The sequence below is a fragment of the Malania oleifera genome, chromosome 1 (assembly GCF_029873635.1).
Source record: "Malania oleifera isolate guangnan ecotype guangnan chromosome 1, ASM2987363v1, whole genome shotgun sequence".
Classification (NCBI taxonomy): domain Eukaryota; kingdom Viridiplantae; phylum Streptophyta; class Magnoliopsida; order Santalales; family Ximeniaceae; genus Malania; species Malania oleifera.
Genome location: NC_080417.1, coordinates 970,682 through 1,102,298, shown reverse-complemented (window position 1 = coordinate 1,102,298; position 131,617 = coordinate 970,682). Strand labels below are relative to the sequence as shown.

Here is a 131,617-nt window from a genome sequence, read left to right as displayed (position 1 = left end):
GAAAAATTTATTATCATCATTTTTGAACAAGGAGCATATCATCATTTTTGGACTTGATGAAAAGTGTAGTGTCAATTTTGCCACGGGTAAACTCATTTTCTAATAGGAAACCACTAAGCCTCTCATACCAAGCTCTAGGAGCTTGTTTCAATCCATACAGGGCTTTAGACAACCGGTAAACATGATCGGGATATTTATGATTCTCAAAACCGGGTGGTTGTTCTACATATACCTCTTCATTGATGTAGCCATTTAGAAATGCGCTTTTAACATCCATTTGAAACAATTTAAAATTTTTAAAAGCGGCAAAGGCAAGTAGCATACGAATGGCTTCTAATCTAGCAACAGGAGCATATGTTTCATCAAAATCAATCCCTTCCTGTTGGTTATACCCTTGGGCAACTAGTCTAGCTTTGTTCCTAGTTACTACCCCATTTTCATCTTTCTTATTTCTATACACCCATTTAGTTCCAATGATGGTGTGCTCATTAGGCCTAGGAACTAAGGTCCACACTTTGCTTCTTTCAAATTGATTAAGTTCTTCTTGCATGGACATTACCCAAGATTCATCTTCTATGGCTTCTTTAATATTTTTAGGTTCTTCTTGGGATAAGAAAGCGGAGTGATTTACTATATTTCTCAATGATGATCTTGTGGCTACTCCATGGGTTGGTTCGCCTATGATTTGATCTTTAGGATGACTTCTAATGTATTTCCAATCTTTAGGCAGCTCTTGATTTCCATTTTCATTATCTTCAAGTGATTTTTCGTTTGCTTCTTGATTTTCACTTGCATTATTTTCAATGGGCATTTTGTCTAAGCATTTTCTAACATCAATATCATCTTCATCATCTTTATTAGAAAATGGATTAGATTCATCAAATACAACATGAATAGATTCAATCACAGTAAAAGTTCTTTTATTGAAAATCCAGTGCATAACCTAGGAAGATGCCTTCATCAGATTTAGAGTCAAATTTTCCTATATGCTCATTATCTCTAAGCACAAAGCATTTACAACAAACACATGAAAATAGGAAATATTAGGCTTATGGTTGTTCCACAATTCGTAAGTGGTTTTATTAATTGATGGTCTAATTAACACCCTATTCATAACATAGCATGCAGTATTAATAGCCTTGGCCCAAAAATATTTAGGTAAGTTATGCTCATTCAACATAGTTCTTCCCATTTCTTGTAGTGACCTATTCTTTCTTTCAACTACACCATTTTGTTGAGGTGTCCTAGGTGCAGAAAAATTATGAGATATGCCTTCTAAGTCACAATATTTTTCTATGCTTTCATTTTTGAATTCTGTGCCTCTATCACTTCTTATGTGAGTGATTTTATATCCTTTTTCATTCTGAATTCTCCTGCAAAGTTTGGTGAAATGTTCACATGATTCATTTTTATGTGCAAGAAATAACACCCATGTGAATCCAGAAAAATCATCCACAATTACAAAAGCATAAGATTTACCACCAAAACTTTGCACAGAATTAGGCCCAAATAAATCTAGGTGAAGCAACTCCAATGGTCTAGTAGTAGATATGAATTTCTTTTTCTTAAAACTATACTTTGTTTGCTTACCTATTTGACATGCATCACAAATTTTGTCCTTTATAAAAGACATTTTAGGCAAACCTTTAACCAATTCTTTTCTAACAAGTTTAGACAACAAGTCCATGCTAGCATGCCCCAAACGCCTATGCCACAACCAACTAGCTTCATTTATAGCAGAAAAACATGTTACTTGTTGTGAAGCTAAATTATCAAAAGATGTAGTATAAACATTTTCATGTCTCTCAGCAGTAAAAAGTACTTTGTGGTCCGTTTTATTTTCTACTATGCATTTGTCATTTTCAAATGATACTTTATATCCTATATCACACAATTGACTTATGCTAAGTAGATTATGTTTCAATCCATAAACCAACAGAACATTATCAATAGTAGGAGAGGAATCCTTACCAACCTTACCTACCCCGATGATGCGTCCTTTGGCATTGTCGCCAAATGTCACGTAGCCTCCATCCTTGGGAACAATTGAAGTGAATTTTCCCTTGTCACCGGTCATGTGTCGTGAGCACCCACTATCTAAGTACCACCGGTCCTTGGATGAAGATGATCTTAGGCATACCTGCAAAATAAGCTAAGTGACTGATGCTGGTCCCCAAATTTTATTGGGTCCATGGGGGTTAGTAGCAGGGTCTCCTTTAACTACCCATACCTTCCTAATTTTAGCATGCTTATTCCTAAGTGGACAATCAAATTGAATGTGACCAATCTGTTTGCATTTAAAATATATCAATCTACACTTAGGTTTTTAGGAGGGATATGAGATTTTGACTCACGTGTAAAATGTCCTAAGTAAAGATTAGGTCGTCTAATATTTTCGATGCCATTAAAACCAAGACCCTCTTTACTTAAGGAATTTCTTTGAGCACCAAGTAATTTTTCAAAATTTTCTTTGCCCTTTGTGAATTTAAAAATGATTTTGAAGCTATCCTCCAATTTACTCTCAAGCTCAGCAATAGTGGTATCTTTTTCTTTTAAAATAGATGCATGAGAAGTTTTTGCCATGTTAAACAATTTTAACCAATTTTCACATTTCTTTTTCAAATCATTTTTCTCTTTGGTCATTTTGCCTAGCAATTTTGAAACACGAATATATTCAAATTGCAATTCTTTAAATGTAGGCATGCTGTCTGAATCACAATCATCAGATGAATAATAAGAAGATGATGAACTAGAAGACAATACCTCATCCCCGTATGCCATTAAGCACAGATTAGCGACCTCCGTGTCACTATGATCTGAATCCGAGTCACTGCTGCTGAATTGATCCCATGAAGTTCCGGCTTCCATGGCTCTCTTCTTTTTCTTAGCCTCCTTTTCAGTAGTGGGCAGTCAGGTTTGATGTGCCCCACTTTGTTGCAGTTGTAGCATGTAGGAGCATTTGATTTTTCCTTTCTTTTGCTGGACTCTCCCTTCTCATTAGTGGAGTCTCTATATTTTTTGAACGGCTTCCTGTTCTTCCTGAAAAATCTACTAAATCTTTTGGTTAGCATTGCCATTTCCTCATCAGTGTCAGACTCACTATCTTCACTAGATGTGTCATTTGATGCTTTTAGTGCAGTCACCTTCTTAGCCCTGTTATGCTCATTAAGTCTTTCATTTATGGACAGTTCATAAGTGATCAAGGAACCTATCAGTTCATCTAAGCTCATGGCCTTAAGGTCTCTACCCTCAGCAATGGCAGTAGCCTTAACTTCCCAAACAGGAGGTAAGCCTCTAAGGATTTTCCTAATCATCTCATATGTGGGATAGGTCTTTCCTAATGCATGCAGTGAGTTTATGATGTGTGTGAATCTAGTGTACATGCTCTGAATGGACTCACCTACATTCATCTTAAAGGCCTCATACTCACTGGTCAACATATCTATCCTACTGTCTTTCACATCTCTAGTACCCTCATATGTGACCTCTAACTTATCCCATATTTCTTTTGCAGTTGAACATGCTATAATCCTGTTAAATTCATTTACATCAAGACTACAATATAAAATATTCATAGCAGTGACATTAAGACTAACAACTTTCATATCATCATCATCATATTCATCCTCAGTCTTAGGAACCCTAGCTACACCCTCAATTCTCATAGGGACATAGTTTCCCTTAGAGACAATCCTCCACACCTTCTAATCAGTATTCTGAAGGTGGATGCGCATCCTCTGTTTCCAGAAGGTGTAATTAACACCGCTGAAAACGGGAGGTCGTGTGGAAGATGGTCCCTCAGGGAAAGGGGTCACGGAGCTATGAGCCATGTGTGATCTTTGTGCAAAATAACAATTAGTCTATGCTACGTGGCTCTGATACCAATTGTTAGCTTTACCGTGAACCCAAGAGGGGGGGGGTGAATTGGTATTTTTAAATTTTATCTTCTAGGTATTCCTCTTAATAGTAGTATGTTCACAACCCAAGGGTCAATCTAGTGCAAATAATGTAAATATACTAGAAATTAAATAAAGCAGTTTAAACAATCATTCAAGCACCAGAAAACAGTAAAAAGAAGATGACACACAGATATGTTATCGAGGTTTGGCCAACTGCCTACGTCCCCGCCTTGGCTAACCAGCACAAGGATTATCACAGTACCTTGCTCACTTAAACGGGTGGAGCGGCACCTATACAAACCAAGTCAAATTACCACAGGGCTGACCTCAACCTTTACAACAATCCTTACCGGGCTGGATTACCGCCCCCTCAGGCCACGCCTGGAATCACTCAGATATACAATCAAAGGTACAATACAAGAGTGCTTTCACGTAAAGCAGATTTGTACCACAAATGTGCACACACAAACACCACAAATGATTTAAATAATGTAAGCTCAGTGTGGTCTAGATGGTTCGACTCTCAAACAATTTTTCTATAAGTGACGTACGCACGTGAGAGTGTCAATAGTAATCTGTGTACTTCAAAATATTCAATTAAGCGTGTTCATACAGAGTATCAAACAATCCTCAACATAATTAATTAATAGAATGTGTCAATCATACGAATGTGTATATGCTTGGATTGCAAAATATATATAATCTTTGTTTTCGGCAGATGATATATATATACTTATATAAATGATATCACAAAGATTAGTGTAACAAGCACAAATATCTTTTCACAAATAGTTCAATAAATTCCACAAGATATTTGAGTAAGCTTGAAATATGTTTTTGCAAATCAAAACAAATACACACTTCCAAAGATATTGCAATGATAATGCAATACTTAGGAAGTCACCACAAGTCTTTCTTAGGGTAGGCTTATTGGCAAGGCCTCCTAAGAAGACTTAGGTTACGCTCTCAAAAATCGATTCAAATATGCAACAATATGGAGAGCTAACCTCTAAGCAATAATACTCAATACACTTACAAATGATTTAGATAGATGAGGAAGGTAAGCTTGAGTAAGTATCAAAAGAAATGTGAGTAATGAGAGGCAAAAATGAGTATTTTGGCTTGAGAGAAATTTTCTTAATCTTTTTGCTAATCCATACTTAAATCACTAAATGAAGGAGTATATATAGACATACTAAAAATTTTGACCGTTGGGGACTTATTAGGGATTTTTGGAAAAGATTAATGACACTTAAGATAATTTAACCCCGTTAAAAAATTATTAACTGCGGTAAAAAATGGGAGCAACCCGAGAGGTCCGATCGACCAGAAATGGTTCGGTCGACCAGGACTCAAGTAGCTCGGTCGACCAGGGCAATTTTGAACTAGGTGGCTCGGTCGACCGGAGAGGGCGATTTGCCAAATTTATGAGGTTCGGTCGACCAGGGCCTTTTTAAACTACAGGGCTCGGTCGACCAGGCCATTGGGAATTCTCCCAAGACCCCTTGGTCGACCAGGTAGTTGGAGTACAAATCTGGTCGGTTGACCGGGAGATCAAAAATTTGACTCCCAGGAGGTTCGGTCGATCGAGGTCAAATGACCTATAAGGGCTCGGTCGACTGGGCCTGGGTCAAATAGTTGACCCGGATCGGTTTCGGTCGACCAAGCCAGATTGAACTGAGTTGGCCGGTCGACCGAAAGTGTACCAAGTGTGCATTTCGGTCCCGAATTGACCCAAATAAGTCTATTTCAAGTGCCTAATAAACATATGTGCATATGTGCGTGTCCTAAGGTCACTTGGGGTCCAATTTGGAAACACCGAAAAAGTCCGGTGTCGGTCAATCGAAGGTCGACCGATGGTTCACCCTAAGGTCTTTCTATGGTTCGGTTTGAGCTTACAAATTAAATCATGCATGTGATGTGTGTGAGCTTATTACAAACCGAAAACCCTAATTACTATTATAGACAAATTTCATTTAAAAACTATTACAATTAAGAGTATGAAATTGTCTTCAAGTCTTTAAGCTTTTCACGTGCCACTAAAGATATGCTAATATGAACCTGCACATGAACTAGATATTTATTAAATACAATTGTATTTGTCATTATCAAAACCAAGGTGTGACCTATAAGGTCAACATTAACCATAAGTAAAAAGTTTGAACCAAATATGGAAGTTTTAAGGGAAGATTATAAACATAAACTTAATCAAAAGAATCGAGATAAATTTTTTGAGAAATATAATAAAGAAGAAAGAGAAAAAAATGAGAGAAGAATGATTAGAAGAAATGCAAAAAATTAAGAAAGATATTTTATTCTCCAAATATTTAAAAGATAGACAAACTGTAAATGTTATTCATAATAATAAATGGAAGTTATTAGATAATAAGTACATCCGCCAAAAGATTCTTTCAAAATTGCATATAAGGGAACAGAAGTAATTGCATCACCCTTCAAAAAAGTCAAAAATATTAATAATGATTTTGATCAATTAGTTAGTCAAAATAATTATGCAAATCAAATACTTCAATCAATTGCAAACCAATCAACAAGAATTGAAAATATTTTAGAAGGAATGTGAGAAGTTAAGATCAATAGTACCTTTGAAAAAGGAGAATCAAGTAAAGTTAAAAAACAATATCCTTTATTTAAACCTTTCTCAATGACTGATATTAAATTTAACTTTGAATCTAAACAAGATCAGATTACAAGAAAAATTGAAGAACTTCTTAAGAAAAATAATATAAATACCCTAACAAAAGAAGAAACTATTCATAACTTGGAAAGAAGCTTTAGAGAAGAAAGTGATTTTGAAATTAATAAAATAAACAAAAATTCTTGGAAAAATAAAAGTGTTAGAACTTAATATAAAAAACCAACATTTCCAAACTTATTATTTGAAGATGAACATATAAAAGAGGAAAGAAGTTTTAGTGGAAGCTCTTTACATGAGTGGAATCTTGATGGTTTTACTAAATATCAAGTTATTAGGTTAGTACAACAAATGACCTTGGCAGCTACGGCCTACAAATTTAATAATGAAATAATTGAAGAAGCTATAATAGTTGGATTGCTAGTTCAAGGATTTAATGGATCATTAAGATTTTGGTGAGATAATTATCTTACTCAAAACGAAAAAAATGGAATTTTTGGAGCAGTCAAAATTAAAGAAGAAAATGATCAATAAACTCAAGTTAGTGATGCTGTTTCAGCATTACTTTAGACAATACTAAAAGCTCTCGCAGGAGAATCGAATAATACGGCAGAAAAGAATAGCATCATATTAGTCAATTTAACTTGTCCAAAATTATCAAATTTTTCATGGTATAAAAATATATTTCTTGCAAAAGTTCTAAGTAGTCGAGAAGGAAGAAGTTGATTTTGGAAAGAAAAATTCATAGGAGGATTACCAAAATTATTTGCACAAAAAGTTAAAGATAGGATTAAAGATACATTAGGAACAAATTACCAAGCAATTACGTATGGACAAATTATTAATGTCATAAATCATGAAGGATTAAAACTTTGTTATGCGTTAAAAATACAATCTCAAATTAAAAGTGACCTCAAAAGAAATAAATGTAAATTAGAAGATTTTTGTACTCAATACGGGTATGAAAAAATTCAAACTCCATCAAAAGGACATAAGCATCATAAAAAATTTCATAAGAAAATCATCTAAAAGATACTATAAAAATTATGACAAAGATTATTACAAAAAGAAAAATAAAAATTATTCAAGTTTTTCTAAGCATTCAAAAGGGAAAAAGAAATATAAGGATAAAAAAGAAATAACTTGTTATAAGTGTGGAAAAAAAGGACATAATGCAAAAGATTTTAGGGCTAAACAAGAAATAAAAGAATTAAATTGTAGTGATAAACTCAAAAGAAAAATGATATCATTAATCATAAGTAGTGAATCAGAAGTTGAATCATCATCAGAATCATCTTCTGAAACAAAAGAAGAATTTATTAATGAAATTCAAAAAAATTCACCATCAAAATCATCCTCAGATAGAGAATCATGTAAGGAAGAAGTAGGATTTTGTTTTTATGACAAGTGTTCAAAAAGTATCAATGTAATTACTAAAGAGAGTGAAGTTATGCTTGAAATGATTGAATACATTGAAGATCCAAAAATTAAAAATAGGTATTTAACAAAACTAAAAGAACAATTAGCTGAAGAAAAGAAACCTTAATTTAAACAACGATATGATATCACTAATATAATCAGTAGATATAGAGAGAACGAATCAATAAACGATAATAAAGATAATCAACCAATTATTCAAGATTTGCAAAAAGAAGTTAAAAGTACAAAATAAGAAATTAATAAGATTCAAATTGAAATAAATAAGTTACAACAAAAAGTTAACTTATTAGATAAGGGAAAAACAAAAGTTGAATTAATTGAATCAAATGACGAAGATGAAGACAACAATTTTCAAACAGATTATGAAAAAGAAGTTTTTTTATGGTATTTATCAAAAGTCAACATTCATAAGTGGTATACAAAAGTAAAAATTGTTATTAATAAAACATTCATGTTAGTTGCTTGTGCCTTATTAGACACGGGTGCTGATATGAATTGTGTTCAAGAGAGGTTAATACCAACTCAATATTATGAAAAAAAAATACTCAATTATATGTGCAAACGATGCAAGATTACAAATTAGATTTAAGATTTTTGATGTTCATATTTGTAATAAGGAGATATGCTTAAAAACAACCTTCATACTTGTCAAAAATATACAATAAGAAATTATACTTGGTACACCATTTTTTACTTTGATTTATCCATTTCAAGTTGATGAAAAGGGTATACATACTCAAATTGGTGGTTAAGAAGTTATGTTTGAATTCATAGAAAAAATGAAAGAAAAGGACGTAAATACTTTAAAAGATTTAGCAGTCAAAATCACAACACATTTTTCCTCACATCTCAATTTTTTTTTTTATTGCTCCACAAGGTTTTGTTTTCCTAGTCCATCTCTATAATTTATGATATCCTTATACGTCTATTTGAAACCTATCTTACTTGTTTGAAAATGTTTTGAGATTCCATTTTCCGCTTGTACTATTTATCTTCTAAACTCCAAAGAAACAAAGAGTAGTAAAAGTCAAAATCGTACTTTTTCACCTTGCCCTACCATCTCATCTCATTTTAATATGAAAATTAAAAATAAATATTTAATTTGACTTATAAATTGAACTTATTTCTAATAAAATATAGAGTTGTAATAATGACAAAACAATAATCTTTACGATATTTTGTTCAATCCTAAACCCAAAAATGTATCAAAAAGACATTCTGAACTTGCTATTCTATCAAAAAATATCCTTATAAAGTGAAAAAAAAATAAAAATGAAGGGGCTAATTGTCTTTCAATTATATTGATTACACATCCACAAAAACTGAATAGGTATATTCACACATTGGTATAACACAATATATTATTATATATGAAAAATAAATAACACAAAACTCACGTTACATACATTTTGGTAGTTTACAGGATCGTTTCCACCATAACCGCACACGTATTCTAGACGAATAACAAATTTGATGTTCATTTATGTGCTACTTGTTTAGAAGGGGTTAACCTCAGACTCGAATAGTTACGAAATATATGATGATTAAACAAATTATAACACATGAGATGTTCTTCATTTTCACCGTGTAGAAATTTTATTTTCTCTTAAAGCGTCTTTTAAGCAAAGGTGGCGGGTCTCCCCACAAATGCAGCCGTCCATGTGCTGTCACCTTTTCTTAAAGTCTTTTATTTTTCGGCTCGTCAGTCTTGTAAGATTTCCGCATTGATTTAGTGGACAATGGGGCCCTTTGAGTACCCGCACTATCACACCCCGGATTTCAAATGGTTTGAAGTCCGAGCCCTTGAGTCTATAAATAAGGAGTTCAGTTTCATTTGGAACTCACACCAATTTGGGGATTCTTTAGTAAGAATCTAAGATGCCTTGAGCTCCACCCAAATATCTCTTCTCCCTCTTCTCTCTTATCTTTCGTCCCTAGGAAATTATGTCATGTAAATAAGATTATCAAGGAATTTATCAAGTAAGCTTTTAAAGCTTTTATTATCTTTATTCAATTTGTTTCTTTTTTGGTATCATTTACTTCTCTTTGTAAATCTTGTATTTTTGGTTGACCATTCTTGATTTCTTTAACTTCTTTCTTACTATACCTTTTAACTATTTTCCTCAAATCATATCCCTCTTCAATTTTTGGTAACTTAGATTTTGTTAATGTTTCTTTTAGTCTTGCTAAATATTTACTTCTTATTTTTGGGTCTTCTATTTGCTCGATCATCCCGAGCATATCTTCCCTTTCTTTTGAAATAACATTTATTTTGTTAGTGCATTTATCACAATAACAAAATTCTATTCCTTCATTACAAACTTCTTCTTCTGATGAGGTTTGAGAATATTCTGATGAGGTTTCCTAAATATTATGAATAACTTCTTCTGATTCAGATGAAGATTCATATGATTCAGATTCAGACAAACTACTTTTGATTAAAGCTATCATTTTCTTTTTAAGATCTTCTCCACAATTCAATTCCTTTATTTCCTTCTTAACTCTATAATCTTTTGAATAGTGACCTTTCTTTCCACATTTAAAACAAATAACTTCTCGTTTATCTCTTGATTTTTGTTTTCCTTTATAATGTTTTGTAGGTTTTGAATAATTCTTTTTCTTTTTTCTATAGTATTCTTTGTCGTAATTCTGATGGCTACTTTCGGCTGATTTCTTATAATATTTTTTATGATGCTTATGTCCTTTTGAAGGAGCTTGGATTTTCTCATACCCGTATTGAGTATAAAAATCTCCTAATTCTCCTTTGTTTCTTTTAAATTCATTCTTCATTTGAGATTGTATTTTTAATTCTTTACATAGTCTAAGAACTTCATGATTAATGACACTTGTAAGTTGTCCGTAAGTAATTCTTTCATAATCTGTTCCTAATGTATCTTTGATTCTCTCTCGAACTCTTTGAGCAAATAATTTTGGTAATCTTCCTATAAATTTTTCTTTCCAAAATCCACTTCTTCCATCTGGTCTACTTAAAACTTTTGTTAAAAAAGATATCTTTGTACCAAGGGAAGTCTGATAATTTTGGACAAGTAAGATTGACAAGTATAACACTATTCTTTTCAATTACTTCATTTGGTTCTCCAACAAAGGCTTTTAATATTGTCCAAAGTAATGATGCGACAGCATCACTGGTTTGAACTTGTTGTCCATTTTCTTCTATTATTTTAGTTGCTGAATAAATTTCTGCTTTTTCATTTTGAGTAAGATAATTATCCCACCATGATCTTAATGAACCATTAAATCCTTGAATTAATAAATTTGCTATAACGGTTTCTGGAGTCTTTTTATCACTATATTTGCAAGTTGCTACTGCTAATGTCATTTGTTGAACAATTCTCATAACTTGATATTCTGTGAATCCATCTAAATTCCATTCGTAAAGGGATCCTCCACTAAAACCTCTTTCTTCTTTCATTGGATCATCTTCAAATAATAAACTTGGAAAAGTTGGCTTCTTGTAATAAGTTCTTTGGCTTTTATTTCTCCAATTACTTCCTCCTATTTTGTTTACTTCGTAATTTGCTTCTTTAAAACTATCTTCTAGATTTTGAAAAGCTTCCTCTTTGCTAAGAACATTTAAATTACATTTTTTAAACATTTCTTCTATCCTTTCAATAATCCTTTCTTCTTTTGAATCAAATTTAAAATCTAAATCAGGTATTGAGAAAGGTTTAACCAATGATGGTTGCTTAATAACTTTACTTGATTCCCCTTTTTCAGAAGTACTTTTCTTTTCTAGTTTATCTTCCATAAGAGTTTCCATTCTTGTATTCTGACTTGCAATGGATTGTAACATTTGATTTATATAATTATTCTGGCTAATCAATTGATTTAATTCAGTTCCTGTTTTCTTAGTGTCTTTATAAGGTGATGCAACAATTTCTAATCCTTTATATTGAATTTTAAATGAATCTTATGGTGGATGAGGTGAGGTTACATAATTGTTATCTAACAATTTCCACTTATTATTATAAATATCATTAACTTTTTTATGTTTTTTAACATAAATAAAGAATAAAATATTTCTTTTAGTTTTTTGCATTTCTTCTAACCTTCCTTCTTTTATTTTATATCTCTCTTCTTCACTATATGTTTCAAAGAAATTATCTCTATTTTTCTTATTTAACTTATGTTTATAATTTGCTCGTAAAATATCCATCTGTGGTTCAAACTTTTCAGTTATTGTTAATAATTTTTTTCTTTGTCCTTCTTCACTTAAAGCTTCCCTTTGTTCTTCATCTAGGACTTGGGACATGGTTGGTGAAGTAATTTCTTCATAATAACCCTGAGGAACTTCTGGTTCAAAATCAACTCCTTTTAATCTATAATAATTATCTGGTCTTGTATAAACACTCGAGATACTTTTTCTTCCTAAGTCTACTAGTATATTTGATCTTGACGTTTGGCCAATGCTTCTACTTCTTGTTAATAATGGTGTTTGAAAATTTATCTTAACATTTCCAGATTGATCTTAACTAATACATGTAGCAATTGTCTTTTTAATGCTTTGAATTTTTTCATCTGTGTTCTCATTAAGATTATTGAACTCCCATTCCCCCCCCCCTAGTTTGAATCTCATGTCAATGAAGTTTTTTTGGTTAAGATACTAACGAGATTCGTTCATTATTAGCTTGTAATAAAAGTGTTTCACCTTTTGGACTTTCTTTGATTGCATTTGGAAGGATTGTTGAAGTTGTAACTTTATAATAAACTCTATAAATCATTTCCAAATTTGATGATCTTGAATCCATATTGTCGAATGATACAGACTTGTTAACAATTTTGACTAAGTATTCTTCCTCAATTTCTAAGGCACCCTTTTGCTTAATGACCTAAGCTTCTGTTCTTGACATCTTCCAAATTTCTTTTGGATCTTCTTGTGATTAACAAGACATTCGTATTAGTAGCCCGTGCTCTTTTAGACACAGGAGTTGATATGAATTGCATTCAATAAGGTTTAATACCCACAACTTATTATGAAAAAACAAATACTCAACTTTACGGTGCTAATAATTCAAGATTACGAATAGATTACAAAATCACGAATGTTCATATATGTAACAAAGAAATATGTCTTAAAACAACCTTTATACTTGTCAAAAATATTGAACAAGAAATTATTCTAGGAACACCATTTTTTACGTTGATATATCCATTTCAAGTTGATGAAAAGGGTATTCATACAGAAATAGGAGGCCAAGAAATTACATTTGAATTTCTAGAGAAAATGCAAGAGAAAGAAGTCAATACTTTAAAAGATTTAGCAATCAATTTGATCAAACAAAAAAGAAAAAATATTAAATATTTATCAAAAGAAATAAATCATTCAAAGGTAGAAGAGAGAATTCAAACTCCTGAAGTCAATATTAAAATTGAACAATTCAAAGAAAAATTAGAAAAGGAAGTTTGTTCAAGTTTACCAAATGCTTTTTGATCAAGAAAGAAACATATGGTAAAATTATTACATATAAAGGATTTTACTGAAGATAAAATTCCTACAAAAGTAAGACCAATTCAAATGAACCATGAATTAATGGAGTATTGTAAGACCAATTCAAATGAACCATGAATTAATGGAGTATTGTAAAAAGGAAATTAAAGATTTATTAGACAAAAATAAATAAGAAAGAGTAAATCTCGATGGAGTTGTTCAGCATTTTACGTACAAAATCAAGCTGAAATTGAATGAGGAGCACCTCGTCTTGTCATAAATTACAAACCTCTTAACAAAGCATTACAATGGATTAGGTATCCTATAACTAATAAAAAAGATTTACTCAATAGACTACGTACTGCAGTGATTTATTCAAAATTTGATATGAAATTAGGATTTTGGCAAATACAAAACAACTTTTACAGTACCAATAAAACATTACGAATGAAATGTAATGCCCTTTGGTTTGAAAAATGCTCCATCGTGGACTGAAGGACATACTCAAATAGTTATCAAAGTCAAAAATTTAGTCAAAAGTTTACCTTGTCTTAGTTTACCTGACCCAAAAGCCTTTATGATAGTAGAAACGGACGCCTCTGGTGTTGGATTTGGAGGAATCCTTAAGCAAAGATTAGAATCAAAAGAAACTCTAGTTAGGTTTCATTCTGGTGCTTGATCAGGACCATAGACCAATTATTCAACAGTTAAAAAATAAATTTTATCCATTGTTTTATGCATACAAAAATTTCAAGATGATTTGTTTAACAAATAATTTCTTTTAAGAATTGATTGCAAGAGTGCAAAAGACATTTTAGAAAAAGATGTCAAAAATTTGGTTTCAAAATAGATTTTTGCCAGATGGCAAGCAATCCTTTCTATCTTTGATTTTGAAATTGAATTTATCAAATGATCTTCAAATCTAATACCAAATTTCTTAACAAGAGATTTTCTTCAGGGTAAAAATGGCTAGACGATAGAAAGCCACTGACTATTACTCAAAAGAAGCCACTTCTTCAAAAGCCACCAAACCCTTAGAAGTTATTCCTACCTTTAATAGGTACTCTCCTCTCATAAGGCCACCCCTTACTCAAGCTCCTTATTTCAGATAAATCATGGAAGGTCAGGTTCAGTCGCCTCAGCAGTCACCTTCTCAAATTTTTTCAAGAGGATATTTTATCAAAAATTCATTCGAAGATCTGTTTCCTATTGATCCCAAATGGGAAGCATCTTCCCCCTTCAAAATTATCAAAAAGAGATTTGTTCAAGGCTGTCATTTTGACAATCCAGACACCTTGAAAGAAAGAAATTTTTACGAATTAATTCTGATTGAAACTAATTATGTTACTATTAATCATACTTATGATCTTCAAGATGCATCAAAAATAAATTTTTCAAAACTAAGAATCTTGAAAGTCATTTCTCCTTCAGAATGGGGACATCATCCTCGTGTTCCAAAGAATTTTAAAGGAATCTTCGTTCCTCAAAAATATGATTATCAAGACTACATGAGAGCATGGTTTTATACCATGTATGTAAGAAATTTTACTCATTCTTGGTTCATTCACTTTGATAAAAAAATTATCAAGAATTTTCCTCGATGTTTTTTTACCTGGTTTAATTTCTTTGGTCCAGACCCTGAAATTTTCCTAGAAACCATTCGAAAATATTTTGAATCATTTCAAAAGAATTTCAAGTTCCCATCCGGTTATTCAAAAGATTCTTCAAGTCTTTTATTTTTCTGCTCAATTTTCATGATTACATGGATTTCCTGCTGGGATTACATTGTTGTTTCTCCAGAAGAAAGTTCATACATTCCCTTCAGAACCTTACGAAGAATTTTCAAAATCAGATGGTAGAACAAATTCACCATGCCAGAAGGAAAAGTAAGGGCTTGCTTAGCTCAGTCTCTTACTCCTGAAGCTCCATTATCAAAAGACAAGAAGAAGAAAGTTTACGAAGAAGATGATACTGTGTCAACAGTATCATCATCATCAAGAAAATCAAAATCCTTTGCGAAGAAGAAATTACTTAAGATGATTGCTCAGCTGGAATCAGACGACTCTGATTCATCAGAAAGCCAAGCTTCACCCAAGGCTGTTGATTTCGATTGCCTCGGATCAGACATTGATGCTTGGTACAAATTTATTGAAAAAGATCAAGAGGAAGTTTCTTTGAAGAAGACTGTTAGGAAATGACTTCCTCTCGCTTACTCATGACTTTTGCCAAAATTATAAAAAAGCATAAAGACCTCTTTACTCATTATTATGGCCACTTTATCAAAAGCAGCAGTCCAGCTGTCCTTTATTCAAGACTTTTGCGTTTGTTCACTATTTGGTGTCAGGATTGTAAATTTTATTTTCTCTTAAAGCGTCTTTTAAATAAAGGTGGTGGGTCTCCACACAAATGCAGCCGTCCATGTGCTGTCACTTTTTCTTAAAGTCTTTTGTTTTTTGCGTCGGCTCGTCAGTCTTGTAAGATTTTCGCGTTGATTTAGTGGACAATGGGGTCCTTTGAGTACCCGCACTATCTCACCCTGAATTTCAAATGGTTTGAAGTTCGAGCCCTTGAGTCTATAAATAAGGAGTTCAGTTTCATTTGGAACTCACACCAATTTGGGGATTCTTTAGTATGAATCTAAGACGCCTTGAGCTCCACCCAAATATCTCTTCTCCCTTTTCTCTCTTATCTTTCGTCCCTAGGAAATTATGTCATGTAAATAAGATTATCAAGGAATTTATCAAGTAAGCTTTTAAAGCTTTTATTATCTTAATTCATTTTGTTTCTTTTTTGGTATCATTTACTTCTCTTTGTAAATCTTGTATTTTTGGTTGACCATTCTTGATTTCTTTAACTTCTTTCTCACTATACCTTTTAACTATTTTCCTCAAATCATATCCCTCTTCAATTTTTGGTAACTTAGATTTTGTTAATGTTTCTTTTAGTCTTGCTAAATATTTACTTCTTATTTTTGGGTCTTCTATTTGCTCGATCATCTTGAGCATATCTTCACTTTCTTTTGAAATAACATTTATGTTTGAATTCATAGAAAAAATGAAAGAAAAAGACGTAAATACTTTAAAAGATTTAGCAGTCAAAATCACAACACATTTTTCCTCACATCTCAATTTTTTTTTTTTTATTATTGCTCCACAATGTTTTGTTTTCCTAGTCCTTCTTTATAATTTATGATATCCTTATACGTCTATTTGAAACCTATCTTACTTGTTTGAAAATGTTTTGAGATTCCATTTTTCGCTTGTACTATTTATCTTCTAAACTCCAAAGAAACAAAGAGTAGTAAAAGTCAAAATCGTACTTTTTCACCTTGTCCTGCCATCTCATCTCATTTTAATATGAAAATTAAAAATAAATATTTAATTTGACTTATAAATAGAACTTATTTCTAATAAAATATAGAGTTGTAATAATGACAAAACAATAATTTTTACGATATTTTGTTCATTCCTAAACCCAAAAATGTATCAAAAAGACATTCTAAACTTGCTATTCTATCAAAAAATATCCATATAAAGTGAAAAAAAAAATAAAAAATGAAGGGGCTAATTGTCTTTCTATTATATTGATTACACATCCACAAAAATTGAATAGGTATATTCACACATTGGTATAACACAATATATTATTATATATGAAAAATAAATAACACAAAACTCACATTACATACATTTTGGTAGTTTATAGGATCGTCTCCACCATAACCGACACAAAACTCACATTACATACATTTTGGTAGTTTATAGGATCGTCTCCACCATAACCGCACATGTATTCTAGACGAATAGCAAATTTGATGTTCATTTATATGCTACTTGTTTAGAAGGGGTCAACCTTAGACTCGAATAGTTACGAAATATATGATGATTAAACAAATTATAATACACGATATGTTCTTCATTTTCATCATGTAGAAATCCAAGTAGAGTTGCTTGCTAATTAGTACATAGAAGTAAATTTACATAAAAAATTAGAACTCTCCTTGCCGTTGAAAAACAAAATCAAACAAATTAGCTACCAATATATATTGTCAAGGCTAAATATTACTGCATGAAAGTGTTTCACTAGTTCTCAAATACCCTTTTTATGCTTAAGTAATGACGATTGTCATTTAAACCTTCGTAAATATTAATAAATGCCCTACATTTAGTAACTATTTATTAATTATTTTGAGTTTTATCTTTTGATTGTTACATATTCGTGTTTAATTAGATTAGTAGTGGATGACTAAAATATTAGCATTAACTTTTTTTTTACGGTGGGCCACCTTTTTATTTTAGATAATTTTTGTCACACAAAATTGAGTAATTATTCTTTCATTCTTTTATTTTTTCCTCTTATGATTCACTTAGACTTTAGAAAATTTTAAGACAAGAAAAAGAAAATACAAAAAATTTCAACTTTTCGTATTTACTTATCAAAGAAAGTGAAAAAAAAAAAAAAACGAAAAATATATTAAATTAATGAATAAATTTTTAATTTTATACGTTAATAAAATTTTTTTTTTTCACTTTCCATTATATTTTCTAAGGATTCATTTGGAAATTTGGATCAAAGATTTTGGGTGCCTTGCGTAGTTACCGCCTCCGCCTCGTCGTCTTCAAGCTCAAGGTTTTATTTTTTAGTCTACTGCCGAATAAAGCGAAAGTGGAAGTCTGTTACCAGCGTAGTCACGTCGGTGACGGCGATAGATAGATTACTCCACTCCTCAGAACTCAGAAGCTGCAGGGCAGGTAGCCGAATCTGCATGAATAGGAACCAAAATGTTGCAGAGTAAATCCTTCGTTAAGAAAACGAGGCACGGTAAAGTACTAAAGGTCGATCTTCACGCTCTTCTTCTTCCCTCCTCCTCCTCCTCGTCCTTACCCTAATCCTTATGTCCTAAGTTCATCGTTTTGCAGGTTGTTAGGGAGCACTATCTCAGGGACGACATCTACTGCGGGTCTTCCATTTGCAAAGTCTGCGACTCTTCCTCTGCTCGCCTCAGTCCGAATGGATCCCCTCTTCTCATTGTCGACACTAATGTTGTTCTCAACCAGGTTACTAGCTTCTTCTCTCTTCTTTATTATCTTGTTTGTTGTCAACTTGTCTCTCCTGCTCTGTCGCGAGTCGCTCGCTAGTCGCTTGAGTTTTGATTATTCGCATGGCCCCTCTCTAGATTGATTTGCTCGAAAATCCGGCAATTGACGACGTCGTTGTTCTATCCGTGGTGTTGGAAGAGGTCAAGAATAAGAACAGAGCCATTTACGACAGAGTCAGAGCCCTCTGCAACAATTCTCTTCGGAAATTCTTCGTTTTCTCGAATGAGCACCACAAGTATGTTCTTCATTAAATTTCCATTTAACGAAACAATTCATCTTAATGCCTATTTCTTTTTTTGGCTAATTAATGTTCGTGTTATTTAAAAAATTGTTCAAGAAGCGATTTCAGTCCTGATCTTTATTTATTTATTTTTTCGAGGGATACTATTTGTAGCTATTATTGATTAAGGCGAATTCAAAAGGTTTATTCGGATGAAATAGCATTTTTGGTATTAAACCTTCTTCTTCTTCTTCTTCTTCTTCTTCTTCTTCCTGGAGCTGCCATTTGTAGCTCTAGTTAATCACAAGGCTAGCGTAATTAGGAAATAATCTTTACAAATATTTTGAAATTTCAAATGTGGGATGTTTCAAATGCAGGAAAATCGGCCATTATAAGATTGTGTACAACTAATAATAGATAGATTAGCTCTCTGTGTATTTGTGCACAAAAGCTGGTGTCCTGACAATTATGGTTTTTAAGTGCCTTTCTTCAATTTCTCATTGATAATGTTGTTGCTCTTGCTGGTAAATCTACTCCTGCTGCTTTTCTAACTGCTGTTGTTGATTTGGCTTTTGCTGCTGTTTATTTATTTCATCGTTGGATTCTAAGCATTGTTTGATGTGGTATGCTTTTCTCTTTGCGTAGGGATACATATGTCAAAGGCATGGATGGAGAAAGTCCAAATGATCGGAATGATAGAGGTTTGTTCTTTGCCAAAATAAAAAAAAAGAGAAAGAAGATAAATTACCCCACAAATTGAAGTTTCACTAATTTGCAACATTTTGCTCCTTAAAGTTTCAATTTTCAACTTTGATGGGGTTTGTGAAGGGGACTTGAAATAGTGTGGGCATGAACTTCAATGATCAAACGATCACAATTAAAATTCTGGGAGCGAAGTGAATTTCAGGGAAAGCTTTGGGGGCTTGTGGTATAATTTACTTAGAAATGCACACACACACACTACTTAGAAATACACACACACACACACACACACACACATGCACATAAAAAGGGTTAATAGTTCTAAGACCCTAATAGAATGATGAGTTCTGTTCTTTGAAAAAGAAGCACTTCTAAACCCCTGAGCTTGTACTACTTGGTTGTTATCCTGACCTTGTCATCTACCTAACCAAATCATTGAACTTTTTAAATCATGCTAATTTTATCCTGCTCCTGCGGTTAGCAGCATCTCTAAATCAATAGTTAAATTTGATAATGCGACACCATTGAATATGATGGTGGATCCTTGGAAGTTGGAACTAACCTTTTTGTTTGTTTTCTTTGGTTTCTCTTCCTTGTTTTGTGCATTGGTGCATACATTTAATACCAGTATATTTTAGAGCTTTGTCATCTCGTACGACTTCAACCTTTAACTTCCCAGCCAAATGGCATCATCTTTGCCATTAAATTTAGACCACTACTTTGTTTTATAAATCAGTTGCAGCAACGCATGTAAATTAAGTATTCTTACGAGTTATGAAGATGACAACACGTGACTCATGTGCTGGCGGCTATGCAAATGAGGCTATGTTAAACATGCTGCTTTTATCCACGTAATTAAAAATATAATGTCATCACATTAAAAAAATTTAGAGCATATCTAGTGACACTGTCAATGTTAGGATAGAATTAGTGTGATTTAAAATGTTCAATGACTTTATTGGGGAAAAATTTTGGTAGAGAAACCAAAAGTAGACAAAGGTTTCAGGATTTAGCTGCTCTTGACCCCAATAAAAAAACATATCAATTAAATTAAGTGTTGTTTTTTCATATAAAAATAAAAAATTTTACTAAGAAGAACGCTAAAAATGAAAATTTTTGTGTGTGTTTTCAGAAATAAGAGAAAATCCCACTTCTTATGATGAAAAACTCAGCCTCAGTGGGAGTGGGCGTGTATCTTTTTTGAAGCTACCATATTTTAAAAAAATTTCAAACTTTTGATGTCCTATAAATTTGTGATTCAGCGATTCGGGTGGCAGCTCAGTGGTATCAGAGTCATCTTGGTAGTGGAATGAGGGTCTTGCTTATAACTAATGACAGGGAGAATAAGAGAAAGGCTACCGAGGAGGGCATTTCTGCAGAGACAGGTACAGCTTTGGCATGCATATATATATATATATATATATATATATTCTTCTTCTTGATTCAGGTGTCCTTATTTGTCTGATTTCTTACCATTGAATTGATGTTATGTTACAGTTGAGTCATATGTGAAGTCCCTGGGTAAACCAGATTTGCTGGATCTTCTTGTGAGGCCTGTCTCTCAAGATGTAGACATGGAGACTGTTGAAGATTTGAGACCATCAAAGAGGAAAGTCATATATATTGAGGTAGTGATTGTACAAAGTGCATGTCCGCTGCTCCTAGAGTCTGCTTTCATAACTTTTATTATGATTGGTTATCAATTTTCCCACATAGAAAAAAAAAGAAAAAAAAGAGGAAAAAAAAGAAGCTTTACAAGGTTTTCTTCTTCTCTGTTCCTTTCAGCATAAGCCTATTTCTGAGATTACATCTGGCTTGCTCTGTGGAATTTATCATCAAGGAAAACTTCGTGTTAACCGTTATAATCCTTTTGAAGCATATGTTGGAAGTGAGAGCATTGGAGATGAAATAATTATATATGGACGTGGTAACATGAACAGAGCTTTTGATGGAGATGTTGTGGCTGTGGAACTTTTGCCACAAGACCAATGGCACGAGGAAAAGTCTTTATCTATAGCAGATGAAGGTATTTCTAATGCCTTTTGGACAAGCTAGAAGTTCTATTTCTAAAAACTGATCAAATTTGTGTATGCATGGACATGAAAATATTTGCAATAGAACTTGTCGTATGAGAAAACGCTAAAATATAAGAGGCTGCGAACTCTACTTTTTGGATGGACACTTTTCACTAGTCATTATATATAGGAAATAGAGTCTCAGGTGGTTTTCCAAGTTTTAAGCCCTTGGTTGACACATACTATTCTTAGTTTTGGCAATTATCAAGTGTGGATCAGGTTGAGAAATGTTAATGAGCCAACGTTTTAAAAGGTTCAATTGAGGCTTGCCTCAAGATGAGGCATTCCCTAAATACCTTGATGCTTAGTCTAAAAATACCCAATTCCAAAAAAGTCAATGTATCATGCATTGACTTTTACGCATTTATACAATAGGCACACCGTTTACGCTTTTTTATTTAAGACTTTTGCATTTTCTGTGTGTAAATCTCTAGTGAAATTTGGTTAAAAATTTTTAAGAACACATCTTTTTATGGAAGGCATGTCCTAACATGAATTGATATCTAAAATTCTTGAACCTTTCCAAAATAATTGAGAGTTTTATCTTAGATCATTAGAATAATTTGAACTTTGTAATATCTCTTGGCATGATTTACTTAATGAATTCAAGGTAGTATTTTTTGAATGGCTAACATGTAGTTTGTAAGATATATTTGATTTGATTTAATTTTTTTTTTGTAATTTTCTTAATAATTTTATTTTTTAAAAAATATTTGTAATTTATTTTCATATTTTTATCTAAAAAATAAAACTGTCAAAAGACTCATGCCTCAACACTTAGCTTACAACTTGCCTTACCTCGTAAGGGTCAAAATGCCTCACCTTTTAAAACATTGATCTGAACCCAAACTTTTTTTGGGTCAGAATCTTTGTTACCTTGAACATGGTGTGTTCCGGTTTGTCAAATGGGAACATGATCGCTGTATAACACATGCTCTAAAATGCATGTTAGGAGTATACTTATATGGTTGAAATGTGTAACGACACTGATATATTTAATAAAGAATGTTGATGTGTTTCTAAATCAGAAGATATTTTCCTCCGTGAAAGAGATTAATAAAGACTGAAAATAAAATTTAAATGCGATGATGCTCCACTTTTAATAATATAAATATTTCATGGAAAATATTGCATTAATGCTTCAGATGGCTAGACTTAGTATTCCAAAACAAAAATGTTGAATGTTTCATAATTTTCATACCAATTCAGACCATTGGTTGGGGGATATGCCTTTGTCTACTAAATTCCCTTGTCTTTTTGATTTATCAAATCTCCATGATACTCCTATTTCCACTTTTTTTCTTCCGCAAGGAGAAAGACATTCTTGGAATTTTCAATTTGGGAGAAATCTTAATGAGAGAGATTAATGAGCTGGCCCTCTTGACTAGGCTGCTTGATTTTTTCATAGTCATTTGGGGAGTGACAAAAGGGTTTGGAGCTTAGACATTTCTGGTGAATTCTCTTGTAAATCCTTTTTCTCTTATTTGACTCATTACCTCACTGTGGAAGGCCAAAGCGCCCTCAAAAATAAAAGATTTCATTTGGTCTGTGGCACTTGAATGAATTAATACCAATGACTTGCTTCAGAAGAGAAGACCCAATAAAGTTTTGTCTCTGGATATTTGTGGCCTTTGCTTGAGGAGTGGAGAGCCTTGTGCGCATTTGTTTCTTCATTGCCCTCACAGTCTTTGGATATCTGTGTCCTTTGCTTGAGTAGAGAGCCTTGTGCGATATCATCACACACCGTGAAATCGGTGGGAAGAAAAATCATGGTTGTAGCGGCTGTTACGGACTGCGACCATTATGTAAAGGCCACTACGGCCGTTATGTAACCACTACAGGACTGTTACACCAAAAAAATATTTTATTTTTTGCTTTTTCTTCTCATTTTTTCCCTCTCTTTCATATATCATTCTCAATATACCTAGTGGCAAGAGGGGGAAAAGATTATAATGAGGATGACAATGATACAAAATTTATTATTTCTTTAAATACTCACAATAGATGCATTAATTAACAATTTGAAAATACTAACTTGTTATGAAAATACTTTATTTTGTTAATATTAGTAATGTGATATTTATGTTCTATATTTTTCAACTTCAACCTTCTTTCTTTTCTAGCTATTTTATATTTGTATTATTCGTATGTCTTATGTGACTAATAGATTACTGGAGTGTATAATGTATTTTGTTTTATTAATTAATTTAGCACACATAAGAATTTATCACAAATAAGAACAATGAGAAGTATAAATACTTGCACACACATAATTTTTCTATCAATGGTGGTTTAAAACAAATGTAAACTTGTTGCCCTTATCAAATAACTTAGTTACGCAAACTGAAGGATCCAAAATACACTAAAACTCTTTCTAAGAAGGGCTAAAAGCTTAAAACATGCGAGTACGCTAATATGCACAAGGTTGTGCATGCTTCAAAAAAATCCACGGCTGTTACACCCGCTTCCCGTTATGTATCATCTGCTACTCTTGCTTCCCGTTACACTCGTTACGCTACGCTACCCGCTACCGCGATTTAAAACTATGATTTGGAATAATTGATTTGGTATATTTGGTTGTGGGTGTGTCAGTCCACATTGAAGGCGTTCTGCTCCATCATGTTTCGAGGCATTGGTAAAGGAAATGGTAGGAAAGCCTTATGGCGATGCTCTATTATGGCTATAATTTGGTGTTTGGACGGAAAGGAATGCTAGAATATCAAAGGAGTGGCTGTGTTTAATAACTTGCTTTGGAGTAGAGTGACTTTTCATCATTGTGGGTGTTAGAAAAAGGGTTTTTTCACCACGTCTCTTTGGAAGACATGAGCGGGACTGGTTGGCTCTCTTGCATTGATTTTGGTTTTGGGGCTAGAATGTGAAACTTGTAATTATTTACTTTTGATGTAAAGAGAGGATTTTATTCTCCCTTTTTTCTTTTTCGTTTTATTCTTCTTGTATATTCTGCATTTCTGCCCTCTGTAATAAAATTTCTTTGTTTATCAAAAAACCAAAAAATTTAATTAGGTTTTTACTCCTTTGCAGAGGATGAGGAGGAAGAGGATGTTCATTTAGCTCCAAGCAGTGCTGATGATGCACCTAGAAATACAAATCTAGTGCAAGGGGGCTCTAGAGAGACAAATCCTGTCTCATGTCGTCCATCTGGTCGTGTGGTTGGTGTTATAAAGCGGAACTGGCACTCGTGAGTTGGTTTTTAACTTGGAATCTTTTTGTTTTTATTCACAAGACTAGTTAACTCATTAGTTATTGTTAGGCCTTGTGGATGATTTTTCTGTAAAATATCTGTGCCTGTGCATTGTTTTTTTTCTCAGCTCTATGCTTAGGTTACTCACCCTTGGAGTCCTTTCAATATATCTCGTTTCTTATTTTAAAAAAATCATAAGTTATTGTTTTGGAGGGCGTGCCTTGGATCAATGCTAAGGTTGCTCCTTTGTGACCAGTTAGTCAATGGTTTGAGTCCAAGGAAACAGCCTCTCCACATAAAAGTAAGGGTAAGGCTGCGTACACAATGACGACCCTCCCCCTACCCTCACAAAGCAGGGAGCCTTATCGCCTAGGGACACCCTTTATTAGTTATTTTTTGCTTCACTCAACATGTGTTCCCTACTTTTTGACATGGTGGTTATAAATACATATTGAAGGATGCATTTTCAATTAAAATACACTATGAATTAAGTAACACATCAATTCCATTGGTAGCGTTTTGGACTGTTCTCTGCACTTCACAGTCAGTACGCTACTACGGTACTGCCCAATCACCCACAAATTAACACCTAGCTCCCTTGCATGGGAGGATATTATTCCTGTATTCATTTTTGGGAGGATGTTTGCGTGGGGGTTCAGCACTGCTAAATACTTTTCCTCTATTGTCTTTTGTCAATTTAACTAGTATTTCTTCTTTTTTGATTCATGATGGTTCTTGAATTTCTTGGGATTTTTATTTTAGAAAAGGTTTAAGTGAGTGATTTGGAGGAGCTTGCCTCTTTGCCGTATGTGTTAAGAGGGCTGTCAGGTTTCTAATATGAGGATGCTAGGGAGTAGGTTTGCACTCCTTGGGTAATTTTTATTTTAAATGTTTTTTTTCCTTTTGAGAAATTGTCGAGTGTCATGTGACCATGACATCATGGGCCCACAATGCAGGAGGAGAGTGGATGAAGCAGCATGGGCCCCCCTGCCACCTTTAGTCTTTTTCATTTCAGAAATTGTTTCTATTTCTACATCTGTTTCTTTCTCACTTACCCCTTTTCTTCTGTTGCTGAAGTTTTTTTCAGTTTCGTAGTAAGAATGGGTGATGGTATTCTGCCTAAATCTATTCTCTTCATGCCGCATGGGCCCATAATGGTCGTGCACCTGTGATAGTCACAGGTCCATGGAAAATAGTATTACTCCTCATTTTTGCCATCTTACGTCTAATGCATCATTTTTCCTGCAGTGTATATACAAATCATGGGTCCCTTTCAAGATCAAAGCTTATTTGCAACAATCTGTTTGAGAGTAGGAGGCCCTTTAAGGCATTATTTATAGCTGTGTTTTTCTTCGGTTTTAACTTTTCATTGATTGTACCTAATCTATTTCTGCATTGTCTATTTTCTTGAGGCTTGTGGAATAGATTGGTTTATTTGGAGGGAATTGGGTGTCTCTGAAGATGGTGTATGAGTTTTTGAGTATTTCTTTATTGGGTTTGGGAAGACTTGGAAGAGGAAGGGTGCTGTAACTTTGTGGAAGTGTGCGCCCTTGCAGTTATGTGGGGGTTCTGATAGGAGTGAAATGCGAGGATTTTTAATGGAAAGAAGCCGTCTTCAAATTTGATTTGGGACAGGACTTGGTACTTGCCATATCTTTGAGCTTTTATTGTAGGCTATTTGAGGGGTTTATGTTTTGAGGATGCCCAGTGGGAACAGAAGGCTCTATTGTTTTGATCGTACTTTTTTATTTTCTTACTTTGACGATTTCTTGCCCTCCTCTTCGTATATTCTTCTTCTCTATTGAATAAATTTCTTTTTCTATCCTAATCTTGAGTGCATCACAATATGCTGTCATCATTAAAATGAGATCATACTTTGTTATTGTTAAGAATGATGATGCCTTTTATTTATTTATTCTTGAAGATAAGATATTTAGCTTTGAGCTCTTGTTGTTTTGCATTAATCATGGATGAGCATGCTAGCCATTTTTAGAAGGGGATGCCCCATAGTTTTGGTTTTTTTTGAGGATGTATAGTTTATTTGTGAAGCTAGAGTTGGGGTTAGTTCAAAGATTCGGCAATTGATGGACAATTCAAAGATATTAGACTAGTAGTCTAGTGGATTGAGAAAAGAAAGTGGGAATTTAGTTTTAATGAGGGTACAAGGAAGCTCAAATAGCCAAGAGATTTCCAAAAGTGACAATTTCACTATCTTGGGAAGATTATTTACAAGACAAATAGGAGATTAAGGATGGCATTGGTTACTGAATTAGAGTAAGATGGATGAAATGGAGACGTACTTGTCAGCTCTTGGGTGATCATATACTAGTTAGTGAAAGAATTTGATAAAATGGCTATTATGTTGATTGTGCACGTATGTTTTACCGTACAAGTTATTGGGAATTAGAGATGCAAGATGTTGAAAAAAAAGTGGTGTGAAATAACAAATTACCATAAATGAGTTTTATATGAGAAAGTCATCACCTAGTGCTGTATCTGTTGGTCGGAGAGTGATCATGTTCACACATTAATGTTCAACATTAACTTCTGGTGCTGAAGAAATCTGTTCAGGCTGAAATTTAATCTGCAGGCTGCATCTTAGGCGGGTGCTGAGATGTAAAAAGTGCTTGAGGAGACACGTGTCAATTCTGACATGTGGACAACAAAACCTTTAAAGAGGAATATGATCATTCTGCTACTGTTGAGAGCTCGACGGTTATGAAGGATGATTTAGGTGAAAAGGTCAGCTAGGGAGGTTGGTTAAAGGTTAAAAAGAAATCAGTTGATGTGTTTGATGATGAAGTAATTGTGAGTGGTTTTGTGTGTGATGGTGGTTATTGGATTAACTTCACGCAGTATGGGTAGTGAGTACACTTTAGATTCCTTGGATTTAATGGGTGATATTTCCCATGTGTCTCCAGCTTCCTTAGAAAGTTTAGAAGGTATTCCTATTGTGGAAGTAATTGTGAGTGGTTTTGTGTGTGATGGTGGTTATTGGATTAACTTCACGCAGTATGGGTAGTGAGTACACTTTAGATTCCTTGGATTTAATGGGTGATATTTCCCATGTGTCTCCAGCTTCCTTATAAAGTTTAGAAGGTATTCCTATTGTGGAAGATGATGAGATGGATAAAGAACAAGAAGTAAATAATCATAAAAGAGATATTGCTTGCGCTGTTTCTCCTGTAAAGAAAGTGAAAACTGAAATGGATATTGACTCTCAGCAATTGATGGATAAGATAGGAGCTAAGAAACACCAACACTTCTGGAAGCCTGAAGTGTCGTGTCCAGCAATTCAACACCTACCCAACACATATCCAACACTTGTCGGAAATGTATTCATCAATTATTTTTAATTTTTTAGATATGGATGAGACACTTCCTGACATGGCAAGGACATCTTCGGAACACTTCTTGCCTTGAAATGCTGCGTTTTGTTGCCCTATGTTACAGAACTACCCCACCTCCACTCCCCATAAAAAAAAAAAAAAATTCAGGAGAGGTTGAGAGACCGAGTGTCAAGAGGTTCTTTGACATTTGAGTGGTTTGACTTTGGGTCCTAGCGCCACTGACCAGCCCTGTAGAGCACCAGTCCCAATGGACCTCCTAGCCCCCATAATTCCCTCCACTCTAAAGCCATCGACGGTTTGCGACAACTGTTAATATATATTTTTAATTTTCTTGATGAGTGATGCTCATTGTCCACCATCAATCATGCCCTTGGGTTGTTTTTTTTTTTTTTTTTTGTTGTTGGACCATTATTCTATAACATGAATGTAGGTGATGATTGTATAAGTTTAATTTGTAAAATGTGTCATTGATAGTTTTGCATGAATGGTACCTATATTGCATTCTAAATCAAAATTACCGCAACCGATACAGACACAAGACACAGATATGACACAAAGATGACATGATAACATGACAATTTCGAGAAAATGAGGATACAATTAATTAACTTATCCCTGCCATGCTGTATCCTCATTTTCTTATATTTTAATATCAATTAATTAACTTATCCCTGCCATGTTGTATCCGCATTTTCTCAGAATTGTCATGTCATCATGTCAGCTTTGTGTCATATCTGCGTCTCGTGTCTGTATCGGTGCTACCTAGGATGGGAGTATGGTTGTTTGATCATGGAAGAAATGAAGTTCGGTGGATGGTGGTAAGAATGAAGCAAAAGAAGAAAAAAAGAAGGTTAATGTGAACCAGCTATGAAGTGTTCGATTAATCATGGAAGAAATGAAGTTTGGGTGGATGGTGGTAAGCATGAGGCAAAAAAAAAAATTTATGTGAATTAGCTAATTTGAAGTGTTTGATTAGTTGTGATAGGAAGGGGTTAAAAGGGGGTTGTTTCACTTAGTTTCTATTAGGTTTTGGTTTTTTTTTTTCCCCTTTTATTTTTTGGCTTCTTAGTGAGGAATGAGGACTTTTTGTTCTCATTTTGATTGTTTTTCTTCTTTTTCTCTATTAATATTTTTTTTATAGTAATTTTTTTTCTCCATGAAGTGGCTGATCTCAGGAGTCAAGACTCAAATATGCACACTTGACAACTAAGACTTCTTTCATGTGTATCAGATGGCAGCCCCACTTGTGTACTAGAAAAAAAGGACACAATAAGAAATGGTTCCATTATAGACTGGAGATAAATGGGCTATCCTGGTTTAGCACAAGGTGTTGAAAATCATTTAAGATGGCTTAAAATCTTTTGTAATCATGGTCTCTGTCACCACCTCAACCTTCTTGATGATAAGAATGCTTGTGTTCTCACCATCTCTATGTAGTGCAATGCATTTGGCAAGAATGAAAGAGTCGTGTGTACCTATTGTGTATCATAATACAACATTGGTTATTTCAAAGCTTGTTTTGTCACAGCATGGTTATTTTTTTAGGTGGATATAATACATGCTTATTATTTTATTTTATTTTTTTGATAGTTGGTATTGGTTGACATTTTTATAACCATGGAGTCAGTCATTCATAACTCTGTATAACTCTGTGCAGTTATTGTGGGTCTTTGGAGCCAATGCCTTTGCCTGCAGGTAATGGTGGTGTTGCACATGCTTTATTTGTCTCCAAAGATCGCAGAATTCCTAAGATTCGGATACAAACTCGACAGCTTGGGAATCTTCTGGACAAGAGAATTATTGTGGCTGTTGATTCTTGGGATTGTCAATCTCGCTATCCTTCAGGCCATTATGTGCGAACCGTAGGACAAATAGGTGATAGAGAAACTGAAAGTGAGGTATGTAGAGAATCAGAAATGGGTTCACAATTTTTTTAATTATATACTATTATTTTTAATTATTTGACTGGTAGAATAGAAAACTTTTCAAAACAATTTTCTGGAAATGTTTCTATTTTAGTATTTTTCTGAACCATATTGTGTTTGTTTCCTCTAGAGTCTTAACAATCTAAATTTAAAATGATTTACCTTATTATCTGACATGGAGTATGTTTTTGATTAGTCCTAATTTAGTACGATGATGGATGCATCAATAAAACGAGCAGTTAACTTTTGACCTTGCAGGTGGTTTTGATAGAGAATGATATAAACTCTAGACCATTTTCTTCTCAAGTATTGGCATGCTTGCCTCCATTGCCATGGTCTGTGTCTTCTGAAGATCTGGCAAGTCCCATTAGGCAAGATTTGCGACATTTGCATGTTTTTAGTGTGGATCCTCCCGGTATGCAACCCATAGGATTATTTATTTTACTATTCTGTCTCTTCTTCTTCTTTTGCCACTCCTATGTATTTTTACTGTATATATATATTGTTAGATTATCACTTTACCTAAAAGCTTAAGCTGTTGTTAGATTACCACTTTGCCTAAAAGCTTAAGCTGTTAGGTTGTGGTTCAAGTTCAACAATGTATATCAAGCTTTAACATATATTTATTTATATATTTTTTGCGGAATTGTATGATTATGCAGTTAGTTTATAGGCATCAAACTAAATGCAAACGAGCATGGGCTTGTGGCCCAATGGATTATCACCTTGTTCTCTCCCTGTTCAGCTTTCCTTTGTGAACTTCTTAATTTGTTTCAATGCCCCCCTTGATCTTTATTTCCACCATAAAACATGTAAGATGACAAATTTGTCCTAATGAGGTAGACTGAATTTTTTCTCCATATTTGCCTTCATTTTTCAGTTTGCAAAATAAATTAACTATTTAGTGAAAGAATAAACTCATGATTTTAGGATACCATGTAAAATTTGTATTGTGATTTTCATAATTGAACATCAATGACAACAAAAAAAGATTAAGTTATTTAATATCACAAATTGAGAACAAATGTGGTATTTATGTATTCTATTAAATTAAATTGACCGTGGAGGGAGGACATTGAAATACTGAGGACATTGGGCGTGGGAGGGGGGGTGGGTTTGAAACAACTGAAAGGCTAGAGAGCATATTGAATCTTAGTCAAGATGCAAGGATTTCTGCAGGATGAAAGGATATTGAGAAATATAAACAATTATGCTTCTGATTTCTGCAGGATGCAAGGATATTGATGATGCACTGCACTGTACGGCTCTTCCAAATGGAAATTTTGAAGTAGGAGTTCGTATCCTTTAAGTAGCCAGCTTTCTCTACATGAAAATTGTTGGCATAGCTGAAGCTTAAGATCTATTTATTCCGTTTTTTATTGGGCCATTTGCCATTGTAGTTTTCTCTTGATCTTGTAGATTGGTTCTTGAGGCTTGTGCACTGATGGGTCTCTTTTTTGTGCTGTTCTGGTCTGTTTGTCTTCTCTGTTTGTTTCTGGAGGAGCTGCCTACCTATCTTTTAGTTTCTATTGTTCTATTCTTTTGTTTCTTGTGATCAAAGGGAATCTTACTGCTCTTAGTTTCCTTGATTTATGGGCATTAACTTCTGTCATTTAAAGTCCTTTTCCAAAACATATAACAGATCACTTTGCATTAATATTTGTTTAAAATTATTTATTTATTTATTTATTTTTGTTACTTCTTTAAGACGATGGCTTCTTTCCTTCATCTTTTGTGCAAACATGATATGTGCTTCAAAGTTTTGTTAGCATTGGTTTGTCCCATTTTCCTTTGGTTCAGATATAGTTCTTTTGAGAAGCATGCATTTGGCCCTTCAGTGTTTATCTTTAATGATGTTTAACAAGATATTGCTGATGTAACGAATTTTGTTCATCCGGGCACTCCCCTTGATGACGAAGCAGCACAGAGGGGCACTTCTGTTTACCTTGTTGAGCGCCGAATCGATATGCTTCCAAAACCTCTAACAGAAGGTAATTTTTTATTTAGAAAATTTTCAAGTCTTTTGCTTTTATAATTCTCAGTGTTCGTGCATTTCAATAATTTCTTTTATGGATGCTGGCAATTTGGAGCCAAAGCTTACTCCAATAGAAATTATATTTTGCAGATATATGTTCTCTTCGATCTGATGTAGAGAGGCTAGCATTCTCAGTTGTTTGGGTACTTGCTTTTTTACCCCTTATATGTCATTTAGACATCTGACAATGATTAGCACCTTTATGACATACTAAAGTCTATGTATCTAGTGATTTTCTTCATTGGAGGGGGGAAATATCTAATGTATATGCAATTCATTTTAGCTAATCTAGGACAATGCAGGTCAACAATTGCTGAAAATCCCTGTTTATTGACTCTCTCTCTCTCTCTCTCTCTCTCTCTCTCAATATGCTGTGATGCATATGCTATGCAATATGCTGTTAAAATACTATGGTGCACTCCTCCATGCTGTGTGCTAGTGCGCCTGTGCTATGATCACGTACTTGTTATCCAGTAGTATGTCATATACGTTTCTCTCCTTAGTTACTTAGCCGTATGTTTTCTGGATGAATTTGAAAGGGGGATGGGCAGACATTTTCTTGCAATAGCTATTTAAAAATAGAAATAAATAGTTTTTAATCAAACAAAATGCTAGTTTTCTGGTTGCAACAAAGCTAAAGCTTTTGAAGGAGTTGAGGAAATGGAAGAAAGATGTATTCAGTGATGTTTTCTGAAAGAGGAGAACCTCTTTTTGAGGAAATTAAGGGGCTGACAAGGAGATTTGGGGGAGCTTACTTGATACTGATAGTGAAGGGGAAAGAAAACTAGTGGCAAGGGCGGAGTTGGCTTAGGTGGCTTTAATTGAAGAGTTCTCTTGGTGCCAAAAATCTGGAGCCCTCTGGCTGAGGGAGGGGCATAGGAACACAATGTCATTGGTTAGGCAATGTTTACAATGCTTTTAACTTCTTGCATGATGTGGAAATCAATTGTAAACTATTCTAAGAAATTGTGTGTTTTTTTTGGGTTTGGGGGTGGGGGTGAGGGTGTGAGGAGCGCAATCTATGATTACAGTGAGTGTCTTTCTTTGTAATTATATGAGAATGCTTCGAATTGGAAGACAATATGATGTGATATTATAGATACCCTTTGAAGAAAGGGACTTTGATGGTGACAAAGCCTGGGAACCTCAAGGGATTACTATGTTTTTTTGCAATGTAATTGGGAGGTGGTGAGGGGTAATATGTTCAATGATTTTTATGCAAATGGGAATTGTTTCTTGTGTATGTGCTACCTTCATGTTGCCTAGAATGCAGATAGTTTGTGGAATGGGATTGTGGTATGACACATGCTTTAAAATGTGGCATGTTAGGTCTGTATGTATAGCGATATATTGGTGAAAAATGTGTAATGATACTTGTGTATTTTGGAGAGGATTGAGGTGTTTTTAAATCTACAAGGCTTTTCTTCTGTGAAATAGGTGAATAGTAACTGAAGATAGAATTATAATGTGTTAAGTATCTCCTTTTACTAATAAAAAAAATGTGACATATTGAATAGAACTTTTGATTGCTAGATTCATCATTCTGGATAAAAAGTGTACCATATTTTGGAAAGTTCATACCAACTTGTGGTTCACTAATGTGAGCATTTTCTAGTGACTATGTGCTACCTTCATGACTCTCATTCCTAAAAAGGTGGTAGCAAGGAACAATAGGAGTCGTAGACCCCTAAATTGTTTTTCTCATGTACATTATTATTCTTGCACTTATTGTTAATATATGTGTGGATTCTAGATTGAAGGGTGGAGAGATTGGGGCATATAGTGAATAGAAGCAAGTATGGGGTGGGTGAGAATGGGTGGTGTACCAATGGTAGTTTGAGATGTTCATTGGAGAGCCCTTGGAGATTTATTTGTTAAATTTATCCCTTGTTTACGCCTCACATTAATTTTGTGGTGGGGATGTTTTCTTGGATTTGATTTTGGAAAGATCCATGGTTGGGGAATGATATTCTAGGCATGTCTTTCCCACGTCTCTTTCATTTGAGCTCAGGGCAAGATAGTACGATTTTCCTTCTTTGTGGTTGATTCAGGTAGCCATTTGGTCTCTTGAAATTTTCATTTCAGAAGACCTCTTAACGATAGAGAAATGTTGAAACTCTCATCCTTGTTATTGGTATTGAACAACTGTCATCTTTCTTCAGATAGGGATACTTGGTATTGGGAATTGTATCATTTGGGGGTTTACTCCTGTAAATATTTTTTTGAGTTTTGGACCCATTCTAATTCCTGTTTCCCCTTTAATTCTTCTATTTGGAAGGCAAAGGCTCCCCCAAAAATTGAGGCTTTCATATGACTGATTGTGCTTGATAAAATCAATACTAACAACCTTTGAGGGCCTTATATCCGGATGTCTGTGTTATGCTATTTGAATTCTGAAATGGCGCCTCATTTATTTTTACACTGTGACTATGCCTGGAGAATTTGAAATAGTTTATTTGGTGTGATGGGAGAATATTGGCTCTGTCTGGCATTGATGGAGGAATTGTTGTTGATTTCGTTTGAGGGGTTTGGTAGAAGGAAGGAGTGGAAGACAGTATGGAAGTGTGGTATTTCTGCAGTGTTGTGGGCATTATGGTTGCAGGGTAATGCACCTATTTTTTTCAGGAAGAAAATTGAGTTGGCAGTTGGTTTGGGAGAGGATTCATTACCTGGCTTCTTTATGGTTTGTTGGGTTTGGTTGCTTAAAGGGAGTTATTTTTTTGGATATTCAGTGAGACTGGAGTAATCTTCTGCTCTGAATTTTGTGTTTTTTTTTGTTCCAGTTTTTGTTTTATTAGTTTGTTTTTTCTGTTTTCTTTCAGTACTTTGATGGGAGAATTCCTTTTCTCTTTTTGTAAATTCTCTCTTATCAATGAAATCTCTTCTTTTGCGATAAGGAAAAAATGAAAAGTAAAGATTGAGGCTGATTCACTGGTTAGAAGGTCTATGGTCATGCAGATTATATTATTCTTGTGCTTATTGATATTTTCTTTTGCTTGTCATGTAGATTTGTGCTGGTTAATGTTGCTTCCTAATGCTTCTCTTTTTGATGGGTTTTGGACAAGGCAACCTTGTGACCATGGTCTTAAATTTCCATGAAATTGTCGAAATTTCTGATTTTTGTCGCCCTTGAAATTGAAATGGCAGTCAATTTCCGTCTTTCATAATTTCCGTCGAAATCTCAACAAATCATCTGAAATTTATCGAAATCTTGAAATTTTAGCGAAACTTGTCGAAATTTGAACTATGCAATGAAATTTCCTTGAAATTCAAATTAGAGATTTTTGAGTGAAATGAAATTTCTCTATTAATTTATTTTATTTATTTTTATTGAAACAAATGATTATTACATGTGCTTTTGAAATTATATGAAAAAATAAACTTATAACAACATTTTATTTAACCATTCATTTCTAAATTAGCATTATTTGTATAATAAATAATATTTAAATGATTTATGTATTTCATTTGTATTAACTGATTCACTAAATATTTTTAATGTACATTATCTTAATTCTTGCAAATATGTTTGACGCACATATTATATTACAACTTCTCCGCCTTATACACAACATAGATGTATTTACTTGTAATATATTAGTCCTAAAACTTATATTACTATGTCTATTAATCATTTCTAAAGTTTCATAAAAAATTCCATGTTTTACTAATGATTTCCATTATTTTTTCAAATCGAAATCGAAATTTCCGTCGAAATTTCTGTACTTTTGGAGTTTCGAAAGTTGAGTCGAAATCAAAATTTAAGACCTTGCTTCTGACAAACCTTGGCTTCTTTCCTTTTCGAGTTGGTCATGGAAGTTTTTGGTAGAATGATGGATATTGTGGTGGCTGAGTGTTTCATATAAGGCTTCAAAGTGGGGGAGACAAGAGCTGGGGAAATTTCTCTCCCACATTCTTTTTTCTAATGTTATTGTTACTTTTTTTGGAGTAGAGTGCATTCAAATTCTTACTTTAGATGCATTATCCTGTGCTTTGAGGTGGTCTTAGGGCTTAAATCAATGTTGCAAAAAGTGAGATACACGAGGGGAATGTGGGAGTGGGATTTTGTCAGCTAGAGTCTAGGTTGCAGCAATGGGCAACTTCTTATTGCTTATTTGTGTTTTCATTGGAGACAAATTTAAATTTATAACAATATGGGATCATATGACGATCATATGATTGGAAAATTCGAGGGGAAACTGCCCATGTGGAAATCTGTCTTTCCAATGGAGCTAGACTCCACTCTTGTTAAAAGAGCGCCATCTAGCCTTGTTATCTTCTTATTATGTGCTCCCTTTTGCGAATTCTGTTTCTCCAAGGCTCAAGGGGATTCAAAGAAGGGAAGACTTGACCTGGTCAAGAGAAGGGTTGAGAATTATAATCCTTTCTTGGCTTCGCCACTTTGTTGATAAAAATAGATTCTATACGGATTCAAGCACACATAACAAGAATATAGCAGCAATATAATATCAAGACCGTCTGACATAGTGGGGATAAATTGAAATCTACAATTGCCCTGTGAGATTTTTATATTTCCTTCTCTCTAATCCATGCGAGGGGTTTTAGTCCTCCACTCGTCCCTGATTTTTTCTTTCCTTCTAATAGGTTCCAATAGGCAACTTAGTTCTGTCTTAAGCTGGATGTGAGTCATGTGACATTGATATGGGCTGCCAGACACTTGGGTTCTGTAGGTAGAAAACTAATTGATCTACTTAATGAGTTCTTAAAAATGGATCTATGCAAGGTAATTTGTGGAGGGATGTAATTGTGGCAAAGAGCAGAATTGGTAGGATTGGTTGGGCCCCTCAAGCTGATGAGGTTGAGTTCTGGGTGGGTGATCATGGGCAAGAAGCTGGACCATGGGTAGACCCTTTTTGGAGACTAATTCAGAAGAATTGGATCAAGAGATTAGTGTGTTTAGTTAATTGGTTGATTATGTGCATTTAATTTAATTTTTGTAGAGGACCACATGATGTGGGGGTGTGGAATTTCATCAGGAAAGGCTGGAATGATTTCTTTTCTTGTATTAGATTTCAGGTGGGGAATGGGGATAATATTTATTTGGCTTGATGTATGGTGTGCAGGAAGCCCTCAGTGTCTTTATTTCCAGCCACTTACAACTTGGCCTGTGACAAAGATGCTTGCGCCAGTCAACACCTCCAAACCTCAGATCAGGGGCTCTTTTGGAACGTCCCCTTAGAAATGTGGAAGATTGGGAACACAACCAGGTCACAGACTTCTACAGATTTCTGTACAGCTTCCAGCAGCATAATAGTACTGATCTTCCAGTTTGGGCCTTAGATGAGAAGCAGGTCTTCAGTGTTAGATCCTTCTGCAGGAAGCTCTTTCCCTTGGAGTCAAAACAGCTTTAATTTCCCTTGGACTCAGATTTGGAAGACAGCTGCCCTGCAGAAGCTGCCTTTCTTGCCTGGGAGGCAACTCATGGTAAGATCTTGACTTTGGATACTTTTCAAAGAAGGGGTCTGTTAGTCGCCAACAGATGTCCTCTTTGCATGGCTGACGCAGAATCAGCGGAGCACATCCTCCTCCATTGCAGTTAGACCAGGAATCTTTGGAATATGGTGTTGACTCTGATTGGGCAATGGTGAGTTACCACCAATTCTGTGGGAGGGGATCTCTGGGCCTGGAAAGGGATTCAGATAACAGAAGAGAAGAAAAAGGCTATGTCCATCATTCCCCTTGCAATTTTCTGGCATGTTTGGAAAGAGAGGAATAGGAGAGTGTTTAAAAAATCAACCTCAGCACTCCAGATCAACAAAGAACACTGGTTTACAGCGGTCAATAACGGGTTAATGGGACTGTTAATGACTATAATGCAATCTTTGATCTTTGTGACACCCTTCAGGGTGCTTGACTTGCTGTACCATGGGCTGGCATTCCCTTGATGCCTTCTCAATATATTTTCCTTTCTTTATCCATTTTTAAATTTTTTTTATAGGATTATGTGTATTTGGGAGTTTGTTTGTAGTAGATAGGTCTTTTAGGGGTTCATTTATAATTTCATTAATTTTATTAAGGGTTTATGTGTAGTTCTTGTAATTTAGGCTTTCTTATAAATAGGTTGTGGAAGCCATGTGAGAATTTTTGATGAATTTAAATTTTAAGTGAAGTGTGATTTCCCTCCATTATGTCTCCGTCCCTCCCTTCCTTCTTCACCTTCTGCCTCTCTTATGTCCTTCATCTCTCCCACATTCTCTCTTGGCTGCAATTCCTTGATGCTGGTCTGCATTGTTTGCTATCAGAGCCCCACCATGATCTCTATTCTTTCATTTCCTACTTTGTCCGTTTCCTCCCTCCCTTCTTTTCTGTTCTGTTTTGTACTCCTCTGTCCGTCTCTTTCTCCTGTTCTGCTTCTGACTTTCTCCTCTGTTCTGTTTTCTTCTTTTCCCCCTTCTCCTATCTTCTTCTTCTTCTTCTTCTTCTTCTTTTCTCTTCTTCATTCTATGCTCCCCCTTAATTCTCTTCTCTGAATCTCTTTGATTCTCTTCTTCTTCCTCTCCTGTTAACTTCCAGCCCCTTATTACCCATCTGCAGTATACAGATTTCTTCAGAATCCTCAAAACAACTGCTCTTCTTCCTTTCCTCATTCTCCTTCCATCTTCTGTTCTGTTCCCCCATATTCTTCCATTCCATCAATCTTCTCCATTTTTTATCCCACATATTTAGACTTTCTCCATTCATCACTCTCTTTGTCACCACACCATCTGCAAATATTCAATTTCCCGTCTCAATTCTGATATATATATATATATATATATAGTTTTGCCCTTAGTTCTCGAACATCCCTTTTCTAGAAGATTTTCATGGCACCTCCGTCACCATTAGAGACCCCAAAAAATGCGTCACCGAAAGTTCATTCTTGTACGACCACACATTTGTCCCATGTGCCGTAAAATGATTTCCTTCCCATGGCCTTTCAAAATCCCTACTTCCGTGTGTTTTTTTGCATCACGCCTCCAATGCTACTAACTTGGCATCCTCTGATCTACTTACAGTCCCAATTGAATTGCCGGAACCTCGCCACTGGTGACTCACTCATCTTAAGTTCCAGCTTCGGTGAGTGGGGGTGCAAACCAGGTTCTGTTTCTCTTTCTACAACAGCAACAACGACAACAGCCACAAGTCTTAAGTCTCACAATGTGGGGTCGGCTACATGAATCTTTTTCCACCAATTCACATGATCAAAGGCATTAACCTTAGATGGCTTTAAAGCTATTAAATCCTTCTTTACCATCTCATTCCGCATTATTTTAGGTCTACCCCTTCCTCTTCTTGTACTAGTAATAGTAACAAGCTCCCTTCTTCTCACAGGTGCACTATTTGGCCTGCTTTTTAGATGCCCAAACCAGGCACCCCTCCCTTATCTCTCTCTCTCTCTCTCTCTCTCTTTTGTTGGTACCAAATCTGGATCTTTTGTTTATTGCAAGGCCCAACCGGTCTTTTCTTAAAATGGCCCAGTTCTTTTCTCTATTTACAAGCCCATTTTTTTTTTTCAAAACCAGCCTATGCATTAAACTGCAAGGCCTGTTTTTCACTGTGCCCAGACCAACTTCATTAACCCCAACCATATCAGCTGATGAGTAAGCCACCATGCCCTGACTTGTCATCAACCACATCAGAATATGTTATCAACCCTGCCACGTCAGCATATTGATATAGTCTTCTGGACAAGAAACAAGCCCTGAATCCACATGCTTGACTGGGATTAGCTGCAGTAAAAATGAAAAGCAGCATGGTGATAACTGACAAATTATTGGAAAAAGGAATGGCTTCTCAAATCAAGTCATTGGTGCTACCAAAGAAATTTAGCTTCTTGCTTCACTCGAGTACTGGCTTTCGAAGAGGGCAAGTTCATTGCTACTTATTTTTTATTCTCCAACATTTTGAAATTTGGGGCACAATTTGATTAGGTCAAGAAAAAAGGGTAGACCCTTGTTGGAGACTAATTCAAAATAATTGATCAAGGGATTATTTTGTTTAGTTAATTAGTTTATTGTGTATGTTTAGTTTAACTAGTAGTGGGATTAAGTGTTTTTGGGGGTGGGTTTGTAGTAGATATATATTTGTTTAGTTCATGTACTTTTAGGGGTTTATGTGTAATTCTTACTATTTAGGTTTTCTTATAAACAAGTTGTGAAAGCCATTTTTCACAAATTTGAATTGAAAGTGAAGTGTTATTCCCCCCCCCCCCCCCACTGTATCTCCTTCCTTCTCATCCTTCTTCCTTCTTCTTCTTCCCCTCTTCTCTCCTCTATCTCTCCCACATTCTAACTTGGATGCAATCCCTTGATGCTGTTCTGCATCAGTAAGGCTTTGGAAATTCATATGTAGAGTTAGAGGGCTTCTTCGAGTTCATCTTAACGTGTTCTTCTTTGCATGCGCACAACCCTTGCTCTAATTCCCTACTTGATAATTTGTTGGCCAGTAAAGACGTCTTAAGTGTGTGACTATCTTCACATGGAGGGGAACAATTTCTTTGAATCTGACTTTCATATCGTAAGGAATGTGGATTTTGATGATATTATTTGAAAAATCTTATGATGTTTTGAGGTCATAGTCAGAGAATAAAATGAAGCTAGATAAAGTATGACTTCCTTTTGGATGAACTTCTCCATTTTAAAAGTAAAAGTTAGTTGCATCATGTTTTGTAGCTTTTTGAAGGAGCTTTGAGAAGTTATTGATGAAAGTTTTAGAAGTTGTAAGTTGGACCTTTCAAACATATTATTCCACTTCATGGATGTCACGTATTTTCTTACATTACATATTGCACAATTATCCACGCATTATTTATGTCTATTAAAAATAATATGTCAATTATGATAATTTCCAGAATTTCAACCAATTTGCAACCTTTTTGCCAAACTCTTACGCTACTTTTGGCTTGTGGAATTGGGGCTTAGAATGGAATAAAAAATCAGAAACTGATTTCAATGTTTGGTTTACAAAAATGAGGGCAGAATTGCATTTTGGCTGAATTCCCCCACCTTTATGGAAACTAATTCCCCTATCCAATGGAATGGTGATTCCATCTTATATTGATGGGAATTACAACTCCATTCCTAATCTCTTTTGAAATACAATTATAACCCTTACTAAATAATAGATTCCAAAAAACAAAAAAAAAGCTGGACTTTTCCAAGGCGCGCCGTTGATGACGACGACGATTCCAAGGCGCGCCGTTGATGACGACGATGATGGCAATAACAATAATAGATATCAACAACAACAATTATAATAATAGTAGGCCTTTTACAATGGAAGAAGGTGGGGGGGGGGGGTTCTATAAAGAAACAAAAATCTTGTGAGGACAAGATTTTGGGGAATAATGTTGTTTTGGAGGAAAAAGCTACTGGTATGGAAGAAAATTGTAATTAGTTCAGGGTTCAAAGGTCTATGCTCATTTGAAGGCAATGCAGTTGTGTGTCGAAATGATGAGGAAGTTCAAAGAAAAGCTAGTTGCTTCCAGTGGGATAAAAAAAATTCCTTCCGAGAGATTTAGGATAAAGTTAAAGCATGGTGGAAGAGCCAATTGTTTAGAAGGGTGATACTAGTCAGAGGGTTATAAAAAATAAAATAAAATAGAAAATAAAAAATTGGGGGGGTATGTTACGGACAATAACAGTGGAATCTTAGTGATTTTGATTGTGATGGGGTTTGCTTTTGGATGAAATTTGGAACAATATGGCTATGTGATGTAGGACAAGAAGCAAGATTTTGTGAAGATCCATGTTGGAGACTACTTAAGAAGAATTGTATTGAGAATTGTTTGGGTTTAATTAGTAGTTTTTCATGTGTTTAGTTTAATTAGTATAGTATTATGTGTATTTTGGGGTCTTGTTTGTAATTTTGTGTAATGTTCGGGCATGTTTGTAATGCAATTTATTTTTAGGGGTTTGTGTAATTCCATGTGTTTAGAGGCTTTCTTATAAATAGCATGTTAAAGCCATGATGTAGGAGTTATTGATGAATTTGAATTGGGTTTGAACGTGAGTTCCCCCCTGGTATCTCCTCTCTTCTCCTTCCCCTCCCTTCCTCTCTTCTATTTCTTCCAATTTCACCTATGGCTGCAAAACCTTGATGCGGCCCCTGCATCTTTTGGTATCAGAGCCCAACTTCAATCCCCATTCTTCTAGTTCAATCTGCCATCATCCCCTTCTCTTCTCCCCCTCTTCTTCTTCTAATTTTCTCTCCTAATTCTTTTGATTCTTTCTATTTCTTATTTCTTCTCTTCTTCTCCTCTCTTCTCTGTTCTGATCTCCTGTTCTGTCCTTTATCCTCTGCTGCCCAGCAGCCTTCTATCCTCTTTCTTCTTCTCTGTTTCTCTTCTCCTGCTCTTCTTCTTTCTCTTTAATTCTCTCCCGTAACTCTTATCAACTCTCTCTTGGCAGTTTCTGTCCAGCAACTCCTCCAAAGTCCAACCACCTATGTTCTTCTTTTCTTTCCATCAGTTTCTCAATTCTCTCTCTCTCTCTCTCTCTCTCTCTCTCTCTCTCTCTCTCTCTCTCTATTTCTGAATTTCAGTTTTTTTTTTTTTAAATTGGGAAACAGTTCTGCAGTTTCTGAACATTTTTTGAAGTCCAGTCGTGTCCCATTCTTCGAAAATTCTAATTTCCAGCTTAGATTCTATAACACCACCCACATCACCAAAAACAGAACTCCCCGAAACCCTTCACCTCAAATTTTCATAGCCATCTCACCACTGGAGGACACTTGATGTTCTAGACAATGCATCTCCAACCATCGGCTCTTTGAAAGCCCTGTCCTCCTGTGCTTTTCTCATTACACCACCAACTCCATTGTACTCCCCATTCATTGATCTCCCTTTGCCCCAAAATCATTTCCAGAAAGTTGCTGCCGGCGGCTCATGTGCTCCATATGCCAGCGAATGCGAGTGGGATTCTGCCAGACTCCCCTCTTGCTGCCAGAATCGTGAAAAATTTATTCCTAGCTATGAGAAATTTGTGTTTTCTCCACAATATTTTGATATGCAGCATGGTCTTTTGATCACGGACACAACATAATGCAAGCAGGTGCAATAATTTGACACGAAACACTAGAAATTAATGAATTATTGTACCATCAGCGCTTTGGAGCATGGAGTTGTCACTGCCAGCAATAACAATTCAGTTTGCCTCACTGTGTTTGTGAGTTTTCTTTGTGAATTTGTTTCATTTCAGCATGAGAATCAATATCAAAGGTGAACTAAAGACAGTTTTTAAGAAATTAAGAGGAAGGGTTGTGGGCAAATTGTTTTAAGGCTTTTGGTGATATATAGTTGCATTATGTATGTATAATTCCTGCAATATGGTGACAGATTTCTGGAAAAATGAATGGCTTTTGTCGTACTCGAAGCATGATATCAAGCCATTCCATACCTTTCTTAGGTATGGGGAAAAAGTATGCAAATTCATTTTTCATGGAAGATGCCCTATGAATGTGATTTCTAGAAACAGAGTTATTTGTATGCAACTTCATTCGGAACCCCATTCAAAGCCTTATGACATATCTTGGAATGATAACACTAACATATATGTTTATGAAAGATGTTTGGAACCTATCCAAATGGGTGACTATTTTGATAATGTTTGGTGTTGTATCATACCTATGAAGATTGGCCATGTACTCCTTGGTTGGATGATTTGGGTGTGATTCAAGGACATAAGAACACATGTCTTCCATTATGATGGAAAGAAAATCATTTTGAAGCTTGCTCTACCAACCAACGAGGACAAAGAATTTGAGATTATTGATCATGTCAAAGTTACTCAATTTGAGAACACTACAAGCAAGGCAATGAATGTGTTTGAAGACATCCAAAGTCCTTCAAACATTCCTATTGTAGAGCTTGTCATCCTCGGTGAGTTCATTAATGCTAATTCTCAAGTCAAGTCTATCATACTGCCAATGGAATCTGGTTTCTTGTCTCATTCAAGCGCTAGCTTTTGAAGAGTCCAAGTTTGCTTTTCCCTTTGGATCCTCCAACATTTCAAAATTCGAGGCTGAATTTTTTCTAATTGGGGGAGAGTTGATGTAGGACAAGAAACAAGACTTTGGGAAGATCCATGTTGGAGACTACTTAAGGAGAATTGTATTGAGAATTATTGGGTTTAATTAGTAGTTTATCATGTGTTTAGTTTAATTAGTATAGTATTATGTGTATTTTGGGGGCTTGTTTGTAATATTTATGTAATGTTGGGGCATGTTTGTAATGTAATTCAGTTTTAGGGATTTATGTGTAATTTCATGTGTTTAGAGGCTTTCTTACAATTAGTGTGTGAAAGCCATGATGTAGGAGTTATTGATGAATTTGAATTGGAATTGAATGTGAGTTCCCCCCTATATCTCCTCGCTCCTCCTTTCCCCTCCCTTCCTCTCATCTATTTCTTCTAATCTCTCCCATGGCTGCTGCACCTTGATGCTGCCCCTGCATTACTATGCTTCTGAATCTTCTGATTTGCTTGGGGATTAATGCATGTGCCACCACCTCCAATGGAAGGCTTGGAGGGGATTAGTAATTTTGAAAATGATGGTATGTATGAAAACAAATGGGTAAGCATGCAATGGCCTTTGACTTATTTAGGGGCTCCTTTGTGGGATAATCCTATATCTATGTATTTCTCAAATACGATTTGGAATGGATGATGAAGCAATTAGATGTCTAGAAAGGGGGATCTTTTCTCTCTTGGAGGTAGAATCACTCTTATTTAGGCTTGTCTATCTAGTATCCCATTGTATTACTTGTTTGTTTTTAAGATTCTTGTGGGGTTTGCTGGCAAACTTGGGAAAAAATGAGAGATTTCATGTGGTTTGGTGTTGGGGGTCATAGGGATCACTTAGTGAGTTGGGAAGAGGTCTGCAGGTCTAAAAAGGAGAGGGAGGGGGGGGGGGGGTGGGTCTTGGTAAGTTGATGTCTAAAAATACGGCTCTTTTAGCTAAATGGTTATGGTATTTTGCCCTAGAAGATTCTTCCCTTTGGCATAGAGTTATTAGAAATTTAGAAGTAAGTTTGGGTTTGGTGAGCATGGTTGGGATTCCAATACTAGTTTAAAATGTTCTTTAGTGAGGAATTTAAATTTCTATTCGATGCAATTCTAACTGATTCCAATAACCAAAAAACAAAGTTGTAAGCTGTGTCCCGGGGGGGGGGGGGCAGTTATTGTATATCATATTTGTTTTTGAAAATACCCATGGTTGGGGAACTGTGTCTTGTCCACATCTTTTCCTCGTCTCTTCCAATTGAGGTTAGGGCAGAATAGTGTTATTTTTTTCTTTTCTAGCGATTTGACTACTCCTTTGGATTCTTGGAATCTCCATTTTAGGAACTTTCTTAATGATGGGGAGTTGGTGGAGCTATCATAATTGTCATCTTTCTTTGGGGAGGGATGTTCATTCTAGGTCTTTTGGATCATTCGGAGGTTTTTTTATTGTAAATCATTCTTTGAATTCTTGATCCATTCCACTTCGTTATTTCTTCTCTATTTTTTATTTAGAAGGCCAAAGGAACCCCAAAGATTAAGGTTTGTTTAGTAACCCCATCCCTCTATGTAGTGCATATTCTATTATTGTATAAAAAAAAAAGAGAAATGGTTTTCCCAGTTTCTGTAGAGGATTTATTACATATCTCTTTTACAGGATTTGGGAAGAATGGAGATGGTTTGGTTTTGTAGACTTGTGAAATTTTTGCAGTTTTATGGGAAATTTGGATGGAAAAGGAGTGATTATATTTTCTCAGGGAAGAAGAAATCTGGTTCTTTGCTATGCAACAGGATTCAGTACTTTGCTTCTTTATGGTCTTCTGCAGCGCGCTGTTTAAAGTGGTGCCCTTTTCAGATCTTCAGCGAGATTGGAATTTGGTTTTATTTTGATTGTTTTCTAATCTTTTTTTGGTTTTTTCTTTTTTCCTTGGAAGGATATGCTTATTCTCCTCTTTGTACATTCTTTCCTCTATAAAGAAATATATCTTTTTTTTCTTTCCAAAAAAGAAGAAAAAAGAAAAGAAAAGAAAAGAAAAGAAAAGAAAAGAAAGAAAAACTACACAGCTAAGACCAAAATATCCTTTTCAGCCCCTTCCCATCATAATTAATTGAGCACTTTTTAGTGTCTAATTCACGTTGACTTTTGTTGCCTTGCTTTTACCGCCATTTTTAGCCAAGCCTCATTGCCTCCAGCATCAGACAACCATACTCCCATATTCTCTGTCGGTTGTTGAGCTTTCATGTCTTTTCTATTAACTTTATTCACGGAAGATGCAGGGGTAGGCCAAATGCCATTTTGTTTGTCATCCATTCACCTAATTTTCTTTATTTGACCCCTCAACAACAACAACAGTGCTAACAACAACAACAACAACAATTACAAAAATAACAATAATAATAAGGGTAACAATATTTGACAACAACAGCAACAACGAAGATTTCTATACAAAATTTTGGGATGATTAAAGGAATTTTTGATACTTTCATGAAAATTTAAGACCAATGATACTAGCTATTTTTGTTAGATTTTATGTAGATAAAGGAACAGTGGAGCTTTTGATGGGTAGACCTTTCTTTCCAAGCGTGACAGGTGGCTTCAAACTCTTTTTCATTGAAAAAAAAAGTTTTGGTTTCAATTGCAATGAACTAGTAGATTTTGTTGTGGCGTACTTTTCTTTTTAATGTGGCTGTAATGGCAAACCTTTTTTTTTTTGGGTAATTTGATTTCTTTGCTCAACAATCCTCTTATCAAATTTGTATTATTATTGAGAAAAAATTTAATTAGATTTGTTGTTCAAATAATCCTCTATTTGTTTTGGAGGGCCTGCTTTGACCCAATGTTATGTGTTATGCCCTTACACCAAAACCTAAAGGTCATAAAGCCTTTCACATGTGGAGGTGAGGCTATATAATCATGCCCTCCCTCGACTCCTGATATGATGTGGGAGCTTTGTGCGCTGGATGTTGCATTTGATTTGGAGAATGCGTCTCTCATGCAAGTATATGGTGCATTGAAAAATCGAAGTTAAATCTCTAATGAGTTTATGATTCTAAGGGATAGTTTTTGACTTTGAGATGCCTTATTTTAAGAGGGGACAACCAAAATTTATGGCTTAGACACATACCATTTCATTGTTGTTATCATCCTCATCATTGTGATCCTTATCCTCATCATCATCATATTCTTCTTTTGCTCCTAGAGGAATTTATATTGGAGAATTTCCTCTCCTTCTTTTACCCGATGATTGATAATCAATTTTGTGTAAACAATTACGCTCACAAATGTCGTCTAGAATTTCCCCTCTTTATTTTGTGACTATATGTTTATTTTTTGTTTGTAACATTTCATAACTTTTTTTTTTCTTTTCATATTTGATGCTTTTTTTTTTTTATCCTTTTTAATGGTATTGGAAAGTAGTAGGCTCTGTGCCTGTGGTATGAGATGAAATGTTACATATTATGTGTCAGGAAAAGGTTTTATGTCAAGTACCATGAATTAGGTGTCATGGAATTCCTTGTGAAAAAGACCATTGTTTGATTATATATTATAAGCATATGCATGTGCAGGTACAGGAATATCCATTTTTGTATCACGTATGCTATTGTGCAAGTGTGTAATATTTTACCCTTGTGCATGCTTGCCTGGACAGGGTTTTGTATTCATTGGATTCTAACATCAGCATTGCCTAATTTTTTTAGGAAATGACACCTGAAGCAGAGATTATTTCTACAAGATATACCAAAAGTATCATTAAATCTTGTGCAGCATTGTCTTATATTGAAGCTCAAGCTAGGATGGATGATAGGTACTCATACCATTTGCCTTCATTTATATTATACATGGAATGTGTTCATGTGCACGCCTGTGTTTCTATTCACTTAAAACTTTTATATTGCCACCTTTTTATATTTTACATTTTATATTTTATCTAATCAACCATTGGACTTGATATTATCTAATGGAGCAAAAAGTTCAAGTTGATTGCATATGGATATTTGTTTTATTAATAACATTAAATTTTAATTAATTAGCATGGATAGACTGTTAGATCTAAAATTGTTTTGTTAAGGATGGATTGTGGGAAAAATTGTAGTATGGCATAACAGTTATTAATTCTTACATGGGTGTGAATTGATCCTGCACCCCTCTCTGCATGTGCGCACATACACACACTTTGATTGACGAAGAAAAGATTTTCTTTTTGATTTGTTGCAAACTGGTGAGATTTGACTAAACCATGTTAGATTTTTTTTCAGCTACGGTGCAGCCACATTTTTGTTCTTGATTATTTTTTAAACACAATATTTTCCATGTACCAATGTTCCATACTTCTGTCCAATTTGAGCTAGCAGTGGATCATCAGGTGGCATATTTACACTCCAGCTAGATAGGCATGAGTACTTGGGAGAAACTAGGAATGGTATTACTGAAAAAACAATGCTTTGGTGAGGATGCAAATTGATGCTTATTAGTTTAGTTGGAGACGGAAGGATGATATGGACCTTCTGGGAAGAAATTGATAGTTTTATGATTTAATTGTTAAATGTGGTTTTCACTTTTTTGTATATCCAAATTGTGCTTGTTTCTGAAATGGCTATTTATCAAAGCAAAAGGTGAGGGAACAAGTCAAACTTTGTGCAAAATTACAACTCAATAAATGGGCTGAATATTATGTTGGTTGAACTGAACCAGTCTGGGTGTCACCTGGCAAGTGAACTAAACTCAAAACTGGTCTAAGTACCCACGAATAATGACTTGAGTTCTGGTTGCTGCTCAAATACCATATATTTGGTAGAGATAATGGATAAAGAAGTGCTTTATGAAAAAAAAAAAAAAGGGAAAAATCTAGGTCGCATCAGTTGAAGATCTGAGTTTGAAGTTCAAACTATCATGTTCATATGAGTGCTTGCATATCAGCGCACGTTAGATCTCTGTTTTCAAGGAATTTATGATTATATTGCAATTATTCTTCTCCCTTTAAGCTGCCTACCTTTTTTTGCGTTGTAACAACAACAACAAACAAGAAAACCAAGCCTTAGTCCTAGTAAGTGGGGTATGAATCATTTTCTGCCAATTTATGCGATCATGGACCATTTCTTTTGATAGATTCAAGGATATTAAATCCTTACTCACTATCTCCTCCCAAGTTATTTTAAGTCTACCATTACCCCTTCTACTGCCCCTCATAGTAACTAAGTCACTCTTCCTCATAGGTGCACTATGAGGCCTACGTTGCAAGTGTCCATACCATTTGAGTTGTCCCTCCCTTATCTTGTCTTCTATAGGAGTTACACCTAACTTACCATGAATATGTTCGTTCCTTAATTTATTTTTCAATGTTATACCACTCATCCATCTAAGCATTCTCATCTTGACAACTTTTACTTTTTGAATATTATGTTTCTTCGTCGCCCAACATTCCGATTCATATAGTATAGCTGGTTTTATAGTTGTCCTATAAAACTTCCCTTTCAATTTTAAGGGTATTCTACGATCATAGAGCATACTTGTAGCACTTCTCCATTTTACCCAACTTGCTTCAACTCTATGCATTACATCATCTTCAATTTCTCCTTCAGCTTGCATAATAGATCCAAGGTATCGAAATTTATAAGTGCTATTTATTTCTTCATCATCAAGTTTAACTTTGTTTCCAATATTCCTCCTATCATTACTAAAATTACATTTCATATATTCTATCTTTTTCTGCGTTGTAAATTGATGATTTTTCCCCTTGCGTATTATTTGCAGCCGGTTGATGGATCCACTGACCATAGATTTGCGAAATATGAATGCTTTAGCAAAGGTGTGCATTTTTGGAATAGTTTTATTCTAAGATAAGAGTATTAATCTTAGTTTCTCTTTTTTTGAATTTTATTTTTCTGGATTCCTTTATGAAGTATGTTTGTGAGGGTTATCTTGCAGATAATGAGGCTTAGGCGTATTGACAGAGGAGCCTTAACTCTTGCTTCTGCTGAAGTCAAGTTTGAAATAGACACTGAGACTCACGATCTTCTTGATATTGGTATCGTTTTTAAGCTATAAATGATTTATTTTCTTAATGTAAAATGAAAGCTTATCCTGCTGTGCAGAATTTGGTTTATTACTAATGAAGGGTTGCTTCTGCCACTTATAAACTTTTGTATGATTGATCTGAATTGATACAACTCAAGCAGCGCTGTCTCATTCTTGTTGCACATGTAGGCAACAGTATGTCTTTTGTCTCTCTACCGTCAGCATTAAAAAAAAACATCACCTTCTAGTGTACAAGGTTCCCATGCCATATTGGGAGCCTAGGGGAGGGCATGATGTACATATCCTTATCTCATCTGATCTGCATCCTTTGCAAAATATATCAAATCGTATAATTTGTTCAAGTGATTTTTTTGTTCTTGAAGCTGTTAGGAGTAGTGAGGCTGCTACATACATCGTTCGATCCTTAGACCCCCAATAAGGCATCCAAGGGTATATTATTCTCATCATTCTGTTTTTCCTGGCTCAAATGCCTCAAACATATTTCCAGTTGGTGTTCCAGTTTGACAACTGCTTATCTATGAAGCACAGATATAGTTATAGGATAGTGGTACTATATAGGTGTAGTTGCTATACAATATGATACAGATACAGGACATGGAAGCATGGGAATTCTGGAGTATTAGGATACGGTACAACATGGATAAGTCAAAAATGTAGGACAAGAAATAGATATGAAATCAGCAGTTCTTGTGATTTTTTATGCATTTTTTGGTGAAAAATTCTTGCATATTTAAGTGCCAGCTTTTATTTCTCTGCACTTTTTTTTTTTCCCTGATGGAATAGGTTTTCTTGCATTTTTATGGCTTTATTCATCTAGTTGTTTGAAGGGAGTCTCTTTTACCGACATGCAATGGGATTGAATGGCTTTGTCAGGGTGATGCTTTTGACTTTGTTTCTTGATTTAATAGCTTTTTCTCTTCCAATGTTTTCCATTCAGGAGGATGAATCATCCTCTTTGTACTCCTTTTTCAATATTAATTAATTTTCTTCTTTTATAAAAAAAATATATATATATTTTTTTATAAATACTAATTTTTTCATTATACATATTGTCATGCTCTATTCCATAGTCACGATTTGATTGTAGATAATTTCATGAATATTCCTTAAGCTACAAATTATCTCTTTTTTAAACTCAATCTTAGTCTAATGCCTGAGAAGGTCATCTCTGCTTACATTTTGTGCTTGGTATCTATCTACATGCATCAAAGAAGTACTGGACGCACCTTGAAGTCAAAAAATATTTATATTTAAACTTCAGACATGTATGTGAAGTTTCAGACACATATCTAGAAGTAATGGACAAGTATCATATCCAGCAGCATATGAGATAGACCTGTAGTCTAGAACTGTCTTTGGTACATGGCTATGTGGGAATCTCCGATTGGTATGGGGTATAGAGTGTTGAATTTGGGCAGGCAGTATCTTTTTTGGACAGGGAGGGTGGTGTGTTTGAATAATTGATCCAGGGGCAGGGGCTAAAAATAAAAAAATAAGGAATAACTGTTTTCTGTACCATACTTTCACTAATGTGATGATTACTTTAAAAGATCAAATAATACATTTGTAGTCATAATTGTCAATGTTTAGGGAAAGGATCTCAAGTTTTGATCAATAATTCAGCCTGTATAAGTCAGCTAGGTGGCTTATTTTTTTGTCTGGTTTGATAAAAATGTTTTTCCCTTTCTCATTATTCATCAAAAGAGGGTATTGCTTGTGAGTTCTTAGTTATTGTATTCATCTAGTTTTAGAAGGTACTCATAATCTCATATGTTAAATCTTATGCAAAGCTGGCCAAAATCATCCTAATATGATTAGATTTTTATGAAGCAACATCTTTTTTTCAAAATTTCCTGTGTGTTGAATGGATTAACTCTTCATAATCTGAACAATCCTTCATTGCAAATTTTCTTGTTGGTTGCCAATTTCTTGTTTGTGCATATAAATGTTTCTCTTTTCGAAGGAATGTCTTTCTTTTTTGGACATATTTACTAATGTGTGAGTTATTTTTTCAGGTATGTACCAAATTCGAGAAGCAAACCAAATGGTTGAGGAGTTTATGCTTGCTGCTAATGTTTCAGTTGCAGAAAAAATCCTGAAACATTATCCCTTATGCTCATTGCTAAGGTAAGTTCTAGTATTTGTGTCTCATTGGTTCCTCAAGTTATATTCTCAATCAAAAAATGATCATAATGGTCATTAGTTCCAAATCCAAACTCCCGCCCTCCCCACAAAAATAATCCTTGAACATACACCTCTAACCAGCATATGAAATCAAACGTGCCCCATGAATTTATTTACTGAAATTCTTGCTTGGTCTTCCTTGGGTGCACATGAGTTACTCATAGTCCCCGTGCTTTCCTATTCAAGTTCTAATTATATTATTGATTGCCTACGGCTACTTTTTATGTTCTTTATTATTTACTTATTCTTATTTTATTCTGTTATCCCTATGTTTCTTCTCATATACCTTATGTTTTCCTAATTCATTCTCATCCACCCCCCTCCTCCTCTCCTATCCATTGTGGCTGTAGGACTTGTGCTGAAATGAATTAATGGAAATGTTATAAGACAAAAAAATGATGTCTAGGTGACAAGTAGGAAGTGATTGATTCATGCTGGAGACACCATACCACAAAACAACAACAAACAAAGCCTTAAATCCTACTAGGTGGGGTCGATTACATGAATCCTTTTCTATTAATTTACACGATCTTGGGCAATTTACTCTGACGATTTGAGGGCTGCTAAATCCATACTCGCTATCTTATTCCAAGTTATTTTAGGTCTAACCCACCTTCTATTGCCACCTAAGCTAGCTCACTCCTCATTGAGCACTATATGACCTACATTGCTGGTGCCCAAACCATTTCTGCCACTTCCTTATCTAATTTTCTATAGCTTTTGTGCCTATCTTCTTGCAAATATATTTATTCCTTAATTTATCTTTTAATATTATACCACTCATCCACCTTAGCATTCTCATTTTGACAACTTTTGCTACTTGGATATGTTGTTTCTTAGTTGCCTAACATTTTGATCCATATAGCGTAGCTAGTCTTATAGCTGTTCTATGAACCTTTCTTTTTTATTTTAAGGGCGTTCTATGATGACACAACACGCCCAAAGGACTTCTCCATTTCACCTAACCTGCATCAACTCTATCTATTACATCTTTTTCGATTTCTCCTTCAGCATGCATATCCAATGCATCAAAATCTTCTAGTGCTATTAATTTCTTGACCATCAAGGTTAATCTTTTCTCCAATTTTCTTCCTAATATGACTCATATAACATTTCATATATTCTATACTATTTCTACATATCCTATTGTCAAATTTTTTGTGAATGGCCGAATGAATTGGCCTTGAGTTCTGTATATTATATATGGACTTTACAAGAATTCTATACATGGAAAGTAAATAAGGTCTAGCACGATTCTAGCCCTATACAAGTAAATTATAATCTGTCAAGCCCTATACATGTAAGCTAAATATATGCTAACTGTACAAAATAATGAATTGAAATATAAGGAAATAAATGTGGGCTGAAGTAAGGAAAGAAATCATTTGCTTTGCTGTTTGCTGTTCCATTGACAGCCCCCCTCAAATTGATGTGGGTTGATCAACAAACATCAATTTGCTACTTAGGAAGCAATGTTGATGGCGAGTGAGAGCCTTGATGAAGATATCCACAATTTGTAATTCTTTGGAAATGTGTGGAAGAGTGATAACACGAGTTTCAAATGCTTCACGGATGGAGTGACAATCGACTTCAATATGCTTCATGTGCTCATGATAGACAGGATTGGCCATGATCTGGATAGCACTCGTATCATTGACATGTAAAGGTATAGGATCGGTCTCAGAATAATCTAGCTCAATAAGTAAGCCTCGAAGCCAAATAATTTCAGAACAAGCAAGAGACATCGCCCAGTATTCAGATTCTGTCGATGACTTAGAAATTCTATCTTGCTTCTTACTTTTCCAAGTGATCAATGCATCACCTAAGAACACACACCATCTAGTGATGGAGCGACGTGTATTTGCACAACTAGCCCAATCAGCATCGCTATAAAAAGCAAGGTGAGTAGAATTGCCTGCAGGGAAGAATAAACCACGGGTTTAAGTGCCCTGAGCATATCATATGATCCTACGAATAGCAGCCAAATGAAATGATGAGGAGTCTGAAGAAACTGGTTGACTTGTTGTACAACAAAAGAAATGTCTGGTCTAGTAATGGTGAGATGGACAAGACTACCCACCAACTTCCGGTATAAAGTGGGATCAACAAGTAATCACCCTCCTCTTTGCGAAGCTTGACATTTAATTCCATGGGGGTATCAACAGAAGTATCCTTATGAAGGCTAGCTGTGGCCACCAAGTCACTAGCATACTTATGTTGATTGAGTGAAATACCTGAGGGACTACGATTCACCTCAAGACCAAGAAAATATGTGAGAGAGCTAAGATCTTTCATATGAAAGGACACTCTGAGAGATGAGTCTTGAGTTGAGCAAGTAAATCAGAATCGGAACCAGTAATCACAATATCATCAACATAAACCAAAAGAACAACAATACCCATGTCTGATTTCCGAAGAAACAATGAAGTGTCATACTTTGAATGAAAATTGTAATAAAGTGGTGTGGAATTTATCAAACCAGGCCCTTGGAACTTGTTTGAGACCATAAAGAGAACGACGAAGCTTGCACACATGTGAAGTCGGAGAGGGAAACAAGCCCGCAAGTGGCTTCATATAAATACACTATTTAAGATCCCTGTGAAGAAAAGCATTCTTGACATCCATTTGATGTAGTGGCTACTCACTGGAAGCAGCAATAGCCAGAATCGTATGAACAGTAGTCATCTTAGCTGCAGTAGCAAAGGTCTCTTCATAATTGGCACCATATTTTTGATTATTCCCAAGTGCAAGGCAAGCTTTGTAACGATCTAGACTTCCATCAGATCAGATCTTGATTGTGTAAACCCATTTACAACCCATAGGAACAATGGTGGGAGGACAAGGCTCAATGTCCCAGGTGTGATTGGCCTCTAGAGCCGCAATTTCTTCCTGCATAGCTTGTTACCAACCATCATGCTTGGCAGCGTGTGAGTTGGAAGTGGGAATATCTAAATTGGACAATGCAACTGGGGTACAGACACTCGAGAATATCTTCCTGTAAGAGCTGAAACAGAGTTACCAGAACTTGAAGAGGAAAACCCATACCTGTCTGGGGTTATAGACACTCGAGAAGAACGACATACCAAAGGCTTTGGAGGTGCTGCAACTGACTGAATTTGGAGCGTGGTAGGATCAGATATCGGATGAGCTACCGGAAGAAACTATGGGCTGGGGCGCCGCGTATGCACACTACTTGGTTTAAAACAAGAACTAACTGGATGAGGATCCGAGAACTGCTCCTCAAAGGAGGGGAGAATATCAGTAGGAGAGGAGGGTGGACATAGGAAAGAAATGTTGATTTTCAAAGAAAATAGCATTTTTAGAAATGCGTGTACGATGTAATGTAGGATGATAGCAAACAATCCCTTTTGACACGCATTGTATCCCAAGAATGCACATCGAAACGATTGAGTAGATAATTTATGTCGTTCATGAGGAGGTAAATGAACAAAACATACACAACCAAAGGTACGGAGGTTATCGTAACTAGGTTGCTTAGCAAATAAATGGAAATAGGGAGACTCCATGAGTAGGACTTGAGAAGGTAAACGATTAATAAAGTAAGTAGCAATTTTCAGAGCCTCTACCCAGAACAAGGATGGAACAGAGGATTCTAGCAAGAGAGTACGGACCACATCTGGGAGATGACGATTTTTTCCGTTCGGGTACTCCATTCTCTGTTGGGGAGTAGCAAGACATAAACTTTGATGAATAATGCCTTTAGAAGCCAAAAATGCCTGAAACTTAGTAGACACATATTCACCAAATCTGTGCATAGTGTCTTAATGGAAGCAGAAAATTGATTGTCAACATATGCTAAAAACTCAGTGAAAGTACGAAAAACCTCAGATTTAGAGCAAAGAAAGTAGACCCAAGTAAATTTGCTATGATCATCAATGAAAGTCACATAGTATTTAAATTTTTCATATGAACTAACTGGGGAAGGTCCCTAAACATCACTATGGATAAGCTCAAAACACTGAGAAGCTTTACTAGCATGCAAAGGGAAGGGAAGGGAAGAGTTTTGCTTTTACCAAGTTTACAAGAGGCATGCTCAAGAGATAAAGACGAACTTTCTTTATCACCAAGTAAACTAGAGTTCAATACATGAGATAAGAGTTTTGTGATGGCCTAAACGACGATGCCACACCATACTAAGATCTGAAACATTATTACAAGCAAAAGACTTAATAGAAGAAACTGGAGAACGTGCTGGAATAAGCAAAAGTAGTGGAAACAAGCACCCCACTTTAGGTCCCTTTGCGATTGGCTCCCTCGTTACTTGGTCCTGCACAACACAACCATTACCAGAAAAACTAACAGCACAATTGTTATCAACTAATTGACCAACAGAAATAAGATTCGTGGAAAGTTGAGGAGCAAGAAATACATTAGGAACTTAGAAGAGGCATCCCCGACAGTAGCTATTGGCAAAGAACTGCCATTGGCAGTCTGAATAGCAGATTGACTAGTGTAGGGCCGAACATGACACAAGGTAGTGGGATTATTCGTCATGTGATTAGATGCACCCGAGTCCACATACCAGAGATTAGTAGAATTGTTACCTTGGAGCCGTATTGTTGATAATGTTGAAATTAGCATTTGTTGCACCATTTCGGGTGTGCAGTAATTCGTTGGAGGAGGTGCAGGAACAGAGAAGTCACCTGAAGAAGAGCTAGGGGCTGCAAAAGTCACTGTGAGGGTTACACAAACAGAAGTCTGTGGGCGGATACGACATTCTTTGATAATGTGACCCTTCTTCTTGCAATAAGAGCAGAATTTCTTGGGACAATTAGCAGAGTTATGTCCAAATTCTTTGCAGCAAAAACACTTCAAAGTGCTAGAATGCGCAGGCGGTCCTCGTCTTTGAGCAGCATAAGCCACAAGGACAGACTCGGAACTACCATGAGATTGTGCCAAAGTAACTTGAGTACTAAGCTGTTGTTTTTCACGAAGTAACTCATCAAAACAAACATCTAGAGAAGGAATAGGAGAGCGATTTAGCAGAGACGAGCAAACAGATTCATACTCGGGGCGGAGTTTCATAAGAAACTGATCACGACGACTAGTCTCGTGAAGACGTTGAATAATGGGAAGAGAAGCCACATGAACTCGAATAATAGTCTTGGATGGAACGATTGTCATGTTGAAACATGACAATCGCATGCTTTAACTGAAAACGACGGACACCGTTATCTTGATGATATACTGTTTTTAAATAAATCCACATGGATTGAGCGGTGTGACAAGGTCGCAAGTTGGGGACAATATGTGGCTCATCCGAGCCAAGAAGCCACGGCATAATCCGAGCATCAAGTACAACCCATGATGGACAAGCTATGGTCTGTTTGGATTTATCAGGAATGGGTGCACAATCCGTGCCATCAATATGACCCCAAAGATCTTTTCCCTTCAGGAAAAGTTCAAATTGAATTGCCCACGTAGAATAATTGTTGCCCATAAACTTGGCATACACAGGTGCGGAGTCTATGGTAAATAATGGAGAAAATCTAGAAGCCCAAAAAAAAAAAAACAGACTGCCAAAAGAAACAGACCACCAGAAAATCTAGAAGCCCAAAATAAACAACGCGGGTAGTGAACCAAAAACCTGCTGTGCTGAGAAGATAAGTGCCAGAAACAGCAACAGAAAGCTGTTGCCTGCTTGCCGAGAGTCACAAACAGCAACAGAAACTGGAGAAATAAGTAGCAAACCAGAAACCTGCTGTGCCTGCTTGCCGAAAGTCACAAGCCTGCTCGCCAAGAGTCACAAACAGCAACAGAAACTGGAGAAATAAGTGGCAAACCAGAAACCAGCTGTGCCTGCTTGCCGAAAGTCACAAACAGCAACAGAAAACTGTTGCCTACTTGCCGAGAATCACAAGAACATAAACTGGAGGAATAAATGGCAACCTAGAAACCTGCTGTGCCAACAGCCACAGCCACAGCCACAGCCACAGCCACTGAAGTATAGAAAGAACAGAGAAAAATTCCAGAAGAAACAAAACCACAACAGCCACGAAATCATGAAGACAAAAAATCGAAGGGAAAAAAAAACTAGTAGTCGGCTGGCTCTGATACCATGTCAAATATTTTGTGATGAGTTTTGTATATTATATGTATACTTTACAAGAATGCTATACATGGAAAGTAAATAAGGTCTAGTATGATTCTAGCCCTATACAAGTAAACTATAATCTGTCAAGCGCTATACATGTAAGCTAAATATATGCTAATTGTACAAAATAATGGATTGAAATATAAGGAAATAAATGTGGGCTGAAGTAAGGAAAGAAATCTTCTGCTTTGCTATTTGCTGTTCCGTTGACACCTATAACCTCCAAATTACAAAGCTTCTCCCCATAATTCTAACTTAGATTATACTCCTCTCCTAGTTTCATCAATCAAGCCAGTATCATTTGCAAACAGTTTACACATCGAATCTCTTTTTGGATACTCCTTATACGTTCATCCATCACAAATGCTAGGGCTAAAAGTGAATCCTTAATGTACACTTTTGGAAATTCCCTATGCTCCACAAATGGAGTCCTAATCCTAGCCATTACATATCCTTAATGACAGGGTATACCTACTGTATACACTTTTTTTTTTTTCCTCTAGAACCCATTATAGAACTTCCCTAGGTAATCTGCTTTCTATATGTCAATAAAAATCATGTACAAGTCCCTCTTCTTTTCCAAATTTCAATTAGGATATCATACAGTCTTATAGCTTTTCCATTTTTCATCTTTTTTAATGCAAAATTAACTTCATTAACTCTAATTTTGTGAACAAATATCAAACTTTTAGCCTTTTCCTCATTTCCAATTCTGAGTTTACATCTTCTACTTGGTTTTCATCAAATAGCTTACTAAAGTAACTTTGCAACCTTTCTTATGTCTCCTTCTTTAACCATGTCACTATCACCCTCATTTTTTATACATCTTTCATTACCTAGAAAGCTTAAATACGGCTCATTCTCCTTCTTTGTATCTAGTCTAGTGTATAAAATATTATATGCTCTATGTTTAGCTTCACTAATGACCTTTTTGCATCTTTTCTTACATTTGTATACATCTCAAAATTTTCTATGTTTCTATCAAGGTATTGAATTTTGATTTCGACTCCAATTTCGGAGCTCCAAAAATACAAAAAAATTGACTAAAATTTTGATTTTGATTTGAAAAAATAATGGAAATTAGTAGTAAAACATGAAATTCTTTTATGAAGCTTTAGAAATGATTAATAGACATAATAATGTAAGTTTTAGGACTGATATATTACAAGTAAATACATCTATGATCTGTATAAGGTGGAGAAGTTGTAATATAATATGCGCATTAAACATATTTGTAAGACAATGTACATGCAACATATTTAGTGAATTAGTTAATACAAATGAAATTCAGAAATCATTTAAATATTTTTTATTATACAAAAAATGATAATTTAGAAATGAATGGTTAAATAAAATGTTGTTGTAAGTTTATTTTTTCATATAATTTCAAAAGCACTTGTAATAATCATTTGTTTCGATAAAAATAAATAAAATAAATTAAAAGAGAAATTTCATTTCACTCCTAAATCCCTCATTTGAATTTCGAGGAAATTTTATTGCATGGTTCAAATTTTGATTTTGAGATTTCAATAAATTTCGGATGATTTGTTGAGATTTCGATGGAAATTATGCAAGACGTAAATCAACTGCCATTTCGATTTCGAGGGTGATAGAAATCAAAAATTTCGATGGAAATTTCTACAATTTTGTGGAAATTTAAGAACTTGGTTTCTATATTTTTGCCATGTTCTAAATTAAATTCGTTCTGTCTTGCCAGCTTTTTGAACATATTGATCTCACCACCAACTCTCTTTGCTAGCTAGGAATCATCCCCTAGATTCACATAAAATAAAAATGGAAAAAAACAACTAAAAAGGAATGCTGTTTGAGGTGTTTAGAAAGTACATGAAGGTTATGATGCTAGATAGAGGGGGACATGAATGGTGAAAAAAAAAAAACTAAAGAATTTCTGTACCTGTTTTTTTTTGGAAAAAGAGGGCGGCACCTCCTATCTTTATTAGAAAATCCCTCACTTATGGCGAAAGAATACCGTGGTTCCAACCTTGAGACTTGGGGAAAACAAAATCAAACCCCAAGAATCTAAAACTGACTTAACCAACTTATTCAAAACCAATAAACCAATGACCAACAACCAAACAAATAAATAAGAACTAAACAACTATAAGTGGAAAACAAACAAAACTTCGGAAGATCTCGAGAAATAAACCAACCACTCCAACCTTCACAAACACTAGCACAAAGCATCACGAGCGCAAGAAAGGAAATCCCAACAAATCCAATCGAATCATTCCCCTGACTTGCTGGGGAAGCTCATCCTGGCAACTATATGATCGAGATATACCAGATTCACTCTACTTAGCAAGAAAATACACACTTTGATTCGTCTCCCTGTAAACACGTTCCACTTTGTACTGTATGCCTCTCAATGCTAACATAAGCTCTTCCCATAATTCCCATAAGTTCTAAGCCGAACACTTCCCAGAATTAATCCACTGAACCAACAAAGCAGAGTTACAGGCAATCTCCACTTGATCAAATCCGAGATCCTTGCACAGATTAATCCCTATAATAATCTCTTTCAATTCAGCCATATTATTGGTTCCATAACCCAGTAATGAGTAAAAAACTGCTTTAAATAATCCTCTTTCATCTCTTATCATGCCTCCACCACCACAATTACCTGGGTTACCTTTACAACTTCCATCCACATTCAACTTAACCCAACCTATCCCAGGTTTACACCATTTGACTACACGAGGAAGACGGACCCTCACATTTTTTATTTGAATATCCAAAGCACGAAGGAACGGAAGGACTACAATATCCGTGCAAGAAGCAGGTGCACATTTAGTCAACTTGTTCGAAATGGATCTCAGCCAATATTTAATATCAAGCCACACAGTTCTCACCGAATCATGAATTGATTCCATCCTGGCTTTACATCAACGAGTCTAAAGTCTCCAAATGATGAGACTAGATATGAGACCTACCAAAATGCCTAACTGTGAGGCCCGTCTTGCACAACTAAACTAGAAATTAACTCTGGCTTTCCATGTATTCGTTGCCATACGACTAACACCCAACCCCACTGCTGCTTGTTTCCATACCTCCCGAGCAAGAGATTCAATCTTGGCATTTGAACAACAATCACATTGAGAGGCCATCTGAACACCTACTTCTTGAAGACAAGCGAACCAAGACTTTCACATACAAATTGACACCCGTTTTGGCAACATAGGATGTCAGATCCATTTTGAAACTAAGAATTCCTTTTTACGTTCCTTTATAATTTCCCAACACTTGCTTTGGTAAATTTCCCATCTATTGAAGGTTCCCAAATTACTGTATTTGGACCCTCTTTGCAAGAAATAGCAGAGTTCATTACTTCCTCAGCTTGTTCTTTACCCAACAGATCCACTAATAGATCAACATTCCACCCATCTCTATCCTAACAATCTCGTTGGTGGGATATTAGCTTTTGCTGACCTGAACTGAGATGAACACCCATCGACAATTCTTATCTTTAAAGTTCTGTTATGTTAATAATAGAAATATATTAAATATAGAACAATTATACAAATTTATTCCGTAGATATATTATTGGTCTCCCTAAACAATGAATAAATTCATTTCTATGGAAGATCAGATGTCAATGAGGACTCAATTATTGTGGTTTTTTTTTTGTTATTGATTCTATGGGCTGAGCAAGCTAGATCAATGTGGCTTAATACACTGATCACTCAAAATTAAAATAGCTTCCTGTGACTCATTCTATCTGCTTCCCTTTTTCTTTCTTCTTTTTGGTTTATTGTAAAAGACTGCCTTCTACTCCCGCTTTTCACGCTCTCTTGGGGGCCAGGGTGATAGCCTGCCTTGCGCTGTGCGGTTGTATTGAAAATTGAGCTGCAAATTGGGTGGTAATTTTCACTTGTGTATATTTAGCCTGGCATTGTGGACAAGAAGGTACCAAATTGTATCATTCTTGTTCACTTGCTGAAGTTGCATGGTAAATAATGGCACAAATAAGTGCATGAGTTCAACCTGTTCTTGTGTTAGAAAACATCAGGAACTTTCGCCTACCCTTTGAAATGGAATGAACATTATATACATTTTGTGTGGTGGAAAATTTGCTTGGAATTTGGAAAGATACATGTGAGGCCACTTTCTACAAAAGAATTGTATACTCTTTTAAGTTTTTTGTTTTTGAGTCAAGAGGGAAAAAAGTTTGTTGCCAAGATTTAAGTAGATCAAGAAGTTTGTCTGACTCATTGCCATTATTTCTTTTAGGTATGCTAGTATCTTGAAGCATACCAGAACTGCCATTTTACACCTGGTTCTTTTTATAGCGTTAGATAAGTGTCTAAAACATCCATCTCAAATGAATCACTTAAACCTTCCACCTAAGTTGCCCAGTTGAGTCAGAAAAGTGTTACTTTATTGTTGAAAATTTCCAAATATCTGAATCCTGTGGTTGGTAATTCTACATGCAGGCGCCATCCTAGCCCAACCCGAGAGATGCTTGAGCCTCTGCTGCAAACAGCTACTGCTGTTGGACTCAACTTGGATATCTCATCATCAAAATCCCTGGCTGATTCGCTTGACAATGCTGTGGTAAAGTGTACTGGCATAGCTGATGCACATCCTGTGGGTTTTTTATAACTTTACCATTTACATAATGACTAAAGCATTTTGCAAGTCAGTAATGTTGGGCGCTTGAAGTTTCCTTGGTTTCTTATGCTATTCATGCTATATGTTACATTTTTAGGCTTCAATTTGTTTTTTATAAAAGTTTGCTGGTTTATATGGGATTTGTTCACTTGGATGCTCCTCTTTGTCTCTCTCGTAGTTTAATAAAGAAATTTGTTTGCTAGGGTGATGATCCGTACTTCAATAAGATGATTCGGATACTAGCAACCAGATGCATGACACAGGTAATTTTACTTGATTGTTTGAGTGAATTTATTTTTCTTTATAAAGTACAATCAATGTCTAAATTGAATTCTTTTGTGTTATTGATTTACAAATGTAGGCAGTTTACTTCTGTAGTGGGGATCTCAGTCCCCCAGAATTTCATCATTATGGGCTTGCTTCACCTCTCTATACTCATTTTACCTCTCCTATACGGAGATATGCAGGTCGGTGGATTTTTTTTTCTTGGTAAATGAGATATTGGTAATTTAAGTCTGATCTGCCTTTTCTTGCAGATGTCATTGTACATAGGCTGCTTGCTGCATCTTTAGGGATATACAAGCTTCCAGCAATTTTCCAAGACAGACCCCAACTCACAAATATTGCTGATAGTAAGGAATATGTCCCTTTGCTTTTAGGATTGTTCTTGTGCTTGATAAACACAATTATTTGTCATTTTCTTCATGGGGATGGATTTATGTTGAGACTAAAGCAGCGTGTTGTGTTATAGCTTATTTGTTTCTAGTTTTGAAGTAGTGTATGTTCATACTCATGCCCTTGTAGTTTGAAATGATCATCTCTACAACAACAACAACCACCACCCTTAAATCCACTAGTTGGGGTCAGCTACATGAATCCTTTTTCGCCAATTCACCTTATTCAAAACATTTTCCTCTATTAGATTAGGGGGCTATTAAATCTTTCCTCACTACCTCATTCCAAGTAATTTTAGGCCTATCCCTACCCCTTTTCATATAAGAAACCATAACTCACTCACTTATCCTTAAAGGTGCTCTACTAGGCCTATGTTTTAAATGCCCAAACCATCTAAGTCGCCCCTCCCTTATCTTGTTTTCAACCGGTGTTATGCCTAAATTTTTGTGTATTTGCTCATTTCTTACTTTATGTTTTAATGTTAAACCACTCATCCACCTTAGCATACGCATATCAACAACTTTCGTTCTTTGCATATGTTGTTTCTTAGTTGCCAACATTCTGGACCATAAAACATAGCTGGCCTTATAGTCGTCTTAAAATTTTCCTTTTAATTTTAATTGTATTCGACGATCACACAACACACCTGACACACTCTTCCATTTTATCCAATCTGTCTTAATTCTATATACATCATCTTTTTCAATTTCCCCTTCACCTTGCATAATAGATCCAAGATATCTAAATCTATCAGTGCTATTAATTTCTTGATTATCCAATTTAATCTTCTCTTTGTTGCTACTCCTTACATTACTGAAATTGCATTTCATATATTCAGTCTTATTCCTACTTATCCTAAATCCTTTAGACTCTAATGTGACTTTTCAAAGTTTTGGCTTAGATTCCACTCTACTCCTACTATCATTGATCAATGCGATATCATCTGCAAACAACATATACCAAGGGATCTCATCTTGGGTATTCCTAGTAATTTCATCAATTACTAAAGTAAAAAAGATAAGGTCTCAAAGTAGAACCTTGATGAACACCTATTGAGATTGGGAACTTTCTAGACTCTCCTCCTGTCGCTAGTCACTATTGTATCATACGTATCCTTAATGACCTCCGTATATCAACTGCGAACTCCTTTGTTATCTAATACCCACCGAAGCACTTCCCTAGGTACGCTATCATAAGTTTTCTCTAGATCAAAGAAAACCATATGCAAGTCCTTCTTTTCCCTAAACTTTTCCATTAAACGTTAAAATATAAAGAACTTCTATTGTTGATCTCGTAGACAAAAAATCAAATTGATTTTTTGAAATCTTAGTTTCTAATTTTATTCTAAAAATACCCTTTCCCATAATTTCATCGTATGACTCAAAATCTTAATTCCACAGTAATTATTACAGTTTTGAATGTCGTCTTTATTTTCATATAGGGTTACTAACGTACGTTTGCTCCATTATTTTGGCATTTTCTTGGTTTTTATAATATTAGTGAATAGATTAGTTAACCAAATAATTCCTTTATCCCCTAAACATTTCCCACTTTTCATCTTTTTTAATTCCATCTTAACTTCAAGGACTCTAATTTTACGAATAAATCTCCTATTTTTAGTCTTCTCTTCATTTGTTGATTCCAAGTTTAATCTTGCATTTTGGTTTTTATTGAACAACTTATCAAAGTATATCTGCCACCTTTCTTTTATGTCTTCTTCTCTAATTAAGACATTATCATTCTCATCCTTTATATATTTTAGAAAACCTAAATCTTTGCATATTATCTTTTTCTTCCTTTTTTGTATCTAGCTTAGTATATAAAGTATCATAAGCTCTATCTTTAGCTTCATTAACAGTCTTTTTTTTTTTTTTTGCGTTTTTCCTTGCTTCTTTATGTTTTTCAAGATTTTCTATATTTCTACAATTTTGCCATATCTTGTACCAATTTATTTTTATCTTAATGGCTTTTTGGACTTCTTGATCCCACTACCAACTTTCTTTACTACCCAAGTGTCTTCCTTTGGATTCACCTAAGGCTGCTTCTTACAGTAGAATTTGCCCTTTTATTTCAAACAGTATTTGCATCAACCTTATCTCCTTTTGTCCAATTACACTCTTTGTTCATTTTATCTTTGAATTTTACTATATTATCTCCCTTCAAGTTCCACCATCTAGTCCTCTTGTGTTGATTTATGTTACTCCTTCTCTTCCATTTTTAATATGTATATCTAATACTGAGACTCTATGTAGTGTAGCCAAACTTTCCCTTGGGGTAACTTTACAATTCTTACAAGATAGACAATCCTTGTTCTTAGTTAAAAAGAAATCTAATTGACTTTTATTGTACCCACTCTTGAAAGTTATTAAGTGTTCTTCTGTTTTTACAAGGCGAGTATTAATATAACCAAATCATAAGATATGGCAAAATCTAAGATTGTATCACTAGGCTCATTTTTATCTCCATCCATGGCCTCCATGTATCTTCTCATACCCTATATTATCCTTCCCAATGTGACCATTCAAATCAACTCCTATGAATATCTTTTCAGACATTGGGATCCCTTGTAAAATACTGTCCGTATCTATCCAAAATTGTCTTTTTAGATTTTCTGTTAAGCCTATTTGAGGAGCATATGCACCAATGACGTTCACTATCTCCAGACCTAAAACTAACTTGATTGTAATGATCCTACCCCCTATTCTTTTAACATCTACTACATTTTCTTTTAGGTCTCTATCTACAATAATATCCACCCGTTTTTATATTTCTGTTTTCTAGTGTACTAAAGTTTAAATCCTGATTTTTCAATTTCCTTAGCTCTCTCCTACCCATTTTGTCTCTTGAAGGCAGATTATAAATTAATTTTCCTTCTAAACATTATTTCTACTATTTTCATACTTTTTCCTGTAAGAGTCCCTATATTCAAGTTGCTAATCTTATCTCAGTTTCTTGTACAAACTTATTAACCCACGCCCTTTTATATTAACCCAGTCTATTCCTTTGCTCTTGGTGATTTGAAATGATCACATCTCTACTGAGCAGTAAACTTAGAAATAATAAATCCATATGTATAACTTCCCATTGTCATATTGATGTTGTGATTGCTCATGCGAAATTTTAATCTAGTTACCACATGCTGTGAGTTTATCTTGTCTCCGCCCTTTTAATTCATCTATAATTTCTTGTATTTTCACATTTGAAATCATCTAACAATTTTGATGATTTTCATTGAAAGAGGTTCTGCATTTAATGGGGCATTTGGTTCACAAGATTTTCCGACATTCCTGAGAATGTAGTATTCATGGTATCTCATTCCCATGTTTGTTTTTGGTGTCGGAATTCGACATGATGGTAATCTCACATTCTTTGAGAATGGAGGAGTCCTACAAAACATGGGAATCCCATTCCCATACTCCCTCATGGGCAAGTCACTAAATTGCTCCAGTATTTTGGCTGGTTGGACGTTAATGGCCTCATAATATAGTATTGTTACATGCTATTATTATATTTAAAATAATAAAGTATTATTACAATAAGAATAGATATTACTATGTTAAAATAATATAGAATAATAGTCTCTTTTCTTTGGGTTACAACTTGTAAGTTTTCCTTTGTGCTAATATATTCTCTTACCTTCTATGGAAAAAGGTATGAAGTGGTGGTTAAAAATTTGAGATGACATTGCCCTTGTTATTTTGGTTAATTGGATTATTATTTGTTTATTTTTTGTTCATATTGGTTGGAATTTTTAGGACATGGATTTAATTTGATACATATTCATAACAAGTTCTTGTGTTGAAAAAATATAATTATTCTTCAAATGTTTTTCATACATAGGTCAAGGGTGTAACCTATTTTGAGCCAAGCACTGACATGAGCATGTTGTGTACATTCCTAGGAATTTTACTAGGACTAAACAAAAATATTCCCATGAGGTAGCCCATTCCCAAGAACAAGACTCTTGGGAATGTTATTCCATAGGAATATTTTTTATCTTGCGAACCAAAGGCCACCTCAAATTCCATTTTATATTGGCATCACTACAACAAAAATGTTGTTGCCATTTTGGCCATCATTTTTATAAAATTTTAAATCATAGCTTTTTTGCTTAGGATCTCTACCTAGTATCTTTTTGGCCTTTGCATTGTGAGTGCAATTTACCATTATCTATTATCGGTGCAATGGTTAAATTTTCTCAAACATATAATTAAAATTTTTCATTATTTTTTTCTTGCTTGTTCATTTCAGCACCTTTGTTTTAGTTACTCTCAATATCTTGTCCCTTATAGGCGACTGAATAAAAATATTTGATCTTTAATATTCTGAACATAGATGTTCCATTTCCAATTTAATAGCTTTTGGAACTACCAAGACCTTTTATAGTACTTAAGGGTAGGGGTGTGCAAACAATCAGTTTAGTCAAATTCGGTTAATTAACCGAATTAATCGAAATTTTTGATCAACAATAATCTCTAACCAAACCGACTGAATTAGGTGTTGTAACCGAACCGTACCCGACCGAACCAACTTTTCGAGTAATTCGGTTAAATCGAAACCGAATTTGACCGAAATAATTTAAAATTAATAAAGGGAGAGTAGAGAGAGGGCGGCGCAAGGGCTTCTGTCTGAAACGGGAATCCCAATCACTCCAATAAGGATCAAATCTGCAGAGATTAAGGCGGATCTGGTACCGAAATAATTTAAAATTAATAAAGGGAGAGTAGAGAGAGGGCGACGCAAGGGCTTCTGTCTGAAACGGGAATCCCAATCACTCCAATAAGGATCAAATCTGCAGAGATTAAGGCAGATCTAGTAGGTGATATCAAGATCTAGGCGAAATTTGGTTGAATATGAGCTTACAGGAATATTAAAGTGAAGAAGCGGTGGAATGAAAGAAGGGTGGGACGAGAACGATCGTTGGCCATAGGAGGATCGAGTTTTGTGTAGAGTTAAGCTGACTTTCAATCCCATCTAAGCTGAAAAGCTTTTCAAATCCTGAGAACGAAGCCAGATTAGGTAATCTGCTTGCAGATCACGGTCATTTATGGAGTTATCCCATCAAGAAAAGGCCAAAAAGTAAAGCAGCGTTTGGCTTGGAAGAAAAGGCATTGAGTGGGAAGTCATTGGCTCCTCGAAATTCTAAAGGTCAGTATTAATTATGGTGTCAGGAGTAATGATGGAAGCCGAACAGTTAAATCGAAGAAAAATTGAATAAAAGAAGAAGATAGCAAGGAGATAGAGATTTAAAAGTTTTGATTTAGGCCCCATGAAGTGTAAGGGAATAGCAGCATTTAATGCTACCTGGAGGGTTCAGTAAGGGAAAGAGAGATTAGAGTTTTTGATAGCTAGAGATCATTGCGGGTTTTAAATTTTGAGTTGATTGGCAGCAAGAATTCATACATTGATTTAATAAATAAATTAAAAAATGGAAGAGTTATATAATATATAATATATCAATTATATTTAGTATTACTAATTTATATTTAATTTTTAATTAATTAGTAATTTGGGTAATTTGGTTAACCGAATTAAAATTCCCTATACCCGAACTGAAAACTGAAAACCCAAAATTATTTAAATCTGTAATCGAACCAAACCGAACCTCTATATTAACCGAACTGAACCGACCAAACTCGGTCGGTTAATTCGGTTAAACCCGAATTATGCTCACCTCTATTTAAGGGGTTGTTTTGGTATCACGGTAAAAAATTAGAGAAACGAAAACCAAAAACTAAAAACTAGAAACCAGCAACCTGTTTGGTTAACATTTATAAAACTAATACAAATTAAAAAATGATCATTTTCATCTTTAAATAAAAAAATATTGTAAAAATATGATTAAAATAATAAAATTACAAATAATATACATTAAAAAAATTACTATAATAAAAATAAAATTTATTATAATTATTTTACTTGTTCTACTTTCAAAATTTACTTTACAATAAAAATTTTATTGACCATGACAATTGAAAAAGTGTGAAATCATTTTGTAATTGGCTTTATTATTATTTTTTAAATTTATGTTTATTTATCTTTTAATTATATTTAAATTCATATGATTTTTAATTTTGATTTTAATTTAAAAGTGTATAAAATAAATAATTTAATCCAAAAAACAAACTATTTCTGGAGATTAAAATTTTTGGCAGATAGATGAAAACCAACAATAGAAATAGAAAACTAACAACATAAATAAACGCATTTTTATAATCTGTTTCTTTATTATTGAGAAATAGAAACAGAAAATAGAAAACAACAATGACACCAAATCGACCCCAAAAATCTATTCATGACTTGAGTTTGAATATACCTTATATGATTTTCTTAATTTCTATGTCTTCATTTTTGAACTTTTGAGCTCTTTCTGTCTCTATTTGTTGGGTTGGACGATTGAGAAAATTACTTTTACTTTTCATGCGGTTTGGATCTTGTTTTCTTTACTGTTTATATGCTTGTAGCTTCAAGAAGATTGTTGTGTGGATGAATAGACATTTGAATCCCAATTTGGGACTTTGTGTAGCATCTGAATTAGTTCAATTCTCTTTCGCTTCTGGGGACATCTTTTTGCATAATGCCCCTTTTGATTGCAGATGTAACATTGATGATCTTTTAATTCTTTCTCATGCTTCCTCTTTCTCTAATATTTCCAACGTGTTTCTCTTTATGCTTTGATCTTCTGGATTTTTTGTGGGGATAAACATCTTCTCGTTCTCTTGTTGGGCAAGAGCATTGCTTGTTTCCTTTGCACTTGATGAGGAGGTCCTTCCTTTTGCATTCCTTGGTTATTTTCATTCTTGCTTTTTGGACTCTTCTATACATGTCATACTTTTTGTAGAGGGCATCCAGATTCATAAGAGCACTCTGATATAGTTTACCAAGGGAGGTGCTTTCAAGTCTTTTTCCACTCATTTGAAGTTCTCGAAGGACTACGTCTCTTAGAGGATCAGGCAAAGCTATTAAGATAGACTTGCTTGAGGTTGATGTCATCTGGTCCGCATAGAGTGTAATATCTTTCAAAGATAAGATTATAATGCTTCTCTAGATCTTTTCTTTTAAGTGAGCAACATTTAATCTTCATGTATTCTTCTCTGCCTTGAGTGACGTGGTCTTCCTAGGCACCACAGAATTCTACAATGATTGTGGAGATGAAGACATCCAGGTTTGGCACTTGCGATATTTGCAACTGCTTGTAACCTCCAAGGTTTATCCACCAGATTTTTAGTCTTCCAACGAACTTAAAGACAACCCTTCCAATGACTTCTTTGAGGGTAATTCCCTCTTTCATTAATTCTGTTGTGCACCAAGCGTGGAGTTTAAGGATATTATTCCTCCACTAGTTTGGAGGGATTCCTTCCAATGAAATGGTTGGCCCATTTCTATTGTTTCTTGAACTATCGTGGGAATAGCAGATGAGGTATTATCTAAGAGGCTGATGTTGTCATCTACTCCTTCATCGTTTGTAGGACTGTCATATTCCGTCCTGTGGGTGGATGGCTAGGTCATCATTGTAGGCTTTGAAAGTTGAATCTCTTCCTTAGATGAATCATTATCCGTTATGATGGCAAGTGTTGATTTTGGTGCTTCTTCTAGATGTAATGGCACAGCCATCTTAGTAAAGAGTTTGGAGATAGGGTTATCCTTTTCTATAACCCCAATTTGTGGTTCTTGATCTGGATCACTTGATTCTCCAAATTTTTGCTTATCTTTCTTCTTTTGAGCGGTGGACTGCCATTGACTCAACCCTCTAGGTTTGTGCTGGTTTTTGAGTCTACTGCCTCTTTTTGAGATGGAGGAAAGAGTCACTACCTCTGAAGGACGCTTGCATTGATACCAGTTGAAACGTTGGTTTAGGAGAGCTAAAAGCGAAAGTGGATGGAGGGAAAAGAGGGTTAATCCTCACTTGTCTATGCTGTCGCTGTTGGCTTTGGTTGATGGAATTTAGCTGAGCTTTGAGGTGCTGCATTTTTGCTTTTTTCTTTTTAAAGGCTGGAGAGAATACCAACATGTGCTCAATCATTTGCATTAGCTCCTTATGCAGTCTTTGGATATGGTTCCGACATTTGTCGATGAGGATAGATGTGATATCGAACTTGTTTTCGAAATTGTTGGCCAATTCTCTCTGGTTATCCATAATTTGCTGGAGCATTCTATATTGGGCTATGACATTTTATGACTGCCAATTGGGAGTTGCCTCAGCTGGGGATACTTGCTTAATAGATCCGTTTGGTTTGATTACAATTGGATCTTTGATCTTCCAGGAGTGCTTTGTTCAGGATCGCACATCTTTGTACTCTAATAGTGGGAAATCACCATCATAGTTCAAAGGTCTTAGCATGTTAATCTGGGGAAATTTATCATCTTTTGTTCTTTTCCCCTCGTACTTGACATTAGGGGTGAGCATAATTTGGTTAAAACCGAATTAACCGAGTAAATTCGGTCGGTTCGATTCGGTTAAAAATTTATTCAGTTTGGTTCGGTTTTCATTTTTGTTGAATTTCTGTTTTTGATTTTCGGTTCGGTTTATGGGTTCGGTTAATTCGGTATTAATAATAAATAATTATATATATTATATATTAAAATATTATATATATTATTATATATATACTAAATATTTATTTAATTTTATATTATATATATTAAAATTTAATATATATTATTTGTAGTATTTATATTTTATATATATTAAAAATCTATATTATATTTTATATATATATATATATATATATATATATAAATATTAAATCGGTTAACTAATTTAACTGAATTTCCATTCAATCGGTTTTGAGTTCGGTTAAATATGGAATTTCGGTCGATTCGGTTAATGAGGTTTTTTAACCAAAATTTTTCGGTTAATTCGGTTAATTAATCAAATTCACCGAACCGATCGAATGCTCACCCCTACTTGACATAGTATTCAAATTTGTTTGATGGTTCTCCTAACAAGCCGACTTTTGGATCTTTGTCTTCATATCTCTTTTTGAGTTTCTGCTGGAACTTCTTCTTCTTCTTACGTCTAACTTCTTCTTCATTGGACCATTCGTACATTGGATCATTAAGGCATTCATTACAGGTACAATCAATGTCAAACCACTTATGACCGGATTTTTTCATGGGTTCGTAAACCGCAAAACCGTCTCCTTTGAAGTATGGGATAGGGACCTGAGATCCTAGAGAAGTTGGATCGGTCAGGTCGACAGAGGTGGTTGACAGTCGAATCATGATCTTTTGGTCCTTCGGTACTGATGATGAATTTTGAGGTGGTAGGATCATCACGGTGGGAAAGATATGCTGAGGAGATGAGTTTGTTGAGGATTTGTGATCCTTTGGGAAGGTGATGTGAACATCGCCATTTTTCATAGTTTTATAGACTGGATCATGGAGGATGACCGGCTTAGGAATCTGGTGAACCTGCTCATACTTGATTACCCAAGACTTTGGGAGAAGTTTTAGGAGTTATTCTCTAGGTAGTTGCCTTGGGATGTGGACATGGCTCGGGACAAGACAAGTATCATAATTAACTAGGAGAGCATCTTGATTTTCCCGAGGGGTTGCCAGATCAAAAGAATGGTTCTGAAGTCTATAAACCATTTGATGGTGGAGGGTGGTTGCAATGGAATTAGAGATCTAGGGTGCTCCAACAATTTGGAAATGGATTTTAAGAGTAGTTCTCATACTGGGATCAAATAGATGCAAACTGAAATTGGGGAAGATTGTGAAACTAACCATCCCTACATTCAATGTTGTTTGCATCGTGGCAATGCATACATGCTCGTGCTTATAAAAAATTTGAATCAAGGAGAGCAATTCTAGAGCAAACCGGAATGCCTCATCTCCCGTGAAAGGTAAGGTAGAGCTTAATTGCACCAATATGAATATGGGTGGGTCCCTGGTTGAGATACTTTCTATGAAACTTTGGGGAGAATTCCAGAGTGATGAACTGTTCCGCTTCAGTTGCCAAGAGCTGGTGAGAGTCAAAAGGAGAAGCCTCAATAACTTCTTTGACACCTCTCAGTATGGATGTCTTGACAGTGAATTTCTTCAAGATGTTTAGAGGGTATTTGGTTTTGTCATAGACATAATATTGGTTTGTAATATGAGGACTCTTGGTTTGAGGAACCAACTATCTTCTGGTACATAAGCTACTTCATACATATAGTCATGACGATTTAGTCTTAAGGCAGATGAAGATTTGGGGGAAGAGCTGAGGGAAGGGGACGAAGTCAACATGGTTCTAGAAGACATGACTTCTTAATTGACACGATTAGAACCTTCTCGACCTTCAAACAAGTCAAGGGCACCTTAGGTCTTATTCTCTAATGACTTCAAGAGAAAAGGGGAGCTTAGAATGAAACCTACATTCTGGTTTTGTCCATCACTGTTCTGATGTGGAGGATGTGCCTATTGGGATAAATAATTTGTGGTAGTTGGGACGTGTGAGCTCCTAATTTTTGTTGTTTTTTTCCCACTTTGGTTTTAGGTTTTGAGTGCGAATATTTTTTTCTGCTAGTTGCAAAATGATAGGTTAAACCTCAGGGTTGTATGTCTCTCTTTTTATTTTTTATTTTTGTTTTTGTTTTAATCAACAATATGTGTAACGCCCAGACCCTTTAAGTGGGCTTGGAGTGCTACTAATCCATTCATTTACCTGCTAACCAACATTCCAATATCATTTATGCATCGGAAAATATAATTATAATCTTCCAACAAATATAATTCCAAAGTTTTCTAAATCTATCTACACACCATAATAAACCATACATCCCAGTATTCACATATATACATATCTCCAAAACATAAGCTACACTTCCAATATTCACAACCAACCATTTCTCAGGAGACCTAAAACATAAAACATAAAATATTTATATCCCAAAATATTATCAAAATTATACCCTTTTCTTTCTGTAACCCAAAATGCTATATCCTACTCGAGCTCTCTAAGCTCGATCTCGTAGAGGTCCCGAAAAAGATAAATTTATATTCGGGTGAGACTCATCTCAATAAGGGAAGAAACAATATATTAAAACAGTATGTGGACAACATGAGTTTATATAACAACATAATATTTAACATTTAAAAATCGTTAAAATAATTTCTGAAATCATTCTCTAAGCCTAACCAAACACATGCAAAAGATTTAATCCACGAGATTACCCAAGGATATGGGTGATTACCCGCTCATACAAGTAGCACCCCTCTACTCTGATACTTAGGCAACCCGAAGGTCACTACTGAAGCATATCAGGGCACTCACCTTACTCAGTAAGCCCTCTAGTGTTAGATTGATCTCGTACTCACATAGTTCAAACAATGGCTTATCAGTGAAGGCCCCAAGGATAGGGAAATCTACCCACTCATAGAAGTAGGTTCCTTCTGCCCTAGTGCGTTATGCAGCTTACTGCTACATCTGATATTACTAGCGTACTCGCCTTTCTCAGCAAGTCCTAGGGCGAAGAGTTTGCCCCGCCCCAGTCGTAACATGTTCTATTAGCAGAAATACTTCTAATATAATAATATATTATTCTTTCTGTCATTATTCAACCATTCACATATGTTCATGTTCATAACTTTAACATTTCATTTCATTTCACTTTAAGTGACTCTTTCCTATTTTACATTGTTCACATTTCACATTTCATTTTTGTTTCATTCATTTCCATTTTCATTTCATTTCATTACATATCCAACATCTTTCAGCTGTTTTACTCAGCATCTTTCAGCTGTCATATATTTACATGGTTGCATTAGCATACACAAGTAGCATGGTTCATATCATATTTCATTCTTAATGCTTTACTTAGCTTGCATCTCATACAATTAATATATATTTGCACAGAACTTACATTTACTCATGCCACACAATTTAGCAATAAAAGTCATACATTGCCTGTAAAATAAGCCAACCAATATTTAACGTTTATATACTGAAAATACCTTTCATTTCTTACATAATTATCCTAAAAATATTTTCCACTTTCATCAATTCATTTTCGCATATACGTATCTAATAAACAACCCTAAATTCGGAAAAACATAATTTAAATGGTTAGCATTTTAAACCTATACTGAAACATATACACGTATATATAACACAATTCATTTTCCATTAAATTCATAAAAATTCTAGTTTAATATATATTTTTCCCCTTACCTGAATTCTTGAACTATACCAACAGGGATCCCGAAAAGATAACTGCGGCGCTCACCCGAGTCCTGAAATAAAAATCCTAATTCCATTAAATCAACTCTAAATAAAATACTATTTAAACATTTTCTAGGCCCATAAATTCTAAATAAATAGTCATACCCTTAAATATAATCAATTTACCTAATTTCCCAAATCCCATTCTCGCTTTGGAGTGGAGCTTAAGAAACCCAAATTGAAAATTTACTCCAGCCAAAATGACGACGATTGCGACTAAGACCACGTGGTGGTACCCGATCGTCGATTTAACGGCATATTTAAGGAGAAATTGAAGAAATAGGGAAAAATTGTCTTACTTCAAGAATGGTGCCTACGCCGCTCCTACGACAAATCTGTTCCAATAGAAATGTCGGTGACGGAGTTAGGAACCTAACGCTACCTTCCGTTTCCCGATCGGCCAAATATCTATCGAGAAATGAGGGAAGAGAGAGACGGAGACGGAGAGAGGCGACGAGGAGACGTGAAGAGAGACGTTTCAGGGGGCTTCTGTTCTGTCTGCTTCCTGAGAGATGATTTCAATTGAAATCCCTCAAGAAGCTTACCTTTTTTTTTTTTTTAACTTTATTATATATTATATTATATATCACCAATCCTTATACATTTAGGCATATATATATTTAACCGTCACATAACTTAATTTAATTAATTCAGTTAAATAATATTTAATTAATTAATTAATTATTATTTTTGGATCACTACAATATGCCTATTTGTGTTGATAGTTTTCAGTTTGGTTGTCATTTGTGGTGCAATCAATTCTACAGAACTTTAATATCCAAAATTCACTTCTGTTGTTGAAATCAGTGTGTAAATTTTTTTTAATAATAAAATTTCCATGTGAAAATAAAATTACCACTAAAGTTTCTGAAATATTGAAAGAACGACCGTAAGTCATCCAAAAGATGTTTTCACCTTTCTTCAACCTTCATACACAGCAGGATGGTTCTTTGAGTACTAAAAAGTGAGTTAAAATATTATAATAATTAAGTAAAATAATTATAATTATGTTTGTTTTTATTCTAATATCTTTAATTTGTATTCTTTTGCATTTTCATTATTCTTATCAGATTTCTTAATTGTTATTTGATCCAAGGATGAAATTGAATATGCCTTGAGTTTTGGAATATTTGTTAAAGGTTATTTTAGTCTTTTAGTATTATTATTAAGTGTTTTAGTATGTAAATTAGTGATAGTAAGGGTAATATCATCATATCAGAATGTATTTGATTTGTATTATAAATTGAGGGAGAGATCTATCTTCAAGTTAGGTCTTTTATTTAATCAAAACCTCAACAAGGTATTAGAGCGTGATCCAACTTAAATCCTGTCACACTCGGTTGTGGCTGGAAAACACCCTTCCATTGCCGCCCTTCTCAGAACCACCTCGACCCTTCATTATTTCACAAAACCAACCATATAACCAAAAATAGAACCCTCTGAAACATAACCCTACAAAATCCCATCACCAGAAAGCTTCACATGCGCCGCGACGCGCCAGCCAACTGCCAGCAGTCCCGACCCCATGCACTAGCGCCTGAGAGAGATTCCGGCCACCTTTTTCTGAGTTTTGCCTTTATCATGTTCTGATTTCTTCCCTAGAACATATCATCAAGCTGTTGCTTGTTGGGCATGTTTTTTGCTCAAAGATCCAACCTTTTTCAACCATGCACTCGTGGTAATCCATTAGTTGTTGTTTGGTGTTCATAAAGGTTTTTTATTGAGTTTCTTGAAGCAGTGGCACTGTTCATAAGTTGATTTGTGAAGCTGTGGCAGTGCTATATCCAGTTTGTAGGTGGTTCACCTCGTTTGTGGTTGTTTCGGTGCTTCACATCATTTGTGGTTGTCCCGATTAGTTTTGATTGTTCTTCTTGTTTGACATTGGTGTGGCTGCTGGTTTGTGAGTGTTGGGATGGAGTCTTTGAATCTAAAAAACATGTTTCTTCATCGCTGTCGCAGATAACAACTGAAAAGTTGGATGGAAAAAATTATGTTTAGTGGTCAAGGGCTGTTTGGGTTTATTAAGTAGAATTAGGAAAATCTGACCACTTGCTCTAACTTGATCCTTTTTTATAAGAAGAGAAAAGAAGTGTAGATTCAGGAAGATGCCTTGCTTGTTTACCTCTTGTGGAATTCAATGGAGCCCTAGATTGCACGGATGTGCATGCATCTAGATACATGCAAGGAGATTTGTGATTATGCCAAGCTTCGTATTTTCTTTTACAACATGGAGATAGGACCATTTCAGATTGTTTTGGAGAGATGAAACACATTCATGAGGAGCTTAGCATCGTGCAACCTATAATCGCGACATTCGTGAGATGTAGAAGCAGAGGGAGTAGATGACAGTTCTTTGAGTTCTAGCGGGCTTGAAATTTGAGTTTGAGGCAATTCGTTCCTAGATACTTAGTTGTGCAAAGTAGCCATCATTTGCTGATGTTTATTCTCGTGTCCTTTGTGCTTTCTTTAGCACACATTCTCCTGCTCGTGTCTGGCTTTGAGAGGACAACCTTTGCTGCACATGGTGATTCTAATTCTTTGCCAAACAATTGCAAAAATTATCGAGGTGGTTTGAGCAGTCATGATGGTGGAGATGGATGAGGCACAGGCACTTCTCACAAGTGCGCTCTTTTTGGACGAGGTAATTATATTATTGAGCAGTGTTAGGATCTCCATGGTAGACCTTCACGTGTTGCCAATGTAGCCACCCCCAACTCCACACCTTTGGGGGCAGCCAATGTAGCCACCACCGACTCCACACCTTTGGGGCCAAGTTGGGGGCAACATACTGTATCTATGTCAGAGGAAGAGTATTCCAAGTTCCATCAGTATCAAACTTCACAACAAGCTTCTCTTCCCATCATAGTAGTCAAAAGCGCACCTCAGGCGTGAGGCACAGAGGACTGATGAGGCCAGCACCTCATCACTGGTGAGGCGAGGCGACCTTTAAAAGGCGCAGAGGGGTGCACTGAGGCGCACTGATGCGTGAGGCGCCGTGAGTCGCCCCTTGAAAGTTTTTATGCTATTAGCCTATTAATAAAGAAAAAGCCAGAACGAGCCCTAGCCCTCATTCGACTCGAGCCAACAGGATTCATCTGCAACTCTTTGAGCCAGCACGACACCAGTTGGAACCCTTCTTCTTCAAACCTTTGAAGCAGCACGACACCAGCAGGAGCCCTTCGTAAGTTTGTCTTGGAGCTTTCGAACCAGCAGGAGTCCCATGCGAGCTCATCTTCCAACCTTCGAACCAGCTGGAGCCCTTCGCGAGCTCTTCTTCGAGCCTTTGAACCAGTGGGAGCCCTACGCGAGCTCGTCTTCAAGCCTTCGAACCAGCTTGAACCCTTCGCAAGCTTGTCTTCGAGCCTTCGAACCAGCAAAAGCCCTTCTTCTTCGAGGTTCTAGCCTTCGTGAGTCGTCAGGATGCTTCGATTTTCAAACTAGTAAGTTGTCGTCGTCGTCTTCTTCTTCTTCTTCTTCTTCAGTTCTTCTGCTTCTTCGTATTCTTCTTCTTCTTCAGTTATTCTTCTTCTTCTTCAGTTCTTCTACTTCTTCTTCTTCTTCTTCTTCTTCTTCTTCTTTTTCAGTTCTTCTTCAGTTCTGCTGCCTCCTGTCGCCTGCTTCTCCTTATAACATTAAGTTGCATTAAGCCTCTGAATTAATATTATATAATGTGTAATTAATTATGTAGTTTAATGCAAGTTTATACTTTATAATTAATATATAACATTTTTTTACTGAATTTTGCTGCTGTTTTGTAATTTGTTTGAAAATGCAGTAAACAAACTATACATTTTTCTGAAATATATTAATATGTAATATTTTTTACTGAATTTAGTCGCTGTTTTATTGTACTCTTTTCTTTTGATATTGAAGATGCTTTTGGGCCTTCAGCCTGGCAATTTTATTTCATTTCAAATTTGAAACTTTAAATCTTGCATGCCTAATTACTTATGTTGAACTATGTTTGTTTCACTTGGAACTTGGTACTTGGTACTTGGTTGTCATAATTACTATTCAATATTTTGGCATTTTAAATTCTAATATTACTATTGATGTGTTTTTATATCAATTACCCACAAATAGGCATTGTACACAATTTAAATAATTGTTGCCCAAACATGTAACCCCACAACATGCCTATCATCTAGTACTTCTACTCTTTAGTATCCTACAAATTTACCTTGTGTTACTCTTGCTGATGGATCCACCATTGTCATTAAGGGAGTTGGGATTGTAAATCCCACTTCTTCGATTTCTCTGTCTTCATTTTGTATATTCCCAAGTTTCCTTTCAATCTTGTGTCAATTTGCAAGATTACTAATTCCATGAATTGTTCAGTAGCATTCTTCCATGATTCTATTGTTATTTAGGATTTGAAGATGGGGAAGATGATTGGCGAACGACAAGAAGTTGGTGGACTTTATCACTTTAGGCGGGTATCTCCTTCTACTGCTTGCAGTAGGGGTGAGTATTCGGTCGTTTCAGTTAATTCGGTTAATGAACCGAATTAACCAAAAAAAAAAAATCTCATTAACCGAACCAAACCAAGATTCCATATTAACTAAACTCAAAACGACCAAACCGATGTTCCGGTTAAATCGGTTAATCAATTTTAAACGATTTAATATTTTAATATATATATATATAATATATAAAAATAAAATAAAATTTTAGTATATATATAATATAAAAAAATATTATATATATAATATATATAATTATTTATTATTAATTTATACTATTCATTTAACCGAATTAATATGACCCAAAAACCAAACCGAAAATCGAAAATCGAAATTCAACGAAAATGAAAATTGAACCGAACCAAATAAATTTTTAACCGAACCAAACCGATCGAATTTATTCAGTTAATTTAGTTTTAACAGAATTATGCTCACCCCTAGCTTGCACTGTTACTGCCACAGCTCCCCAAATTCATTGTCACCTCAGTCATCCTTCATTGGAAAAGTTGAAACGTCTAGTTCTTGAGTTGAGTTCTGTGTCTAGTCTTGATTGTGATACTTGTTAGTTAGGAAAGCATCATCGTGTCTATTTTGCTTCTTGAGTCAATAAAAAGGTTGCAAGCTCTTTCATGTTGTCCATTTTTATGTTTGGGTTCCTAGTAAAGTTGTATCGAAGTCGGGTTTTCAGCACTTTGTAACCTTTGTGGATGATTATTCAAGGATGACTTGGCTATATTTAATAAAAGATCATTATAAGTTATTTCATATATTTTGTGCCTGTTGTTTTGAAATAAAGACTCAATTTGGTTTCCTAGTTTGAATAATTCAGAGTGATAATAATAAAGAGTGTTTCAGTACTCAATTTTCACTACACATATGACCTAGTTTGGAATTGCTCATCAATCATCCCGTGCCCGCACTCCTTAACAAAATGGGGTTGTAGAGAGGAAAAATGAACATATTCTTGATATCACTCGCACCTTACTTTATCAAATGCATGTACCTAGAGTGTTTTGGAGTGATGCTGCACTTACTGCTTGCTATCTTCTATCTTATCAATAGGATGTCATCCTTTGTTCTTAGTGGTAAAATTCCTTACTCCATTGTCTTTCCTAATTGACCTTTATTCTCTCAACCTCCATGTATATTCAAGTATGTGTCTTTTGTTCATCAACGAACTCCCAGGATAGATAAGTTGGATCCTCGTACTATAAAATGTGTCTTTTTAGGCTACTAATATACTCAAAAGAGATATCGTTGTAGCCCTATAGTACATCACTTCTTTGTTTCTGCAAATGTTACATTCTTTGAGTCTACACCTTACTACACTCAGTCCCTGAGTGCTTCTGATCTTAATGAGTCTCTTCCTCTGCCAAATCTTCCAAATTCTAGTTTGCTGTCCTTACCCAATCAACCATCTATGCCTCCATGTAGTTTGAGTCCTTGTTGTTTTGATTGTCTTAATTTGTATGTTCATTCATGACGACGGCTCCAAGGAAGAGAGTTCCCTCTAGTTTCTACCATCACGCCTTTGGTTTCCTCGTCTGATAATTATATTTCCCACAATGTTGATCCTCCCATTGCTGTCTGGAAAGATAAACGCACATGTTCACAACATCTCATTTCCAACTATGTTTACTATGACTTCTTATCACCCTCCTATTATTGTTTTGCTATTGTTCTATCATCTGATACCATTCCTAAATCTGTTTCAGAAGCCTTAGCTCACCTGAGGGGAGGACTACTATGGTTGAGGAGATGAATGCTTTACTGGACAATGATACCTGGGACTTAGCATCTGTTCCTCCTGACAAGTCTGTGGTTGGTTGTCGCTAGGTATTCATTGTGAAAGTCAACCCTTATGGTTTTGTGGCTCGTCTGAAGGCATGTCTTGTTGCTAAGGGGTATACTCAGGTGTATGGTTTGGATTATTCCATCACTTTTTCTCTGGTTGCCATACTTACATCAGTACATTTGTTCATCTCCTTGGCTACCACTTGTTACTTGCCTTTGCATCAGTTAGATGTGAAAAATGCCTTCTTGCATGGTGATCTTGAGGAGGGGGTCTATATGGAGCAAACACCTGTGTTTGTTGCTTAAGAAGAGTCACTCTTAGCATGTCGGCTCAAGAAGGCACTATATGATTTAAAACAGTCTCCTAGGGCATGAATTGGTCAATTCAGTGTTGTAGTACTTGAGTTTGGTCTTCGTCTGCGTGCAGTGGATCACTTTGTGTTTTATCATTATACTTCATCGGGTAGGATCCTTCTTATTGTGTATGGATGATATTGTTATTATACGTGATGATGATAAAGGTATTCAGAGTCTTGAACATTTTTTACAGACTAAGTTTCAAACCAAAGATTTGGGACAATTGAAATACTTCTTGGATATAGAAGTATCTAGATCTCATAATGAAATTGTTTTATCATAGAGGAAGTATGTTTTTGATCGGTTGGATTGGATGAGACTGGATTGTTAGGATCTAAACTGGTTGATACATCCATGGATCATAACATCAAGTTAGTGCTGGACGTGGGTGATTTGTTGCCTAATCCTGGACGATATCAGACACTTGTTAGAAAGTTGAGTTATCTTATAGTCACTCAGTAGGGCGTATCTTTTGCAACAAGTTTTATGAGTCAATATCTGCGTTCTTCGAGGACAAGTCGTTGGGATGCATTAATTCGCACCTTGAGATATCTTAAAAATGCACTTAGGAGAGGCCTTTTATATCAAGATCAGGGTCACACTTATATTCAGGGATATATAAATGTATATTGGACTGGGTTGTCTGTCGACCGAGGATCCACAACTAGGTACTGTATCTTGGTTGGTGGTAATTTGGTTTTTTGGAAGAGTAAGAAACGAACTATAGTGGCCAGGTCAAGTACTAAATCAGAGTATAGAGCTATGGCTCACGCTACTTGTGAATTGTTCGGTTGAAGAACATGTTGAAAAAATTGGGGTTTCCACATTCTTAGTCTATGGAGTTTGTGTGTGATAATCGAGTTGCTCTTCATATTGCCGTCAACCTGGTCTTTCATGAGCAGATGAAACACGTTGAAGTTGAATGCCATTTTGTTTAGGAGAAACTTGTGCCGAAGCTCATTACTACCATTTATGTGAAGTCTAATATGTTTACCCAAGCTTTGGGGGGTGCTCGTGTTAAATTTATTTGTAATGAGCTAAGAGCATATGATATTTATGCTCCAGCTTAAGGGGAAGTGTTAAAGGTTATTTTAGTCTTTTAGTATTATTATTAAGTGTGTTAGTATGTTAATTAGTGAGAGTTAGCAAGGGTATTATGGTCATTAGAATGTATTTGATTTGTATTATAAATAGAGGGAGAGACCTATCTTCAAGTTAAGTCATTCATTTAATCAAAATCTCAACAATATTTAACAAACATGTACTAGCTTTCAGCCCCACCCCTCCCTTATGTGGTTCTTAGTTTCGTTTCTGGTTTATATTTTCATAATTTCTGACAACATTGCTGAAAGACCCCTAAATTACACAAAAAAAGAGTAGCCTGGGTAGGAAGAAAACTAAACAGTTCTTACCGGTCGTAACCTAAAAGCCTGACACATTTTAATTGATCTGCAAATATTGCCTTTAGGGAGCTTGCTGGATTGAGTATTAGCAAATCTTATACAGGAAGCTCCAAGTTCATTATAAATGTATAAAATGTTATGTCATGAGAGAATCAGGTGTTCAGTGCATTTATGTGGCCTAACCATCATGCAACTTGATGCTATATTTGTATTAGGGTCCTTGTTTTCATCTCTCCTGTTTTTGGTGAATTTAATACTTTCTTTGTTTTCTTCTAGTACCAATTTAGTGTAGACAGCAGCATTCATTTTGAATGGACCATTTGCTAAACAACCCATGTGTCATGTTTTGCATTGAATGCGAATTATAAAAATAAAAACTGCTTCTTATGGATCTCTTCCAGATTTGAATTATCGGCATAGGAATGCTCAGATGGCAAGCAGATCTTCAGTAGAGCTCCATACGGTGATCCATTTCAGAAATCGGTGTGTATTACACTCTCTCTCTCTCTCTCTCTCTCTCTCTCTCTGAGATATAAGTCTATCTAATATTCTTGTGCCTGATATCTCTCTCTCTCTCTTATAGGCCGACAGACACAGAGGCCAGAATAGTAAAGATAAGATCAAATGGTTTTATTGTCTTTGTGCCCAAGTATGTTCCTTCCATCATCTTGCATGGTTTTGGAAATTTTTTGAATGTTTTTTTCTGTTTTTTTTAACTAAATATTTCACTAATCTATAGGTTTACTGTATTTTTCCCATTTTTTTATTTTTATTTTAAACTATGATTTGCTAAAAGTTTCTCCAGCAAGTGCAAAATAAATATAGATTCGTGAAATCTTGAAATTGTGTACCATGTATAGAATATCCCGTATAGTTTGCACTAGGTGATTGCTTTTGCTAGGCATGGGTTTGTTAACAATTGAATTAAAGCAGTCAATTTCAATAGACATAAATAAAAAAAATTTACAAATGGGCAAAGGAATAAACAGCTAATATTGGAGGGGTGGAGAAGGAAAGACTCTTGGAGAGAAGAGAGTGCAGATCTCCCAAGTAGTATTTACTTTGTAACAAAAGAAAACATCACCAGACGTGGCAATGAAACGTTAAAAAAAGAAAAATGGGATGCATGGTAGTCAGAGGTACACTCAGTAGTGCTTTTATATTGCAGTACACTATTGATTAACCTAGGAAATAAACATACTAGCTGGAGGTAGTGTATAGAATATCCTTGTTAGTTTGTACTCTGGAGAATAAACAATACTTCCATCATGGAGAACTGGCAACTCACTGCATTTACAGATTTAAGTGGAGCCATAGCGGATATATCGTACTTTTTAAAAAAAAAAAAATACTGTAATACTCCTGCGCCCATCTTCCCCCCCCCCCCCCCCCCCCTTCTTTTTTTTACAAATTTACAGTGGGAGCTGCACATTGGGTTCTGTTTTGGGTTCACTGTGTTTTGATGCATGCCAAACTAGTAGAAAAAGGATGTTATATATGAGAATGGAGGTGGAGAATGGGTGGTAGATGTGAAGAATGCCTTCTTGTGGGTTTTGTTGCACAAGGCTAGTCAGACTTAGTGTGTGCCGAACTGGTAGGAAAAGGTTGTTATATGCTTCTACTGATTGGACAAAATGGTTAATTGCAGGTTTGGCATTGAAGGGCCTGTGTACTTGGCAGCCAGAACTGAGAATGCGGGTGGAGAATGGGTGGTAGATGAGCAACAGCAGAAGGTTAAGAAAAGGGATGGTAGCATTTTTTACGGAGTCTTGCAGATGGTGAGGATTCACATGGAGGTTGTGGAGCCCCAGCCCAATCGCCCCAAGCTCCAACTCACCCTCATCTAGAACACATGTATAATATGTTTGTATGAATGGGAATGGGAATGGTGTGATTATTTAGGCCTCGTGAACATGTGTTGCCTTTTATAAAGAGAAAAAGGTGTCCATGTGGGAGTAAGCGACAGGCAGAAATGCTTTTTTCAAATTCGATTTAAGCCTTTATTTCTGGACAGCTTTTTATTTTAGTTTTACCATTTTATTATTTGTTTTGAGGTTTGAAATTTTGTTTGTTTGAATTTCTATTCTGCATATTGATCATTAGTCTGCCCTGTTTAATATTCATGTGCCATCTTTTAAGAAAAGAGAACTTTGGATTGCATGATATGAATTCAGGGAACATAATATATGGATCACTTCACTTGAAGTTCCATGGCAAGATTTGGCGTTTAAGCACTGCGTCGACCAACTGTGGTTGCCATCTTCCAAGTTTGTGTCAACAGGAATAACTGAGCTGTTTTGCTATTTCCTCTCTAACCAATATACCATGCATCATATCATATTATTCGTATTTCAATTGATTACAATCTTTTCAATACCCATCCAGAAAAGAACAAGGAGCAATAAAATTTCAAAATAGAAATAAAAAATAAAGAAACTTCACTGATAAAATGCCTTCTTTTAGGGCTTGGGAACTTCAAATCATTCAAGAATCCGAACAAAACTTTGTATGCATGTTTAATATTTGAATTGGGTCACGGGTGACACACCATGGTTGTTAGTGAATTGATTCTTCAGGACAAAATCCACATGTAGACTGTTGACCAGACAGTGAGTGCGATGGCCGCAGCCAAGTAAGTCCACAAGTAGAGGACTGAACACTCCTCTTGCCCAATGTCAAATAGTTGAGTCATGGTGCCTGCACCCATTATCAATAGCCCATTTGCTTTTAGATGCAATTAAATTCATGAAAAGTAAAATTGAAAGTTGATTAATCACAATTCACTAGGTACAATGTTGTGTGTGCTTCATATGTGTACATATACATGACTTACCAATATTCATGGCTGGGGGTAGGGTAAACTGAACCATAAGCACAAAGTGGTACAAAGGGTCTGGTGAGAGGAAGCCCAGATGAGCACTTGCTTTTACAACCCCTATCCCTATCAACGGAAGCATTACATATCGAACGCAGATTACCCCAATAATGACCCCTGGTCCTAACGTCGCCGACCGCAACCCTGGAAACGGCATTCCAAGTCTATTTAAAAAACCATACAAGTAATGATTAGAAACCTAAGTAGCTAGGGTAACTACATGGCTTTTGGGGGGGGAGCATACCTTGAGTGAGGTTGCCTCCTAGTATAAGTGTGATACAAGGAATTGTTCCATCCCTAGCACAGAGAAACAGATGGCTCAAGATATGCAAGCAGAGGTAGATATAAGCAATTAATAGGTTTGTAAGAATGGATTGGGTGCAGCTCATTAGAACTGAACCCATTGCAATGTTGGTGAAGAATTTAGAAGTACACATACCCAAGTAATTTAACAGAGTCTTGAATCACCCGCAGAGGAGCAGTGTCACCTATTATGAGTTTCCTAAGCCATGTAGTTGCACCGAAGATGAGCCCAACAAACTGAAAACAGACATACAGCACATGGAGACTAAACTTTCCGCTCTTAATAATCATTTGAATTTCTACATGACAAAGCTAAAGCTAGCTTCACATTAAGACAAAGCACACTAGTTTAGGTTCATAATTAAGGAGAAATTAAACTTACAGCAGCAAGTGTTGGAGGCGCCAACAGCTCCTCCACGATCTGGTGGAAAACTCCCATCAGTTTACCCCAGAATGAAGCTTTCTCTGGTCTGCTGGTTGTAGATTCCCCCTGGGAAATTATACATATATACTTACATTTCTGATTTGTGCAACTTAAATATGTGATAGCTATGAAGAAGAACATGTCAATTAGAACTTACATGTTGGTAATAATCTGTGTGTTCTTCAATGGACTTGGTCGAGGGCACGACTATAGAAACTTGGTGCTGACCATCTCCCTCTAGGAGAAGGTGAGTTTCCCTATTATCATCATCTAAATCCTTGTTTGGCGCCTTTATGACCACTTTGGGTGCTGGAAGTGCTGCCTCCTTGTGTTTCAAAGCTGAAGTTTTTATCAGCTGGAAAGTGTAAGTCCAGATGAAGAATCCGCCAAGCTGCAAGTTAGGCAAGAAAATAGCAATGACATTTCAGACCAGACCTGGAAAACAGATTTACCCCATTAATTTGATGCAAACATCACATTGAATATCTTCAATGGGATGCTTTTTTCCTTTTCTCCCCTAAAGCGAAAAGTTGATTTTAGTCGTAATTAAGTAGTGAGATGCAAAAATATATTAAAAAAAAGAATTAATTACTTACGGCCATAGAGAAGGATGCATAGGAGAGTCCCACAGAGCTACAAACATCAGGACTCCCAAAGGGGTTGCCACTCTCGCGACAGATTGCAGGGATAACTATCAACATTAGGTTCCCCAAATTTCCTATTTAATTAGCAAACCAGAACATTACAACTACAAACTGGCGACCAAGATATCTTCAATCTTGCAGTATGCTATAATTAGTGTAGCCATGAAAGTAAAGAAGGAAGAAGAAGTGATAAGAGTTGAAGACAACTGTATATGCAAATAGTTAATTACCAGATGAAGAAGTAGCAACGATGAGTCCTTCCAGGTGCTTCTGAGGTTTCAATAGTTTTACCACTACCCATCCAAGCATTCCCCCAAACAAAAATGTTAGTCCAATGTTCACGGGCATAAACCACCTGAAAAAATCATCCCAACTCATTAATTAAACCAGATGACCTAGAACTACCCACCATATGGGAACTTAGTCTTTGTTTTTTTTCATTTTTTTAATTCCAAGTTACTGCATAAACAGTTCATCAGAATATCTTTCTAATGTTTTTGAAAATTTGTACTAGCTCCCACCTGCGGATCGAAGTGAAAATTGAAAAAGAAATTTGAAGATTAACAAACAAAACAAGTTCTTTAATCTTGAAGAAACTATCTATACTTTTTTGTTACTAAAAATTGTGAGAATTAATGTCGGTGGAGCTGGAAGAGAAGAAGAATACCACGAGATGATGTCTTGAAGAGTTACGGTCTTGGCCAAACTGGCAAAGATGAGGCAAGGAGTGAACACCATGAACACAATCTGCATGCAGCATCAAGTATCAACACCCCCCCACCAAAACCAGAGGCTTAATTCTTTGAAAATTAAACTTTTTTAAAAAAGAACCGAAGAACACATGATAATTTGGCTGATGAGCATAAATATATACATAAATTAAAAAACAATAATAAATTGAAAGCAGAAATGGGATTACCTTGTTCAGATATTTTCGAGCATCGGGGGGGAGAAGGTTGCAATAGGAAGTAGACATGAAAGCTCCCAGCATACTGATTATGAGCACCTCCACTATTGGGATGGATGCTGCCTCCAACAATGTCCAGAACCCCATCTTTGTTCTCCTCTCTCTCTCTGATCTTTCTACGGATTCAATTCGTTTCCCCTCCCTCCCCTTCTGCCTCCACCGATTAATTACTTACCATCTCCGCAGACTCCTCTCTTATCTGTGTGCATCAGAAACACAACCAACATGATTTATCTTAACTTGTAATTAATGAAATATAGCAGTTAACTCGATCCAAAACTAATTAACCCACAGCTAAACAAAAATAGAAGTAAAACCATTTGCACAGATAGACCCAAGTTAAATGAATGTAATCATACGATGACGGGTCAATCTGGGCAATGATCAATGATGAAAGATAAGCTTAGTTAGGTAGGTAGAATCGATCACTGCGCTCAGAAATTAATAAGAAAATTAACGAACAATATTTGATCCATAATTGATTAATCAATCGAGAGCACAATCAAATACGACAAAATCCCAAAAAAAAAAAAAAGAAGACAGAAATACAAAAAAGATAAACAAGAAAGGGAAAGTTGAGGTTGGGAAGGAACGATGAAGGTGGTGCCATGATGAAATGAAATGATAATACTCGCAATACCTCAGCATCCATCCCCTCCGCCTGTCACCCTCACTTTCATTTCTCTGGCTGCTCGATTATTCGCGCCATTCTAACTTTTTATTTAATCTAATTAATGTGCATGCTTCCAAAATATATATATAGACTATAGAGAGAGAGAGAGGGAGCCTTCGCTTACGGCTAGATGTGTTCGAGGTTTTTTCCTTTTTAAATTTATTTTATTTAAAAATATTTAGGAAAAGTTTGAAAAAATTTATTTCCAATTTGAATTGTGATATTTTTTCCCCATGTACAATAACACGTCACTCAAACACTGTTATTTACATCGGTCCTTGGGAAATAGTAGAGATCTATAAAAAATAGGAAATAGTATAATTTAGACTTTGATTAATTGAAAAATTAATTTTTTTATATTACTTTAAACTTTATAAAAAATAATAAATTATTTTTACACAGTTAATATAATATGTTTTTAGCTTTAGGGTTTTGATGTTAAAGATAATAAGTGGATAACAATTACTACAGATCCATTTTAACAGTTCACTACGGATCCATTATGACTTCCACTAATGAAAAAAATAGCTTCTAATAATGATTACTTAGAAATTTTAAGAATTTTTTTTTCAAATAAATTAAATATAAACAAATTAATATATGACAAAAAAAACCTTACCTCAAATTTGGGGTTTCCAAATGATGCTTTATTCAATACAATCAAATTCAACGTATCAAATACTAATTTTTACCATGAACTAACACAAATTTGTACTCAAAATTCCGAATCTTAACAAAACAAGAACAAATTCAAATAAATTAAATATGAATAAATTTGGACATGAAAAAACCATAACCTCAAATTGGAGGTTCCAAATGATGCTTCAAATCACCAAATTTGGTTCAATACAATCAAATTCAACATATAAAATACTAATTTCTACCAAAAACTAGGGGCGTACTCGGTTCGGTGCAGTTTAGTTATGGGCAAAATTAAAAATCGACCTGAAAATTGCGGTTTTGAAATTCCAGAACCGAATGTCTTATCCCATGGAGAACAGAGCATTCGTGGTTCAGTTACAAATTTTTTTTTTTCAAGTTTTAACCGATCCAATTTTCAAAATATTTACATTTATTTTTCATAGGGGCCGTTGAGGGGGGTGTATACAATTTTTTTTTTTCAATTCCATTTTGGGTAAAATCGAACACCAAACCAAAACACATTAGTTCTTAAAAAAAAAATGATTTTTAGTTTTTAACCGAACTAAAGCTGAACCCAATACAAAGCCCAATACAACAATTAGACCTTTAAAGGGGGTTTATGGAGGGGTTTTGAGAGCCAAATATGGATCAAGCGTAATAAAGCAAGCCAGCTATGAGCTAGCAACTCATAGTTGGCTTTATGGAGGGCCTTGGGAGCCAAATATGAGTGGAGGCAAGCCAAGCCAGCTAGAAGCTCCGAGCTGGAAAGGAAGGGAAGGGGGAACCTATATTTATAAGTGGGGAGGGAGAGCATTGAGAGCTTACCGTGGGGAGGCTGACAACATTGAGAGTTTTTACACTCTCGCCTATCCTACTTCGAAAATTTGTACTGACATTTGTGAGTTTAGAGATTTTATAATAATAATTATTAATTTACTAATATAATAAAATATAATAATATATAAATATAATATAATATATTTGTAGTATATACATAATATAACCCAAAGGAATTTGATTCTTCAGATCCAGAGAACAGAACCCCCTCATTTCTCTCTCTCCTCAATCACTTTCTCTCTCCTCAATTTTTTCAGTGAATCGTGCGCTGATGGAAGAACGGAAAATACTCTTGGATTTCAAATTCGACCACCAACATTTTAATCGGAATAGATTCGTTATTTAGACGTCATAGGCATCACTCATGAGTTAATAAAGTAAGAGGAATAAATTATGTCATAAATTTTTATCAATTAACCGATTAAATTTTAATATGTGATTGCACAAATTGATATATATATGTTTTCTGGCTATTTGGATATATGAAAATTGGATTTTGGATTATTATTATTATTATTATGAGTTGATTAAACTGACATTTGTGAGTCCAGAGATTTTATAATAATTGTTATTTCAAAGATTAACCGATTAAATTAAGAATTTAAATACCGAAATACTATATATGATTTTTCTAAAATATTTAGGCATATGGAAACGATGATTTTTAGTTATTATATTATGGTTTAATGCTTAAATCGCGTGGCATGAGATTAATATATATTTTTAAATAAATGGGTTGTGATTGTTGTGATACATTTAACTGATATGTTATGGTGTTGTGTTATTATTCATGTAAATTGCAATATAACGTTGGCAGGAGTGAGGAGTTCGTTATATTGTACCTGTTATAAATCGCAATATAACATTGGCAGAATTTGAGGAAGTCATTATATTGTCATTTATATGGATGAGGAGGTAAGGCGTTGGCAGGCATGAGGAGGTCGTCTTACCGTTTTACTATGAATATGGTTGTATGTGTTGTGACTGTGGAAGTGTGTAAAGAAAGAACGTGGGGGGAACGATGGGGAGGCCAGGGATGCCCCGAGAACCACGGGTTGTGAAGTAAATATGTATTTTCAATTATGGGTGTGAGTGCATGAATGTGGATTGAATGTATGGTAAATGTGGATGTGCTGTGGTGTATGTGTATGCAAATTCTATGGTTTGATTGATGTTGAATGTGTGTGAGTATAGTTACAAGTGTCCTTACTGTTGCTGTTAATTAATAAACAAGTATATTTTGTACGCACTAAAACTCATGTTACCACACACTAATAATAATTTATTCAATCCATACTGAAAAGTGTCTCACTTTAATATACAACTCATTTTTGAGGACCTTCGCGTGATCGAACTTAGCAAACTCAGGGTAGGGTTGGTTAGCATAGTGTAGTGTGAGTGTTTGTAAGAATTTTAAAATCTTTAAGTTTATGTTATTTTAAAATTCTGGTTATGTAATATGGATATATGGAAATTCCTTTTTGGTCGTATAATATAGTTCTCTGTTATTTTATTCGAGGATATTTAATTATATTCCCGTTGCTTGGATGATATTTATGGTATCAGAGATACGTGAATGAAACACATAACACCCCGAGTCCCACTTGGCGGGTCTAGGGCGTTACACTATTTCTCTCTCTTTTCTGTTTTAGATTTATATTTTGATAATTAAAATTAAATAAAAAAAGTAAGAATGTAAAGATGTTTATTCTATTAAAATTGAATTTACTGAAAAATTTATTAATATATATATATATAAAGATATTTTGATTTTTCGGTTCGAATTTGGGTTGGAAACCGAAACCGAACCGAGAACCGAAATTTTCAATCTTCAAGAACCGAAACCAAAAATCAAAAGACCGAACTACAACTTATTTCGGTTCGATTTTGGATCAATTTTTGATTTTTCGGTAAATTTTGTACACCCTTGCTACAAATTAACACAAATTTGTACTCTAAATTTCGAATCTTAACAAAATAAGAACAATGTTTAAATGTTTGAAACATAGCTCATCTCCCTCTACGTTTGGATTTGACTTTGTCTCACAATGGTTAGCTCTCCAATCCGAAGCAACGGTCGCTTGCAAGGTCATCAGATCATCCGATCGTCCTTTCCTCTTCTCACCTCGACTTGCTCTGCGATTTACAGAAATTAAAAAAAAAAAAAAAAGGAAAAAGATGTGAAATACCATAACAAAAAATGCTGGACCACCCAACACTTAAAATTTTATATGAAGTGAAAAGTATTTCCCTACTCGTGCAGACAAAACACAACAATGAAAAGGAGAATGGAAAATGATTTCCTGCAGTGGTCCCCACACAAGGACAATTATTACATGACATTAAAGTTTGATTCACATGCCGACAACTAAATTAAGAAAAACCTACTATATTAAGGTTCTGTTTAGCTTACGAAATATGTATTTAATAATTATGAGGACTCTAGTGTCCTTCATAGAAGAATTTAATAATTTTTAATAAAATTTATACATATATTTTATTATAAAGTAAAAATTAAAATATAGAAATATTTTTATATGACTCTTAGACAAGAAATAAGCATGACAAATTTTAAGATATAAATGTGTGTTAATTCAATCGATTCGTGACTAAAATTAAAAGACTAGAAATTTAATAAGTTTTTTTCAAAGTTATTTATTAATTAATCTTGGTGTAATACATATTAGATTACTTCTAATATCATTAGTTTCTAAAATTTTTAAGAACGAATATTTTATGTATTTTTTATGGACAAAATGCTAATTAATTAATTTATGATGAATAAGAAATTTTTTAAAAAAAAATAAAAAATAAAAAGAGAAGGATGAGAAATTACGAAAATAAACCAAAAATGATGAGAATCGCATGCATGCATTGTCGGGCAAGAAGAAGAAGAGTAGAATTAGAGAACTTTGAAATGAAATAAATTACTTCTCTCTCTCTCTCTCTCTCTCTCTCTACGTAGCTGGATCAACGTAGATAGATAGATTGATACGACCAACCACGTAACACATGCATCAACCTAATTTAATCATTCATCAACATTCTTACACGTTATGTTGTTATCTAATTAATTATTTATTTAATTAGGAATGTTAACATAAAGATTTGTCAGGTAACTAATTAATTATTTATTTAATTACGTGCATATATGTTTTTGTAGGGAAAAAAAAATGATGTATACTAAGTATATATACTAAAATCAACATGATTCCAAGTATGTTGAGTTTTATATGGAAATATTAAGAAAAAAAATACAAATATATACGGGTGGGGCGAAAATTTACAAAAATAAACCTAACTAATTTTTTGAAACTCGGTTGGCTATTTTTTTTTTCTAAAAAGAAAAAACACAGAACCGACTTTTGGAAAGTCGGTTCTGAGCTGAGTTGACGCAAGACTGGCACTGTGCCAGCCTGTGCACAAAAGACCAAAAAAAAAAAAAAATATTAAGGTGGCAAAACCAACTTTCCAAAAGTCGGTTCCGCACTTGACACCTGACCGCTGACACCCGTTCAGTTTCTTCTTTCCCGTTTCCCGCATTAATTTAAGTCAAAACTCACTATAAAAAAACTGGTTTTTTGTGACAGAATTATTAGTGACGGTCACTTATTAGTAACGATTTTAAAAAAACCATCACTAATAATACAGGTATTAGTGACAATTTTCAAAACGGTCACTAATAAGATACTTTTAGTGACGGTTTGGAAATCATCACTAATAATTTCGTCACTAAATTATTGCGGGAAGCCACTTTTGGTGCTAAAATTTTTAAGGAAAATATTAGCGACAGTTTCTATACTATTAGTGACGGTTTTAGGGCGTCACTAATAGTGAATTATTAGTTATGGTTTCTCAACCGTCACTAATAGTAAATTATTAGTCATGATTTACAAAACCGTCACTACTAGTCTATTATTAATGACGATTTAGGAAAACCGTCACTACTAGTCTATTATTAGTGACGATTTAGGAAAACCGTCACTAATAGTCTTGTATTAGTGATGAGTCATAAAACCATTACTAAAAAATTAGCCTTGACCGGGGTAAAAGTCAAGTGTATTAGTTGTAGTATTAGTAATGGTTTCGTAAACCATGACTAATAGTCATGTATTAGTCACGGTTTCGTAAACCATCACTAATAGTCATGTATTAGTCACGGTTCATGTAATCGTCACTAATAATGTAGTGTTGATCAGGGAAAATCAATAATATTAGTGACGGGTTTTCTCAACCGTCACTAATAGTTTTTAAACTAAAAAAAAGGAAAAATTTAGGAAAAATAGCAAATTAATTCAAAAAGTTATGAAAATTTGTGGAGATGTAGAGGGTACATTTTGGAGGCAATGGGTAATCTAATTTTTGATTTTGCACTCCAGGAAGGCTTGAAAAATGTCGTGGAATGCTACGGTGCACGGTGCGCGGGTTGGTTTGAATTTTTTTTTTTTTTTTGTGGTTTCTTGTTTTAGTCTTGTATTTGTGGTGAAGTTTTGCAATGATTGAACTGATTTTTTTAAATGCAATAGAGGTTGTGAGATCCTTTGAAACTGTTCATCACAGTAAAATGAAATTTGATGCCCGAAAAAGAAATAGCGTGTCTAAGGTTCAGATTTCTTTTTAAGTAGAATGCTTGAAGAGAAAGATCGTCACTAATAGTCTTATATGAGCTAGTATTGACGATTCTTATAAACCGTCACTAATAATGCATTTGTTGACAGGGACAATGACAGTTAAGACTGATTCACAAGCAAGTCGATCTGATGTAGCAACTAAAATGGCCAATCAAGTGCAATTAGCGAGACGCAAACATAAAAATGAAGAGCAGTTTGGCAGAAATAACTCGGCAAGAATGCCATGAAGAGCAACTCGACAAGAAATGCTACAAAGGGCAGATCGGCAAAAAAATGCCATGAAGTGTGGCTCGGCAAAACAGCTCGACAAAAATGCTACGAAGAACAGCTCAGCAAAAAATGCCATGAAGAGCGGTTCGGTAGAAACAGCTCGGTAAGAAATGCTACGAAGGGCAATTCGGTAAGAAGAGCAACTCGGCAAGAAATACCGTGAAAAGTGGCTTGACAGAAACAACTCGACAAGAATGCCACGAGGAGCAGCTCGGCAGGAAATGCCTCAAAGGGCAGCTCAGCAAGAAATGACATGAAAAGCATCTTGGCAGAAATAGTTCGATAAGAAATGTCACGAAGAGCAGCATGACAGGAAATGCTACAAAGGGCAGCTCAGCAAGAAAATGCCATGAAGAGTGGCTCGGCAGAAACAGTTTAGCAGAAATGCTATGAAGAGCAGTTCGGTAAGAAATGTCATGAAGAGCGGCTCGATAGAAATAGCTTGGCAAGAATGCCACGAAAAGCAATTCGGCAGGAAATGCTACGGAGAACAGCTCGGCAAGAATGCCACGAGGAGCAGGTCAGCAGGAAATGCCATGAAGTGCAGTTCCGCAAGAAATGACATGAAGAGCAGCTCGGCAGAAACAGCTTGGATTATGAAGAGCAACTTGGCAAGAAATGCCATGAAGAGCGGCTGGACAGAAACAACTTAGCAAGAATGCCACGATGAGCAGCTCGGTAGGAAATGCTATGAAGAGCAGCTCAGCAAGAAATGCCATGAAGAGCAATTCGGTAGAAACAGCTCGGCAAGAATGCCACGAGGAGCAGCTCAGTAGGAAATGCCACGAAGGGCAGCTCGGCAAGAAATGACATGAAGAGCAGCTCGACAGAAACAGTTCGCCAAAAGATGCCGCTAAAAGTAGCTTGACTGAAACAAATTCGGCAATAACGGCTCAGCAATATCAGCTTAGCAAAGACAGCTCGGTAAGGGCAACTCGACGAAAGGTTAGCATCGACTCAACAAGACCAAGTCAGCCGAACATCGGCTCAGCAAAACTACTCCAACCAAATCCCCCTGTTTCATCAGCTCGGCACAACGCAACTCGACTCAACGGAGCCGAGCAGGATTCCAACTGGTTCAGACCAGCCGACAAAAAAAAAAAAAGATAGAACACCAGTTCGAAATTTCAAGAATAAGTTCCGAAAATTCGAAACTAGGGGAACCCTAAATATATCAGGGTCAAACATTCAATTTGCAGCATTAAAGCAAATCCACAATTAAGGCCACCATCGCTCAAGGACAGCTGCCTTGAAGGGGTCAACCCATATAAACCAAAGCAATGCACGCCCGCACCACAGATAGCTGTTGTCAGCCCCATAATGGCTAGAGCGATTCACGCCCGACCATAACTTGCCAATAAAGGGCCATACACCCTTGGGTCAACTTCTGCCACTATAACTATGGACTTGGGCGAGAGGCCAAGGTAAGTCATTCTTAACCCACTTTACTGTTACATTCAACATCTTTGAAACATTCCCTTATTTAGGCATCAGAGTGATTCCCCGAAGTACACCCTAGGGTCCTCCAAGCCTATTTTGTTTTCACCATTTTCAGATCATCGGAAGTAAGAGAGCAACATCGCAGGTCCCGACCATTTTTATCCCGCAACACAAGAATATTACATTATACGGCAAAGATGACGCTAAAGTCTTTTGAATACTCAATTATTCTATCAAAATAATGAGTTGATTTAAAACTTAATATAAAGTGGAAAGTCATATTTTTCATCAATGTAGTATTACATATTATTTTCCTACTCAAGCAGATATGAACACAACAATGAAAGGAAAATGGAAAACGATTTCCTGCAGTGGTCTCCACCTAAATTAAATCATATATATATAATTAATTTTAAGCTTCAATTTTGGAGTAGGAAAAAATTTTAAGATAAAAAATTTTAATCTCTGCAAAGATTTCTAGAATTTTTAAAATTTTTGGAAAAATTTCTAAAATTTTTGAAGTCTTAGAAAAGACCAATGTCTTTTTTGTCAAATGTAAAGAGAGGTCCGTGTCTTTTTCTTAATTTTGATTTCCCATTTTTAGATTTTCAAATAATTATAAAAAATATAATATTTTTTTAATCTTTTATTTTCAAATTTTAAATAAAGGTTTATAAAAAATATTTTTCATACCCTGATTTGATGCCATCTCCGTGGATCCAAAAGGTTTGTCCATGTTGAAGTTCCAGGCCATAAAAAAAAAAAAAAATTTGTAATTATTTAAATGTTAAAAATAAGGTAGAAAACAGTTTCCTCAAAACTTAATTAATAGTTTTGTCTTGTGCCATTTGTTTTTAGAGAGAAAATTTAGGAATTAAAACTTAATTACAAGTAATTGAAGAAAAACATTCTTTAATTTTGCAGTTGCCAAAGCAAAAAGGATGAGCATCACATGCATGCATTGTCCAGCACAGCGGAAGGCAAGATTGAAGGAGAAGACGTAAGAAAATTGATTTGAACTTTGAAATGGAATAAGTAATAATATTGAAGCTGTAAAGAGGAAGCAGACAAATTAATAAACACGTTTCTCTATTAAATATGCATATAAACATTGGAGGAGGCAGAGTCCAATTGGGTTTGTTGAAATGGAAAGGGCGAAGTTGAGTTTCAGTCATGGACCGAACACCTTAAATTCGATTCTTCAGCTGTGATTGTTGAGATTATCCCACATCGGTTGTGACAGGAACTGATGGTCAGTTATTAAGTGTAAGGGAAAACTTCACCCCATGAACTAACTTTTGGAATTGAGAAGGTCAAAGACCACTCAACACTGGTATCAGAGTTACGGTTCAACATTCTCTCCGGAATGTTAGGATGGGGAGAGGGGGATTATCTCACATCGGTTGTGAAAGGTATTAATGGTCAATTATTAAGTATGAGGAAAAATTTCACCTTATGAGCTAACTTTTGAGGTTGGGAAGGTCCAAAACCACCCAATAATGATTTGCTTGATCAATTAACATGAATGTATTAATGAGCGGACGATAATATAATATTTACGTTTATGATTTAATGTCACTTGATGGGTTCGATGACTCGTCCAAGTTGAAGTTCCGAATCATAAATAATAATAATAATAATAATAATAATAATAATAAAATATATTGATAGATCAAAACTTAATATAACGAGTCTATTCACAACCAATGAAAATATCTACTTGTTCTTATCTTAAGGTGTTTGATTTTTAATGAAATGAGACTTGATACTATCACAATGTGAAGACGCGTTCAGAGAAAAACCCTATGACACAATCTTACAAAGAAACTTAATTTGGAGGTCAGACCAAAACGTCTTTTTTGAAATATGAATTAAGGACTCCATGGAGTTGGGAGAAATTCAATTTGGAGAGTTTGATAGTGACATTGGAAATGACAAGGCCGCGATCCACGCGGCCCTTTTGAGCATGACATATTCAGGTCAATAATTGTGGATCATGGGCCCCCAATCACTTTTACGGCCCAGCCCATTAAAGCTCTTCGTCTTCTTGCTTCCCACCATCCCTAACCCATCACCATCCTCTCTCCTTTTTTCTTTCTTTTTAAGGATTCGCAGCATATAAAGAAAAAAAAAATTCTCGAAAATCTTCCAAGTAAAAATACTCATCTTTCAATTTATTTTGCATGGCATGGCAGTAATGTACACAAAATTTTCATATCAAAGTTTAATTCAACATGAAAATCCTAACAAGCATTTTAAGAAGGCCGTTATACCCATAACATGTATATATCCAAATGTTTTAACTTTTTTTTTTTTCTTGTTATACAAACATTTATTTGATAAACAATTCTATTATAAGATTAGTGATGTTACATTTAAGAGCATAATCTCAAAGTTGGAATGACTTTTTGTAGATCAAAAAAAAACTCAATATAATTTTGTATTAGATTCTATACAAATTTAAGATTTAAATTTTATGCTCCGAAATGTAGAAGAAGAGTCTTCAATGATCAAAAGATCAGTTATTAAAACAGATCAGTGTAATAACATTACGATTGAAATTGAGGGGCGACGATGATGAACACGACGACACCAAATTGAAGAACATCTCCTAACGACTAAAACCTAAATTGAGATTTGAATCCAATAGGAAATATGCTACTATCTTTGGAGTTGTGCTATTTAATGGAGATGACTTTGAACGGAAATGGTGTTGCAGTGAATGATGCAGGAGTCATGAGATGCGATTCAGCCCTCCTGCTCCTATGCGAAAAGCAAAGAAAATGAAGATTAAGATTTCTCGTATCATCAAGGAAATTATAATTTGGTTTGCAAGTGAATTATACCTTACGTCTTTTCTTTTAATTTATCCACGACCTCCACTCTCTCGAGCTCGTCCTCTACCTAAGGCTGGGCAAGAAGAAACCTTACCCATCCTTGATTTCACCCCTGCAATTATTCTGTTGTCACAGAAACCACATCCAGGCAATATAAATATCTTATAGCAGTACATGAAGTTTTTAACGTGGCTCATATTGATAAAACCGTCGACGGTTTCTTCCCAAGACTAAACCATCGATGTAACTATCAATGATTTTCAGTCTGTTAGTTAGCTATATGTTAGTTATGTCAGTTAGCTATTAGTTATCTTAGTTAGCTATCAATACATGTGTATAAATAGAGGTTTGATTCATGTAAATATATGCAAGAAATACAATACAAGTATGCCCTCGGGCATAAGTTCAGGTGGTAACAAGGTTCAGATGGCCTTGAACAAAGGTGAAGTTTGGGGTTCAAACCCTAACGCAGCACATCCGCGATTTACCTCCTACATGCAGCTGAGGGCATAGCTGGTGTAGGCGTGGGATTAGTCTAGTGTGCAAACCCAGGTAACCCGAAGTATCCAAAAAAAAAGAAAGAAATACAATACAAGTTTTTAATTATTTTTCCTCTTTAAGACTTTGTTTTTTATTTTTTTTTCACTTTCTTGCAGTACATTTTTGTTTTTCAATTTTGATATGGTATCAGAGCAAGGTTCTCGTTTTTTACTTGAGAATTTTTCCAACCCTTATTTTCTCCACCATGGAGAAAGCCTTGGTTCGATCTTGGTATCTCAGCCTTTGAATGGTGAGAATTACTATATGTGGAACATGTGTTCTTGTCGCACATGCCGGATGGTACAACTATCAGATTCATTAGTTCTTCATAATGTTTTATATATTCTTTCTCTTTTAGTCTCATTTCAGTCAAAAGACACGAAAAATTCTTGTTGCTTTCTGTTTCTTTCTCATTTTTGCTTCATACAAGATCTACACTCATGGAAGGCGATTGGAGTGGCCAAGCAAGTAGCTGGACTATATCTGTTGCAAGTCTCTTATGAATTCTAGTGTATTTTCTTATGTAAATCTCACTTTTTGATCTTTGGCATTTTCGGCTAGGTCATCCTTCTCTCTATAAGATCCAAACACTACAAAAGTTGTTGCCAAAACATACATAAAAAATTGCCATTCAATACTAGTGATTCCATTAGAAATAAAATTTTCAATTTGATACAATGTGACATTTGAGGTCCTTTCTCTATTGAGTCAATCATTGGTTTCAAATATTTTATTACAATTGTGGATGATCATTTACGTTGTACTCTAATAAAAAATAAATTTGACACTCACTCTTTAGTTCAGTCATTTTTTAAGCTCATAAAGACACAATTTGATATCCATATCAAAACTATAAGGACTGATAAAGGGGCTATGTTTGATATGCCATAATTCTACTCTTCTAAAGGAGTCTTACATCAACAAACATGTGTTGCTACACCTAAAAAAAATGGTGTAGTTGAGCATAAATACCAACATCTATTAAATGTGGCAAGATCTCTTAGATTCCATGCCAATTTACCTTTTGTTTTCTAGAGTTAATGTGTTCTCACAGCAGCTTACTTAATCAATAGAACACCTTCTCCTCTCCTATCTGATAAAACACCATATGAGATGTTCTCAAAACCACCAAATTATTCTCATCTTAGAGTATTTGGTTGTCTCTGTTTTGCATCCACTTTATCTCATAATTGTTCTAAATTTGCACCTAGAGCTCACCCTTGTGTTTTTCTTGGATATCCATATGGAACCAAGGGATACAAACTCTATGACTTAGAAACCAACGTCATCTTCTTATCCAGAGATGTCATTTTTCGAGAATCTATATTTCCATTCAAAACTGGTTATGATCTTTCCACTCAGTCAGTAGTTATACCAGTTCCCCAAACAGATGATCTCATTCCTATTGATATATTCACATCTCCTATAACTTAGACTGCTCAAAATATTCTTTCAGATCCTATTGATATTCTTTCCAACTCCATAAAAAATTCAGTCCCAACTACTTCTCAACAAAATCTCAATTCTGCTACTCTACAACCTAAGGTTAAAAAATCCACTAGAATTCACAAAAATCCATCATATCTTGCAGATTATCATTGCAACTTAGCTAATATTGCAGATGCCACTTCATCATCTGACTCTTTGAGTAAAGGTCCTCTCTCAAGTATTCAATATCCAATTTCTTCCTTTCTATCATATTCTAATCTTTCTTGTTCTCATAAAGTTTTCCCACTTTCTATTTCTTCTCAAAAAGAACCAATATCATTTAGACAAGTCATTCAACATATTCAGTGGTGTGGTGCCATGACTGATAAAATTAAAGCCTTGGAAGATAATAAAACTTAGACTATAACTCACTTACCTCCCAACAATCAAGCTATTAGATGTAAGTGGGTTTACAAGATTAAATAAAACTCAAATGGTTCCGTGAAAAGATACAAGGCACGATTAGTTGCTAAGGGCTCCAAACAACAAGAAAGATTGGACTACTTGGAAACATTTTCACCAATTGTCAATTTAGTCACTATATGAGCTTTGTTTGCCATAGCTACATCCAAGAGCTGGTCTTTGTACCAACTAGATGTCAACAATGCATTTTTGGATGGAGACTTGGAAGAGGAGGTGTACATGTCTCTACCTCCTAGTTTTCATTGCAATTAGAATGGATCATATGCTCGGGGGGAGTTTCTGCCTTTTGCTCAATCTAATTCCACTAGCTCTCAATTAGTGTGCAGAATGAATAAGTCTTTATATAGCCTTAACCAGGCATCAAGACAATGGTTCTCAAAGTTTTCATCTGCCTTGCTAGCCCATGGTTTTATCCAATCTTTAGCTGATCACACTTTGTTCACTCAATAGAAAAATAATTCTTTCATTGCATTTTTGGTTTATGTGGACGACATCATCATCACCGGTAATGTAACAACCCGAATTAAAAATGGAATTAAAATGATAAAAGAAAGGGGAATGGAAACAAAAATAAAGAAGGAAGCTGCCAAGCTTCGTCGATGAACACAGGGTTTCGTCGACGAAGGCTTTAAGGATTTCGTTAACGAACACAAGGCCTCGTCGACGAGAAAATACCGAGAGGGGGGTTTTGAGATGACTGAATTTCGTCAACGAAGACTGGATTTCGTCGACGAAATTTGTGAAGAACTCGTCGACGAAGGTCGGGCTCGTCGACGAATTTTGCTGTCTACAAATACTAAAAATCTGATTTTTATTTCATTTGAAGCTTCCTTTCCACTCTCTCTCACCTCTTCGGCCTTCTCACTCTCTTCGATTTTGGGCTAGCTTTACGCCGGATTAAAGATTTGAGGCTACCACGACGTTCCTGGCGAAGTTCTCTACGAGTTTGCCAGAGCGGATCGTTGGGAAAACAAAGTTGGAAATCATCCCTAAGTTGAGGTAAGGCTTTTTAAGCCTAATTAGACTTTATGGTAGTTATAGAAATTGATGTACGTATGAAAATACTGATGTTTAATATTGAAAGTTTTGAGTTTCAGGGTATTGATCAGGAAATCATACGGGGGTTAGCCTAGGATATTTTGGGGGCTTTCTCAGTAGCCAGGTAAGGGAATAAACTAAAGCGATTATTTTCCACACAATTTATTATTAATTATGAGTAAATTTATTTTCAGAAAAGCAAATGTTATACCTGTATATTAGAGATGAAATGTACGTTTGGGAAATACTGTTATTATGATGAAACATATATGTATGTATGAGATGTCAGAGAATTACGATTTTAGAATAAGAAGTATGATTTTATACAGTGCACGTGTGGCATGAATATTATGTAATGTGAACATATTATGATATAAAAGATTTTATGAACAAAGTATGATTTCAGGTATTATGAAAAGATATGTTATGTTACGATCATTTTGACGAATGTATAATAAATGAATTATTTTCAGAATGTATATACCTAAAATGATGTTGGCACGAGGCCATATATTTTATGTTATCGGCACGAGGCTGTATTTATGTTTTGACGCGAGGCTATGTATTTATATTATCGGCACGAGGCCGTATTTACGATTTTGGCGCAAGGCCATGTATTTATGATTTTGGCACGAGGTCGTATCTATGTTTTCGGCACGAGGCCGTATCTATGTTTTCGGCACGAGGCCGTGATGATGTTATGTATGTTCATGTATTATATGTTATTACAACTAGGATGTTAGTTTAGTTTAGTTCAGGACATGATGCCGTAGCTATATGTGTAGATCAGATATCTACGTCAGATTAGTGATAACCATCCCACGAGGAGATGAGAGATAAAATAGTCGATGTGGCTTTCAGTAGAGTGTGGATGTCTACTTGGCAGTCCGGACCAGGGTGTGGCGGGCCCATTGTACTTACAGACTTATTTGTTCGGTAGTGGTCGGCCAGCTGTGGTCGGGTCCCGCTTTCGGGCTGTACAACTCGTCATGGGGGGTAGTATATGACATTAGCTAGCTATTCATCGTGGGTATATTTTCAATATTACAGTTATAACAGATGCTTATGTATGTTATGGTTTATTAACAAATATGAAAGTACATGATTATCCAGTATGATATAATGATTATTTCCAAAGTTATGAAATGTACTGTATATGTATAAGCACTTTAAATGTTCATGTTGCCACACGGCTATATTTAATTTATTTTCCCTTACTAAGAAGTGTCTCACCCCCAACATTAAATGATTTTCAGGAAACCCAGAGAGACCGGCGGGTCAGGGCCACTGTTGAGTGATTGGTGCTTCCCTAATAGAAGAGTAAGCTATGTACTAGAATCAGTAGATTTTTGTTATATGGTCCTAGTGTCCTTTTGATATTTCGAGGGTCGTATATATGTGCAGTATTGGGAGATGTAGTAAACTCTGGTATTATGTTTCTAGTATTATACTTTATGGATGAATGTTTGGATTTTATATTACTGCTGCATAGATTTCCGCTGTGTTTGACAGGTGTTCCCGTTACCCACGGGTTCGGGTTGACCATTTTATCTATTATGTGACATTTTATATTAAGAGATTGAGGGACGTTACAAGTAATGAGGATGATGCTGTAGCGACTTTAAAGAAGTATCTTCATTCTCAATTTACGCTCAAAGACCTTGGACCTTTGAAATATTTTCTTGGTCTTGAGATTGTTCGTTCCACAAAAGGCATTACAGTTTCACAAAGGAAGTATGTTCTCAAGATACTGTCTGATTGAGGGTATTTGGCATGTAAACCAGCCTCATTTCCTATGGACCAGAACTTAAGATTATCCAAAACAAAAGGAAAGCCTCTTTCATTTCCACATTAGTAATGACCCTGACCCGCCACGTGGGCCCAGAGTGCTACTTTAGTGACGTTAATGTATCTGATACCTTATTCATCAAATATATAACACACATACGCAGCGAAAATAAAATATAAAATCCTCAAATTACATTACCAGAGTGCTAACTATCTTTATACACAAATATATTCATTTTCACATAATTACATCCCATAAAACTAAATAAAAATAAAATCTCTATTTACACACTACCTACTTAATTTTACACCTCTAGCCCGGCTTTTCTAACCTGTTAGACCCGATCTTTAGGATTTCCTAAAAAGATAATTTGTAAAGTAAGGGTGAGGCACAATTCAGTAAGGAAAAGATTAAGTTAATGTCAGTGTGTAGCCAGTATGTATTTAGTATACAAAAAATAACCAGTTCACCAAGCAGATAAACACATTTATGAAAACATTCTTATTTCACACTCACACACACAATTAGCCGAGGATAGGGAAGTTTACTTGCCCATACAAGTAGTTTCCCTCTGCTCTAGTACCATTACTGCTACTAGGGCACCCACTTTTTTCAGTAAGCCCTCGAAGTTATCTTATTAATTAACCGTATTCACATAAATTAACAGATATGCATATAAGACACTCCTTGTGACAAATACGTCATTTACATCCTTATGGCACGAGTTGTGCGGCCCTAAGGCTGAACTAATGTCCTGGGGGATCCACCCAGACAGTAGTCATCTATACTCTCCGCTAACATACTCCGCAGGTATACACAGCTCCAACTGCTAGTTCAATTGCCCTCACCCAATGGTGCATTCTCCTTACGTAGGCAAATCGGACAAGGCCACCCTACACCTCTCAGCACAGGTGTGGGCGCACATAGTCACATAACAAATTTTTAGCAACGGTACCGTGCTCATACTACACTAGTCCCCAGGGTTCCTAAAGCATATCATGCAATTTAGATAATAGAAAATATTATTTAAAACATTATTTCATATGTATTTCTTGTTATTTCAAAAACCCGACCCCCAACCAAAAATACAATCTGACCTGCCCTCGGCCGTCAAATAATAGTCCTAGCCCTTGGCCAACCAAACAATACCCAACCACTGACCGTTAGTTCAAACCCCTGCATTTCATAAACAGTTACAGTATTTTTACAAGCATTTCCAGTATTTTTCACAACAATTCTCGTATTTCTCAAACAATTCAGTATTTCAAAATCCCAAATCCAGATATACAATAATCCATACAAATTAAATCATCTACCACACAATTTTTCACATTTTAACATATCTATATAAATAAACAAACTTTCCACCGTTCATTTTATTCAAAAATACCATACCATATATCTTAGATTTGTAAAATCCATTTCGAACGGTTGATTTTCCAAATAGTCTTTAAATTCCCAAATGAATAAATAAATACATAAATAAATAAATAAATTTATATAAATAAAATAATTAAATTGATTCAATTTTCATAAAATTATTGACTTAACTTAATCCCCTTATCTGATTCCTGAAAAAAACCCAGTAACACCCTAGCCTACGCCCTAGGTGTTCAAAAACCCCTAAACCCTGAAATTCAAATTTCACCATATTATTCGTCATAATTCCTAGAGTAATTTTTCTTAAAATTTCCCTAAGTTTTGAATACCCTATATAGCCTAATAAAAGCCTAAATTATCAAACTTACCCCCGATTTAGGATTGGTACCCCGGAACTCCAATTTGAAAACCCGCTCCGACTAGATTGTAGAGAATCTCCCCACAAGTCTCCTAACAATTTTCATTCATTAATGGGGCTTATAGTTTAAGAGAAATTGAGATAAATTTGAGATTTGACCTTACCCCAGGAGATATGCCTACACCGTTCCTATGACAAATCCGGTCAAGTAGAAATGTCGATGGCTAGAGTCCAACGGTATTTTCGAATTTTTGATCGGCCGAATATCGAAAACGAAATGGAAGAGAGTGGGAGAGAGAAGACGAGGAGAAGAGAGGGGGGGGGGGGCGCTGTATTTACTTGGCCCTGAAGGATCCTGAGATCCTTCAGGATATATCATATATATATATATATATATATATATCATTATAATATTATATTATATTATTTATTTATTTTTGTTTAAAAATTTTTATTTTTAAATTTTTAAATAATTTAATTTTAATTAATTTTTTTCATAATACATTTTTTAATTATTTTACTTTTTTTTTTTTTAGGATCACTACGAATTTGTTACAGGAGATTAATGGGCAGACTTCTCTACTTAACCATTACAATACCTGACTATACTTTTATGTTAAAATATTAAGTTGGTATGTTGCAAATCCCACTGAAGTTCATTTGGCAGCTGCTCATCATGTCCTGAGATATATTAAAAGCAACCCTGATCAAGGGTTATTCTTCCCATCAGCAAATGATCTATAATTGAAGGCATTTTGTGATGCAGATTGGGCTGCATACAGAGACACTAGAAAATCCATTACTGATTTTTGTGTGTTTCTTAGACACTCCCTCATTTCATAAAGATCCAAGATGCAAAATACAGTGTCTAGGTTTACAGTAGAGGCTAGATACCGTGTCATGGAAACAACAACATGTGTAATTACTTGGCTACAACACTTAATGAAAGATTTAATTGAACCATAGTACAAACTAGTTGTGCTTTTTTGTGACGATGAGCCTACCATTCATATAACAATCAATCCAGCTTTTCATGAACGTACAAAACATTTGACATTGATCGTCATATTGTTAGGAAAAAACTGTCGGCAAGTACTATGAAAACATTACATGTATCTTTAGTTGGTTAGCTGACACATATTTTGACTACACCTCTTGGCTACAATCTATTTTCTAATATTCTTTCCAAAATGGGTATTATTCACATTTACACTTCATCTTGAGGGGGAGTATTAAATTTTTAATGTGGCTCATATTGACAAAACCGTCGACAATTTGCGAAAAAACCATTGACAGTTTCTTCCCGAGACTGAACCGTTGATGATTTTTAGTCTGTTGGTTAGCTATATGTTAATTATGTTAGTTAGATATTAATTATGTTAGTTAGCTATCAATACATGTGCATAAATAGAGGTATGATTCATGTAAATATATATACAAGAAATACAATACAAGTTTTTATACATTTTTTCCACTCCAAGACTCTGTTTTTTTTTTCTTTACTTTCTTGCAATACATTTTCTTTCTTTTATTTTGATAACATGACATTAGTTTCATATGTGCAAATTCAAATGCTATAATTTCCAATTTTCCGCAGTTAAATACAGACAGTTAGAAATTACAAATGAATGTAATGAAAGAGCACAGTATCAGGAGATGATAAGAGAATTTGGGGGGAAAAAATGAAGTAGATATGGCTCAAGTAATTTGGTAAGGAGTCTGAAAAAGAGTCACCTGGCTGTAAGCCCAAGTGACCCCAACTACTGCAGCTAAAAATTATGCAGCCCCGACAAAAAATGGCAGCAGGCCAGATAACAGGAAAACCACCCCCGCCATTGATGGGGATCAGACTCGCCAGGATCTTCGTGTTTACCACAGGCTTAGGCATAATTTAAGATCTTGTTTGTCAGATTTCATTCTGGAATTTTCAGCTTTAAGGATTTGATGTGGTTTCATAAATAACATTTACTTATTGTGTATGATGGAGACAACTTCCATTTATAGAGAACTGAACCCTATTTCAATTTTGCCTTAATTTTTTCCTTCCTCTTATTTTTTCTGCTACTTTCCTTTTTCTCCCTCTTATTGTTCATATATTGTTTTCTGTCCTGCATCAAAACATCCTCCAGCAAGATGGAGGATCTAAAGAAACCAGTATGCGTGCTCTCAACTAATTCAAAAACCTTCCAATCTGCCTTGACATATTTTGCAAAACCCCATTCTGCTAGCACCTCCAATCACCAATTTTTCGTGTCACCATTATTCCGTGTCAAAGAGGAAGCAGCAATGTTGCTGGAGACTGGTTTGTCGAGGATAACCTTCGGTAAGCCGTCCCAAATTGAGACGGCCATGCCTCGATCTTTAATTGTTATAAAAGTAATTCTTGGAAAGAGGCGTCATGGGCCAAACACTTCACACTTTGCGAAGGGCCGTCCACCAATAGCTACAGCATGCTTACTTAGCCAATTAGTCAAAAGTATACACCACAATCGCACATTCAGAACCATTGAATGCAAAGTAAGAGGAAGCAGTATGCAATCATGTAAGCAAATGAAAGTCACATGGTAAACAGTGAAGCAACATAATTCATTAGCAACACTTCCATAGGCAACATGTGTTTAGTAAGGAAGATAAGGAGGCTAAACACGCTTACAAGTGCTAGTAAATTTTATAATGATCGATGAACATTCACCCTCTCCTAAAGAGCTTTGTATGTTATTCTAGCTCTGGTGCTAGGAAATGTAAAACAGACTAACGAACCATACTCCCACTTTACATAGGCATTAATACACTCAATGAACAAAACCAATACTACTATTTACTTGGTCATTACCCATCCAATGGACACAAGATAAGTAATCACGGGCAAGCACATGCCTTGAACAAGCTTGGCTTACAATAAAAAGCACACGCCAATCAAAATTCACTTTATCTTGGCACCCACAACATGTACAAACACACAATCATTGAACCAAATTCATTCAATTTATACTCTTAACGAATCCCTGAAATAAAGAATGGGCAATGAAAATGGGGAAAAAAGCACATTGAGTTTCTCACTAAAGTGCAAAGAAAAATATCAAATTACTCTAAAAGCCCATGCCTATTTGTGTTATCCATGAGTAAATAATGTTTTGGGGTTATTTGATTGGGGCAAGAGATCCTTATTGAGTGAAAATAATGTGCTCAACTAGTTAAACTAATTTTGGGCAAATATATGGTTGCACATGAACCAATAAAAATAGATTTCACATTTGAGTTCAATTGAAAAACAGATTGGCCATTTCCACAAACTTCCTTGGGACTTCAAGGCACAGACTTGTAGGATTAATTTACAAATTTAAATTTTGTGTCATTGATTTTAACCAAACGAGACTTGCCGCGATCACAATATGAAGATGCATTGTGAGAGAAATCCAATCTTACAAAGAAACTTAATTTGGAAGTAGCCCAACTACACCAAAATGTTATTTTGAAATATTATAAGTTTATTTTCTTTTTTTATTTGATTTGATGCATAATTTATTCTTTATTTAGTTATTATATAAATCCTAAGTATCCTTTTGTTTCTATGGTATTTCTTTAATAAAATAAGAATTATTAATAAATTAAGAAAAGAGGAATCACCCTCTTTTACTTAAAATATATATATACAGGTAACCTCATAATAGTTGATGATGTGTCTTCTTCGAAGTATGAGTGGACTCCATCGAGTAGGGAAGAGAGGACAGAATTCAATTTGGATAGTTTGATAGTGACACTGGAAACGACAAGGCCGATCAATAATTGTGGATGATGGGCCCCCATTCTCAGAAAGGATAAGTAAACTTCAACGGCCCAGCCCACTTCTCCACAACCACAATTAATGCTCTGTCTTTTTGCTCCCCACCAATCCCTAACCCAACACCATCTGCCAATTTTTATTTTTTTTTTCTAAACAATTATTTTTTAAAGATTCGCAATATTTAAAAAAAAAAAAAAACAATCTCAAAAATCTTGCAAGTAAAAATACTTTTCTTATCCATTTTGCATAATATGATGCCCACCTACACAAAATTCTCATATCAAAGTTTAATTCAATATTAAAATCCTTATATATTCAAACATTTTAACTTTTTTTTTCTTATTATACTAACATTTATTAGATAAAGAATTCTATACTAAGATAACTGATGTTGCATTTAAATACATAAATTTTGGATCTTGGATTTGGATTTGAACAAATTTAAATACCATTTTATATTATATCTTATTTAAATCTAATACAACTCTAAAATCCAAAGAATATTCAAACAAATGGTAAAAGTAATATTTAAGAGCATAAATCTCAAAGTTTGAATGACTTTTTTGTAGACTTAAAAACAACTCAATATAATTTTGTATTACATTCTACACAAATTTAAAATTTAAATTTTATGCTCCAAAATGTAAAAAAAAGAGTCTTCAATGATCAAAAGAACAGTTATTAAAACAGATCAGTGTAATAACATTAGGATTGAAATTGAGGGGCGACGATGATGAACACAACGACACCAAATTGAAGAACATCTCCTGACGACTAAAACCTAAATTGAGATTTGAATCCAATAGGAAATATGCTAGTATCTTTGAAGTTATGCTATTTAATGGAGATGACTTTGAACTCCAACAAAACACAAAGAATGGAAATGGTGTTCCAGTGAATCATGCAAGAGTCATGGGTTGCGATTCAGCCCTCCTATACGAAAAGCAAATAAAATGAAAATTAAGATTAACCATCCACGGGCCACGGCCACAGCCAAACCTTAATGAAATACACACCTACATGTTCCCGCAACAAGCGGTGGTGCGATGGTATCGCGTTACCTTCTCCGATCGTATCTTATAACAAAGCTGCATTTGTAACACTCCCTACCTCCCAACCCCAAAAAGATTGAAAACCAAAAATGCACACATATAATTTGGTTTGCGAGTGAAACCTTATCAATCCCAGATTTCACCCCTGCAATTATTCTGTTGTCACAGAAACCACATCCAGGCAATAAATATCAGTACAGATTTCTTTTTCTAAGAAAAGAAGTAAATGAAATTGATTAGTGCATAGTGCAGTCTACATGGCATGAGTTTCATACGTGCAAATTCAAATGCAATAATTTCCAATTTTCCACAGCTATGTACAGACAGTTAGAAATTGCAAATGAATGTAATGAAAGAGCACAGTATCAGGAGATGATCAGAGAATTTGGAGGAAAAATGAAGTAGATAAGGCACAAGTAATTTGGCGAGGAGACTGAAAAAAAGTCACTTGGCTGTAAGCCCAAACGACCACCAACTACTATAAAAATCAGCCTCAGCTTAACAGCAGCAGCAACAGAATTATGTCTGGTGCAGCAGCAGTTTAACAGCAAAAATAACCAAACTGATTCTTCATCCGTATAGCAGCAACAGCAAACTAATTTTGTTTTAGTTAGTTAATTAATTTTCTTTATTTCTTCACCAGATTCAGATTTGTTTGTTAAGCTAAATGTATATATATACATTCTTTTGTATTGTTAGTTTTAATCAATTGAATGAAATCAATTTTTCTTCATCAAGATTCATTTCTTATATGGTATCAGAGCATCTTGTTCTCCATTGTTCTCTTCTTCGAATTTTTTTTTCAGTTACTGTGTTCTGCAAGCTTCTTCAATGGTGGAGACAGCAGCTAATACTTCCAACACAGAGGCTTCATCTTCTTTGCAAGATTCATATAATATTGGTGATCCTCTGTTCTTGCATCCTAGCGAAAATCCTGGAGCAATTCTTACTTCTCAACCATTGATAGGGGGAGAAAATTATCCTGCCTGGGCAAGATCAGTAAGGAAATCTTTAATTGCCAAAAACAAGTTAGGATTTATTGATGGATCTTTAACCATTTCTTCACCATTGGTGAATTCTCCAAATGCTATTCAAGCATGGATTCGTGCTGATAATATGGTAGGTACATGGATCATTAATTCTGTTTCACCAAAACTTCAAGGTAGTATTATCTATAGAGATACTGCTCTAGAAATCTGGACTGATCTTCGAGACACTTTCAGTCAAGGAAATGGGGCCAAGATCTTCAATATTCAGAAGCAAATTGCTGAGATTCATCAGGGAGAGCTGTCACTCACTGAATATTTCACTCAGCTCAAGATTTTGTGGGATAAATTGCAGAATTTGAATCCATTTCCTCAATGTACTTGTGGTCAGTGTGCGTGTGGGATTAATCAAAACTTACAGAATCTTCAAGCTAAGGAGTCCACTATGAAATTTCTTATGGGAGTGAATGATATTTTCTCTCAAGTAAGAACTCAAATTTTATTAATGGATCCTTTGCCTTCTGTTAATAAGGTGCATTCTTTGTTTATTCAAGAAGAAATGCAGAGGTCTGTGCATGATGTTGTTAGAGTTGAATCTACTGCTCTGGCAACCAAGAATTCCAGAACCAATATTAAAGGCAAAGAAAGGCCCTTATGCACTCACTGTGGAAAGTTAGGTCATACCATCGACAAATGCTATAAGCTGCATGGTTTTCCACCAGGTTTCAAGTTCAAGAACAATAAATATGCCACTGCTCATCAAGTTTCATCTAATATTGATTTCATTCAAAGGAATAATTCTGTTGGATTTACTGATTCTGCTTCATCACAATCTGTTTCTCAAGCTCCAGCTCTCACTCATGATCAATATCAACAACTTTTGACACTAATTGGTTCTTGTTCTACTTCACAATTGCCTAAAAATCCAGAACTCCATGCTGCTAACGCTGTGACTGGTCCATCAAATGTTGTTGCAGGTAATTGCAAGCATTATGTTCTTTCTACTAAAGCTATTAATAGAAAAGCATATGATCTTCATACATGGGTTATTGATACTGGTGCAAGTGATCTTATAGTGTGTTCCATTCAGTTATTAACTTCTTATACTGAAGTCTCGCATACTACAGTGAAGATGCCTAATGGAGAAGCAGCTGTTGTTACACATATTGGCAACTTTCAACTTTCTTCCCACATAATTCTTCACAATGTTCTTTGTGTACCTTCTTTTGATTTTAATCTTTTATCAGTTAGTGCATTAACCAAATCTCAACCCATATGTTTTGTTTTTCTGTCACAATTCTGTTTTCTACAGGACCTTACATGTTGGAACACGATTGGAATGGGCAAAATGCATGATGGTTTGTACTTGTTACAAGCTTCGAGTCTTCCTCAAGCCACTGCATTTTTCCCTAAGCAGAATCTTAAGGCTTTCTTTGCTGCTTGCTCTTCTTCTCTTTCTTTGAATGTATTTTCACTTTGGCATTCAAGACTTGGACATCCTTCTGATGTAAAAATTCATTCTTTAAGCAGTGTTTTACCTTTTCTTAAGAACTGTTGTAATAAAATTTGTATTGTGTGTCCTTTGGCAAAACAGAAGAGAATTCCTTTTCCTTTCAATAACAATAAATGTGCTTATCCTTTTTATCTTGTTCATATGGATGTTTGGGGTCCCTTTTCTCTTCCAACCTCTAATAGTCACTGATATTTTCTTAATATTGTTGATGATACTTCTAAAGCAACTTGGGTTTTCTTACTCAAAAATAAATTTGAAGTCAGATCACTCATTGAATCTTTCTACAACATGATTTTTACTCAATTTGGTACTAAGATCAAATCCATCAGATCAGATAATGCCTCAGAATTTTGTTTTAATAATTTTTACAGCTCCAAAGGAATTGTTCATCAATTGAGTTGTGCTTACACTCCACAACAAAATTCAGTTGTAGAAAGAAAGCATCAACACATACTTGCTACTGCTAGAGCATTACAAATTCAGTCCAATGTTCCTCTTTCTTTTTGGGGTGATTGTGTCCTCATTGCAGTCTATTTAATAAATAGACTTCCATCTCCTTTTCTAAATCATAAAACAAGGGTTATAAACTCTTTGATCTTGATTCTCATACATTCTTTTTATCTAGGGATGTTGTCTTTCATGAGTCAAGTTTTCCTTTTGCTTCAAATGACTCTTTTACATATGATAATCTCATTCCTTTACCTATTTTTCCTTCCATTCCCTATTCTGAATCTCCAGTTGTTTCTTCTCCTCTTTTACCTCCTTCTAATGACACCATTGTTCACATTCATCAGGACTTTGATGATAATATTCATGATTTTCCTTATACACATGGTATTTCTAATACATCTAACCAGCCTATTGTTCTTAGAAGATCTACCAGGCATACTAAACTACCATCTTATCTTGAGGATTATCATTGTAATCAAGTACAATCAGCTTCTACTTCAAAATCTTTCTTACATGATTCAAGTACTTCTCATCCCATTCAATCTTATTTGTCTTACAATAATTTGTCTCCTTCATATAAATTTTTTTGTTGTGCCATCTCTTCCATTTCTGAACCTATTTTTTATCATCAAGCTGCTGGTAATCCTAAATGGCAGGCTGCCATGGATGCTGAGATTTCAGCTTTGGAAGCTAATAATACTTGGACTATAACTTCCTTGCCACCAGGTAAGAAGCGCCAATTGGTTGTAAATGGGTATATAAAGTGAAATACAATTCAGATGGTTCAGTTGAGACCACAAAGCGAGGCTGGTTGCCAAAGGTTTTACCCAAAAGGAGGGACTCAATTATCTTGATACTTTCTCACCAGTTGCTAAGATGGTATCTGTCAAAACTATACTTGCTGTGGCTGCTATGAAAGGCTGGTTTCTTAGCCAACTTGATGTCAACAATGCATTTCTTCATGGTGATTTGAATGAAGAAGTTATATGTCTTTTCCACCAGGTTTTCACAGCAAGGGGGAGCAATATCAGGTTGTTCACAGCCAGGGGGAGCAGCAGACTCACTTGGTTTGTAAGCTTAAAAAATCACTCTATGGGGTTAAGCAGGCTTCTAGAATGTGGTTTTCTAAGTTTTCAAATGCCTTAATTGATCTTGGCTTTGTTCAATCCAAGGCTGATTATTCTTTATTCACTAGGCAACAAGGAGATTCATTTATTGTGTTGCTAGTGTGTGTTGATGATGTTCTCATAGCAAGCGATGATCAAAAGGGAGTTGAAGATTTTAAAATACTGTTAGATCAGAAGTTCAAGTTGAAAGATTTAGGGAGTTTGCGGTATTTTCTTGGTTTGGAGGTAGCAAGAACAGATAAGGGCGTTTTCTTGTGTCAAAGGAAGTATGCTCTAGAAATTTTGGAAGATGTTGGCTTACTAGGATGCAAACCTCCAAAAGTTCCTATGGATCCTACTTTAAAACTTAGCAAACATGAAGGTGATGTGCTAAATGATCCAAGTCAATATAGAAGATTGGTTGGCAGATTGTTATACTTAACTATTACTAGGCCTGACATTACATTTGCTGTTCATAAGCTCAGTCAGTTCATGGCACAACCTAGAAAGCCTCATTATGCAGTTGTTCTTAAGGTACTTCATTACATAAAAAATGAACCAGGGAAAGGAGTATTTTTTTCTACAAAATCAGAACTACATGTCAAAGGATTCAGTGATGCAGATTGGGCATCATGCTCAGACACAAGACGATCAGTTACAGGGTTTTGCATATTTGTTGGAGATTCATTGATCTCTTGGAAATCAAAGAAACAAGCTACTGTGTCAAGATCTTCAACTGAGGCAGAGTATAGAGCTATGGCTGTAGCAACTTGTGAAATTGTGTGGATTCTTTACTTGCTAAAGGATTTGCAGATTAGACATGATAGAGAAGCAATATTGTTTTGTGATAGTCAATCAGCCTTGCATATAGGATCCAATCCAGTTTTTCATGAAAGGACCAAACATATAGAGGTTGATTGTCAAATTCCAAGGGACAAGGTCTTGGCTAAAGTAATTAAACTGAATCATGTGAGAACTCATTGTCAATTGGCAGATTTATTAACCAAGGCATTGGGTTACAAACAATTTTTAGAATTGTTATCCAAGATGGGACTGATTAACATTTGTTCTTCATCAATCCATCTTGAGGGGGAGTATAAAAATCAGCCTCAGCTTAACAGTAGCAGCAACAGAATTATATCTGGTGCAGCAGCAATTTAACAGCAAAAATAACCAAACTGATTCTTCATCCGTATCGTAGCAACAGCAAACTAATTTTGTTTTAGTTAGTTAATTAGTTTTCTTTATTTCTTCACCAGATGCAGATTTGTTTGTTAAGCTAAATGTATATATATACATTCTTTTGTATTGTTAGTTTTAATCAATTGAATGAAATCAATTTTTCTTCATCAAGATTCATTTCTTATAACTACTGTAGCAAAAAATTATGCAGACCCGACAAAAAATGGCAGCAGGTCGGATAACAGAAGAACCACCCCCACCACCACCCAAATGAAGCCAGACCAAGTAGGATCAGCTATATGAATTATTTTCCATTATTTTGCACAATCTAGGACAATATCCTCAAAAAGTATTATGTTCAAAAAATTAATTTAACAAACACTACAAACTCTACATAAAGACGAATGGTGAAATACAATTTAGTTAGCCAAACCCATTTAATTCAACTTGGATTATGAGGCTAGCATGGTTGAGTTCCATAAGCATTGAACACCACACACACACACACATACAGACTAACAACATACGGACTAACAGTTTTATTTGTTTTTATTAATCAAAAGAGCTCTGGGTGAAAGTGAACTTGATGGATGGATAAAGTTTTCACCTCATGAATACAAATTTTGGTAGCCTTCCCCTTAAACCTGCTGTGTCTGCGCCAGCTAGTGCCTGGCTAATCTGCAAGATGGCATGATAAACACATTCCAGATCCAACTCAGATGTGGCATATGCAGGCCACTTCTTGGAAAAGCCAAAGACTAAAAGCTGCATCAAATAAGTCTTTAACCATATTATTAAGAGGAGCATGGACATCATAAAAACATGCAAATGATGAACTAGAAACATCCAAAGAATAAAGCAATTGCTCCTTTGACATGAATGCGGAAGGGAACCTAAGAAAAACCCATTCGGGCTTCTTGACTTTTTTAAGACGATGCACTTGAAACGCATTCATCAGGAAAAGTGAATGTACCCTAAGCTTTTCTCGGACATTATTTAAAAGCGCTATTAAAGATAAGCAGGCCAACTAAATATATGCATAAGACTATTGGCATATGGATTCTATTGCTTCAATGAAAAGCCTAGCATCATATGTTTAGGAACAATTAGATAAATCAGAAACCAGTGAAAAGAATTATCATATTGATGTATTAAACATTGCTGAGCATGTCCTGGATGGCTAGTACGAACCCACTCAAATGCAATATTTGAATGACAAATGTTACAGTCAACTGAGAACATGTAACCACAACGGTAACTTCAGACTTTGCCCATTGTTTGACAAGTTATAACAATGCACCATGTTAACCTGCAGGTCCTTGACTAGACAACTGGATGAAATTAATGATATGAAAGATGTGCCATATGAACAAATTTGAGGTAAACCAGTAGCAGTGGCTAATGAAATAGTGAATTTAGGGGCAAAAAAGGATCATATGACTTCCAATTAAGCATATAAGTGCGATGCCTTTTAAGAATAGGCATATATGATTCTAGTTGTGCTTTCACTATATCGTAAGTCATCAATCACTCGAGAACTCCAATAATGAATCCAGCAAAGTGCTCTAAAATACATGTATAGGAATCAATTTCAAATTGCATCAATATTAACAAGCATAACTTCATTTCTCAATTAAATTGAAAAGAAAAATAAGTAAAGGTATCATCCTAATCTACACTAGGTCATTGATGTAAATACAATCCTTGAATGTCACCAACATGTTAGTTAACAATCAACAAAAAACAAGCTGCAGGATTCAGTCTAGCAAACTAATGACTAATATTTATAGGCTTAAACTATAAGAATAATGACATGCTCTTTCTCCCACCATCTCCCCTCTTGAATCCTTCTTTTTATGGCTCATCTACGGCAACCAATCGCCATGAGAGAAGGATGTCTCTAGAAAACTGTCCAGATGAAAGGGAAATTCTTCAATCTATGACTAGAGAAAGTCGGAAAGGGTGTTTCAGTGTTTTGTCCAGAAAGAATCCCAGTATATGATTGCTGGATCAGGATTCCATTAGAGACAGGGAAATGGATAGCAGATAGCTTGCCTTCAGTGTTTGGGAAATTGGGAAGGTTTTTTCGTAAAACAAGATTGGGAAGATCAACTATTGGTGGTGATTAGGTTGAACAGGGTAAGTCTTTGGAAATAGGGTTCTGTACTTCTGTTGGAAACCAAAAAGATTTTGTATATGTAATCGAGGACGTACTCATGGTGATGGATGGAGGCGTTTTGCAAAAGAACTTGGATCAAATGATCAAATCAACACGCAAGGAAGCTCCTCACATGGTGAAGGGCGCTGACCCTGCAATGGTACAAGGATTGATCTCAGTTGGGGAAGGTGTTGACATTTCTTGAATTGTGTGTGTTTCAAATTGATGTAATTAACATGTACAGATTTAAGTTTCCTTGTATAACTAGGGGTCTTCCTTATATAATGAAAGGCCTTTGCAAAAGAGAGGACAATCGAACCATTTTGTTTTGGTATCAGAGCCATTCCCTAAGAAATCTCAGTCCTAGTTTTCTCGGTCATAGCCTCGGTACTTATGGAGAAGTCAGATAATGTTTGTGTCAGATTCACTGGCAAAAATTATGATGCTTGAGAGTTTCAATTTGAGACCTTTCTCAAGGGTAAAGAGCTATAGGGACATAGATGGCAGCAGCAAAGGGGGATCTACTCGAAAAGGTCTTTGGCCGACAAGGCAGCTTGGGATGCCAAAGATAATCAAATCATGTCCTACATTCTTGGTTCTATGGAGCCACATCTGATTCTTTCTTTGCGTCCTCATAGGTCTACAAAGGCTGTGGAATTATCTCAAGCAAGTCTATAACCAAGACAACAATGCTAGGTGTCACGGGTCGACTATTTTCACACCTTTGTGAAAAGAGCGTGCAGCACTAGCCAAAACACTCTTACTTAACAAACCAGCCTACTGTTTACCACAATTCATCCACGAAACACTTTTATTAGCATTCAATCAAATAGAAAGCTGTGACAAGCAAGCAATAAATATTAAAACAACACAATTTATTAATAACACCTCTGTTGACATTGGGTGTTTAGCGAGGGAGGCAAACACGTTGACAATAACTAGTGAGTTTTGTAAGACTAATGAACACTCACCATCCCCTAAAGAGCTTTACATGCAAAATTCATCCTGACACTAGGAAACATTAAAGTAACCGAAGAGTCATACTGTCTTATTTGGTAGACAAAGAAACAAATACTAAAAAATAAACCTACACTAGTACTTACATGATGGAAACTCATCCCAAGCACATGAGACAAGCAAGTTTTCCAAATAATTACAAATATATTACCCTATTTTTTAATTTTCCAAATAATTACAAAATATATTACCCTATTTTTTTAATTTTCTTAATTTGTATAGGAAAGTTAAGAATGCATTTTTATTTTTTTTGGTTGTTCTCCATATTTCAAATTACTTATATAAATTTTTAAAAGTTGAAAAGCAAGTTCTCTATTTTGTAATTCTTTTGACAATCTTGAAAATAAAAAATAAAAAAAAATTTTTCAATTAAAAAATTATTTTTTTTACCATTTTAAATGAATCTTAAAAAACTAAAAATCAGTTGTTATTAAATTTTATCATTTATATATATTTTTTATTTTATTATTAATTTTTCTACCCACAAATAAAAATCAATATATTAATTTTCTATGATCATTTGGGTATGTTTTATGTTACCATAACTTACAAATAGGTATTATAATTTTAATTTTTTGAAAACTTACATAAACACTAATTGATATAAATTTTGCAGGGTTTTGTCGATTTTAATCAATTCAACATTTGAGTTCAATTTATAATAGCCACAAATCTAATTACGTTTAGAATTAGTTAATTTAGCATGTATTGTCTCTATGTCCACATTAAAGTGTGTACCTCATATTTAGCGACTATTCTTATGAATTTTTTTTTTTACCATATTCCTTTAATATTGTTGATGGTCATTTTGAGTGAATGTCCAAAATGGAGATTCGCAAACCCTTTTACTTATCCCTAACTTTTACTTTTTTTTTTTTTTTGACATTTTTTACTCTGTTGAGTGATATGGGACTATCCAAAATGGTTAAGTAGGATTCAACAGTGATTTTGACCTCATGCACACATATTAAGATAATTTCTATCATTCTTGACATTTCTACCCCCTCTCTCTACAAATTCTAACTGCTACGAATGATTCGAAGCAATCTAATATGGTTAAAAAAAAGTATGACAATGATTTTAACTTTGGACACATATATCAAAGTAAAATCTCTGTCATTCAGGGCTTTTCTACCCTCTTTTTGTCAAATCTGATTAGACCAGGTGATTCAGAAACAGTCCAAAATGACCATTCTAGACTTTTTTTTTTTTTTGCAATCATCTTTCTACTAAATCTGATTGCCCCGAGTGATTTAAAAACATTCCAAATTGCTAAGAAGAGGAATAGTAATAATTTTGACTTTAAATTATATTCGCCATTTCATCACTTCCGGCGAGAAGGCTATGATGTCGTATCCTTGGGAGGGGGCACCAAGTGTTGGGCTTTAAGGGAGATGAGGTTCAATTTAGAATTAGACTTGGTCATGGAGTGTTGAGGCCCAAACTCGTCTCAGGGTTCCTAAAGCATATCATGCAATTTAGATAATAGAAAATACCATTTAAAACATTAATTCACATATATTCCCTGTTATTCCAAAACCTGTCCCCCGGCCATAAAATACAACTTGGCTCAAAGCTATTTAAACAAAACCCCGGCCCCCGGCCATCAAATCAAAGTCCTGTATTTTTCACATGCAATTCTAGTATTTTTCACAACAATTCCAGTATTTCTCAAACAATTCAGTATTTCAAAATCCCAAATCCAGATATACAATAATTCATACAAATTAAATCATCTGCCACACAATTTTCCACATTTTAACATATCCATATAAACAAACAAGCTTTTCACTGTTCATTTAATCCAAAAATACCATACCATATATCCTAAGTTTGTAAAATCTATTTTGAACGGTTGGTTTTCAAAATAACCTTTAAATTTCCAAATAAATAAATAATTAAATATATTTATATAAATATAACAATTAAATTGATTCAAATTTCATAAAATTACTGACTTAACTTAATCCCCTTACCTGATTCTTGAAAAAGCCCGCTAACACTCCAACCTATGCCACACGGAGTTCAAAATCTTTAAAACCCTAAAATTCAAATTTCACTACATTACTCATCACAATCCCTAGAGTAACTTTCCCTAAAATTCTCCTAGGCTCTGAATACCCTAAATAGCCTAATAAAGCTTAAATTATTAAATATACCCCTGATTTAGGATTGGTACCCTGGAGCTCCAATTCGAAAACCCACTCCGGCTAAATTGTAGAGAATCTTCCCACGAATCTCTTGGCAATTTTCATTCGTTAATTGAGCTTATAGTTTAAGAGAAATAGAGGTAAGTTTGAGAATTGACCTTACCCCAAGAGATATGCCTACGCTGCTCCCACGATAGATCTGCTCTTGTGGAAGTGTCGGTGGCGGCGAATAGAGCCCAACGGTATTTTCGAATTTCCGATCGTCCGAATATCGGAGACGAGATTGAGAAGAGTGAAAGAGACGGGACGGAGGAGATGCACTGTTGTGCTTTCTTCTTCCTGAAGGATCCTAAGATCCTTCAGGATAAATGATATATATATATATATTTATATCATTATATTATTTAATTAATATTATTTATTTATTTATTTATTTTAAATTTAAATTTAAATTTAAATTTTTTTTTAGGATCACTACATTCTCCCCTCTTTACAAAAATTTCGTCCTCGAAATTTGTTAACTACTACCAATTACCTCCTTAATTCATGATCCCTGTCTATAAAAGAATCGGTAGCCACCCACATAGCGGCCCCATCCCACGTTTATTAACTACTCTTACTTATGGCAGAGGAATACCGTGGTTACAATACTGCCTTTGGGAAATTACAATAATCATAACAAAGTTTTCCAAAGACTATCCATGATTAAAATTATACACAACTAACCACACAACCTACTCTAATCCATCTACATACAATCATACCCTTACTCGTTTGGCACTTGCCCTCGCTGAACGGCTGCAGGTACTTCTGGCGTATTTCTGTTTCTAACTCCCAAAAAGCCTCCTTAACTGCATGATTCCGCCACAAAACATTTACTAGCGGTATATCCTTGGTACGCAGTTCCTGTATTTTTCGATCCAAAATTTGAACTGGTACCTCTTCGTATGCTAGAGTATCCCCGATCTCCAACGATTCATAACTAATCACATGTGAGGAGTCTGGAACGTACCTCCTCAACATGGACATGTAGAACACGTCGTGTATCCTAGACAGTGCTGAGGGTAGTTGTAACGCCCCGAACTCTTAAACCCGGGTTCGGCGCATTATACATAATAATCCATAATTAACATAACATACGCAACAGAAAACATAATCATAATCTCCATATAACATAAAACCAGAATTTACTAATTCTAACCATAATCCATATTAAATCATTCAACACCTGCATTTCCATAAATCTACATAACTGCCAAAATAATTCAGTATTTTCACAATCATTCCTTACTCCATAGCCTTAAAACATAAAGACATAAAACTTAAATATTTACTTTCTACAAAAACATCATTAAAATGTTTATACCCTTTTTCTTATATCTTCCAAAAAATGTTATAAAATCTCGAGCTCTTAAAGCTCGATCCTGAGAAATCCTGAAAAAAAAAAAAAAAAAGATGAATTCATATTCGGGTGAGACACATCTCAGTAAGGGAAGAAACCATATATTAAAGCAGCGTGTGGCCAACATGAGTTTATATATAACATAATATTTAACATTTGAAAATCCTTAACATAATTTTTGAAATCATTCCCTGAACCTAATCAAACACATGCAAATGTTTAGCCCACGAGATTTCCCGAGGATAGGGGTGATTACCTGCCCATACAAGTAGCACCCCTCTGCTCTGATACATTTAGCAACCCGAAGGTCATGATTTAAGCATACTAGGGTACTTACCTTACTCAGTAAGCCCTCAAGTGTTAAACTGATCTCATACTCACTCGTTCAACAATAGTTTACCGGCAAAGGCCCTAAGGATAGGGAAATCTACCCGCCCATACAAGTAAGTTCCCTCTACCCTAGTACGTTATGCGACTACTGCCACATCTAGAGCAACCAGTGCACTCGCCTTACTCAGAAAGCCCTCAGGCGAAAGGTACGCCTCGCCCAATCGTAACATGTTTTACATACATACATATTTCTAATATCATAATACATCATTCTTTTCTATCATTATACATTCATGTATATTCATTCTTGTTCATAACTTAACCTTGCATTTCGTTTCACTTTAAGTGACTCTTTCCCATTTACATCATTTACCTTTGTCATTTTATTTCATTGCATAATATTTCATTTCATTACTTCATACTACAACTGGTCTTTAGCCATCATTAGTTAGTCTACGTAGAAACGTGCTACATCTGCTAACACAACTCCTTTTAGCTGTCATCAGTTAGTCTACACAGAAGTGTGCTAGATCTGCTAACATAACTGTCTTACATTTACATGGTTGCATTTAACATACATAGGCAACATTATCCATATCATATTTATTTCTCACTGTTTTACTTACTTAGCCTGCATCTCATACATTTAACATATATTTGCACAGATTCTCATGCCACACAATTTAACAGTAAAATTCATACATTACTTGTAAAATAAGCCAACCAATTTCTCGATCCGTCGCAAACTTGCCGAGTAATTGAGAGAAGGAAAGAGACGGAGACGAAGGTGAGCGGGCTGCACGCAGGAAGCAGAAGCAGCAGGAGCAATTGCAGAGAGAGGGGGGGGGGAAATGAATCTGACATTGAATTGGATTTCAAATTGAAATCCAATTCACTTAATTCTATCTTTATATTATTTTATATTATATATATACTTATTACTTTAACCATATATATACCCATCATATAAATGACTTAATTAATTTATTTAAATAACGTTTAATTAATTTATTAATTCAATCAAATAATATTCGATTAATTAACTAATTAATAATTAGTCTAATTTCATTTTATTTCATATATATTTTTATTTTTATTTTTTTTCCATACTATTCATTTTATCTGTTCATTTATTTTTTTTATTTTTTTTAAAATTATTTTAATCATTTTAATTTTTCAGGTCTTTACAGTAGTGCTATCCTGTACACCGCCGAATCAATCCTCTCTAGAATCTCAAATGGCCCAATGTATCTAGGGCTCAGCTTGCCCGTCTTTCCATACCTCATCACCCCCTTCATCGGAGCAATACTCAAGAATATCATATCACCTACTTCGAATTCTAGCTCTCGTCAGTGAGTATCCGCATAACTCTTCTGCTGATTCTAGGCTGCCTTGATCCTTTTCTTGATAAGTTGGACCTTTGCAAAGGCTTGCTGAACAAGTTCTGATCCCAAAATTTGCCGCTCACCTACCTCATCCCAGTACAACGAAGATCGGCACCAGCAACCATACAAAGCCTCGTATGGTGCTATTCCAATGCTGGCCTGGTGATTATAGTATGCAAACTCACCCAACGGCAAATATCAGATCCAATTGCTCCTAAAATCTAACACACATGCTTGTAGCATAACCTCAAGAATCTGAATGGTTTGTTCGAACTGTCCATCCGTCTGAGGGTGAAATACAGTACTGCAAGTGAGTTGAGAACCGAACGCTCCCTACAAACTCTTCCAGAAATGGGAAGTGAACCACGGATCCCGATCTGAAACAATGGACATGGGCATGCCATGTATTCTGACTATCTCCTGGACATAGAGTTCTGCCAGCTTATCCATGGAGTAATTGGTTCTAACCGGAATGAAATGGGCAGTCTTCGTTAATCTGTCAACCACTACCCTTATGACATTCTGCCCATGCAATGCTGAAGGCAATCCCGATACAAAGTCCATCGAGATATGCTCCCACTTCCACATAGGGATGTCCAGTGGTTGAAGTGGTCCCGCTGGCGTCTGTTGTTCTGCCTTCACCTGCTGACATGTCAAGCACTAACCCACAAATTTAGCAATTTCCCTCTTCATGTTACTCCACCAGAATGTTTCACACAAGTCTCTATACATCTTCGTCCTACCCGGGTGAACAGTATAGAGAGAACGGTGAGCTTTCCCCAGAATCGTCCTCTTTATCTCTGCGTCATCTAACACACACAATCGAGTGTGAAGTCTGAGAACTCCATCCTCAGCAACATTAAAGTCTGTGTGTTGCTCATCCTGTATATTCTCTACAATCTCCATCAACTCTGTATCTTCCAACTAAGCTGTTCTGATTCTCTCCCGTAAAGTTGGTTGAACCACCAGACTAGAAATGAACACCTAATGATTCCCTTCTACCAATTCTACACCCAATCTCTCCAGGTCCATCATGATCTGGTGCGAAGCCATAACTGCTGAGGTTGACGTACCCCCATATTTTCGGCTCAATGCATCGGCTACCACTTTTGCCTTTTCTGGTTAATAGCTAATGGTGCAGTCGTAATCCTTCATGAACTCGAGCCATCTGCGCTGCCTCATATTCAACTCCTTTTGGGTGAAGAAGTACTTGAGACTCTTATGGTCAGTAAAGATCTCGCACATTACATCATAAAGTTAGTGTTGCCAGATCTTCAACGCAAACACAATTGCTGCCAGCTCCAAGTCATGCATAGGATAGTTCTTTTCGTATTCTTTCAATTGGCGAGACACATACACAATGACTTTCCCATGCTGCATTAGAACACAACGGAGTCCTTTTTGCGACGTCGCTGTAGATTACAAATCCACCCTCACTTGATGGAAGGGTCAACACTGGGGCAGTGACTAGATGTTGCTTCAATTCTTGGAAGCTCTGCTCGCATTCATTGGTCCAGTCAAATTCACATTCTTCCTCGTGAGTCTTGTCAAATGCCCTGATAATCTGGAGAACCCCTTGAAAAATCGGCGATAGTATCCGGCAAGACCTAGAAAACTTTTGACTTCCTGCACGTTCTTCGGCCTTGACCAATCAACTACAACCTCTACTTTGCTCGAATCCACTAAAATCCCTTCCTTGGATACCACATGACCCATAAACGCAACCTGCTCTAGCTAGAATTCACATTTTTTAAGTTTAGCAAATAACTTCTTTTCCCTGAGTTCCTGAAGTACTAGTCTCAGATGAGCTTCATGCTCCTTAGGGCTCCTCGAATAGACCAAAATATCATCTATGAATACAATAACAAACTGGTCTAAGTACTCATGGAATACCCTATTCATCAGATCCATTAATATCGCTGGAGCATTCGTTAACCCGAACGGCATAACCAAGAACTCGTAATGGCCATACCGAGTCCGAAAAGCAATCTTCGATACATCATCTTATCTAACCTTCATCTGATGATATCTAGATCGCAGATCGATTTTAGAGAAAATTTGTGTACCCTGAAGCTTATCAAACAGGTCGTCAATTTGGGGTAATGGATACTTATTCTTCACCGTTACTTTATTAATCTCTCGATAGTCAATGCACATCCTCATCAACCCATCATTCTTCTTCAAGAATAACACCGATGCACCCCAGGGTGATACATTCGGTCTAATAAACCCCCTGTCTAAAAGCTCCTGTAGTTGCTCCTTTAACTCCTTTAATTCAGATGGATCCATTCTGTAAGGGGCTTTGGAGATTGGTGTTGTCCCTAGGATCAGATCAACTGCAAATTCCACCTCAAGATCAGGAGGCAACCCTAATAAATCCTCTAGAAAAACATCAGAGAACTCCCTTATCACTGGGATATTTTCCAACTCGAGTTCCTCTTTCGGCACTTCCTTCACTACTACAAGGTAACCCTAGCATCCCCCCAGAAGTAACCTCTTTTCTTGGATAGCTAGAAAGGATCCATGGTGCCAAACGCACACACGACCCAACAAATACAAACTCTTGCTCCCCAAGAGGTCTAAATACCACCTCCTTCCTGCAACAGTAAATGTTCGCGTAGTTGGACGCTAGCCAGTTCATGCCCAAAATAATGTCAAAATCATGTATATCAAGGACTATCAAACTGGAAGGTGGCACTCTCCCCTGAATCTCTACTAGATAATCCCTGATCACCTTGCTACATACTAGCACTGACCCTATCGGTGTGCCCACTACTAACTCTGTCTCTAACAGTTGAGCCCTTAACCCACATAGTTTAACAAATCCCCAAGACACAAACGAGTGAGTTGCACCTGAATCAAATAATACAATGGCACTATCTGACGGTATGGAAATAATACCTGTTACCACATTGCTGGCATTCTCCACATCACCCGGCGTAAGGGAGTATACTCGCCCTTGAGTCGTACCCCGTTGGTGACCACCTCGGGGTGCCTGGTTACCTCCTCGATACTGTGGCTGTGGCGGCACGTTGTTCAACACGATGCGGCAATCTCGCATCCAATGTCCTGCCTATCCATATCGGTAGTAGACAACTGATCCTCCCCTAAACTTGCCTCAATGCCTCTGATGGCATCTAGAACAGATAGGACACTGGGGACCCCCCTAATGGCCTCGGTACCCTATCTCTTATCGCTGGCCCGAGAAAATGCTAGGCCGCTTCCATGAGCCTTGGTTAGTGCTGGTCCGAAACCTTTGAGGCAAGGGCCTCTTCCTCTGGTTCAGCACTCTCTCCCCCTCCTGAATGCTGGCCTCAACTGTCATGGCCCAATCCACCAACTCAGAAAAGCTCTAAGTCTGCGCGTGTATGCTCTGTCTCAGTCCCCTCTCAAACATCCGTGCCTTCAGCGGCTTATTCAGAACCATGTATGGAGTGAAACGGGATAACTCCACAAACTTGGCCGCATACTACTGCACAGTCATGGGCCCTTGAGTCAGCTGCAGGAATTCCTTTACCTTAGTTGTGCGGGTGACAGCAGGGAAATACCTATCAAAGAAAACCTCCCTAAACTAGCTCGAAGTGATAGCCGCCGGCCCTGGGCGTTGCTCCTCCACCATTTTTTCCAGTCACCAACATCTCTTTGCTTCCCCCACTAGTTTGTAAGTGGCATACTTCACCTTTTGCTCCTCAGTACACTCCAACACCCCCAGCAGCTCCTTTATTTCCTGAATCTAATCTTGGGCTGTGATAAGGTTCGATCCACCTGTAAATGTCGGTGGGTTCGCCTAGGTGAACTGCTAAAATGTGAAACCCCTATCAGCCACTGGCTGATCTTGCTCTCTAGAGTCCCTCCTATTTTCCTTTCTAGCCTGCCACACTATATTTCGCAGCACTACTGAAGCATCAGCATCATCCTCATCCTCGCTAGAGGTATCTCCTACAATCACAACATCTTTTCCCTTGGAATCCATCCTATAAATAGGATATAACCCGACTTAGAAATTTCACATTTAACATAATTAATGTAAATATGGAATAATGGAATTAATATAATATATAGGTTCTAATTTAATAATTCATATTCCAATTTTATCACAAACCATTAAGATAAAAAAAATCTCCATCCCAGCATTAACTTCACACACACACCCACTTATCCTAACATTCCAACCTAAATTTTCTGTGTTCTAGTCCCTCAACCCAGAAACGAAACCATCGATGGATTTGCCATGATTTTTTGAAACTCGCGACTGATTCAAAAAATCACAGAAGTCCATCAATAGATTTCTACCTCCAAGTTTCTAGACTAAAACTCATCTTAACCTACCCAATCCTATTCCTATCCTATCTCAACTTATACTCTAGTAATTATCAATCCTTAAAGTCTGTAGAACCTAGCAAACCTAGGCTCTGGCTTTGATACCACTTGTAACGACCCCGACCAGCCACGTGGGCTCGGAGTGCTACTTTAGTGACGTCTGTGTACCTAATGCCTTGTTCATCATATATAAAACACATATATGCAGCGAAAATAAAATATAAAATCCTCAAATTACATTACTAGAGTTCTAACTATCTTTATACAAAAATATATCAATTTTTACATAATTACATCCCATAAAATTAAACAAAAATAAAATCTCTATCTACACACTACCTACACAAATTTACACCTCTAGCCCGGCTTCTCTAGCCCTCTAGACTCGATCTTTAGGATTTCCTGAAAAGATAGTTTTTAAAGTAGGGGTGAGGCATGGCTTAGTAAGGGAAATACGAAGTTAATGTTAGTGTGTGGCCAACATGCATTTAGTATACAGAAAATAACCAATTCACTAAGTAGATTAACACATTTATGAAAACATTCTTATTTTACAGTCACACACACAATTAGCCGAGGATAGGGAAAATTATCTGCCCATACAAGTAACTTCCCTCTGCTCTAATACCATTACTGCTGTCGCGACGTCCCAGGAGCGCGTGTGCCCCGAGCGGCGAAATTAAAAATCAATTTTAATATTTCAAGGAAAAATATGGAATATCGGAGTCGCCACTAACCTTTAGTGCGGTTAGAACACATGATTACTACCCCGTTAGGGGTAGAGTCGGTCTACATTACCAGAGTTGAGGCCGGGAGTTCGGTTACGCAAGGGGAAGGTACGAGCACCCCCTACGCGCCCGTTCTTACGAACGGTACCTAATTAATTTGAAATTATCCCTAAGTTAATCTAATAATTCTTTAAATTACTCCTTTTTATGAATTTATAAATACATGTAAAAAATAAATAAATAAATATATATATACATATAAATATTCCCTCAGAGCTTAGGGTACGTGATGCCCGAAGACTCATACCCCCGCAATAAAATCATAGGAATGAAAATCAAGAAAATATTTTATAAAAATATATACCATAGTACGTATAAGGTCAAATAAAGAAAATACTAAAAATAGTGGTAATATTATTAATAATGATAAGAATGATAATGTTAAAAAATAATAATAATACTAATAATAATACTAATATTAATAGTAATAATAATAAATACAAAAATAATAATAATAATAATAATAATAATAATAATAATAATAAATGACAATAATAGTGATAATAATAATATTAATAGTAACAA

At 35.5% G+C, this 131,617-nt stretch overlaps 4 protein-coding genes across 14 annotated transcripts; 2 read left to right on the top strand and 2 right to left on the bottom strand.

Moving 5' to 3' along the window:
* Positions 1-18,007: 18,007 nt before the first annotated feature.
* On the top strand, positions 18,008-86,027 carry LOC131155206 (exosome complex exonuclease RRP44 homolog A). Its single transcript, XM_058108175.1, has 24 exons — positions 18,008-18,276; positions 18,361-18,498; positions 18,618-18,775; positions 19,406-19,461; positions 20,725-20,847; positions 20,960-21,090; positions 21,248-21,488; positions 24,580-24,736; positions 29,747-29,987; positions 30,273-30,429; positions 31,244-31,312; positions 31,880-32,005; positions 32,140-32,192; positions 47,745-47,851; positions 49,798-49,852; positions 49,972-50,071; positions 52,098-52,209; positions 62,833-62,953; positions 63,214-63,273; positions 63,372-63,477; positions 63,547-63,642; positions 84,312-84,393; positions 84,494-84,559; positions 85,559-86,027. The coding sequence occupies exons 1-24, from the start codon at positions 18,223-18,225 to the stop codon at positions 85,755-85,757; spliced, it is 2,808 nt and encodes a 935-aa protein (XP_057964158.1). The 5' UTR covers positions 18,008-18,222; the 3' UTR covers positions 85,758-86,027.
* Positions 86,028-86,222: 195 nt separating this feature from the next.
* On the bottom strand, positions 86,223-89,918 carry LOC131155209 (protein PIN-LIKES 7). Of its 4 annotated transcripts, XM_058108213.1 has the most exons (12): positions 89,764-89,918; positions 89,458-89,551; positions 89,076-89,322; positions 88,824-88,903; positions 88,387-88,511; positions 88,109-88,230; positions 87,670-87,903; positions 87,471-87,578; positions 87,225-87,325; positions 87,030-87,082; positions 86,744-86,929; positions 86,223-86,607 (listed from the first exon to the last, which is right to left on the bottom strand). In XM_058108213.1, exons 3-12 carry the CDS (start codon positions 89,208-89,210, stop codon positions 86,483-86,485), a joined length of 1,269 nt encoding a protein of 422 aa, XP_057964196.1. In that variant the 5' UTR covers positions 89,211-89,322; positions 89,458-89,551; positions 89,764-89,918; the 3' UTR covers positions 86,223-86,482. The 4 variants fall into 4 exon arrangements, with proteins under 4 accessions (XP_057964196.1, XP_057964172.1, XP_057964188.1 ...); XM_058108189.1 differs by having other exon boundaries at positions 89,458-89,912; XM_058108205.1 differs by having other exon boundaries at positions 89,483-89,912.
* A 19,113-nt stretch (positions 89,919-109,031) lies between these two features.
* On the bottom strand, positions 109,032-119,953 carry LOC131165734 (uncharacterized). 8 transcript variants are annotated; one of them, XR_009139642.1, is made up of 4 exons: positions 119,757-119,952; positions 118,150-118,307; positions 112,270-112,461; positions 111,898-112,186 (listed from the first exon to the last, which is right to left on the bottom strand). XR_009139642.1 is itself a non-coding variant. In XM_058123781.1 (3 exons), the coding sequence occupies exons 1-3, from the start codon at positions 119,405-119,407 to the stop codon at positions 109,882-109,884; spliced, it is 225 nt and encodes a 74-aa protein (XP_057979764.1). In that variant the 5' UTR covers positions 119,408-119,931; the 3' UTR covers positions 109,032-109,881. The 8 variants fall into 8 exon arrangements, 4 of the variants coding, with proteins under 4 accessions (XP_057979764.1, XP_057979755.1, XP_057979740.1 ...); XR_009139641.1 differs by having other exon boundaries at positions 119,372-119,931; XR_009139643.1 differs by having other exon boundaries at positions 118,150-118,220; positions 119,757-119,931.
* On the top strand, positions 112,743-114,944 carry LOC131165724 (uncharacterized). Its single transcript, XM_058123746.1, has 2 exons — positions 112,743-114,268; positions 114,604-114,944. Exons 1-2 carry the CDS (start codon positions 113,137-113,139, stop codon positions 114,645-114,647), a joined length of 1,176 nt encoding a protein of 391 aa, XP_057979729.1. The 5' UTR covers positions 112,743-113,136; the 3' UTR covers positions 114,648-114,944.
* Positions 119,954-131,617: the final 11,664 nt, after the last annotated feature.

Coding starts and splice junctions, on each gene's coding strand:
- LOC131155206 (XM_058108175.1), top strand. CDS start 18,223: ATGTTGCAGAGTAAATCCTTCGTTAAGAAAACGAGGCACGGTAAAGTA. Junction 24,737..29,746: donor ATAAAGCGGAACTGGCACTC/GTGAGTTGGTTT, acceptor AACTCTGTGCAG/TTATTGTGGGTCTTTGGAGC. Junction 84,560..85,558: donor TTTATTGTCTTTGTGCCCAA/GTATGTTCCTTC, acceptor GGTTAATTGCAG/GTTTGGCATTGAAGGGCCTG.
- LOC131155209 (XM_058108213.1), bottom strand. CDS start 89,210: ATGGGGTTCTGGACATTGTTGGAGGCAGCATCCATCCCAATAGTGGAG. Junction 88,904..89,075: donor CTCGAAAATATCTGAACAAG/GTAATCCCATTT, acceptor TGCTGCATGCAG/ATTGTGTTCATGGTGTTCAC. Junction 88,512..88,823: donor CTTCAAGACATCATCTCGTG/GTATTCTTCTTC, acceptor TGATTTTTTCAG/GTGGTTTATGCCCGTGAACA.
- LOC131165724 (XM_058123746.1), top strand. CDS start 113,137: ATGGTGGAGACAGCAGCTAATACTTCCAACACAGAGGCTTCATCTTCT. Junction 114,269..114,603: donor TCCATCAAATGTTGTTGCAG/GTAATTGCAAGC, acceptor TGTTTTCTACAG/GACCTTACATGTTGGAACAC.
- LOC131165734 (XM_058123757.1), bottom strand. CDS start 119,407: ATGAGCCATAAAAAGAAGGATTCAAGAGGGGAGATG. Junction 118,308..119,371: donor AGGATTCAAGAGGGGAGATG/GTGGGAGAAAGA, acceptor TATTTGATGCAG/CTTTTAGTCTTTGGCTTTTC. Junction 112,462..118,149: donor CCAAAATTTGTATTCATGAG/GTGAAAACTTTA, acceptor CTGTGACAACAG/AATAATTGCAGGGGTGAAAT.